The 115,339-nt window shown below is 43.8% G+C and overlaps 3 protein-coding genes, 1 non-coding gene and 1 pseudogene across 6 annotated transcripts; 4 read left to right on the top strand and 1 right to left on the bottom strand.

The window, feature by feature from the left end:
- Positions 1-2,298: 2,298 nt before the first annotated feature.
- LOC139311609 (zinc finger protein 665-like) lies at positions 2,299-96,943 on the top strand. 3 transcript variants are annotated; one of them, XM_070936079.1, is made up of 11 exons: positions 2,299-2,914; positions 4,927-5,041; positions 7,739-7,806; positions 9,528-9,657; positions 17,743-19,667; positions 55,046-55,335; positions 55,418-55,791; positions 64,373-64,956; positions 83,536-84,059; positions 84,137-84,270; positions 95,520-96,943. In XM_070936079.1, exons 1-11 carry the CDS (start codon positions 2,501-2,503, stop codon positions 96,845-96,847), a joined length of 5,886 nt encoding a protein of 1,961 aa, XP_070792180.1. In that variant the 5' UTR covers positions 2,299-2,500; the 3' UTR covers positions 96,848-96,943. The 3 variants fall into 3 exon arrangements, with proteins under 3 accessions (XP_070792180.1, XP_070792178.1, XP_070792179.1); XM_070936077.1 differs by lacking the exons at positions 2,299-2,914; positions 4,927-5,041; positions 7,739-7,806; ... (5 more) ...; positions 83,536-84,059; positions 84,137-84,270 and adding exons at positions 88,113-88,672; positions 88,928-89,042; positions 91,695-91,759; positions 93,004-93,133; positions 94,755-95,184 and having other exon boundaries at positions 95,269-95,771; positions 95,856-96,943; XM_070936078.1 differs by lacking the exons at positions 2,299-2,914; positions 4,927-5,041; positions 7,739-7,806; ... (5 more) ...; positions 83,536-84,059; positions 84,137-84,270 and adding exons at positions 88,190-88,672; positions 88,928-89,042; positions 91,695-91,759; positions 93,004-93,133 and having other exon boundaries at positions 94,755-96,943.
- Positions 32,322-47,302, bottom strand: LOC139313419 (E3 SUMO-protein ligase KIAA1586-like). The gene is made up of 6 exons (XM_070939033.1): positions 47,102-47,302; positions 46,603-46,794; positions 42,335-42,454; positions 41,873-41,879; positions 34,542-36,649; positions 32,322-32,402 (listed from the first exon to the last, which is right to left on the bottom strand). The coding sequence occupies exons 1-6, from the start codon at positions 47,300-47,302 to the stop codon at positions 32,322-32,324; spliced, it is 2,709 nt and encodes a 902-aa protein (XP_070795134.1).
- On the top strand, positions 59,954-60,060 carry LOC139313516 (U6 spliceosomal RNA). Its single transcript, XR_011600120.1, has one exon. It is a non-coding gene; the product is annotated as a U6 spliceosomal RNA (small nuclear RNA).
- Positions 76,749-82,384, top strand: LOC139313418 (zinc finger protein 75D-like). The gene is made up of 5 exons (XM_070939032.1): positions 76,749-77,311; positions 77,564-77,678; positions 79,623-79,735; positions 81,378-81,507; positions 82,371-82,384. Exons 1-5 carry the CDS (start codon positions 76,910-76,912, stop codon positions 82,382-82,384), a joined length of 774 nt encoding a protein of 257 aa, XP_070795133.1. The 5' UTR covers positions 76,749-76,909.
- A 4,916-nt stretch (positions 96,944-101,859) lies between the features above and the next one.
- LOC139311594 (zinc finger protein 585A-like) lies at positions 101,860-112,130 on the top strand (annotated as a pseudogene).
- The last annotated feature ends 3,209 nt before the right edge of the window (positions 112,131-115,339 follow it).

The raw sequence follows: 115,339 nt of genomic DNA, 5'->3' as shown, positions 1-115,339 counted from the left end.
GGGGGAGAGAAAGAATGAGAAAGGGGGGGAGAGAAAGAGGGGGGGAGAGAGAGAAAGGGGGGAGAGAGAGAATGAAAGAAGGGGGGAAGAGAGAAAGGGGGGAGAGTGCCTGAAGGACCCTATCCCGTCACTGGGAGTCCAGGTGCTTCAGCAAGCGGCACACTGGATTCGTATTAGTGGTCCGCGAAATTTTAAATTATGAACTTGGTGGTCCCTGAGGTCCAAAAGGTTGGGGACCCCTGCTCTGGAGGATTTAAGTAGCTTAACTGTACTTGCTTGCCAATACCAGAATTACAGAGTTGGAAGGGACCTTTGGAGGTTTTCTAGTCCAGAGATCTCCAACCTTGGCACGGTTGTTAAAAATGCCGCAACGGGCATAAATGTGAGGATGGTCATAAGTGCGAGGACCGGTCAAAAGTGCGAGGATCAGTCAGAAATGACTTTTTTCAACCCTCTGAGTAGTCCCTATACACATAGGCACGGCCACCCGGTCACATGATCAGCTAGCCATGCCTATCCAGTCACATGACTACCAAGCCACACCCCCAACTAAGCCACGCCCACAGAACCGGTTGTTTAAAAAATTGAATCACACCACTGTATAAAAGATGTAAGTTTCTGTTATAAATTGGTATTTTAGAAATGGATTTATGCACGAGAGAATATTAACCGTTCGACTCACTGTCTGTAATTGTTTGGAAAGATAGTTTTATGTTTTGTTTTTGTTTTAAAATTAAAAAAAAATTCAAAAACACACTAAATTCTCCAAGGGGCTTAAACTTCGTAGTCACATTTTTTGAGTTGAATTTCCTACTCAATCCCTATGTAAAACTGGTTTTTCCTCCTCACAGTTTAGCTTTCTATTCCTTTTTCAGGATCTTCCTTTTCTTTCATCAGAAGAGACCGGAGGGGTCCCTGCCCTTTCTCCTCCCCACTTTGCTGAGAGCCTGAACGAATAGTTTGGGAAGGGCAGCTGCATGTATTTTTTTTAATTTCTTTTTATTTTTAATTTGATTTATATGCCGCCCTTCTCCGGAGACTCAGGGCGGTTTACAATGCATTAAGCAACAGCCTTCATACTTTTGTATATTTTTATACAAAGTCAGCTTATTGCCCCCACAATCCGGGTCCTCATTTTACGTACCTTGGAACGATGGAAGTCTGAGCCAATCTTTAGGATGGTGGGATTTGAACTTGAAGTAATTGCAGGCAGCTGATGATAGTAACGATTAATAACACTGCTTTAGTCTCCTGAGCCACCAGAGCATGTATTGAATTAAAGAAAAGAAAAAAGAAAAGAAAAAAGAAAGAAATTAAAATCATTTTCCCCGCAAGACACCAGCTGTCTTTCCCACAGAGGCTCCTGGTCCTCCTCTTCTGACCGCCCGGCTGTTTCTGACAGGATTTGGACCCTTTTAAGGCCTCCCACAATCTCTGCGGAGCCTTCAGGGCGGCTGTTCTTGAGGGAAGCGATTTTAAATCCTCCAGAGAGATTTTTTCCATCTCCACAGACGGTTCCTGGACAGGAAGATGGAGAAAGAAATTGACAGGGGCCTTTCTCCTACTCCCAAGCCCATCATCCGTGCCCTCTCTCTTCCCCTCAGACGCGCTCCTCTTTCCCGCCCTTTCTACAATCCTGGCACTTTGCCCCTAATCCACCAGGGGGAGCCCTCTGCTAAAAGAAGGTAACGTCATGCGCTTCCCCATTGGTCCAGCGGAGGGCGAACGTCACAGCTGCCTTTCCATAGGAGGCTGGGAAGGAAATGACATCACAAACGCTTGCCGCTCTAGGACTCCGCACTCGCTCTCCTTAACCCCTGGGGCTCCACAGGAGGCGGAGAGGCTGTGGAAGAGTCTGGCGGGGGGAGATCCAGACGTTCCCCTGGTGAGTTGGGGGCTCTTCCCGGGCAAAGGGAGGCGAAGGAGGGAGAGACCGACGCCTGGCCCTCCTCCGGCTTCAACCCCAGATCCCATGCTCCCCAGCCGCCCCGTTTCCGGGGAGAGCCCGAGTGGGGGGAGGGGAGGGTCGGCCTTGCGGGGGCCCGTCAGGAGCGGAGAGAAGCCGGGCGAGGAGGAGGCAGGATTCGCACCAGGCTCCCTGTCTCCGGAGGGGAGAGAAGCGGGGCGGCCTCTCCAGCTGCCTCCTTCCCGGCCCTGCTCGGGGGCACCTCAGTCCTGCGCTGGGATGAGCCTCTTGGGGCTCCGGGGAGGTTGGGGGAAGGTCGCTCAGTGGCTGAATTCCACTTTCTAATTCTTAATATTTATTTTTTCTTCCCATCTCAGATACAGAAACTGGAAGCCATTTGTGGTCTTTGCAAGGCAAACTTTCCTCTTGGGGGAAGAAGAAAAAGAGCGGAATATTTGGGAAAATAAAAAAATCAGAATCCCTTGCAGGGATCAGTTGTGGAGCATCAGAAATGGTCCCGTGAAGGAAAAGGCATCTGGAGACCCACCAGAGTCCTTGGAGCCATTTGCAGTTGCTCTGCAGGACAGAGAAAGGATGGAGACACAACCTTTTGGAAAGGAGGGAAGTGGAAAAGGCCCTTCAGCTGCTCAGCCTGGGAAGGGGGGGAAGCTCTGGACAAGGACTGGGCAGGAGATCCTGGAGGAGGAAACCCTCCTCCCTTCAGAAGTTCAGCCCTGGACCTCCATCCAATACTGGGAGGCTGAGTGTCCCCGAGGACTTTGCAGCCGACTCCATGGCTTTTGCAGGCGATGGCTGAGACCAGAAAAGCACACCAAAGCCCAGATGCTGGACCTGGTGGTTCTGGAGCAGTTCCTGGCTCTTCTGCCCCCAGCGATGAAGAGTTGGGTGCGGGAATATGGAGCAGAGACCAGCTCCCAGGCAGTGGCTCTGGTGGAAGGCTTCCTCCTGAGCCAGGTGGAGGAGCAGAAGGAGCAAGTCGAATTACAGGTAAGAGTTCACTCCTCCTTCTCAAACCTCTCTGACATTCATAATATTTATTTTATTTATTCTATTTATTTTATTTTTATACCGCCCTTCTCCTGCGGGATTCAGGGCGGTGCACAGCCAAAATAAAACATAGCATATAAAATTTAAAAACAATTTAAAAAACAATTTAAAAAAATAATTTCGGCCCAAATAATTTAAAATAACCCAAGTAAAACTGCATCAATTGAAACTGAGAGGATGGGATCAAGCCAGCCCGGCTAGATGGAATAAGTGTGTTTTCAGGGCCCAACGAACAGTCCGGAGGTCTGATATCGTGCGTATCTCAGGGGGCAGGTCATTCCAGAGGGCAGGTGCTGCCACAGAGAAGGCTCTCCCCTTGGAGGTCACCAGCCGGCACTGTCTGGCTAACGGCACCCTGAGGAGGCCCTCTCTGTGCGAGCGAACCGGCCGGTGGGAGGCTATTGGCGGCAAAAGGCGGTCTCGCAGATACCCCGGCACTAAGCCATGGAGCGCTTTAAAGGTGGTCACCAACACCTTGAAGCGCACCCGGAAGACCACAGGAAGCCAGTGCAGCTCGCGCAGAAGAGCTGCATCGTTGGGGTGGCCTGGGGTGGAGATGTACAGCTGAGTGTCATCAGCGTACTGATGGAACTCCACCCCAAAGCCACGGATGATCTCACCCACTGGCTTTGCATAAATGTTGAACAGAAGGGGCGAGAGGACCGATCCTTGTGGCACCCCACAAGGAAGGCGCCTCGGGGTCGACCGCTGCCCCCCTGTCAACACAGATTGCGACCGGTCAGAGAGGTAGGAGGAGAACCACCGCAGAACAGTGCCCCCCACTCCCAGCCCCTTCAACCGGTGCAACATGATACCATGGTCAATGGTATCAAAAGCCGCTGAGAGATCTAACAGGACCAGGATAGAGGAACAACCCCTATCCCGAGCCCTCCAGAGATCATCCACCAACGCGACCAATGTCGTTTCTGTGCTGTGCCCAGGCCGGAAGCCGGACTGGAGCGGGTCCAGATAGACAGCTTCATCCAGGTACTGGGGAAGCTGTCGCGCCACCACACTCTCAGCAACCTTCGCAACAAAGTGAAGGTTGGAGACTGGACGATAGTTAGCCAAAACAGCCGGATCCAGAGAGGGCTTCTTGAGGAGGGGCCTCACCACTGCTTCTTTCAAAGCGGCCGGCAGGACACCCTCACTCAGAGAAGCCTTAACAATCCTCTGGAGCCAGCCTCGTGTAACCTCCCGGGAAGCCAGTACCAACCAGGAGGGACACGGGTCCAATAAACATGTGGTCGCGTTCAGCCGTCCCAGGATCCTGTCCACATCCTCAGGAGCCACAGGATCAAACTCCTCCCAGATAATACTCTCAAGACCTGCCTCAGTCATCCCGTCTGGACTTACCCAGTCAGAGGCCAGGCCTTCCCGAATCTGAGCGATCTTGTCATACAGATACTGCACAAAATCCTCAGCTCGACCCTGCAAGGGATCATCCCGCGCTTCCAGATGGAGGAGGGAGCGGGTCACCCTAAACAGGGCGGCTGGGCGATTATCTGATGACGCGATAAGAGCGGCAAAATAGCTAGATTTCGCCGCTTTTATCGCCACTAGGTAGGTCTTAATATGAGACCTCACCAGTGTTCGGTCGGATTCGGAGCGGCTGGTCCTCCAACTACTCTCCAGGCATCTTTTCTGGTGCTTCATCTCCCTCAGCTCCTCGGAAAACCAAGGAGCTAGGCGAATTCGGTGCCGGGTCAGAGGCCACAAAGGCACGACGAGGTCCAAAGCCCCGGCGGCCGCACTATCCCAGGCGGCCGCCGGGGATGTAGCAATGTCCCACCTATTCCAGTAAGACATTGTTCCATTATTTTCTCACATTTCTCACATAACCACATTGATGGATATTGGGGGCTTTGAGGTTGTGTTCCGAATATAGGAATCCACTTTATGTCATCGTATGATGTACATTAATTCTTTTTCTTCCTTCCTCCTATTGGAAGTGCTGCACTGTGGAGATCAGAGATCCTGAGGGAAAGAAGAACCCATCAAATCCTCCCCAGGAGCTATTTTTCAGGAGGATTCTTTGGAAGGACCAAAGTCAGGACACCTTAGGAGGTAAGTGAAGATCCTCCGATTACCCATCTGTCTTACCTTCGCTCTCTCTTCTTTTCTATACAATACCACCTCCTATTTATACTTCTCCACACTAATTGCATCTACAGATAATTGCCCAGCGACCCTCTTCAGGTGAGCCTCCTTCTCCTGGGGAAGGAGGAGATTGAGGTCCACCTGAAGGGGCATGCTGAGGTATTTGCGGTTTTTCTGGAAGACAAAATCGCTCGACTTTGTTCCCAGTTGGATGCCGGCATGGTTGCTAGTCCGGTGGAAGCCTCTGAGACAGGTTCTTGCTCTGATATCTGGGAACAGTTTGACCCTGTTGCTCCTGAGGAAGTGGACAGGATCCTAGGGAGTATGGGTGGGTGCAAGCACCTGTGTTTTAGACCCATGCCCCGCCTGCCTTGGGAAAGCTTCTTCGGAGATGACAGGTGGTTGGACGCTGGCGATCATTAATGATTCCCTACAGGAGGGGGCAGTGCCCCAGCATTTGAAGGAGTCTGTGGTCCACCCTCTTCTTAAGAAGCCATCCCTGGATTCCACCCTGTTGAATAATTTCCAACCTGACTCCAGTCTTCCCTTTTTGGGGAAGGTGGTTGAGAAGGTGGTTGTGCAGCAGCTCCAGAGGTTGAGCGTATCTTGGTTACTATTGTGTGCTCGTGTATTGTTGTGGTTGAAGCTGAAGGAGTCATTGACAGGTAGGACCCCTGCCAGTCAAGATTCAGGCCTGCATTTGGGACAGAATCGTCATTGGTCGCGCTTTTGTATGGTATCTGGCGAGAGCGGGATGTGAGTGGCGCATCCATCCTTGCTCTACTTGACCTCTTGGTGGCTTTCGATACCATCGACCATGGTATTCTCCTGGGGCGGCTTCGCAGGATGGGAGTGGGCGGCCATGTTCTATCCTGCCTCACTTCCTTCCTCTGCAGCCGTTCTCAGTCAATGTTGATAGGAGGGGAGAGATCTAGCCCTCCGCTACTGCTTTGTGGGGTTCCGCAGGGCTCGGTACTATCCGCTCCTGTAACATTTATATGAAACTGCTTTGTGAGATCATCTGCTCGCATGGACTGAGATATCACCAATATGATGATGATACTCAGCTGTATGACTCAGCCCGTGGTGGGTTAAGCGATGCCGTGTGTTAAGGTTATTGTTGTTGTGTTACCAACCAGCAGAGTAGATTGCACAGAGAAACGTTGCTGAGAGCAATGAATAAGAGATAAGCAAACTGGTTTATCAAAAGCTTACTTTATAGTAGAAAAACAGTCTCATAGTCCTTAAACAAATTCCAAGTCTTTGCCAGTAAATCAGTCCAGTAGTTAAAGAATCTTTTTACCCAACAAACAGTAGTTGGTTAGAATAATAAACTCACTCTGGTTCACAAACCACGATGGTTGCAGATCCATCCAATGATAATTACAGATAGCACCTCCTCTCAATGATAGCTTATCATCAACAGCAGCATCATAGCAGCAACCTCTCAACAGCATATCATAGCAGCAACTGAACACGTTGCAGTACCTTGCTTAAATATTCTTACAACCAGTAATTATGTGATTACAGCATGACTCAGCATTAAAGCCACATAATACATATACAGATAAAGTAACAGTACACTTATATTGCCTGTACAACATAGTTAGGCTCAAACCATATCCTAACACCGTGTCCTCCCTATCACGGTGCCAGGAGGCTGTTAGGAGCTGGATGGGGAGCAATGGGTTGAAACTAAAGCCTGGCAAGACAGAGTGGCTCTGGGTTTGGGTTCGTTGGCCAAGGGAGAATTTCCACTTCTGGTCTTGGATGAGGTGACACTACCCCAAACACACCCTGTGTGTAATCTGTGGGTTCTCCTGAACTCACAACTCCTGCTCAAAGAGCAGGTGGCGGTCGTGTGCAGGAGGGCCTTTGCACAACTACGGGTTGTGCGCCAGAAACACCCTTTTCTGGACTGACAATCCCTACTTACAGTCACTCATGCCCTAATCACTTCCCGTCTTGACTATTGCAACATGCTCTACATGGGGCTGTCCTTGAAGAGCATGTGGAAGCTCCAGTTGGTGTAAAACGCAGCGGCCCACATGGTTTTCTGCAGACCCCGGTCTGCACAAGTATCACTTCTCCTGCAGGAGCTGCATTGGCTGCCAATTTGCTTCTGGGTGCAATTCAAGGTGCTGGTTGTCACCTATAAAGCCCTTCATGGGTTGGGTTATCTGAGGGACCATCTCTTACTGGTTACATCTGCCCGACCCAGCAGAGTGCGGAGGCAGGGAATGTTGCGGGTGCCATCCCCTAGGAAGACACACCTGGTGAGACCCAGAAGAAGGGCCTTCTCTGTGGTGGCTCCCTCTCTCTGGACAATCATCCCCCCCCCAGAGATTAGAATGGCCCCCCATAGTAGCACTCTTCCAGAAGGCATTGAAGACCTGGTCCTGCCAGGGGGCCTGGGGAACCCAGAACAGGATGGGGCCCATTAAACGACTCTCAGGTGCTTTCGCCGGATGTGGGTGATTTTATTATTTTAATGTATTATATAATTCTCCTTTTATTAGTTTTCTTATTTTAATATGGGTTTCATATTTTGTAAACCGCTTTGAGTCGTTATGTGCGAATAGGCGGCATATAAATTGTCTAAAATAAATCAATAAAATAAATATTTTGTTAATCATTTATTTTGAAATTATTTATTCCTTACAGAGAAACAAAGAATGAAATTTTCTGGTTTCTATGACGGTGATCAAACAGTGGCTGAACCTCTAAATCAAGTAAGAAAAGGAAAAGTTATTAGATTTGTATTCTCGCCTTCAGGAAGTGAAGTGGGTGTGCAGAGTTCTCTCTCCTTCTATTCCCTTGTTTGGACTGGATTATTTTTGTGTCCTTCCACAACATGGAGAGCAGAATAGCAGGTTGAAGTTGCTGTCAGCCAGCATAGCTTCCTCTGGTTGTCTTGTTCTGCTAGGTGCTCCTCCAACTTTGCCTTTACAAGAAGCACTTCTTTTAACGTCCTTGAAGAATTAGGAATAAACGTATCACAGTGGCAGGAACTGCTGGACCACCTTTCTTTTTGTAATTTATCAACCTCCTAAGGTGTTTATGTTTATTAGATTTTTATACCACCCTTCTCCCGGAGGACTCAGGGCCATATTACAGCCATAGTACAGCCATATTAAAACACATATAAATTTATGAAATTTAAAACAATTTAAAATTGAATATATAAAAATTTGGCCCACAGATTAAAACAAACATACACCCATTATAAAATTCGTATTAGGCCAGCCCGGCTTGTTGGAACAAAAAGATCTTCAGGGCGCGGCAAAAGGTATGCAGGTCAGGGATGAGACGAACCTCTAGGGGCAGCTCATTCCAGAGGGCTGGTGCCCCCACAGAGAAGGCTCTCCCCCTGGGTGTCGCCAGTCGGCATTGTTTGGCCGACGGCACCCTGAGGAGCCCCTCTCTGTAGGAGCGTATTGGCCGGTGGGAGGCTGTTGCTGGGAGAAGGCGGTCTTGTATTTAACCCGGTACTAAGCCATGGAGCGTACAGATTAACAGAGTTGGAAGGGACCTTGTAGGTCATCTAGTCCAACCCCCTAACACCATTTCTGATAGTTGGCAGTCTAGTCGCTTCTTGAAAGCTCCCAGTGATGAAGCTCCCACTTCTGAAGGAAACTTCTGTTCCATTGGTTGGTTGGTTCTATTCACTGTCAGAAAATGTCTCCTTATTTCTAGGTTGAATTTCTCCTTGTTGAGTTTACATCCATTATTCCTTGACTGGCCTTCAGGTGCTTTGGAAAATAGCTTGACCCCCCTCCTCTCTGTGGCAGCCCCTCAAATATTGGAACACTGCTATCATGTCTCTCCTGGTCCTTCTCTTCACTAGACTAGCCATGCCCAGTTCCTGCACCCGTTCATCATATACTTTAGCCTCCAGTCCCCTCATTATCTTGGTTGCTCTTCCTTGCACTTTTTCTAGAGTCTCAAGATCTTTTTTACATCATAGCAACCAATACTGGATGCAAAGTTCCTAAGTGTGGTCTTACCAAGGCATTCTAAAGTGGCACTAATACTTCATGTGATCTTGATTCTATCCCTCTCTTAATGGAGCCTATGATTCCATTGGGTGTTTTTTGGCAAGTGTAGCACACTGCTGGCTCACGTTTAAGCGATTGTCCACTAGGACTCCAAGATCCCTGTTGCACTTTCTACTGTAGAACCAGGCATCACCTATTCTATGGCAGTGCATTTGGTTTTTCTTTCCTAAATGTAGCACATTACATTTCTCACCATTGAAGTTCATTTGGTTAGAAGGTGCCAATCTGTCAATCCTTCTATATCTCGAGCCTATCTTGTGCAGTGTTGGTATTCTTGCCAATTTGGTCTTGTCTGCAAATTTGATGAGTTCCCCTTCTATCCCCGTGTTTAAATCATTGATGATGATGAACAGATCTTGCAAATCCTCCTGTTCTGTTCTTTTTTCCGTGTTCAGGAGAGTCTTGTGTCCTTCGAGGAGGTGGCTGTGTATTTCTCTGAGGAGGAATGGTGTCAGCTGGATCCTGACCAAAAAGCCCTGCATTTGGAAGTCATGCTTGAAAACCATAGGAACGTGGTCTCTCTGGGTAAGAGTTCTCTTGTCCCAAATCAGAGAAATCAAGAAGACAGATGATAGTTAGTTTTTTATTAAAAAATCACTAATCAGATATTGTCTCCCGGGAGGGAAAAGGAAAGTATCTGGCCTTCTAGTACCCCAAGGAAGGAGAGAGTCAGTGTCTCTTTGCTGAGATGCTTTTGGGGCATTCCTTATCTGTATTTTTCCATTTCTATTTGAACTTATCTGTGGAGGCTGAGAAGAACGGGGTGTGCTTTTATGTGTCCTCTGGAGATCATGTGACAAGAATGTGTTGTCATTTGTCCTCTGAAACCTCCCCAAATTGTGTGAAAACAGAAGTTTCACGCTCAGGCCATGGAAGAGCATTCTCCCAATCCAATTCAAGAACAAAGGCCTCATGCAGTGTGACTCAGAGCATCCTCGGATACAGGTGATCCCCGAGTTATGACAGTTCAGTAAGTGACTGTTTCAAGTTACGACCTAGCCGTCTCCCAAGTACTTAAGACTCAGTCCTGAAATTTCAATACCACTTAATAACTTTTTTTTTCGGTCACAGACCAAAATACAAATATAATTGCAAAAGAGCGTGGGGAAAGTAACATTATAAACAGTTGGCTACCAGAAGGCTTGGCTGAGAGGAATTACGGCATTCTCCTCTAATAGTTACAGCTCTTAAAAAAAGTTAGAAACCTGAAAAGTAATGTGTGAGGAGCCATCCCCTAAACAATATAAAGTCAAATTACTAGCATTGGATCCAGAGAGATCTGTTTCTAAGAGAGACAGTAATTTAGTCCTGCCTGCTTTATACATAGGGCAGTATAAAAGAACATGCTCCACAGTTTCAACCTCAGCTCTATCACAGGGGCATAACCGCTCACTTATTGGGAGCCTCTTAAATTGTCCGTCCAGCAATGCTGAGGGCAAGACGTTGAAACGAGCAAGGGAGAAGACTCTTTTATATTTAGGGGTGGTTAAAGTGTAAAAATATGAGGCCATCCTCAGTCCACAATTGTTAAATTGGCTGAAGATCAGAGGGGAGCAGGTTTTATTAGCTCTAGCTCTTAGATATTGCAAGTCTATGTCCACAAGCTGTTGGACTACCCTACATTGGGCGTCCTTAAGGCCATAGTCTCCCAAAGCATCTCCCGAAAAACCTAGCAGGTGGAGTTTCTTCTTCAGCTCCCTCTCCCATCGAGAAGTATAGGAGTCAGCTAACACCAGGGAGAGGTAGCTACCAGGGGCTGCCAAAAAGAGCGCCCGAAACCACCATTTAAAGGTGTTAATCCATGCCATGCATTCGACTGATCGAATGCCCAATTCCAGGTACATCGAAGCAAAGCCAACACAGGGAGGGAGGCCCAAAAGTTTCCTAAAAAAAACAGCCTGAGATCTTTCAATACACTCCTTGAAGCCCCGTATCCATATAGGAATTCCGTAAAGAGTTTGGGCCAGGGTTTTGGCTTTGTAAATACGCAGAGCAGAAGGAATATGCTGGCCTCCTTGGGTATAGAAAAATCTTAGAATCTGCTGATGGCTACAGGAGGCCGAATTCAGCACCTGAGTTCGATGTCTAGTCCAAGCACCGGTGTTCTGAAAATGGATACATAAATACTTAAAATGGAGAACCTGCTTAACAGCATTACCCTTAATAGCCCAGTTGTATAGCTTCCGGGCTCTAGAGAACACCAATACTTTTGATTTATCATAATTAATGGACAAGTGGTTCTCAGCGGAGTAGGACCCAAATGCAGAAAGTAGCCTTTTCAGACCAAGCCTTGACAGTGATAGGAGGACCACATCGTCAGCATAAAGGAGAAGCGGGATCTTCGTAGTTGACAACTTTGGGGCGTGGGACTCAATACGTCCAATGTAAGAAGCCAAGTCAGATAAGAATAAGTTAAACAGAAGAGGAGCCAGGACGCAGCCCTGCTATCGGGATAGGATTTGAGAGTTTTCCTTGCAAACAGCACCTGACCTGACTAAAAGTCTGATTATGTAGGGATCTAATTAAGAACAGAAGACGTCTATCAATGGAACTTTTCAGCAATTTTGACCACAACAATTCCCTTGGGATTGAATCAAACGCTGCCTTTAGATCAATAAAAGCAGTAAAAAGTTTACCACCTGGTATGGTGGTGTATTTATCAACCAGGTGCGCTAGGACAAAGCAGTGGTCCAATGTGGCACAGCCCGCTTTGAACCCAATCTGTTCAACACCAATAATGTTGGATTCCTCGACCCAGGTGAGGAGTCTGCGTTGGAGATATTTAGCATACAATTTTCCAATGGTGGAGAGCAGACTTATAGGACGATAATCGGCTGGGTTGTTCCTATTTCCTTGTTTAAAAACAGGAACAATGATTGCTAGACTCCAGGAGATAGGGATCCTGCCAGAGGTATTAATATGGGTGAAGAGTGTTGCTAAAAGAGGAATCCACCACTCGGGATTAGATTTTAGCAAATCAGGAGGTATAGCATCAGGGCCAGAAGCTTTGCCTGACTTGAGTTCAGAGATAAACTCACTAATCTCAGCGTGAGTCACGGGATGCCAATCCGGAATTGCAGGGGACAGTTGTGGTCCAAGTCCAGTCGTGACTATTGAAGCCTGGAAGATTGACCCAAAATGGTTTTCCCAATCTCTGTTAGAGATACAACAGAGGGGGAATTCTTGATGACCAGGCAACGAACTGGCAACAATTTGCCAAAATAGTCGAGTGTCCTTCTGCTGGATGGAGAGGAGAAGTAAATCCCACTTCTCATTTTCTTTAGCCCTCTTTTTCTTAACAATTAATCCTTTATACTCCCGCTTCAGGCGATAATAGTCCTCAGGTAGGCGTTTATCCCCTCGATTACGATAAAGCAGGTAAACCTGACTAATCTTGTTCCTAAGCAGCAGACATTCTTCATCAAACCAGGGATTGCTTCTTGGATAATATGGGCCACTTGGCCTATGGTCAGCTCCTGGCTCCCTTTGGACACTATTAATTAGTGATTCGAAAGACGAGATTGCCTCTGTGTCACTGCATGTTAGGGCCTGGTTGTATAGGCTAAGACACTCCGGAGATGATAAAAGAGAGTGGAACTTCCTTTCAGTCTTGGAAGACCATTTGATCCTCCTTGCATACGAGGCCACGTAGGGATCCAATATTTGGGGGCCCCTAGGCAGATGTATATTTGAAAAGAGCCCAATAATTGTAACCAGGGGGTAGTGGGGCATTCCACAAAAAAGACATGGACTGCCTGTCTTAGTAGCTGGGAAACCAGCACAAAATCGATAACACTACACCCCCGTGAGGAACTGAAAGTAAATTCACCCGCTAGATCGCCTGGGGTACTCCCTTTAAGGATTATCTTATTATGTTGGGATGCTAAAAGGGCTAGCTGAACGCCGGCAAAATTTGTTAATTCATCCTTAGAATGCCTGGCTGAAATCTGGTGTCCTATGGCCTGGCAGATTTCTTGGGAGTAGAGTGCCTCAATCGATGGGGCAACTTAGCCTCCCAATCGGGCATTAAAGTCGCCCCCTATAAAGATGTGCAGCGCTGGAAATTTGGTTTCAATACAGGTAATATAACTCTCCAGCTCGCCCCATTGAGCCTTAGTGTCGACTTGCCTCACCGTCGGGGGAAGGTAGACGTTGAACACTAACATTTTGCTGTGACCTCTCTTAATTAGGAGCGCGATGGCTAAGGAGCCACAGGGGGGCAGCTCCACTGTCTCCACTTTTAAAGAGGTAGAGACTAAGCAAGCTAAGCCACCCTTAGGTTTTCCCGTCGTAGATTGTTTGGTAGCAGCCAAAGAAATGGCTGTAAATCCTGTAAGGGATATCTTATCACATGCCCAGGTCTCCTGAAGCAGGACCACATTGAATGACTGAATATAGTTGATAAATTCTGTGGTGCCGCACCTTCTCCCCCAACCTGCTATGTTCCACGAGAAGCATTTAAGTGTGCATGGGGGGAATGCCAGGTTTGCTAGTCATTCTGTATAATTAATTTTTTCCAGAGAGCCCTTCAGATCCAAAAAGATACACCCGTTATCAGATGGGAGTGTCACCCTCTTGGGAGACAAAGGCAAGGAAGAGGGGGAGGGAGGCGAGCCTTGTTCATGAGGCTGTAGGGCTCTGAACGCAGTCCAGTTTGTGCTTGTAACATTAGTTGGTTGCTTAGCTGGCAGGCATTCAGTGACATCAGCAGACGGGGTTTGAAGTAGCCCTGGATCTTCAAATTTACGAATTGGACATTCTGGAGAAAGGGCCGAGGGAACTGCCTCTGGTAAATCGGTGTGGACTCCCTGAAGTCCAAGGGGATCCTTATCAGGTAGTGAAAGACTCCAAAGCTTGGATTTAACTGCAGTCAGACGCTTTATAATTTGGGCCCTTTCTGATTGTGGGAGCGCACGAAAGGAGTCGAAAAGCTGTATCTCCTCTAGATTCCAGAGATTGTCTAGAAATGAATCGATTTCATGGATGGATGGAATCCCAGAGGCACTGGCCTGAGGCTTTTTCATTAAGGAGCCTTGGAAGCCCTGGGCTGGTGTCGCTTCCTTTGGAGCCATCTCTTCTCAGCTGATCAAATCATGGCAAACTTCCTGATGAGATGTACCTCGCTGAGGGGGGTTGGTTTTACCGTCTGTAGGAGGAACAGCCAGGGTACCATCTGAGAGGATGCCATCAGGAGGTCTTACAGGAATGGATGAGTATTTAGTAGATGGACTAGTATCGGGAATGGCATTCAAAATTGGCACATTAATATGTGCTGCTAAGGGTCTTTTGGGGGGCTATAAATCTCCTGATGCTCACAGGTTGTCGATTTCTTAAAAGTGGCTTAATCGACATATCTTTGAAGACTCTACTTGGTAAGATGCCGAAAGCTCTTAGCAGAGATCTTCTCCTGAAGAATAGTTTAGGGGTGTTGGGGTTGTCAAAATTGAGAAACACTCTGGTACAATATACAGAGGAGGGTAAAAGTTCAACCTCCTTCAAATCATCAGCAGTCAACCACAATAACTAGTATATGGCCCCTTGCCAGCTGTATTGAATCCCATTGAGGCAAATTGCCATTAATGGGATTAATATTAAGGGCCACCTGTTTTGGCTGTAAAACCAAGTGGCTGCCCACGTCCAGAGGCGTGGAATTGGACCCACTGGCAGGGCCACACCAACCAGTACTCTCGCTGGGGGCCGACAGGGAGAGCTGTGTCACTGCATCAGGTTGCCGAGCAGTCAGTCCAGGGCAACCACCGGTAACTCAGGAAACTAAGCAGTCTAAAGTACTTATTATTTTATCAAGCTGTGACTGTATGCTCGCTGTTGTTTCTGCAACCAAGAAACATTGCTGGGCCAAAAGTTCAATAAGGGTAGGCTCATTTGAAGGTTGAGGGGGGACCGTAGTTTTTGGAGAACCTTTGTTCTCACTTCGGGGGGACGACACCCTCAGCCAACAGAGGATCACGACGACCAGCAGCAGTCTGATAAAAGGGAGCTAGAGTTTCCAAACAGGGAGGTCGAGGTCGAGTTAAAGCAAGGTCCTCAATCTTGGATTGCTTCAGGGAAGGTTGGGGAGCCAGGTCAGTAAGGGATCTGGTTCTTTTCCTTGACTTCATTATGTTAAATAACGCAACAGAGGGGGAGCTGTATAATATAACAAAAAGTCTAGTTTCTGAGGCGAGTCCGGAGGGAGTGGAGTCGAGAGGAAACAAACAAACCCTGATGCAAATAATAACTGAACTCCTCACAAGTAAGGCAAGAATCCTACCCTCCCGGCAGAGCAGGGAGCAGGGAGTAAGTAAAAATGATAAAATAAATAGAGTAATAAAAATGGTAGATAAAAATAATGACGATAAGCAGCAATCAGATAAAAGGGAGCTAAAGTTTCCGAACAGGGAGGTCGAGGTCCGTCTGACAGCAGAAGTAAATTAATTTTACTTTAAATTAATAGATAACCATAAGCCAAACAAACTTACAGCCAAACCAAAACAGTCTCGAAAATAAAGGGTTTTTTTTTTCCTGGATAGGTTCCAAAAACAAACAGCTCTAAATCCCCTCCAAGGTTAGGGGCCTCCACTGAGGTTTGTCAACAAGTCCGGTAATCCGAATTTCAGGCCTTGCAAGGAGAAGTCACAGGAATAGTCTAAGCCAGGAATGCAGGAGCCCTGGCTTGTAGTATTGTTAAAATGTATCTAAAACAAATGGTAGCCACACTATATGTGCTTTTATAAAGTCCGGTATAGAATAAAATAGATTAAAAATGAATTAAAAATATAAAAATACTTATATGTACATTTAAAAAGAAAAACCTAATTTACTTTTGGAAGAGCTCCTTACAGCCGTTGCTGCCTGTCCTCCATTCCTCCATCATCCATCCACAGTCCTGAAATTACAAATGTTGCAACACCAGGGCCGTCATTCACACTTACGAATGACAGCAGAGGCGTTGCAACAACAATCATCCTACCTGTACCCCCACCCCACCCTGCTGGGATTTACGTTACGAGGATGTAGCGAGCCATCAGTTCCTTTGCCTGCTTGGGTGCATTTGCAGAAAAAAGAGGCCTAAAGTAGTGAGAGATACACAAGATCAACAGTGGGAAATCTGGCAGCACTGATCTCACATGATCTCACACTACAGTACTTTAGGCCTCTGTTCCCTGCTCACCAAGGCCTGCACGACATCCAGGGCAAAATGCTTTGGAAACAAAGGGGAGGCCTCTTTGTTTTCAAAGACTTTTGCCCTGGATCTCGTGCACTCCTTAGTTTGTAGGGAACACAGGCCTAAAGTACTGCAGTGTGAGATCCCGCAAGATTATTAGTGTGAGATCTTGCACTTCTCGTCTTGTGTGATCTCGCACTAAAGTAGTTTAGGCCTCTGTTCTCTGCGAACTAAAGCCTGTACCAGATCCAGCCAAAAAACCCTTGCCAGCCGATGACACTTTGGGGCAGCAAAATAGCCATTCTTGAAGCCTCCCAACCTTTCCACTCTCAGCGTGAAGAGCGTTTACAAGCCAATGGGAGGCTTCAATCAAGGGACTTCCCTCCAAAGTCTCATCGCTGGGATCAAGGAACGGGCCGAGCGGGAGTCCTGCCTGCCAGACAGACGCCGTGTACTAGCTGCTCCAAGGTACACCGGGAAAGAAGGAGGTTTTTCAAAATAGTTTCAGTTCTCACAGGTCTCTGCTGAAATCAACCCACCTCAATAAATCTTAAATTTTCTCCTTATTCCTCCTTGGATGTTTCCCCTGATTATTCCTTTACTCAAAACAGACTTTCATTGAGATTTACACATATATAGATAATTGTAAAGAAAGAGATGTTTTCTAGATATTTTCAAAGCTTTCAGAACTCATGAATATAGAAATCATCCTGTCTATATCACACCACTGTAAGCATGCAAACATAAAACTGAAAGGAATTCTGGAAAAATTCAGAAGGAAATTTATTTATTTATTTATTTATTCAAATTTCTATACCGCCCTTCTCCTTTCGGACTCAGGGCGGTGAACAGCCAGATAAAAAACATCTATACAAACATCACAGTTAAAAATAAAGTTAAAATAATTTATAAATTTGGCCCATAATTTAAAACTTGTCAATTAAAATAAATATTAAAATTTTTAAAACTAACCCTAAAATCAGGACAGACCGGCTAGCTGAAAAAAATAAGTTTTTAGGGCCCGACGAAAAATCCGGAGGTCGGAGATCACTCGTATCTCTGGGGGTAGATTGTTCCATAGGGTAGGTGCCACCACAGAGAAGGCTCTCCTCCTGGGGGTCGTCAGCCGGCATTGTCTGGCCGACGGCACCCTGAGGAGGCCCTCTCTGTGGGAGCGAACTGGCCGGTGGGAGGCTATTGGTGGCAGAAGGCGATCCCGTAAGTACCCTGGCCCTAAGCCATGGAGCGCTTTAAAGGTGATCACCAACACCTTGAAGCGCACCCGGAAGTCCACCGGAAGCCAATGCAGCTCGCGCAGGAGAGGAGTCACATGGGAGCGCCCCGTCGCTCCCATAATCCCCCGCGCAGTCAATTCACTTGACTTTGTACGGTTTGATCTTTTTCTCTAACCCTGTTATCATTTTCATTTCTCTTTTGCTTTGAAGGTAATAATGGTCAGGAGAATCAAGATTCCTGTGAACTGTTCCAAGTGATCAATGCTAAAGATGGAATGGAGAAGTTTGGAATTCGAATGGAATTAGAAACCCATGAGAGAAAAGAGTCAAATGATTGGAATCAGGAAAGCTCATCTTCCACCGAGGCTCGGATGCAAGACTTTCTTGCCCAACAGGAGAAAATAAGGAAAAAATATATTGGGGAAAGTGTGAAGCCAATCAAAGCTAAATTACAAGTAAAAGAACACTATATAAGCCAAAACAAAGGAGAAGATGCTATAAGAAGACACAACGGACAAAGTTACAATGGGACATTCATTCCTTCTCTTGGAAATAAGTTCCTTACATCTCAAAAAGTGATTGATACAAAAGAGAAGCCTTACAAATGTTTGGAATGTGGAACATGTTTTAGAACAAGCAGGCAACTTACTTCCCATGAAGGGATTCACACTGGGGAGAAGGTACACAAATGCAGAGAGTCTGGTAACAGGTTCAGAAGACGTAATAATCTTATTTCCCATAAAAGGATCCACTCAGGAGAGAAACCGTATAAATGCATGGAGTGTGGAAAGACCTTTGCTCAGAGCAGTGTCCTAAGAGTACACGAAAGGCTCCACACAGGGGAGAAGCCGTATAAATGCATGGAATGTGGAAAGACCTTTGCTCGAAGATGTCATCTAATTTCCCATAAGAGGATCCACACAGGGGAAAAGCCATTTAAATGCATGGAGTGTGGAAAGACCTTTGCTGAGAGCTCTGCCTTAAGAGTACATGAAAGGCTCCACACAGGGGAGAAACCATATAAATGCATGGAATGTGGAAAGACCTTTGCTCAAAGAGGTCATCTTGTTTCCCATAAGAGGATCCATACAGGGGAAAAGCCATTTAAATGCATGGAGTGCGGAAAAACCTTTGCTCAGAGCAGTGTCCAACGAGCACACGAAAGGCTCCACACAGGGGAGAAACCATATAAATGCATGGAATGTGGAAAGAGCTTTGCTCGAAGAAGTCATCTTGTTTCCCATAAGAGGATCCACACAGGGGAAAAGCCATTTAAATGCATGGAGTACGGAAAAACCTTTGCTCAGAGCAGTGTCCAACGAGCACACGAAAGGCTCCACACAGGGGAGAAACCATATAAATGCATGGAATGTGGAAAGAGCTTTGCTCGAAGAGGTCATCTTGTTTCCCATGAGACTATCCACACAGGGGAAAAGCCATTTAAATGCATGGAGTGCGGAAAAACCTTTGCTCTAAGAGGTTATCTTGTTTCCCATAAGAGGATCCACACAGGGGAAAAGCCATTTAAATGCATGGAGTGTGGAAAAACCTTTGCTCAGAGCAGTGTCCAACGAGCACACGAAACGCAGCACACAGGGGAGAAGCCATTTAAATGCATGGAATGTGGAAAGACCTTTGGTCAAAGAGGTCGTCTTATTCGCCATAAGATGATCCACACAGGGGAGAAACCGTATAAATGCATGGAATGTGGAAAGATCTTTGCTCAAAGAGGTCATCTTATTCGCCATAAGACAATCCACACAGGGGAAAAGCCATTTAAATGCATGGAGTGCGGAAAAACCTTTGCTCAAAGAGGTTATCTTGTTTCCCATAAGAGGATCCACACAGGGGAGAAGCCGTATAAATGCATGGAATGTGGAAAGACCTTTACTCATAGAAATGGACTTACTCTCCACAAAATGATCCACACAGGGGAAAACCCATTTAAATGCATGGAATGTGGAAAGACCTTTACTCATAGAAATGGACTTACTCTCCACAAAATGATCCACAGAGGAGAAATGCCATTTAAATGCATGGAATGTGGAAAGACCTTTGGTCAAAGAGGTAATCTTATTCGCCATAAGACAATCCACACAGGGGAAAAGCCATTTAAATGCATGGAGTGCGGAAAGGCCTTTGCTCGAAGAGGTCATCTTATTCGTCATAAGACAATCCACACAGGGGAGAAACCATTTAAATGCATGGAATGTGGAAAGGCCTTTGCTCGAAGAGGTCACGTTATTCGCCATAAGACAATCCACACAGGGGAGAAACCATTTAAATGCATGGAATGTGGAAAGGCCTTTGCTCGAAGAGGTCACGTTATTCGCCATAAGACAATCCACACAAGGGAGAAGCCATATAAATGAATGGAGTGTGGAAAGGCCTTTGCTCAGAAAGGTAGTCTTACTTCTCATAAAAGGATACACGCTCAGGGGAAACTGAATAGCAATAGTAATTCCACTTAGACTTATATACCACTCCACAATGCTTTACCTCTTTGAGCAGTTTACAAAGTCAGCATATGGTGTCCAGCAATCTGGGTCCTCATTTTACCCACCTCAGAAGGATGAAAGCTGAATCAACCATGACCCTGTCAGAATCAAACTTCTGGCTGTGGGCAATTAGCCTATAGTACTGCATTCTAACCACTGATCCACCACATCTCTATAGATTTTTTTTTATTTTACTTTTTTTTTTAATAAAAAAGTTTTTTATTTTATGAACAAACAAATATACAATATATAATCAATCATTCATTATATCATCTAAGTACATCTTTTCATTTCATTTAATGTAACATTTCCCCCACATTTACTTATCTGTTAATACATTTATCTGTATCCTAACCCAACCTTCAACCCCTCCTCCCCACCCCCCCAGAGCAAAAACAGGGTATAACATTTAACAAACATATGCTAAAATATTCTAACTTACTGCAAGATTCAAAACTCCCTCACACACTTTAACTCCCTTTTTACAAATTATTCATCAACCTTCCTTTTATAAATTCTGAAAATCAATTAAATTAAATTCTTCCTAAGTATAAAAGCCTTTTTCTTGGCATGTAATCCAATAACTTTTAGAGTTTTAGAAACATTAACAAACACTAATAAATTTCATTCAAACCAAACACCATTCTTTTTCAACATGTAAAATACTAAAATCTCATATTAAACGTTCTAAAAATCTCTTACTACATCAATAAAATATTCTTACTTCGTTTCTCAGAATATAAATTCACAACCTTCAGGAAACTATCCATTAAATTTTTATTAACCATTTTACTCTTCTTCTGTAGGAAGTTAGCACCCACCCCTTTCCTGGAAGAGTGAAATATTTTAGGAAATATGAAAAAGGCAGAATATTATATTTCCCTGGATGAGAAATATGAGAAGCATATTTTACAGACAAAGCAGCTCCCACCTTCCTGCCCCCCACCCTTTGTCAATGGGCCATTAAGGCCTGGGCCAGTCTATTCTACATAACAAAGATCTGCCTCCTTCAGGCAGAGCCATAGTAGGAATTGCCAAAGATAGGATTAGCCCTCTACACAATAGTAGCAGAAACTCACCGCATGTGACCTGGGAAGCACATGTGACCATCAGCCAGCAAGGCCCCCACCCCCTGGGAGTCTGACAACCAATCAGGATACTCTTTCGGGGCCCCAAGAAATGCAGAGCCAGAGAGAGCATAAAAACCCGAGGATTTACTGTATCTGCCCCTTTTCTGTTCAGGAACTCAAGCCATGTGATCCTGTCCACCATTAAACCATCTTTCCAAGCAGTCTCCATGTTTCCAGTGTCTGTTTTCCCCACTTGGAGCAGAACCTAGAAGGATGTTTCTTCCAACAATTGGCGAGCCAGTGGGACTCCAAGCTAACCTAACCAATGGACCAGGCCCAGGTAAGCCTCCCTTGCTAGCAGCAGACCCATTGAGTCTGTGGGTATGTTTTCTTGGACCTTGGCCATTTGGAACTAGGTTTTAAAGGGGTTTTGAGTTTGAGCTCAAAGGCTGCTTGGAAAGAAGGTGAGTACCTCTAAATTTTGATCTTAAAGTATGGAAAAGCATGGGAAATTTGTTTATGCCTGCATGTGTGTGAGTGAAGGCCCTTCTCCCAATCACAGTTGGATCTTGCTTTCTCTGTGCATTTCCTAGCCGCAGAAAGACTAACAGTCTGGAGAGCATGGGGGTTTTGCCAGAGCACAGGACCTTCTGTTAGGGAAGGAGGAAGTGTGTGTGTGGGATTCCACCTGGAAAACAGTCTGATTTCACCTCTTTGAGTGACCTCTAGCCGCACCTCTGCCTACTGCTAGCTCCACTGAGCCATGACCGGTAGGATAGAGAAAGCAAGGGGGGGTTGCCAAATGTGGAACTTTGTGTTTAAAAGGAATGGAAGCCGAGCGAAAGCCAAGCGTGTGAAGGGGGGGGTAATAAAACTGTAAAAGGGAATCCCGGTTTTGTCCAGCCCAGACACGGGGCGAGCGTGTGTGTGTGTAAGAGGAGGTGCCCACACCTGGCTGCAGGGGTCAGCAGGTCCTCACGGATCCCCTTTTTGGATCCGAAAAGTTGTGGTGATTCCCTAGAGGAAGGGGCCCATACTTCGCAAGGGAATCGAAGTCCTTCCCAGAGCTTTTTCCTCTGAAAACTGAGAGCGTGCCACCCGGCTAAGTCGAAGTGATCCTTCCGGAGAAAAGGAAAGGGTCATGGGTAGCGATAGTTCGCGGGTGGCGGGGACCCCAGTAGATGAAGTGCTCGCGGCCTGGGACGCCAGGCGGGTGCCCATATTGAGGGGCATGGATAAAAGGAAATTAGGAAAATTGTGTTAAAAATGGGCTTTGCTAAGAGAACACCGGGAGACAAATTTGGCTAAATAAAGGTACTTAAAAGAAAAGGGAAATATATAAATAGGAAGGTTGGGGATTTTGTTTGTTTTGTTTGTTTGTTTTGTTTGTTTGTTTGTCTCTCTGTCTTCTGTGCAACCACGTGGTATGTTTAAGATTTGTGCCTTCCCTAATTTAACTGAGATTTATGTGGGAATGATCAGTGTGTGTGAAATCTCAGAGTTCTGTTTTCTTCTCTTTGTCCTTCTTTTCTTTATGTGTGTGTGTCTAAGTCTTTGGGCGCCCTCGAGGTAATTGTAACTGTAAAATGTATCTGATCTCTAGAGACAAGAATTTTAAATTGTTAGAAAAGAAAAAAAAAAGGTTGAAGCAATGAAAATGGGGGAGAGAGAGAAAAAAGAAAGAAAGAGCCTTTGCCCTGTGTTTGTCTGGCCAACAAACACAGATTAAAGAGAGCATTTCATTTCATTTCTGGTTTTTTTTCTCCTTCCCTCTCTGTATCTTAAAGTAACAACTCAAGTTTATGAGGAAACGTTTTAAGTTTGTTTACAAGAAAAAAATCAGTCTTGCATTTACTGTATGTGTTTAAATAGGTTTACCTGTTCATCTCTTTCCTGAAGCATGTGAATCCAGTTTTTTCTTATCTGTTGTGTCTCCATTTTGTTGAAACTGCATTATCTGTTTAGTAACTGCAATACTGTTGTGTTGTTTCTTTTCAAACTCTGCAAGCTATCTACCCCCCCATCTGTAATCCTGTTACAATGCCTTTCCTGAGAAGATTACCCACAAAGGGGGGAGGGGACCCTGTTCTCATGTCTTTCAGCCCTGCACAAAGGACTCTGCAAACTGTGGAAGCAGAGCACATGGATCCAGATGCTGCCTCCAAAGGAGACCTTCCATCTGATTGAACCAGGAATTGGGTTTGAATCCAGTCTCCACTGAAAGTCAGCACAGCAACCAGAGTGGAGCAGATCTTCCCAAACCTGACTGACCAGCCTTACCACCAAGCAGGCTACCCAGCAGACATTAAAGAAAAGACCCTGAGATGTATAAGTAAAGACCAAAAGACTCTTTTCAATTCCCAGAAGACAGCTGCAAAGACTATGGGTGGAGGGTGGAAATTCATTGTAAAGTTTTCTTTCTTGTCTCATTTATATTGTAATCAGTTTATTGTAAGAATTGTATTTGGGAGTGATTGCCACAGCAAGTTATGTACACTCTAGATTTCTGTCTGGTGGAGAGGAGAAATATGTCCAAAATGTTTGTATTGCCTGTATTGTAAAAGTAGCTACATACACATGCACACACAGAGAGACACAGAATTAGACTGAAACTATTCCCTTCACTTATCTCCACACAAAGCTTCTCCTAGGTTGATTTTTGCTCTGTAGCACTAAAAGTCCAAGTAGTCTTATCTCCCTGCTAATTCCATGGGGAAGGGAGCAATACCCCTCAGGCAATTCCCTCACTTGAAGAGATAGCAGAAAAGTGATTTCCAAAACCCAAGCCCTGACTGTGACTCACAAATGATGCTGCCCAGTTGCCCAGTAAAGGAAGATATATTGCACTCGTGGTCTCATGAGCAGAAATCCCAGGGCTCATTATGTGTAACACCAAAAAAAAAAAAAAAAGAATGGATATTGTATACTGGCTAACCTCAATTTGGACTCACAAATCCTGGATGCACTAAAGTAAGAGCTAGGGCAGGTTCAGTAACCAACCCTTGGAAATGGGCAGCCTGTAATTTAAAGGAAAACTATGGCTGTGAAAAATTTTGGGACATGTGCTTGCTTGAAACCTGACTGGAAGCTCACAGAAAGTAATATCTGAAGTCTGAAATTAATTGGCATGGAAAATTGGATACTGTAAAATTCTTACCAGAAATTTTTCCCTGGCTGCTAGACCTTCATGGTTGAAAGCTTTTGGAAGCCACTGAAGGAATCCTTTTCTGTTGCCTCTATCAATGCCTTCCCCTTTGCATTAGAAAATTAAAAGCACCCATTAAGCCTCCCTGATGTGATCATTTTAATCTTTTGCCAAGAACTTGTTTCAAAACTCACGTTTTGAAAAAAAAAAGTAGGGATTGTAGGAAGTTAGCACCCACCCCTTTCCTGGAAGAGTGAAATATTTTAGGAAATATGAAAAAGGCAGAATATTATATTTCCCTGGATGAGAAATATGAGAAGCATATTTTACAGACAAAGCAGCTCCCACCTTCCTGCCCCCCACCCTTTGTCAATGGGCCATTAAGGCCTGGGCCAGTCTATTCTACATAACAAAGATCTGCCTCCTTCAGGCAGAGCCATAGTAGGAATTGCCAAAGATAGGATTAGCCCTCTACACAATAGTAGCAGAAACTCACCGCATGTGACCTGGGAAGCACATGTGACCATCAGCCAGCAAGGCCCCCACCCCCTGGGAGTCTGACAACCAATCAGGATACTCTTTCGGGGCCCCAAGAAATGCAGAGCCAGAGAGAGCATAAAAACCCGAGGATTTACTGTATCTGCCCCTTTTCTGTTCAGGAACTCAAGCCATGTGATCCTGTCCACCATTAAACCATCTTTCCAAGCAGTCTCCATGTTTCCAGTGTCTGTTTTCCCCACTTGGAGCAGAACCTAGAAGGATGTTTCTTCCAACACTTCCTTTCTTCCTTCTGCTTTTATTCTCAAGATTCAAACATTTTAAAATCTTAATACATCAGTAAAACATTCTTCATTCCTTTCTTTCTATATTTTTTCCAGTTCTTCTTCTTTCCCACTGTTTTTATTTTAGAGAGTTTTTGAATTTTAATTTGAGGTTGATGTATCTTTAAAACTCGTTCCCTTCTTAGAATTATTTCCTCTAGTTTGAAACCCCCATATCGACTCTTCTTGCTTGTATAGTCGATCAATCCATTCCTTTGTCTGTAGAACCAAAAATTGTCACGATAGGATTTATCAGTTTGCAATAAAGAATCTACTCATTGCTTTTCAATTATTTGTGTAGAAACCTCTGCCAAGTCCTTTGTTTCGCCTATATCAACCTCCATCTTAGACCTGACTGTCGAGATCCCTTGACACTGTGATCCGCAGCGGCACACATGAAACCTGCCTGACATCCACCGTTACTAAAGGACCTGTGGGGGGTGGATGGGGGGGTTGGTTGGTGGCTCACACGCACCTCGGTGGTGGGGGTGTTTTCTTTCTAGGCGGTCGGTCACGCAGCGGCCGGCATAGGGTGGACCCTTTTCCAGGTACCTTCCGGACGCTGGATTGCTGAGAAGACGTTGCGCGCATGCGCCATTAACGTTATACCCGGAAGGGCGTTGTATCAGCTGGCACGAGTGTTTAAAAGGCGTGAGGAGGCAATTGCCTCTAACGCCGACTTTGTGCTTAAACGCATTTTGTGTCACTTGTTCTCCGAACTACACGAATGGATTAAACGGCTGAAGCAACCAACCGCTGTCTGGGGCGTTTTCTTTCCGTTCGTTTCTAGCGCAGCATCGAGTAGACACTGACGACTTCTTTGTCTTCCAAAGTCACACAGGGCTGGAAAATCTCTGCCTCCCCCACGACCAGCAGATCCCTATTGTGCTGCAAATCACACTTTCGAAAGATTCCATCAATTGACTCCAAAAGAGCAGAAATAAAAGAGTTTAAAAGTTCTTGAAAGGCCTTAACAGTCACAACTTGTGAGTTTGCTGACTCATCCAGCAGTAATCTTCCAGCCCCCCCCCCCCCCGTCTGGTGGTGCCCTCAGGCGCCATTTCTTTTCCTTTTAAACGAAGTTTCAAAATACTTGCATTTTTTTATTCTTCTGAATTTGCTCTGCCAGCATCCATAATCAAAATTTTTGTAATCCTTAAAATTGCATAGCTGGTGTGGTCACGAACGCCTTGGTCTGCATAAAGCAGACTCGTCCCGGATCTGGAGCACTGAAGAGTTTACAGGGAGCTCTCACCCTGCACACCCCAGGCTTAAAAAGAAAAACCTGGGGGTCTAGGGGAGCTATACCCAGACCCTTCTGCTCTTCTCTCCCCCTTCTTCCCCTGCTCGGGGATTGGGGGGGAGAGTTTTAAGCTGCTAGACAGCAGATTTTCGCTGTTCTAGCGGCTAACAGAATCACGGGGCTGGAGCTCTCGAAGGAGCGTCCATCGGCATTCGTGGGGCCACAGGAAGTCCTCCACGTCTCTATAGATTTTGATCTGTATGCATATTGTGCCTTTCGGATCCAAACGAGACAAGGTAGAATCCAAGAAAATGAAATTTAATGTGGAGAAAAGTAAGCTTTTACAGCTGGGCAGGAAAAACAGATTACCTGAAACCTGGCTGGAAAATAGTAACTGTGAAGGGTCCTTGGAGTCGGAATGGATGATCAATTAACCACGAATCACCTGTGTGCAGCAGCAGCCAAAAACGAATAAAATCCTTGGTTGTATAAACAGAGGCATAGAATCAAAATCACATGAAGTATTAGTACCGCTGTATAAAGCCTTAGTAAGACCACACCTGGAATACTGGTTGATTCAGGGGATTTCTTTAGTGTTAACTAATAGTGTTAGCTATTTTTGTTACAGGGATAATTTGTATTGGAGCAGCCTGCAGGTCTCCCAAAGGCTCTGTGCACCCTGTTTTTGCAAAAAACGGGCCCGTTTTTTAAAAAACGGGACACGAGGAACAAGGCTTCAGGAGGCCAAAAATGGCTGTATTCCATGTATTTTACTGTTACTATCTTCCTTAGTGGGTCGTGCAAACCGCTATTCCGAACAATGCTATTTATAGGGGGTGGGGGTGGGGGCAGTGGTGGGTTGGCCCGGTTCTCACCGGTTCTATAGAACCGGTCGTAAAACCGTCATGAGGCCCCGCCCACCGACCCCAACATCAGCCAAACGCTTCTGCGTATGTGCAGAAGAGCGCGTGCATGCACGAGCGGCCCCGCTGCAAACCGGTAGTAAAGGTAAGTAGAACCCACCTCTGGGTGGGGGGCACTGAGGAGGAGTTTGTAGTACCAAGGGGGCGGTGGGCTGAAAAAGTTTGGGAACCACTGATCTGGGCTTTGATGATTAGCTATGGGATTATGGAAATAATGTAGACAAATGTTAATCTTAGAGTAAGAGTTTGATATATTTTTACTTATATCTGTACCAAAGAAAGTTGGAATTCATTCTTTTTCAGTTTTCCTTCTTTTCCTCTATCTTTCTTTCACTTTCACTCTTTCTTTCCTGAGCCTTTTTTATTTCAAATGTTCTTTATTTGTTTATCCCCTAGCTTTGTATTTTTGGATGTATGAAGGATCAAATACTCAGCCATTGTAATTCTAAATTCCTTATTTACAGAAACAATACCAACATTTAGAATGAAATCCACTGGGAGCCCTCTAACCAAAAAGTGTTTATCGAGAGAAGATAATATTTGTAGCTCAGGGTTGAACTGTGAGGTCCTTGGTGCTCTCTGAGCTTGATGGTTTTTTTGCAGATGTTTCATTACCAAACTAGGTAACATCATCAGTACTAGAAGGGAGTGGAGATTGCTCTTCTTTTCTTTTCTTTTTTTTTTATTGAAAAGTTTTATAAGAAATACAAACAATTTTCTCCCCCCCTTTCCCCTTCCCCACATAAATTGTACATTTTCTTATACATAAGAAATCCTACATACACATGTTTCCCTTAAAGAAAGCATTAAAATAAGACATTTTAATTACATTCGGGGTTGCTCTTCTCTTTCTTCCCTCATTCCACAACAAACCCTCTTCTTCTCCTCCTTTCTTTCCTTTCCCTCCCTCCTCTTCTCTCCTACTTTCTCCTACCTCTTCTCCCACCTCATCCTACTTCCTTTCCCTTTCCCCTACTTCTCTCTTCTTTTCCCCCTTCTCGTCTTCACTCCTACTCGTGTCCCCTTCCCTTCCCTTCCTCCTCTCCTTTCTTCCATTCCTCACCCTCCCTCTCCTTTTCCTACCCCCTCCTCCTCTCTCCTTTCTAACTTCTTTGCTGTGAAATATTTTCCTCCTTTAGTGTCTGAGCAACTCCTGTATTCTACTCATAGAATATACTTTCTTCTGCTAAAACATTTCTCTATTCACCACTTTCCCCCCCCATCCCTTATCCCACCCTCCCCACCCCCACCCTGACTTCCCAGAGCAAAAACAGGGTATAGCATCTAACAAACATATGCTAAAATAAACTAACAAATTATAAAGTTCAAAGCTCCCACATGTTCTTTAACTCCCTTTGCTCCAGTTCATCAACCTCCCTTTTATAAATTCTCAAAACCAATTAAATTAAATTCATTCTTCCTACTTATAAAAAAAAAAAAAAACTTTTTCTTGATGTATAATCCGATACTTTAGCAGTCTTACAAAAATAATATAGTCTTATATTAAGCATTTTAAAAATCTCTTAATACCTTTAAAACACTTATTTACCAAATATAAATTTCAGAATCTACAGGAGGGTGTCTTTCAATTTTTCAATTAACCGTCTTAATACCTCTAACTTTTTAGAGAGCAGCCCTTAACTATCCAGAACTAATTATTTTGCAATAAAATTCTGAATTTAACATTAATCCTCTTCGCTTCAAAGGGTTAGACATCTTAAAAGCTTATAAAATTTATCTCATATATCTTGTAAAATAATATAACCTTATGTTAAACATTTTAAAAATCTCTTAATACCATTAAAACACATATTTGCCCGATGCCAATTTCAAAATCCACAGGAAGATATCTTTCTTAATCTTCTGTTCTTCTCTTCTTTCTATATTTTTTCCAATCCTTTTTTTTTATAAATTCTTTCAACATTTCATTTCATTTTCATTTCATTTTATTAAATTTGTATACTGCCCTACTCCCGAAGGACTCAGGGCGGTGAACAGCCGTAAAATAAAACATATAGATACAAAATTTAAAATAGAGATAAAACTAATTAAATAAATTTGGCTGAACCATTTTAAAACCCCAATAAATTAAAACCAAATTTAAAATTCCATTTAAAAAGAGGAAAAATTTAGGTCAGGCCAGCTTGATGGAAAAGGAACGTCTTAAGCGCAGTCCCCCCAGTTTTATTTTTGAAACTTTTAAAATGGTGATTTGAGGTTGATGTTTCTGAAATACTTGTTCTCTTCTTGAGATCGCTTTTTCTAACTTGAAATCCCCATTTCGTCTCTTCTTGCTTGTATAATCATTCAATCCATTTCTTTGTCCATATAGCCAAAATTTGTTGCCATAAAGATAGTCAGCTTGGAATAAAGAAACTATTTGTTGCTTTTCTGTCATTTGAATGGAAACGTCCACCAAAACCTTTGTTTCAACTGTACCAGCCAGTCTCTTAATCCTGTCCATCTCCTGATCTTCCATAAACAAATTCCTCTGAATAATTTCCTGCTGTCCCTCTAACAACTGCTTATATTTTCCCGAACTGTTTTTTGAAAAAGCCCTTTCGATTGTATCCAACAGGGCTGAAGTAAAAAAGTCTAGAAGTTTTTGAAAAGCCTGGACAGTCACGGCTTGGGAACTTGCTGATTCACCAGCCCTGTTGTCAGCCATATTTCAGCCACTTTGTATTTATACAGCTATCAGGACAACAATTCAACTCTTTTCCACACAGTATAAAAACCAGATTTTAGTTAAAGTCAGTACCAAATTCTTTTCCTCAATACCAAATTCTTTTCCTCAATACCAAATTCTTTTCCTGGCCGCTTCCACTTTAAAACTTTCTCTTAGGGTGTAATCCAGTAGCTGTATCACTGTTGCAAACGTTAACAAGCCTTAACGAGCACTTTCCCTGGTAAATTCCTCCTCCCGCTTTCAGGTGCCATTTTCTGCATTTTAAAACGGAATTAAAGTGTTACTTGCAAGTTTCCTTTTGTTTTCTCCTGATTTGCTCTGTCTGCTATCAAAGTAAAGATGTTAAAAGTCCCCCCATTGATTTTCAGCAGATTTTGGTCGCAGCTTCTAGCTCCGCTTTAGCGGAGTCGTCTCTGGTCCGGAGTTGCTTGACAGGCTTCAATAGGGAGCCCACACCCTTTGCGCCCCAAGATTTCTCCTAGCGCACTTGGGGGGCTCTACCTCCGCCTGTTGACTCTTCTCTCTCCCCTTTGCCCGGGGAGAGGGTTCCAAGCCTCCAGACAGCAGTTTTTCGGCTGTTCTGGGGCTTTTACGGAACCAGGGATCGGGCGCTCGTAAAAGAGCGTCTTCAAACCTTGCGGAGCCAAGCGGAAGTCCGAGTTTGCTCTTATTTTCATATACTAGTGCCGTGATGGCAAACCTGTGACATGCATTGCCATATCAGTGGACATGCCAGCTCAGCTCTGGGGTGCATGCGCGCACCGGCCAGCTGATTTTTGGGCCTTCTGGGCCCACCAGAAGTAGGGAAACGGCCTGTTTCCTACCTCTGGAGGGCCTGGGGGTGGGTGGGGAAGGCCCGTTTTTCTTTCTTACCTGGCTCCAGATCCTCTCTATGCATCTGCGGAGGGCGAAAACAGCCTTTCCCACTTCCTCGGAGACCCTCCGGAGGCCTAAACAGGCCCATTTCCCAACTCCTGGTGGGACAGGAAGTGACGTTTTTGCTGTCCCCAGCCTCCAGAGACTCCTAGAGAGGTTCTGGAGGCTGGGGACAGCAAAAAACGTCACTTCCTGTTCCACCAAGAGTTGGGAAATGGGCACTTTCAGGCCTCCGAGGGAGTGGGAAAGGCTGTTTTTGCCCTCTGCAGATGCATAGAGAGGATCTGGAGCCAGGTAAGAAAAAAAACAGGCCTATCAGGCCATCGCGTGCCAGGAGCGAGGGGAAGGGGGGTTGCATGCGCAGGGGGGCCCCATGGAATTATGGGTGTGGGCACATGCACGCGCAAACCTCCCCCACCCACTCCCTTTCCTGGCACGCGATGGCAAAAAGGTTAGCCATCACTGTGCTAGTGGCTTACCCTGTCAGTGTTGATCAGTTGCTACACAAACAGTGTTTTGTTTGGTGCCAGGTTTCTACAGCTTCAGGCAGAGAAGAGCTATTCTGAACCCCTCCCTCAAATGTTCTTTAAAATACAGTTTCCCAGCATTCCTTTAGGAACCTCCAACATGCTATCTCTGGTTACTCATCCTAAAATGAATCCTCTTTACCTGGAGCTTCAAAATTTGCTGTTTGCTAGGAAGATGTGTAGCTAAAAGTCAGTCTACATTTAGTGTACATCTGACTTTGGGATAAAGTATATTTCGGACTATAAGATGCTCCAGTGTATAAGACGCACATTAGTTTTAGAGGTGGAAAACAAGAAAAAAAAATCTGCCTCTTCCTCCCAGCATCCATCCGTATTCATCTGGCTAGCGTCCTTGCACCAAGAAGCAAACAGCCTGGTCAGCTTCAGCACATTATTGCAGCTCCAGTATATAGCTCGTCAGCAGCTGATTGGCGGTTGGATTGGGCTCCAAGAATACAGCTGATCAGATGTTCTAGTTGGCAGGGATCACTGCCATCCGTTCGCCATTGCCCGTTCACTGCCGCCGATCACCTCTGCCAACATTTGGCACCTAGAACAGCTGATTGGCAGCATTCTGGGAGGCTGATCCAACTGCCAATCAGCTGCTCAGTGTTCCCCTCACCCCCGCTGCAATATTCGATCTATAAGACACACAGAGATTTCCACTCACTTTTTTGGGGTGTGTGTGTATGGTGTGGTGTTAGAGATGGCTGGTTGCTTGGTTACTTTCTTCCTCCTGACCAGCCACCTGTGCGCATTCCTTGGGTTCCACAGGAAAGCTTTATTTTAGTTACAAAACCCCATCTAACTATTTCCCCACTCCCTCTGTTGTGTGTCAGCCCTAAAGCCTCTAAAATGACCTCAGCTATGTTCACTTCAGGGTTGACACTTAAATGAGAACAATAAAAGAAGTACAGAAAACTAGATTTTGTTATAAGAGTTTTTAAATATTAATGAAAAACTATTACATAATACCTGATAAAAACTAATAGAACTGTTACATAAGATATTTCCATATTGCTTTTCGATTGGCGTCACTTGCAATTTTCTTCATTTTCAATTGAGCATCATCGGCCATGTGATTTTTTTTTTTAATACACTTTATTGATTTTTAAAAAAATTTTTTAAAAAGAAAACATCAAATCTCTGTTAACATCTGAGGTGTCGTGTAATTACATATTTACGTTATATACATTATATACCTATCGATTACATTCGAATCTACCATTATTGAAAATAGACATATCCTTACAATCTCGTTCTATTATTCCACCATTTGTACCACCTTTCCCATACTGCCTTGAATTTTGAATTCACATCATCGTTAAGAACACTTGTTAATTTTACCATTTCTGCGCATTCTAGGATTTTGTTTATTATCACCTCTGGAGGGGTTTGTTTGTCCTTCCAGTATTTTGCAAAGATTAACCTGGCCGCTGTTATGACATGTATTATAAGATGTATCTTATCTTTAGAAAGTCCATCTCCGATCATTCCTAATAAGAAGATTTCAGGGGAAAGTTCTATGTCTTCTTCCACTATTTCCCGTAACCAGTTTCGTATTTTTGTCCAAAACTTTTTTGTCTCGGGGCAGGACCACCACATATGAAAGAAGGTGCCAACCTCCTTTCCACACTTCCAACATATTGCTGAAGCACTGGGAAATATTTTTGCTAATCTAGCTGGCGCTAGATACCATCTATGGAAAATTTTGTAATGGTTCTCCCTATAAGTTGCTGATTTAGTCAGATTATAGTTTCTGTTCCAGGCCTCCTCCCAGTCATTGAAATTTAACCTATAACCAATGTTTTTTTCCCAAATATTTAATTGATTTCTAGCTATTTCTTCTGCCCTGTCCCCGCCTAGTAGAAAGTTGTAAAATTTCGCTAGCATTTTCTTTTCAATCCCCAACATAATTTTGTCCAAATTGTTGTGCTTCGCCTCAAAAAGATCCCTATCTTTTTGATATCTTGAGCTTATCTGTAGATAGCTCCACCAGTCTAAATTGAAGCCTTGATTTCTTAATGTTTCCCGTGATTTAAAGATACCATTATCATCTAATATGTCTTTATACGTGCCGAATTTCAAAGTATCTTTTATTTGAGGCCGTCAGGGCCTCCATGATTGAAAGCCAATTTGGCACTTTCACATAAAATCGTTGCCTAATTTCTTCCCATGTTTGAATAAGGGTCTCCCTTAATTTGGGTTTATGGAAATATTTTTTTTTTTTTGTTCTTTAAATCCCATAAATAGGCATGCCAGCCTGCCTGTAGATCGTGGCCTTCTAACGTCAAGATTCTCTTGTTTTGTAATGTAACCCATTCTATGATCCATACTAGTTTAGCCACTTTCTGATATACTTCCCAATCAGGTAATCCAAAGCCACCCATGTTTCTTTTCCCTTGCAGTGTCTTGTATGCAATCCTCGCCTTCTTCCCTTCCCATAAAAATTCTCGCACCTTCTTTTTCAGATTCAGGAAATATTTTTTATCGAGATTCACTGGTATAGTTTGGAATAAAAATATAATTTTGGGGAGAATGTTCATCTTAATTGCTGAGATCTTACCTGTAAAAGATAATTTTAACTTCTTCCATCTGTCTATATCCTGCTTTATTTTTTGTAATAATGGGATGTAGTTATCCTCCTTTAAAGAGGAATATCTTGAGGTGATCCATATTCCCAAGTACTTTATTTTCTTCACTATCTGAAGATCTAAGGAATTTTCTAGCTCTTTCTTATTTGCCTCTGTCATGTTTCTTGCTAAAATTTTAGTTTTTGTTTTATTAAGTTTAAAGCCGGCGACTTCTCCATACTGTTGTACTTCCTGGAGTAATTTGGGGCCAGATTTCAAGGGATCTTCTGTTATTAAGGCCACGTCATCTTGCAAAGGCTTGTGTTTTGAATATTTCTTTCTTAATTTGCAGTCCTTTAATTTCTTTGTTATCTCTGATCTTTCTAAGTAGAATTTCCAGCGCCATTATAAAAAGTAGAGGGGACAAGGGGCATCCCTGTCTAACTCCCTTTTGTATCCAAAATATCCGCGTCTTGTCCCCGTTTATTAAAATACTCACCCTCTGTTTATGGTAAATATTTTCAATCATTTTTCTAAAATTTGTTCCAAATCCCATTAAGTCAATTTGGTTGACCATAAATTTCCAGTTCAAGTTATCGAATGCCTTTTGGGCGTCCAAAAACACTAACGCCAACATCGGCTATGTGATTTATCCTTAACCATTTTTCCACTGTAGGAGTAGGATCCCATTCCTTTAGCGGTAGGCCGATTAGACTAATAGTCATTATATTTGATATATTAGAAAAACTTAGGTGACTTCTCTTCTCTGAACATATTGTGTTCATGTTTGAAAAACCCATTTCCGCTTCTGCTGAACTTACAGCAATTGTTCTGACAATATTTTTAGCTCTTTGAACACTTTTAGGAATTGCATAGTTCTGGGAATTTTTAAACACATTTCTCACAAAATCTCGATAATCATTAATATCAATTTGGTAATTGAAAACATTAAATACGAGCAATTGTTCTTCACCTGCTTTCCATGGAACTACTACTTCTTCAATATTCCAGTAATCTGGCTCCAGAAATTTGAGAAATTGTAATTTATTCCTGTCTTGAAATTGGCTACAATCTGTTTTTAAATGTTCACAATCCATTAGCCTTTTCTTCAAATTCGTTACAATGTTTTCTAAAAGTCTTTCCCGAGGAAGCCCAACAAATCGATGATTTTTTACAAATTTTATATTTTTGAAGGTTTCTGAAGTAATTAATCCATCAACTTTTTTTTCGTATGGACCCTTTTCCTTTCGAAGCATTTGAAATGCTTTAATAGATCTTATCGCAAGTTCTTCAGCCTTTATTATGTCTATATGTTTTGCTTGCAGTGCATTTGAAAGAAGAGAAATTTCATTTAGAATATCAATCATCAATGCCAAATCAGTTATAAAATAGATATTTTCAAGACGGGCAGCCATACCTAAGTATTTTTCATTTGAATGAAAACAGTGATGTAGCGCTGGATAAGCGTGCCACACAGCTAGGGTTGACCTTAAACTACAGGCAGCCCATCGTGGTCCCAAAATACTACCAATTTTTATAATTTCAATTCCAAGTTGTTCGGATATTTTGGTAAGTTCAATTTGGTTCTTATTGGATTGATGAAAAATAGTATATATCTTATCAATAAATATTTTAAAATGATTTACTTGCTTTATTTCCTTTATCAAATTATCTAAAACAAGTTGGAGGCGATGGTTTAAACAGTGCCAGATTACTATGTTTGGAAACTCTTTTGCTATCCTAGTGCTCACTCCAGATTTTCTCCCAAGCATAACGCTGGCGCCATCGGAGCAAAATCCTATTAAATTTTTTTTTAGATAGTTCTTAGTAAGCCCAACATTATTTAAACTTTGCATGACTGAAGAATATATTGTCTCTGCATCTTGTTTTTCCAATTCAATTAGCTCAAGGAAAATCGTTGGTGATGTATCTGAATCCTCAACTTTTAAGAAAAGTATCACAACTGGTTTGCAAGATACTGTTGAGGCTTCGTCAATAATCAAACATATTTTCAGATTATTTTCAATAATTTTAGTAAATAATTGTTTTTTAATTTCTCTTGCAATGAAATCAACTATTTTCACTGTGGTTTTACGTGAATGTAATCCTATTCCCATATCTAATCCATTTTTAATTTGCATTTCTATCTCATCTTCTGTGTCTGAAAATGGTTTACATCTTTGTGCCAGGCTGTAAACTGTATTAAATACTCTACAAATAATTTGTATATATTTCTCATTCATCTTATATTTTGCTGTTGAAGCCTCCTCGCCTTGTTTTATGTTCTCTTTACAAATATTATGAGCTTTTGATGAAAAATGTTCTTTCATTTTTTTCCTTAGAGAAGCTTGTTTTACCTCTCTATTTCTCCCTGCTGCCTCAATCTGAAAATGTTTCCATTCTTTTGACACATGAATATTTTTCATTTTTAGGAAGTCATGTTTTGCACAATGCTTGCAACCTAACTTTTTGTTAGAAATTTCCAAACCGTCATATTTTTCTTTGAAATTGTTATATTGTTGCATTGTCCAGCATTCAGGAAGACTGTTTTCAATTTTGGAGGTATCGTTATTTATTTCAATAACTGACAGGCTGTTTTCTCCAAATTGGAGTGGTTGGAGTGGTTGTGCTTGTTGTGGTTGTGACTGCTTTATATCATCCAAGGCCATTTCTGATACAACGGATTCCAATCTTGGTTTCTTACTGATTCTTACTGGAAAATTCTGTTGCCTTTTCATCCTGTTAAGGGCAACTGCAAAAAAAATTTAACAATGTTTTAGTTTGGACTCGATTGTGGTTGTAAGTTACCTGTATTCCAGGGGTGAAATCTGTGGGCGTGGCTTAATTAGTGGGTGGGGCTTGGTGGTAAGGTGACTGGGTGGGCGTGGCCGAATCAATGTCACTTCTTTGCCGTTTTTTAACCTACAAAACACAACACAACACAACTGGCTCACCCACAATGTAAAAGCAGCTGTGCTAGACTCAAAATGGCCCCGCAACAAGCAGGAACCTCAAAAGCCACTAAAAGCCCAAAAAACCAACTTTCACATTTTACACACACAAAATTCCACATACAGCTTTGTGAGATTTTATGTGTTTGTGTAGTTAGAGTGAAACACTACAGAAACACACTAAATCTCAGAAAGCTGCACAAATATTATTTTATTTTTATTTTTATATAAAAGCAGTTAAATTTAAAACTTCCTAAACTTTAAATGGCTAGGTCTAAAAAAAGAACAACTAAAAAAAACCCCAATTAACTATTTTTTTAAAGCTCCCAAAGGGGAAAAAAACTTACCCAATAGAACAGGGGTCTCCAACCTTGGCAACTTTAAGACTTATGGACTTCAACTCCCAGAATTCCACAGCCAGCTTTGCTGGGAGTTGAAGTCCACAAGTCTTAAAGTTGCAGATAGAGCTGCTCACCGATGAGCTTGATTGCAGGCAGGGAGATTGCTGATGCAGTGGATTGCGTTGCGATCAGCTAAAGTAAGCAAGCTTGGGGGGGGGGAGAAAAAAACTTTTTTTTCTTTTAAATGGGTTTGACAATCCAAGCTGAGTTGCCTGATTAGCAGAGCTAATTAGCAGATCGTCAGAGCTGGGATCGTCAGAGTCATTTAAAAGAGAAAAAAGCCTCTGATGATCGCGCAGCTCAGCTGGGCATGGGGGGCAGGGGCAGGGATTTTTGCTACCGGTTCTCCGAACTGCCCGCCACCATCGCTACCTACTCGTTTGATTGGAGATACGTTCACAAGAACTGGTTATTTCCATAAACCTGGAAGAATCCCTCTTCTTGGGGTCTCAGCTAATAACAGGGAAACTTACCCAGAGAAGCCACTGAAGTGGTTCGGGAATAACGAGAGGCACAACCAAGCAAGTGACAACAGCTCTTTAATATACAGTGAGACTTCAGCAAAAACTCAGAGGCTGCAGCCCTCCTTATATACAATCCTGGAGGGACTGTCAGCCAATCAGAAACGTAGGCAGGTTTGAAACTCCCGCTCAAAAGTATCAATACATAACACCCCTCCCTTCCCAGAAGGCACTAACATTCAAAAATTTACATATGTACACACAAAATCTCGCAGGTGCTTAGGACGAGTTCTCGCCCTAGTTGACCTGCGCAGTTCAGTGTCTGGTGGGGCGTCGAGCTGGTCGGAGGGACTCTCTGTCTCTCCCGGCTCCGCCAATGGAACCTCCTGGAATTTATCCGGGGCGTGGTTATCCCCGGCTGGGAGTGGCGACTCGCTGGGGCAGCGCTGGAACCAGGGCTTGTCAGCTAAGTATTCTCGCGAACCCGGGCTTGAGTTAGCTGTGTTGGGAAAGTTGTTATAGTTAGGCTCGGAGATGTCTAAGTTAATATTTGCTTCGCCGACTACCCTTTTCCTTAGTTGGTCTATGTGGCGCTTCCAGAGTCTGTCCACCCCCACGTCAACCGTGTAGGATTTTGGGCCGGTTATGCCCACTATGGTTCCTGCAACCCATAGAGGTCCGCTAGCATAATTGCGAGCGAACACCAGGGACCCGACCTGGAACTGCCTAAGTCCGGAGGTCTCTCCCTTGAAGTTCTCGTGTGTATAGTTTGGGTGAAGTCTGTCTAATACACACCGAAGCTTCCTGCCCATGAGGAGCTCGGCTGGACTTCTCCCTGTGGCCGTGCATGGGGTGGCATGCTGGACTGCTAAGAATTGGTCTATCCTGGCCTGCCAGTCCCCGTTATCTAGCCTAGACAACGCTTCCTTGGCTGTTCGTACAAAACGTTCAGCCAATCCGTTAGAAGCCGGATGAAAAGGAGCCGACAGGGCATGGCGGATGCCCAGGCCGGCCAAGTAACCCTCAAACAAGGTTGCCGTGAATTGGGGGCCGTTGTCAGATACCAGCGTATCTGGTAGGCCATGCGTGGCAAATAATTTGCGGAGGGCTTTGATGACTGCCTCGGCTGTGGTAGAGGGCATTAAGATTATTTCAAGCCATTTAGAAAAGGCGTCGACCACAATTAAGAATGTCTGCCCGTGGAAAGGGCCCGCGAAATCAATGTGGATCCTCCCCCATGGCCCCTTTGGTTTCTCCCACTCGCGGACGGGCGCTGCTGGGGGATCGGGGCGAGATTCCTGGCAGGGTCTGCACTTTCCCACCCACTCAGCGATAACTTGGTCCATGTTGGGCCACCACACATAACTACGGGCTAGACTCTTCATCCTAACAATGCCCGGATGCCCCTCATGTAGTAAATCCAATACCCGTGATCGAAGTTTCGGTGGAATTACAACCCTGTCACCCCACAACAAACACCCCCCTTGCATAAACAGTTCGTTACGTTTGTTAACATAACCCTGGTATTCTCCCCCATCCACTTTGGTCGGCCACCCCTTTAGCACCCAACCCATTACAGTGCGAATGATCGGGTCTCTGGCCGAGGCTTTTGCCACCTCACGAGAGGAAATAGGCCCCAAAGTCAAGGTGTCCATTAAGAGAACGGAGGTTTCAGGCGTTGGGTTGTCAAGGAGATCAGGCAGGGGGCAGCGGCTGAGGGCATCCGCGTGACCCAAGGTCCGTCCAGGTCGGTGGACAAGCCGATACGAATAGGCCGACAGAAAAATGGCCCATCTGGTCAAACGTGGGGAAAGAGCAGCGGGGGTCGGTCTATCGCCCGCCAAAAGTCCTAGCAAGGGCCGGTGGTCAGTCACAAGTTCGAATTGTCGGCCAAAAAGATACTCGTGGAACTTTTTGACCCCCGCAATTGCAGCCAGAGCCTCTCTGTCCAATTGACTATAGTTCCGCTCTGCGCTTGACAGTGTGCGAGAGTAAAAGGCGATAGGCGCCTCTAGGCCGTTCGGCAGTCTATGGCCTAGGACTGCACCAACTCCTACGGGGGAGGCGTCACAAACCAATACAAGCGGTAGCGCGGCGTTGTATTGGATGAGGAAACTGTCTTCCGATAGAAGTTCTTTTACTGCCTCAAAAGCGGCTGCTTGCGGTTTCCCCCAGACCCATGGTACATTCTTCCCCAATAGTTTGTGTAGGGGATCTGCAACGGTGGCCTTGTCCTTGAGGAACATTGCGTAAAAATTAAGTAGTCCAAGGAAGGCTTGGAGCTCTGCTTTGGTCTTGGGGGCAGGTGCGCTTTTAATAGCCCTCACCTTGCTTTCGGTAGGGTGGATGCCTGTGCCGTCCACCCTATACCCCAAAAATTCGACGGAGGGGACAGCAATCATGCATTTACTTTTCTTCAGTCTTAGTCCCGCTTCCCTGAATCTAGATAGGACGTTCCTAACTCTGTCCCCTAGTTGACGTTCGTCCTGAGCGCTGACTAGAACGTCATCAAAATAGGGCACCACTCCGGGGAGCCCTTGCAGAAGGCGCTCCATGGTGCTTTGAAACAGGCCGGGTGCGACGCTCACCCCAAACTGGAGTCTGGTGCATTTGAATGCACCCCTATGAGTTACGATCGTTTGCGCCTCTGCTGTGGCATCGTCAACTGGTAATTGTTGATAGGCCTGGGCCAGGTCTAATTTGGCAAAAATTTTTCCGGGCCCCAGGGAGTGTAGTAGATGATGCACGATCGGCACCGGATAGGCGCTCGGCTGCAAAGCCTTGTTGATCGTGCACTTATAGTCGGCGCAAATCCTGATTGAGCCGTCGGATTTAACTGGGGTCACTATAGGGGTTTCCCACTTTGCATGGTCAACGGGAACCAGCACCCCTTGTTTAATTAATTTGTCCAGTTCCGCATCGATCTTGGGTTTCAATGCGAACGGCACCCGTCTGGCCTTAAGTCTTATTTGGGCTACGTTGGGGTCTAAATTGAGGGAGATAGGGGTCCCCACATACTTGCCCAACGTGTCCCCGAAAACGTCCTGGAACTCGGTCAGGAGACTGTCCTTTAACGATGACTTGAGCATCTGGTGGACGCCGGTGAAGCCCATGCCGAGGGCTCGGAACCACCCCATGCCGAGAAGACTGGGAAGCTGCTTCGTGACGATGGTCAGCGGTAGGTTTCTTTCGTAGTCTCCGTAGGTGACTCGGAACATGCCCACGCCTTCGAGGGGGACTCGGTTTCCCTGGTAGTCTAGGATGCGTAGTCTCTGCCTGGAGAGCTGGTCCTTCCGGAACGATGGCAGGAGGGTCTTTAGGGTCGCCCACGACATTATGGAGAGAGCTGATCCGGTGTCGATCTCCATCGAGCATGGCTTGCCGTTGATTTCGACCACCGTGCTGACTTTGTCCTCGACTTCCGCGCTGGCCTGGTCTATGTGAATGCTGCGGCCATCTCGAGGTTCAAATTCGCGCCGTTTTTTCGCGCCGCCTTCTCTCGTTGGCTGTTTCTGGCGCGCTGATTCTGGTTGGCTGCGGCGCTCACGTGGTTGGTGTTTCCTGGGCAGAATGGCTCTACAGACTCGCGCCAAGTGCCCTTTTTTCTCGCAACGCCTGCAAATCGCCTCCCTGTACTTGCAGGACAGCCTGTCATGGTGTCCTCCGCAGCTGGGACAGCTTCGCCGCGGGCTGCCGGTGTCTTTCCTCTGGTGCTCAGTTCGGAAAACGTCCTCATCCGACTCGGACTCTGAGCTGGATCCGGCGTCTTCCCTGTGCACCGGGGCAGACTTGGGGTTTTCTTTGCTGGTCAGCAGACGCTGCAGCGTTTCCGCGGCTTTTGTGGAGGCTTCGTGAGCCCTGGCTTCGTCTAGGGCTCCAGCAAGCGTCAAATCAGTTTTGGCGAGCAGGCGCCGTTGCAGTCTAATGTCCCGAACGCCACAGATAAGTTGCTCAAGCAACGCATCGTCCAAGTCTCTATAGTCGCAATGAGTTGCGGCTTTTCTCAGGCTGGCCATGTAAGCGCTGACCGGTTCTCCCTCTCGCTGAACGCGCTGTCTGAGTTGGTATCGTTGCACGAACTTGGAGGGCACGGGAGCGTAGTGAGCCCGGAGCGTGGCCATCAGGGTGTCCCAGGAGACGGTCTGGACCGGAGTTGGCTCACACAGTGACTCTGCCATCTCGAACACGTCGGGTCCGCAGTGGCTTAGGAAGAGGGCTCTCTTCCGATTAGCGGAGAGCCCTTGCATGTCGCTGGCTTCGAGCGAGCATTCGAACCTCGTTAGGTACGAGACCCATTTTTCGCGGGTCGGATCAAAAGGCTTGGGCGGAACGTAGGCAGACATGTTCGGTATGCCTCCTGTAGTTCGCCTCGTCGCCTAGCTGAAGCTCGTGTCTCACTGGGTCGCTTCTTGTGCTCTCTATCCCACCTTCGTCGCCAATGAAGTGGTTCGGGAATAACGAGAGGCACAACCAAGCAAGTGACAACAGCTCTTTAATATACAGTGAGACTTCAGCAAAAACTCAGAGGCTGCAGCCCTCCTTATATACAATCCTGGAGGGACTGTCAGCCAATCAGAAACGTAGGCAGGTTTGAAACTCCCGCTCAAAAGTATCAATACATAACAGCCACATTTCTGGAGTTCTCCAGCATGACTTCTTTATGAAGGGCTTTTTGATCCGGATCCAGTTGAGACGATTCCTCCTCGGAGAAATACACAGTGACGTCTTCAATGGTGACAAGACCCTGAGAAAGGAAGATAAGCAAGTTTCAGTAGTAACAGATGAGCCTAGGAAAAATGTCTATGTTCTTTGCCTTGGTTGACCTATCCCAAAAGTTCAAAGTGAAAAAGGGGGCTCTTTCTTTGCCAGATTCAAAACTGGGCAAGAATGAAGTTGATTTCCTACCGGTAGTAAGAATCTTTCAGTGTAAATACTTTAGGCATCACACCTCAATAGTTTTGAGAAGAAGGCTAAGCTCATGTCAATCACATCAACCTCAATTTCTCTATTTCATGTTGCTGGTGGAAACCAGTGGTAGGATTCAGCCAGTTCGCACCTTTTCGGGAGAACCGGTTGTTAACTTTCTAAGCAGTTTGGAGAACCGGTTGTTGGAAGAAATCTTATTTTGTTTTTTCCCACTTTACAGGGCTAATCCTGTAAGGAAGGCAGGAAGGAAACATTCTGGTGTTGTTTCTAGCCTAATCTTTATTGCCCTGCTTATAGAAACTGCCTCTCTGGTTTACCGTTATTACATTGTAACAGCTACGGTGAAATGCCCATCGACGTGAGTGACGTTGAGTTGGCCACACCCACATTGTCACATGACCACCGAGCCACACCTAGCCATCTGGTCATTAGGGCAGAGGGTTAAATTATTTGAATCCCACCACTGGTGGAAACTAGTGTAAAATCCCAGCTGTACTAACAAAATGGAAGCTTGGCAAACGGCCTCCTCTACCGTTTCCCTGAAAATAAGCCCTCCCCAAAAATATTTAAACAGATGCACAGCCAGTCCAGGCCAGAACCCCTCCTCCTTCCTGGGGATGCTGGGTTTCTTCCAGGGAGGGGTGTAGCAACACAGCCGATCTGAAACTCTGTTTCTCCCTCCCCCCTACATGCAGGTAAAGGGACACTTGGGGTCGGACCTTCCCCCCCCCTTGCTAGGATTCAAAAGACTGTATGAGGACTTTGCAAGACCCCCTTGCAAGTCCCAGCACATAGCTTCTCCCCCCCCACGAAAGAGCCCCCCCCCTCACTAGGCAGCGCCCATTACCTGCAAGGCTTTCCTGCACGTTGCAGCAAAAGAGCCCAAGAGGGGAGGGAGGGACAAAGTCCTAGAGAGGCCAACTTTTCAGTGACATCATCACCCCACCCCTTGGGACCCCAAGGTCCAGCGTTTGAAACCCCACACACCAAACTGGTCAGAGATTCCTGCGCATGCTCGGTTTCTTCCTGAAACTTCTTAGGGTACCTTTGGTGTTTTTTTTTCTTTCTTTGCAGACCCCGCCCCTGAAGGAGGACTTTTTTGCAAGTGGGGCTCAGGATGATGAGAGAGGAGGAGGAGCAGTGGTGGGATTCAGCCAGTTCGAACCGGTTCGGGAGAACCAGTAACTAAACTTTTTCGGGACTTGATGGAACCGGCTGAATAACCTTCCTCCCTGCCCCACCTCTCCCCATCTCCCACCCCCCCCACTTCCCCAAGGAGAGCTGACGCCCCTTCCCAGCCCCTCTCCTGCCCCCCCCAAACTCGCTCCTTATTGGGGATCTCCTTCGCTTCCAGAGATCTGGACCAGCCCCCTGGCCAGCAGTATCAGGGGGAGCCCAGCAGAGCACGTGGAAGCTTCTGCCCCACAAGCGCCCCGAAACAGAGAGGGAGAAAGACGCAGGTGCTTCCAGCCCCTGGGGAGGAAACGGTGGGTCTGGATTGCGGGGGAGAAGTTTTCTTAGAACTTTGGGATTGGGAGTGGCCCAGAAAAATGGAAGGACCAATGAGAATTCTCCCTTCTGCCGCGTCATCGGTTTGTGGGCAGAATCTCCCTTGTCTTCAACCACCTGAGGAGAGAGAAGAGAAAATGGGAGGGGTCCCTTCAGTCTTTTTTTTTTTTTACAATAGAATAGCATTCTTTATTGGCCAAGTGTGATTGGACACACAAGGAATTTGTCTTGGTGCATACGCTGTCAGTGTACATAAAAGAAAAGATACATTCATCAAGAATCATAAGGTACAACACTTAATGATAGTTATAGAATAAATAGAATAGCATTCTTTATTGGCCAAGTGTGATTGGACACACAAGGAATTTGTCTTGGTGCATACGCTCTCAGTGTACATAAAAGAAAAGATACGTTCATCAAGAATCATAAGATACAACACTTAATGATAGTCATAGGGAAACAGTCAATATAAATCGTAAGGATACCAGCAACAAGGTTACATTCATACAGTCATAAGTGGGAGGAGATGGGTGATAGGAACAATGAGAAGATTAATAGTGATGCAGACTTAGACACTGTTTGACAAACTGTTTGAAACTAGTTTGACAGTGTTGAGGGAATTATTTGTTAAGCATAGTGATGGCGTTCGGAAAAAACTGTCCTTGTATCTAGTTGTTCTGGTGTGCAGTGCTCTATAGCGTCGTTTTGAGGGTAAGAGTTGAAGTTTTTGTCCAGGATGTGAGGGGTCTAAATATTTTCACAACCCTCTTTTGACTCGTGCAGTATACAGGTCCTCAATGAAAGGCAGATTGGTAGCCATTGTTTTTTCTGCAGTTTTCTCTGAAGTCTGTCTGTCTTGGGGGCAGATCAAAGGGGGGGGGGGTCATGGCTGCCCTGGAGGAGAGTATGGACTTCTTTTTGCCCCCTTCGGATCCTACCTGGAGTGGGAGTGTCACTCCCCCAATCACATGGAGTCACTGTCGTGCCCACCCCTCCCAAAATCTTCTGCATTTTGAGCCCTTCTGGCAAAGAGGCAGCCGAGGTTTTCTGACCCACCATAAATAGCAGAAATACCTGTGCGGCTTCCCCCACCCCGCATTTTGGGGGCAGAGAGGAGTCCTGCTTGCCTTTTGTAATCCAAGCCTTCCCTCTCCTCCCATTCTGGCAATGAGGAGGGGGGGAGATGGAGTGCTCCCCCACATCTCCTCCTTCCTGGGGATGATGCTGTGTTTCTTCTAGGGAGGGGGAAGCAACATGGATGGTCTGAAACTCTTGTCATACCCTCCCCCACCCCCCGTAGATGGATGCAAAGGGACGGCAGGGGAACATGGGGCCACGGCCTTCCCCCGCCCCTTGCTAGGATTCCAAAGACTGGATGAGGCCTTTGCAAGACTCCCTTGAAAGTCCCAGCATGAGGTCCCCCCCCCCCCAGAAGAACGCCACCCACTCACAAGGCAGTGCTCGTGCCTTGCATAAGATCTGAGTCAACCAGGATGAATGCAGAAGCGGGAAACCTTTTTCAGTCAAAGACCTCTTATGATGTGATGGAATAATGACAGATGTCAATGTAGAGTGTGTGTGAATAGCTTCAGGGTGAACATCTTGTAAGATGAAACAAATGCATAGGGAAAAATATTTTTCAAGTATTAGCACCATCTTCTTCTCTTTTTATGGTGTGTCATACCGTTAAGATAACCTAAAATTAAGTAACTAAATTAAGTACTTGCTAAACATGCATAAAATTTTCTTTGTTGCATTAAAACTTACTAATCCACTAAAGTGTATGGATGACCTTGGGGGGGGGGCATATTTCAGCTGCTGGTTGGTTGGTTGAAGCTGTTTTTTCAAATATCCTTATTAAATATTTTATGTCAAACTGGAGAAAAAAAGAAATAGATACAGAAAGGAAAATCAGACGTTACTTCCATTTTTTGAAATGGATTTTTAACCACTTTTCCATACTTTTAGATTTTGTTTTGCTCACTGTAGCTAACCTCTGTATGTCATTGTTGACTCCAAATCTGGTTGAATGTTTTCATAGAAATGGAGCCTTCACCTTTTCTTGGTTTGCTTTTCCTTTTTCCTTTTCTTTCTCTCTTTTCATTTATGGTCTAATAATATATCCTTGCCTTAAATTCTTCAAGGCGCTTAAGCTTCCTTCACATTTCTTGAGGTGAATTTCCTACTCAATCCCTATGTAAAAATGGTTTTTCCTCCTCATAGTTTAGCTTTCTATTCCTTTTTCAGGATCTTCCTTTTCTTTCATCAGAACAGACCGGAGGGGTCCCTGCCCTTTCTCCTCCCCCCTTTGCTGGGAGGCTGAGCGAATAGTTTGGGAAGGGCAGCTGCATGTATTGAATTAGAGAAATAAAAAATAAATAAATTAAAATCATTTTCCTGATTGTGGCTTTCCTGCCTGTGTCCCATCTGCCTCCCCTTCAGGCGGGAGTTCCCAACAACCACAAGACACAAGCTGTCTTTCCCACAGAGGCTCCTGGTCCTCCTCTTCTGACTGCCTGGCTGTTTCTGACAGGATTTGGACCCTTTGAGGCCTCCCACAATCTCTGCGGAGCCTTCAGGGCGGCTGTCCTTGAGGGAAGCGAGTTCAAATCCTCCAGAGAGATTTTTCTCCAGCTCCACAGAGGATTCCTGGACAGGATAGAAGAGGAAGATAGAGAAAGTACCGCCTCTGGAGACGTTGAAGCCTTTCTCTATCAGGGAGCAATGGAGAGGGGCCTTTCCTCCTACTCCCAAACCCATCATCCCTGCCCTCTCCTTTCACCTCAGACGCCCTCCTCTTTCCCGCCCTTTCTACAATCCTGGCACTTTGCCCCTAATCCACCAGGGGGAGCCCTCTGTTAATAGAAGGTACCGTCATGCGCTTCCCCATTGGTCCAGCGGAGGGCGAACATCACAGCTGCCTTTCCTGAGGAGGGTGGGAAGGAAATGACATCACAAACACTTGCCGCTCTAGGACTTCGCACTCGCTCTCCTTAACCCCCGGGGCTCCACAGAAGGCGGAGAGGCTGCGGGAGAGTCTGGCGGGGGAAAATCCAGACGTTCCCCGGGTGAGTTGGGGGCTCTTCCCGGGCAAAGGGAGGCGGAGGAGGGAGAGACCCTCGCCTGGCCCTCCTCCGGCTTCCACCCCGGGTCCCATGCTCCCCAGCCGCCCTCTCCATGCAGGGGGATCCTTCCCGCCCCCTGTCTGAGGAAGAGCCGAGTGGGGGGAGGGGAGGGTCGGCCTTGCGGAGGCCCAGCAGGAGAGGAGAGAAGCCGGGCGAGGAGGAGGCAGGATTCGCACCAGGCTCCCTGTCTCCGGAGGGGGAGAGAAGCGGGGCGGCCTCTCCAGCTGCCTCCTTCCCGGCCCTTCTCGGGGCACCTCAGTCCTGCGCTGGGATGAGCCTCTTGGGGCTCCGGGGAGGTTGGGGGAAGGTCGCTCAGTGGCTGAATTCCACTTTCTAATTCTTAATATTCATTTTTTCTTCCCATCTCAGATACAGAAACTGGAAGCCATTTGTGGTCTTTGCAAGGCAAACTTTCCTCTTGGGGGAAGAAGAAAAAGAGCGGAATCCCTTGCAGGGATCAGTCCTGCAGCCCCAGAAATGGTCCCGTGAAGGAAAAGGCATCTGGAGACCCACCAGAGTCCTTGGAGCCATTTGCAGTTGCTCTGCAGGACAGAGAAAGGATGGAGACACAACCTTTTGGAAAGGAGGGAAGCGGAAAAGGCCCTTCAGCTGCTCAGCCTGGGAATTGGGGGAAGCTCTGGACAAGGACTGGGCAGGAGATCCTGAAGGAGGAAACCCTCCTCCCTTCAGAAGTTCATCCCTGGACCTCCATCCAATACCGGGAGGCTGAGGGTCCCCGAGGACTTTGCAGCCGCCTCCATGGCTTTTGCAGGCGATGGCTGAGACCAGAAAAGCACACCAAAGCCCAGATGCTGGACCTGGTGGTTCTGGAGCAGTTCCTGGCTCTTCTGCCCCCAGAGATGGAGAGCTGGGTGCGGGAGTATGGAGCAGAGACCAGCTCCCAGGCGGTGGCTCTGGTGGAAGGCTTCCATCTGAGCCAGGTGGAGGAACAGAAGGAGCAAGTCGAGTTGCAGGTAAGAGTTCAATAGAGAATAGAGAATCTGTTTGAATACTTCACCCCTCCTTCCCAAACCTCTCTGACATTCATAATATGTGGCAATGTCCCACCTGTTCCAGTAAGACATTGTTCCATTTCTTTCTCACATTTCTGACATAACCACATTGTTGGATATTGGGGGCTTTGAGGTTGTGTTCCGAATATAGGAATCCACTTTACGTCGTGTGATGTACATTAATTCTGTTTCTTCCTTCCTCCTATTGGAAGTGCTGCACTGTGGAGATCAGAGATCCTGAGGGAAAGAAGAACCCATCAAATCCTCCCCAGGAGCTATTTTTCAGGAGGATTCTTAGGGAGGATCAAAGTCAGGACACCTTAGGAGGTAACTGAAGATCCTCCAATTACCCATCTGTCTTACCTTCGCTCTCTCTTCTTTTCTATACAATACCTCCTTCTATTTATACTTCTCCACAATAATTACATCTACAGATAATTGCCCAGCGACCGTCTTCAGGTGAGCCTCCTCCTCCTGGGGAAGGAGGAGACTGAGGTCCACCTGAAGGCGCATGCTGAGGTATTTGTGGTTTTTCTGGAAGACAAAATCGCTCGACTTTGTTCCCAGTTGGATGCCAGCGCGGTTGCTGGTCCGGTGGAAGCCTCTGAGACAGGTTCTTGCTCTGATATCTGGGAACGGTTTGACCCTGTTGCTCCTGAGGAAGTGGACAGGATCCTAGGGAGTATGGGTGGGTGCAAGCACCTGTGTTTTAGACCCATGCCCTGCCTGGCTTGGGAAAGCTTCCCGGGATGTGACAGGTGGGTGGACGCTGGCAGTCATTAATGCTTCCCTACAGGAGGGGGCAGTGCCCCAGCATTTGAAGGAGTCTGTGGTCCACCCTCTTCTTAAGAAGCCATCACTGGATTCCACCCTGTTGAATAATTTCCAACTTGTCTCCAATCTTCCCTTTTTGGGGAAGGTGGGTGAGAAGGTGGTTATGCAGCAGCTCCAGAGGTTGTTTGAGCATATCTTGGTGACGTTTCGACGAGGTCCCACTCGTCATCTTCAGGCTGGTGCACCAAAACTTGCATGTATGTGTATGTGTATGTGTATATATATAATTTAAAACCTGTCTCCAATATTCTCTTTTTGGGGAGCTGGTGCGCTTATGCACTTGCCTTAGAGACCTCTTAGGAATGGGGTGAGGTCGACAGTAGACAGTCTAAGGTTAACGTTTGGGGGTTAGAGAAAGAAACCACAGAGTCCGGTAGTGCATTCCAGGCATTAGTGGCTCTTTTACTGAAATCATATTTTCTGCAATCAAGTTTAGCGCAGTTTACCATAACTTTGTATCTATTGTGTGCTCGAGTATTGTAGTAGTTGAAGCTGAAGGACTCATTGACAGGTAGGAACCCTGCCAGTCAAGATTCAGGCCTGGATTTGGGACAGAATCGTCATTGGCCACGTTTTTGTATGATCTCTGGCGAGAGCGGGATGTGAGTGGCGCATCCATCCTTGCTCTACTTGACCGCGGTTGTGTGCAGGAGGACCTTTGTGCAACTATGGGTTGTGCGCCAGAAACAGCCCTTCCTGAATCGGTAACAGTTACTGATGCCCTAATCACTTCCCGTTTTGACTATTGCAACACACTGTACATGGGGCTGTCCTTGACAAGCATGTGGAAGCTCCAGTTGGTGCAAAATGCAGCGGCCCGCATGGTTTTCTACAGACCCTGGTATGCACAAGTGTCACCTCTCCTGAAGAAGCTGCATTGGCTGCCAATTTCCTTCCTGGTGCAATTCAAGGTGCTGGTTGTCACCTATAAAGCCCTCCATGGCTTGGGACCAGGTTATCTGAGGGACCGTCTCTTACTAGTTACATCTGCCCGACCCACCAGAGTGCAGAGGGAGGGAATGTTGCGGGTGCCATCCCCTAGGAAGACACCCCTGGTGAGACCCAGAAGAAGGGTTTTCTCCATGGCGGCATCATCATCACATCATCCCCCCAGAGATTAGAATGGCCTCCCACAGTAGCACTCTTCCAGAAGGCGCTGAAGGCCTGATTCTGCCAGGGGGCCTGGGAAACCTAGAGCGGGATGGAGCCCATTAAACGGCTCCTGTGAGGTGCTTTTGCCGGGGGTGGGAGTGATTTTATTATTTTAATGTATTATATAATTTTCCTTTTATTAGTTTATTATTTTAATATGGGTTTAATATTTTGTAAGCTGCCTTGAGTCGTCATGTGCGAATAGGTGGCATATAAATTGTCTAAAAAAATGAATAAAATAAATATTTTGTTAATTATTTATTTTGAAATTATTTATTCCTTACAGCGAAACAAAGAATGAAATTTTCTGGTTTTTATGACGGCGATCAAACAGAGGCTGAACTTCTAAATCAAGTAAGAAAAGGAAAAGTTATTAGATCTGTATTCTCCTTTCAGGAAGTGAAGAAGGTATACAGAGTTCTCCCTCCTTCTATTCCCTTGTTTGGACTGGGTTATTTTTGTGTTCTTCCACAACACGGAGAGCAGAATAGCAGGTTGAAATTGCTGTCAGCCAGCATAGCTTCCTCTGGTTGTCTTGTTCTGCTAGGTGCTCCTCCAAATTTGCCTTTACAAGAATGTCCTTCGAGAATTAGGAATAAACGTCTGACAGTGGCAGGAATTGCTAGACCACTTTTCTTTTTGTAATTTATCAACCTCCTAAAGTACGGATTAACAGAGTTGGAAAGGACCTTGTAGGTCATCTAGTCCAACCTCACTACACCATTTCTGACATTTTATTTATTTATTTATTTATTTATTTAATTTAATTTGTATACCGCCCTTCTCCAATAGGACTCAGGGCGGTGAACAGCCATGATAAAACATAACATACAAAATTTAAAAACAGTTTAAAAAATAATTATTTTTTAAATAATTTTGGCTATCAAATTTAAAACAACCCAGTTAAAACCAATTACAAATTACAAATTAAAACCGAAGGGATGGGATCAAGCCAGGCCGGCTAGATGAAATAGATGTGTTTTCAGGGCCCGACGAAAAGTCCGGAGGTCTGGTATCGTGCGTATCTCTGGGGGTAGGTCGTTCCAGAGGGCAGGTGCCGCCACAAAGAAGGCTCTCCCCCTGGGGGTTGCCAGCCGACAGAGGCCCTCTTTGTGCGCGCGAACTGGCCGGTGGGAGGCTATTGGCGGCAGAAGGCGGTCTCGTAGATACCCCGGATTTTGGCAGTCTAGTCTTTTCTTGAAAGCTCCCAGTGATGAAGCTCCCATGAAACTTCTGTTCCATTGTTGCATTGCTTTCACTGTAAGAAAATGTCTCCTTATTTTCAGGTTGAATTTCTCCTTGTTCAGTTTCCATCCAATACTCCTTGTCTGGCCTTCAGGTGCTTTGGAAAATAACTTGACTGTTGAATTCATACTGGCGGGCTTCTCATGAGGATTCCAGTTTAGAAAAAACACAGGACAAGTGTTTTCTCGGGATGAGAGAGCAGCAAACAAAAAGCTACAATCTCTTTTATTAGTTACCCAAATACAGCGTCATCAGAAGGCGTTATTATGGCTACACATCTCATATTACATACAAGAGATAGGAAAGCAATGGTAAAGATGCAAAGCAAAACCTAACTCTGGCTGCTTGGTACCAGATACTACCAGGCGAGAGGCCCATCTCCGTTATCTGATTCTCAGGAATGTGTTTACAAAGAGATAGGAGATGTGTCTGCTTTGCTTCTCAGGAATGTTTATACAAGGAGATATCTTTGCTTTTGCAGGCATAGCCTATGTTATAAACAAAGAGAGAATGAATAGGGCCCTTCAGAGAGTATCCATATGAACCCGCTTTTCATAGTCTGGTTATTTCGGTGCTAAGCTCCATACAAGTGTCCAACCAGTTAAACTGGTCTATACATGTACTATGGCCACTGCATTCCCACACTTGACCCCCTCCTCTCTGCCCCTCAAATATTGGAGCACTGCTACCCTGTCTCTCCTGTTCCTTCTCTTCACTAGACTAGCCATGCCCAGTTCCTGCACCCGTTCATCGTATGTTTTAGCCTCCAGTCCCCTCATCGTCTCAGTTGCTCTTCCTTGCACTCTTTCTAGAGTCCCAAGATCTTTGTTACATCTTGGCAACTAATATTGGATGCAAAGTTCCTAAGTGTGGTCTTACCAAGGCATTCTAAAGTGGAACTAACACTTCATGTGATCTTGATTCTATCCCTTTCTTAATGCAGCCTATGATTCTGTTGGGTGTTTTTTGGCAACTGTAGCACACTGCTGGCTCACGTTTAAGTGATTGTCCACTAGGACTCCAAGATCCCTGTTCCACTTACTACTGTAGAGCCAGGCATCACCTATTCTATGGCAGTGCATTTGGTTTTTCTTTCCTAAATGTAGCACATTAAATTTCTCACCATTGAAGTTCATTTGGTTAGAAGGTGCCAATCTGTCAATCCTTCTATATCTTGAGCCTGTTTAGTGCAGTGTTGGTATTCCTGTCAATTTGGTCTTGTCTGCAAATTTGATGAGTTCCCCTTCTATCCCCGTGTTTAAATCATTGATGATGATGAACAGATCTTGCAAATCCTCCTGTTCTGTTCCTTTTTCCGTGTTCAGGAGAGTCTTGTGTCCTTCGAGGAGGTGGCTGTGTATTTCTCTGAGGAGGAATGGTCTCAGCTGGATCCTGACCAAAAAGCGCTGCATTCGGAAGTCATGCTTGAAAACTATAGGAATGTGGTCTCTCTCGGTAAGAGTTTTCTTGTCCCCAATCCAAGAGTTCAAGAAGACAGATTATAGTTAGTTTTTTATTAAATAATCACTAATCAGATATCGTCTCCTGGGAGGGAGAAGGAAAGGATCTGGCCTTCTTGTACTCAAAAGAAGGAAAGAGTCAGTGTCTATTTGCTGAGATGCTTTTGCGGCATTCCTTATCTGTATTTTTCCATTTCTATTTGAACTTATCTGTGGAGGCTGAGAAGAATGGGGTGTGCTTTTATGTGTCCTCTGGAGATCATGTGATAAGAATGTGTTGTCATTTGTTCTCTGAAACCTTCCCAAATTGTGTGGGAACAGAACTTTCATGCTTGGGCCATGAAAGAGCATTCTCCCAATCCAATTCAAGAACAAAGGCCTCATGAAATGTGACTCAGAGCATCCTAGGATACAGGTGATCTCCGAGTTACCACAGTTCACTAAGTAACCATACGAAGTTACGATCTAGCCCTCTTCCAGTCCTGAAATAACAAATGTTACAGCACCACGGCTGTCATTCACACTTACAAATGACAGCAGAGGCGTTGCAACAACAATCATCCTACCTGCACCTCCACCCCACCCTGCTCGGACTTACGTTACGAGGACATAGCGAGCCGTCGGTTCCTTTGCCTGCTTGGGTGCATTTGCAGAAAAAAGAGGCCTAAAGTAGTGAGAGATACACAAGATCAATAGTGGGAAATCTGGCACTACCGATCTCACATGATCTCACACTAGATAACTTTAGGCCTCTGTTCTCTGCTCACCAAGGGCTGCACGAGATCCAGGGCAAAATGCTTTGGAAACAAAGGGGAGGCCTCTTTGTTTTCAAAGACTTTTGCCCTGGATCTCGTGCAGTCCACAGTTTGTAAGGAACACAGGAGTAAAGTACTGCAGTGTGAGATCCCGCAAGATCACTAGTGTGAGATCTTGCACTTCTCGTCTTGTGTGATCTCGCACTAAAGTTGTTTAGGCCTCTGTTCTCTTCAGTCGGAAGCCTGTACCAGATCTGGCCAAAAAACCCTTGCAAGCTGATGAGACTTTGGATAATAGCCATTCTTGAAGCCTCCCAACTTTTCCAGTCTCAGTGCAAAGAGCATTTACAAGCCAATGGGAGGCTTCAGGGAAGGGACTTCACTCCAAAGTCTCATCACTGGGTTCAAGGAACAGGCCGAGCGGGAATCCTGCCTGCCAGACAGACGCCGTGCAGTAGCTGCTCCAAGATACACCAGGGAAGAAGGAGCTTTTTTCAAAATTGTTTCAGTTCTCACAGGTGTCTGCTGAAATTAACCTAGTCCAATAAATCTTAAGTTTTCTCCTTATATCTCCTTGGGTGTTTCCCCTGATTATTCCATGATTCAAAACAGACTTTGATTGAGATTTGCACATATATAGATAATTGTAAAGAAAGAGATGTTTTGTAGATATTTTCAAAGCTTTCAGGACTCATGAATATGCAAACATAAAACATAAAAGAATTTTGGAAAAATTCAGAAGGAAATTCACTTGACTTTGTATGGTTTGATCTTTTTCTCTAACCTTGTTACCATTTTCATTTCCCTTTTGCTTTGAAGGTAATAATGGGCAGGAGAATCAAGATTCCTGTGAACTGTTCCAAGTGATCAATGCTAAAGATGGAACGGAGAAGTTTGGAATTCGAATGGAATTAGAAACCCGTGATAGAAAAGAATCAAATGATTGGAATCAGGAAAGCTCATCTCCCACCGAGGCTCCGATGCAAGACTTTCTTGCCCAACAGGAGAAAATAAGGAAAAAATATATTGGGGAAAGTGTGAAGCCAATCAAAGCTAAATTACAAGTAAAAGAACACTATTTAAGCCAAAAGAAAGGAGAAGATGCTATAACAAGACACAATGGACAAAGTTACAATGGGACATTCATTCCTTCTCTTGGAAATAAGTTCCTTACATCTCAAAAAGTGATAGACACAAAAGAGAAGCCTAACAAATGTTTGGAATGTGGAACATGTTTTAGAACAAGCAGGCAACTTACTTCCCATAAGAGGGTCCACACAGGGGAGAAGCCGTATAAATGCATGGAGTGTGGAAAGATGTTTGGTCAAAGTGGTCATCTTATTTCCCACAAAATGATCCACACAGGGGAGAAGCCATATAAATGCATGGAGTGCGAAAAAACCTTTGCTCAAAGAAGTAGTCTTATTTCCCACACGAGGATCCACACAGGGGAGAAGCCGTATAAATGCATGGAGTGTGGAAAAACCTTTGCTCAAAGAGGTCATCTTATTTCCCATAAGAGGATCCACACAGGGGAGAAGCCGTATAAATGCATGGAGTGTGGAAAGACCTTTGCTCAGAGCTGTGACCTAAGAGCACATGAAAGGTTCCACACGGGAGAAACCATATAAATGCATGGAGTGTGGAAAGACGTTTGGTCAAAGTAGTCATCTTATTTCCCATAAGAGGATGCACACAGGGGAGAAGCCATATAAATGCTTGGAGTGTGGAAAAATCTTTGCTCAAAGTGGTAGTCTTATTCGCCATAAGAGGATCCACACAGGAGAGAAGCCAAATAAATGCATGGAATGTGGAAAGACCTTTGCTCGAAGTGGTAGTCTTATTCGCCATAAGATGATCCACACAGGGGTGAAGCCATATAAATGTTTGGAGTGTGGAAAAATCTTTGCTGGAAGTGGTAATCTTATTCGCCATAAGAGGATCCACACAGGGGAGAAGCCATATATATGCTTGGAGTGTGGAAAAATCTTTGCTGAAAGAGGTAATCTTATTCGCCATAAGAGGATCCACACAGGGGAGAAGCCATATATATGCTTGGAGTGTGGAAAAATCTTTGCTGAAAGAGGTAATCTTATTCGCCATAAGGGGATCCACACAAGGGAGAAACCGTATACCGTATATACTCGAGTATAAGCCGAGTTTTTCAGCGCATTTTTTATGCTGAAAAAAGCCCCCTCCCCCTCGGCTTTTACTCAAGTGAGGAAAAAAATGCCTTTTTTTCTGTAACCGTTTTTGCTTCCAGGGGGCTGCAGGCAGGCTTGCTAAGGGCAAAACAGGGCATGGGGTGTGTGTGTGCCTAGCAAGACTCCCTGCAGCCCCCGGAAGCAAAAACGGGTTGGGGGGGGCTTCAAGGGAGAAAGAAAGAAATCCTCACTATTTAGGGAGATCCCCATGTGCACTGAGCTTGAGTTGAGAGCTTATTGTAATTGAAAGCTTATTGTAATTGGCTGCTAGCTATCCTTGCTCAGGCTAAGCCAGGGGTGGGCAAATGAGGCCCTTTTGCAACCTGTGGACTTCAACTCCCAGAATTCTTCCAGCTTGGCTGTCGCAGGAGTTCTGGGAGTTGAAGTCCACAGGTTGTAAAAGGGCCACATTTGCCCACCCCTGGGCTAAGCTAATCAATAGTGGAGCTCTAAGAATGCCAGATGAGAAGGAGAAAGGGAGGGAGAAAGAAAGAGAGAGAGAGAATGCAGCTATCTTTTAACAGAGGCTTGAACTTGCCTGAAATTAGATCAAGCCCTACATCACTTAACTCAATGTATCAGATTAAATTGTTATTGAATTATTTTTTAGTATATATACTACATTCTCTTGTGTAATTTAGTTATAGTGTAAAACTAGTCTATTATGTCTCAAAATAAAAGGGAGAACAAAAATCCAATTAGTGCCATGTAAATTCTGGAATCCCCAAAAACCTTTCCCACTGTATTTATTAAACAAATTTATAGAGCTACCCAACTCATATACAGTACTTTTAAAGTTATTGTTGATACCATATTGTTTTTGTTTCCACTTACAGAGCTAGTTTATTGTTTTTCTTTGAAATAAATATTCAAAAACATTTAACCTACTGATGCCTCAATTAATGTAATTTTATTGGTAACTTATTTTTATTTTGAAATTTACCAGTAGCCGCTGCATTTCCCACCCTCGGCTTATACTCGAGTCAGTAAGTTTTCCCAGGTTTTTGTGGTAAAATTAGGTGCCTAGGTTTATATTCGGGTCAGCTTATACTCGAGTATATACAGTAACTGCTTGGAGTGTGGAAAGACGTTTGCTCGAAGAGGTTGTCTTAATTCCAGTGGTGAAATTAAATTTTTTTTAACAACCGGTTCTGTGGGCATGGCTTAGTGGGGGTGTGTGGCTTGGTGGTCATGTGACTGGATGGGCGTGGCTAGCTGATCATGTGACCGGGTGGCCGTGCCTATGTGCATAGGGACTACTCAGAGGGCTGAAAAAAGTCATTTCTGACAGCTCCTCGCACTTTTGTCATCATTTATGCCATCATTTATCTTCTAGTCCAGCGATCTCCAACCTTGGCAACTTTAAGTCTGGCAGACTTCAACTCCCAGAACTCCCCAATGCTGGCTAGAGAATTCTGGGAATTGAAGTCCACAAGTCTTAAAGCTGCCAAGTTTGAAGACCTCTGAGCTACGGCTTTGGGGCCAGCCTTTTGGGGAGGGAGTCCCATTCGGAGAGACCCCTGCCTCTCAGGAAGCATCAGGCCCAGGCAGAGAAAGTTGCCAAGATTGGAGATCTCTGGACTAGAAGACCTCCAAAGGTCCCTTCCAACTCTGTAATTCTGGTATTGGCAAGCAAGCACAGTTAAGCTACTTAAATCCTCCAAAGCAGGGGTCCCCAACCTTTTGGACCTCAGGGACCACTAAGTTCATAATTTTAAATTTCACGGACCACTAATACGAATCCAGCGTGCTGCTTGCTGAAGCACCTGGACTCCCAGTGACGGGATAGGGTCCCCCTCTCTCTCCTCTCTCTCCCCCTCTTTCTCTCTCCCCCCTCTCATTCTTTCTCTCATTCTCTTTCCCCCGCTCCCTCATTCTTTTCTCTCCCCCTCTTTCTCTCTCCCATTCTTTTCCTCTCTTTCTCTCCCCCACTCTCTCTTTCTCTCCCCCCTCTTTCTCTCTCCCTCTCCCCCACTCTCTCTCATTCTTTCTCTCCCCTTTCTCTTTCCCCCACACTCTCTCTCATTCTTTCTCTCCGCCCTTCTCTCCCTCTCTCATTCTCTCCCCCTTCTCTCTCCCCCACTCTCTCCCTCTTTCTCTCTCCCTCTCTTTCTCTCTCTCTCCCCCTCTTTCTCTCATTCTCTCTCCCCCCCTCTTTCTCTCTCTCTCTCCCCCACTCTCTCTCCCCCACTCTCTCTCTCTCATTCTCTTGCAGGGGGCCAATCTGGTGTCTGCAATGGAGAGCAAAATCCAGCTTCTTCTCTCTGCTATAAGTGCAGCATCAGGATTCCACCTTGGTATATTTGCAGCGCAAGGCAGCCCTCGTTTCCTGCCAACTCGGAGCAATAAACAGCGTCTGGTTCGGGGAGCAGCCAGATTTTGCTCTCCATTGCTCTCTCGGCCCCCTGCAAGGTCTCATCTCTCGAGAAACCCAACCAAAGTTTCCCGCACCACTTCAGGGAGCGCTCCTCGAGAGACGAGAGCTTACAGGGGGCCGAGAGAGCAATGGAGAGCAAAATCCGGCTGCTCCCTGAACCAGATGCTGTTTACCGCTCCGAGTCCCAAGCGGCAGGAGAGGAGGGCTGCCTTGTGCTGCAAATATACCAAGGTGGAATCCTGATGCCGCACTTAGAGCGGAGAGAAGAAGCCGGATTTTGCTGTCCATTGCAGACACCAGATCGTATTGCACCACCTGCAAAAATGCAAAAATTTCCAAATGTAGCCCTGCCCTCTAACAGCCCTCCTGATGTTCAACTGTTGTCTCTCAAGGAGGATACTTGGCCATCTTCATGCTTTAAAGGATTCTACAGTGTAACAGCAGATGTCTCCCACCTTGGCAGCTTTAAGAGTTGTGGACTTCAACTTCCAGAATTCTCCACAATTCCCCAGAATGGGCTAGGCGGGAGTTGGTCCACAGGTTGTAAAAGAGCTACAATTGCCCAGCCCTGGGCTAGGGTAGGCTGACGCCACGCAGGTGGGAGGCGGGACAGGGCGAGGGGTGGGCGAGCCAGCAATTTAACCAACGGTTCGGTGTGTTGCAAGGCCAATAAATTGCAAAAAAACACCAAACCATTTGTTAAATTACTAGCTCGCCCGCCCCGCCCCCACTATTTATTGGCAAGGGGCGGGGTGAGCCAGCAATTTAACGAACTGTTTGGCCAGGCCACCTAGAACCAGCAGAATCCCACCACTGCTTTTATAGAAAAAAAAAGCTTCAGCTATTTTGTCTTTACATCAACCCCCTATTTCATACTTCAATTCCATGATTATAAATGCATGGAGTGTGGAAAGTTTTGCTCAGTGCAGTTACCTAAGAATACACAAAAGGATCCACACAGGGGAGAAGCCGTATAAATGCTTGGACTGTGGAAAGGCCTTTGCTCAAAGAGATAGTCTTATTCGCCATAAGAGGATCCACACACGGGAGAAGCCGTATAAATGCATGGAATGTGGAGAGGGCTCTGTTTAGGCCTCTGTTCTCTGCAATCGGAAGCCTGTACCAGATCCGGCCAAAAAGCCCTTAGAAGCTGATGAGACTTTGAGGCAGCAAAATAGCCATTCTTGAAGCCTCCCAACCTTTCCAATCTCAGTGCAAAGAGCATTTACAAGCCAATGGGAGGCTTCAGGGAAGGGACTTCGCTCCAAAGTCTCATCATTGGGATCAAGGAACGGGCCGAGCGGGAGTCCTGCCTGCCAGACAGACGCGGTGGAATACCTGCTCCAAGGTACACCGTGGAAGAAGGAGCTTTTTTCAAAATGGTTTCAGTTCTCACAAGTGTCTGCTGAAATTAACCCAACCCCATAAATCTTAAGTTTTCTCCTTATTCCTCCTTGGGTGTTTCCCCTGATTATTCTATGACTCAAAACAGACTTTGATTAAGATTTGCACATATATAGATAATTGTAAAGAAAGAGATGTTTTCTAGATATTTTCAAAGCTTTCAGGACTCATGAATATAGAAATACTGTCTATATCACACTACTGTAAGCATGCAAACATAAAACATAAAGGAATTTTGGGTGCTCGCTTCGGCAGCACATATGCTAAAATTGGAACGATACAGAGAAGATTAGCATGGCCCCTGCGCAAGGATGACACGCAAATTCGTGAAGCGTTCCATATTTTTATAGGAATTTATGCTCCCAACCAACAACAGGATCATTTCTATAAGACGTTACATACTAAAATACTACAATGGGACTATAGATCTATTTTAATAATGGGAGACTGGAATGGAGTAATAGATTCTAAATTGGACAAAAGGAGTTCAGCGAAATCTAGGATTAGGTTACCTCAGACCTTTTTTGATATGAAAGAAGATTTGGAACTAAAAGATATTTGGAGAATATATAACCCAAAAGAACTGGATTATACTTTTTATTTAGATAGACATAGATCCTTCTCTAGGATTGATTTTATTTTGTTGTCAGATGATCTACTTGTCAAGACAAAAAGAACAAAGATTTTTCCAAGAGCTTTGACTGACCATAGCCCAGTATGGATAGAAATTGAGATGGATAAGATTGAGAGACGTTCTTGGAGATTAAATGAGAACTTGTTCAGATATGAAAAAAACACAACAGAACTTAAAAAGCATTTGAAAGAATTTTTCGAAATAAACTTGAATAAAGGTACCCCAATAGAAATTGTGTGGGATGCAAGCAAAGCCTATATGAGAGGGGTGCTTATCCATATGAACTCTAAACATAGACTGTTTCGACAAAAGAAAAGATCTGAATTGGAAATAGAAATAAAGAATAAAGAACACTTACTTATTAAAAATCCAACAGATGAAAGAATATGTGGTGCTATAAAACTCTTGAAAGATCAATTCCAAATGCTTATGGCGGAACAAGTTGCAACAAACTTACAATATGCGAAGCACAATACATTTTGTAACGCTAATAAACCGGGCAGATGGTTGGCTTACACATTGAGGAAAAAACAAAGTATACGGACTATTGACAGTATTGATATTGGAGGGAAAGAAATTTTTCAACAAAAATTAATTAAAGAAGCTTTTGTGGATTATTATACCAAACTATATGCCAAAGAGGAGGTGCAGAATGGACTTATAGAAAAATATTTAAACGATAAAAGAGTTACAAAAATTACTGATCAACAAAAGGAAAGAATGAATTATCCTATAACAGAGGAGGAGATAATAGTAGCAATTAAACAGTTAAAAACAGCCAAAGCTCCTGGTACGGATGGTTTGACCGCAGTGTATTACAAAACTTTGCAAGCTGAAATGGTGGAACAACTCAGAGATTTATTTTGCAATATTCAACTAGGGGGTAAAATACCCCCATCATGGACAACAGCTTACATATCTTTGATACCAAAAGAACAAGTCGGTCCTAAAAAACCAGAGAATTACAGACCAATATCTCTTTTGAATACAGATAATAAAATCTATGCGAAAGTATTAGCCAACAGGTTGATGCCAGTAATCCAAAAGGTGATTCATGATGATCAAGCGGGATTTATCGAGGGCAGACACATGAAGGATAATGTAAGGCAAGTAATAGATTTATTGGAATATCTTGAGAAGAATAAACAGATTCCTGCAGTGCTGGTCTTTTTGGATGCAGAGAAGGCCTTTGATAGAGTGGATTGGAATTTTCTACTAAAGACTTTAAAAAAGATGGATTTTGGGGATCAATTTATACAGGCGATTTCAGCAATTTACCAAGAGCGAAAGGCACAGATTATTATTAATGGAAGTTTGACAACAGAGTTCAAAATCGAAAAAGGAACAAGACAGGGATGTCCGTTGTCCCTACTTTTATTTATTTTAACACTAGAAGTCTTGTTAAATACAATACGGGACTCTAATATCTTGAAAGGTATAATGATTAGGCAAGAGGATTACAGAATAAAGGCATTTGCAGACGATCTGGTTGTTACCCTATCACAACCAATGGAATCAATAATCCTGATGAAGGACATTATACAAGACTATGGTAAAGTTTCAGGTTTTAGACTGAATCCAAAAAAGACTAAAATGATAGCTAAAAACATGACACAAGATCGTAAACATGAGCTTGAAAGGAGGGCAGGTTTTGAGATTGTACCTAAGGTAAAATATCTAGGAGTTCAGGTTGCAGAATCAAACATGAAATTGTTTCAAAATAATTATGAGGTGTTGTGGCGAGAGGTGCAGAAAGATATGGAGACTTGGAAAAAACTGCAGCTGTCTCTACTTGGAAGAATAGCAGCAGTTAAGATGAACATTTTGCCAAGATTTCTTTTTTTGTTTCAAATGATTCCGGTGCTCAAAAGTGATAAACAATTGAAAGTCTGGCAAACTGGAGTGAATAAGTTTGTCTGGAACGAGAAAAAGCCGAGAGTGAAATTGAAAATTATGCAAGATGTTCCAGAAAGAGGAGGTCTTAAACTTCCAAACCTACAGTTATATTATGATGCAGCAGCTTTAACCTTAGCAAGTGATTGGTTTGGAAGGAAAAAGACTGGAATATTGAATGCAGAAAGTTTTGATCTTGAATTTGGATGGCATGCTTACTTATTTTATGATGACAAAGTTGATAAAGTATTTAAAAGTCATATACTCAGAGACTCTTTGATGAGAGTTTGGAAGAAGCACCGATTCAAATGGGATTATAAAATACCGCTATGGCTGGATCTTGGTCATATTTTGTGGAATACAAATATAATGTCACTCGGGGGGTTTTTATACAAAGAGGTTCTTTTTACAGATGCGGGCAGATGGCAGCTGAAGACATTGCAGACACTGTTGGACGAAGGGATTAATTTAACTTGGTTACAATATAATCAATTACAATTGAGATGGAAAGAGGACCAAAAAACCGGTATTATGTTGCATGAGGAAGAATTGGTTAGACATATAAAAGAGAAAGGTCCAATGCATATCAAAAGGCTTTATAATGTTTTGCTAGAAAGGGATTCAGAAACTGAATTAGTTAAAGATTGTATGATTAAGTGGGCACAAAATTTTGAAGAACCAGTGATGTTGGAAACATGGGAAAAAAATTGGGTTCAGAATGTTAAATTCACACAGTCGCAGAACCTGAGGGAAAATTTTTATAAAATGTTTTATAGATGGCATTTAGATCCCAAAAAATTGTCATGTATGTACCCTAATGTTCAGCCAAAATGTTGGAGATGTGAATGTTTGGATGCTACATATTATCATGTTTGGTGGACCTGTAGGAAAGTTAAGGCTTTTTGGATAAAAATTTGGTGGGTCATGCAGAATGTTTTGAAGAAAAAAATTCAATTCTCTCCACAATTGTTTTTATTGGGTATAGTTAAGGGTTTTACATCGGGTGAAATAAAACTGATATTGTATATGATAACAGCAGCAAGATTGTTGATAGGTAAATATTGGAAAAATGAAGCTTTGCCCACTATTGAGGAATGGACTTTGAAGATGGCCAGTTTTGCAGAGATGGCGAAGATTTCAGCATACTTAAAAGATTGTTCACAAGAGACTTATGAATGGGAATGGAAAAGGTGGATAGAATATGTTCAGAACAAATATCAAACTAGAAAGTATCAAATAGCTTTTATTTGAAAATAATGTATTAGAAATATTTTAATGTAATGAGGGTAAAAAGAAAAACTATAAAGGGGAGGGAGGGGTTCAAGTTTTTACATAAGTTTTATATTAAGGGGTGTGTGGTTTTTTTTGTTTGTTTTTTTATCTTTCTTTATCAGATATGAGTATAATATAGGGAAGTCTGGGGGGAGGGGAGGGTTAGGGAGGGTTAGGGAGGTTGGGAAGTTTGGGGTGGGTGGTGGGGGGGGAAAGGGGTGAAAATGTAATTGTAAAACTTTTGCAATAAAAAAAAAAGGAATTTTGGAAAAATTCAGAAGGAAATCATTTTCATTTCTCTTTTGCTTTGAAGGTAATAATGGGCAGGAGAATCAAGATTCCTGTGAACTGTTCCAAGTGATCAATGCTAAAGATGGAACGGAGAAGTTTGGAATTCGAATAGAACCAGAAACCCATGGTAAAAATCAGTCAAATGATTGGAATAAGGAAAGCTCATCTTCCACCGAGGCTCCGATGCAAGACTTTCTTGCCCAACAGGAGAAAATTAGGAAAAAATATATTGGGGAAAGTGTGAAGGCAATCAAAGCTAAATTACAAGTAAAAGAACACTATTTAAGCCAAAACAAAGGAGAAGATGCTATAAGAAGACACAATGGACAAAGTTACAATGGGACATTCATTCCTTCTCTTGGAAATAAGTCCTTTACATCTCAAAAAGTGATAGACACAAAAGAGAAGCCTTACAAATGTTTGGAATGCGGAACATGTTTTGGAACAAGCAGGCAACTTACTTCCCATGAAGGGATTCACACTGGGGAGAAGTTATACAAATGCAGAGAGTCTGGTAACAGGTTCAGAAGACGTAGTAATCTTATTTCCCCAAAAAGGATCCAGCCAGGGGAAAAGCCATTTAAATGCATGGAGTGCAAAAAAACCTTTGCTCAAAGAAGTAATCTTATTTCCCATAAGAGGATCCACACAGGGGAGAAGCCGTATATATGCATGGAGTGTGGAAAGACGTTTGGTCAAAAAGGTCATCTTATTTCCCATAAGAGGATCCACACAGGGGAGAAGCCGTATAAATGCATGGAGTGTGGAAAAACCTTTGCTGAAAGGGGTACTCTTATTCGCCATACGAGGATCCACACAAGGGAGAAGCCATATAAATGCATGGAGTGTGGAAAGGCCTTTGCTCGAAGAGCTTATCTTATTTGCCATGAGAGGATCCATACAGGGGAGAAGCCGTATAAATGCATGGAGTGTGAAAAGACGTTTGGTCAAAAAGGTCATCTTATTTCCCATAAGAGGATGCATACAGGAGAGAAGCCATATAAATGCATGGAATGTGGAAAAACCTTTGCTGAAAGGGGTACTCTTATTCGCCATACGAGGATCCACACAAGGGAGAAGCCGTATAAATGCATGGAATGTGGAAAGGGCTTTGCTCAGAAAGGTAGTCTTAATTCTCATAAAAGGATCCACGCTCAGAAGAAACTGTATAGCAATAGTAATTCCACTTAGATTTATATACCAGTCCACAATGCTTTACAGCACTCTTTGAGCAGTTTACAAAGTCAGCATATGGTCTCCAGCAATCTGGGTCCTCATTTTACCCACTTCAGAAGGATGAAAGCTGAGTCAACCATGACCCTGTCAGAGTCAAACTTCTGGCTGTGGGCAATTAGCCTATAGTACTGTATTCTATCCACTGATCCACCACGTCTCTATAGATTTTGATCTGTATGCATATTGTGCTTTCCTGATCCAAAGGAGACAAGGTAGAATCCAGCAAAATGAAATTTAATGTGGAGAAAAGTAAGCTTTTACATCTGGGCAGGAAAAACAGATTACCTGAAACCTGGCTGGAAAATAGTAACTGTGAAGGGTCCTTGGAGTCGGAATGGATGATCAATTAAGCATGAATCACCTGTGTGCGGCAGCAGCCAAAAAAAGCGAATACAATCTTTGGCTGTATAAACAGAGGCATAGAATCAAAATCACATGAAGTATTACTACCACTTCATAAAGCCTTAGTAAGACCACACCCGGAATACCGCATCCCCTTTGGGTCATCAAATTACAAAAAAGATGTTGAAACTTTGGAAAAAGAGCAAAGGAGCAGCTAAGCTGATTAAAGGCCGGAAGACTAAAACAAGAACGGTTATAGGAACTGGGCATGGCTAGTCTAGTGAAGAGAAGGACCTTGGGGGACAGGATAGCAGTGTTCCAATATTTGAGGGGCTGCCACAGAGAGGAGGGGGTCAAGGAATAATGGATGGAAACTTATCAAGGAGCGATTCTACCCAGAAATAAGGAGAAATTTTCTGACAGAACAATCAACCAATGGAAGAGCTTGCCTTCAGAAGCTGAGGGCGCTTCGTCGCTGGTAGGTTTGAAGAAGAGATTGGACTGCCATTTGTCAGAGCCCCCTGCTTGGGTGGGGGGTTGGACTAGAAGAGCTCCAAGTTCCCTTCCAGCTCTTCTGATTTTGATTTTGAAACCTCAATCCATCCTGGTGCTTTTTTGCTAAGTAGGAGGTTTTAAAAGAAAGATGAATAACAATGGAGATTAAGGTTATCGTTTGCCTTCAAAGTGATGTGTGGATGCCAATATTTAAGTGGTACATTTCAAGTAACTCCCTCTGATGAGTATTGCCACTAGAGCAGAGTTGCAGGCAGAAATGCAATTAGTCCTGAATCCCTTACTATTGTTTCAGCTTTTCTTCCTTTGCTTACTATTGTCAATCTGCCTTTCCACCCTGCTTCACATTATGTAACACAAGTAACAACTGAGAAAGAAAACCATAAGGAAAAGGGGGTTATAGTGATGCTGAATTAGAAAATGCAAGTCATAGGCTCTTTCTCCTTATTTTGTGGTGATCTTTCCTTGCCTTTCCTCGTGTTGCCCATCTCTGGACTCACACAATCTTATCAATAACTTTTTTAAAGTGAGGTCTCCAGAACTGGACACAGTATTCCAAATGGAGTCTCACTAAAGCCCTATGTAGAGGGATAGGAGCTCCTTTTTGCTGATGGTGATACATCTGGTGATGCATCTCAGAATTTTGTCTGCCTTCCCAGCTACCTGGCCACACTGTTTACTTATGTTGCAGTTATCCTTGTTTCAGTGCCATGGCAACTACTTTCACATAGTTGTGTAAAAGAAGAGAAGAGAAAGCAGTGGTAGGGATATGTGGACGCATATTAAGTTCCCATAGGTAGGCAGCCTGCTGGCCAACCCAGGCAGTCCCTGATTTACAATAATTTATTAAGTAACCATTTGAAGTTCCAATGGCAATAAATGATGGCTCTGACCTACTCCCTCCCTCCCAAATTAGACATACTCCAGGATATCAGAATGAAAACCACTCTGGTGTGCTAACATTGCAAAGGATCAATCAAGAAGGAAGATCTTTGGAAAGCAACGAGGTCCAAAATATCATGAAAATAAGAACTACAAAAAATTACTTCAGTCCTTCCTGATGAAACACACAGAAATGTGAATGGGAACTTTCTCTGGGATGTCCAGATACCAAAAATAATCCAGCCTGCCAACAAAGGAGAAAATGTGTAGGTCACGGTTGAAATGAGGGGTCCTTGGTGGTCTCTGAGCTTGATTGTGTTGTTGCAGACCTTTCATTAGCCAAACGAGGGAAGATCCTCAGTGCACCAACCAACCTCAGAGGGCACCAAGGACCCCTCAATCCAACCTCCATCCACTGTGTCAAATTAATCACTGTGTCAACCAGGATGAACGCAGAAGCAAGGAACCTTTTTCCGTCAAAATCTCTTAGGATGTGATGGAATAATGACAGATGTCAAGGTAGACTGCATGCAGAAAGCTTTAGGGTGAACAATTTACCTTTCTAGCAAGAGGCCAGAATGAAGAGAAGCTGAAACATGCGTGAGCAAAAGATACTTTTCAAGCATTAGGGCCATATTTTTATAATGGTATATCGTAACATTAAGTAACTTAGAATTAAGTAACTGTAGTCATGTAAATACTTGCTAAAGATACATAAAATTCTCAATGGAGCCATCAGCTTTTCTTGTTTTGCATTTGCTTTTCTTTTTCTCTTTTCATTTATGGTCTAATGATATATGCCTGCATTCAATTCTCCAAGGAGTAACTCTAATAAACTTAAGCAACAGATGGGGACAGACCTGGCGAAAGGGGAAAATTTGCAGCTTTTTTTAATTATTATTTTTATTTATTTATTTTTAATTTCATTTATATACCGCCCTTCCTCGGAGACTCAGGGCGGCTTACAATGCATTAAGCAATAGCCTTCAAAGTTTTGTATATTTTTATATGAAGTCAGCTTTGTATAAAAGCTTTGTATAGGTGTATACACCACCTTTGTATAGGTAGGGAGTCCTGCCCCACCTCCCACCTGTGCGGCGTCAGCCTACCCTAGCCCAGGGCTGGGCAATTGTGGCTCTTTTACAACCTGTGGACTTCAACTCCCGCCTAGCCCATTCTGGGGAATTGTGGAGAATTCTGGGAGTTGAAGTCCACAAGTCTTTTTTTTTTTTTTAATTGGAAAAGTTTTACAATTACATTTTCTCCCCATTCCCCCCCCCCCCAACTGCCCTGTAACCCTCCCCAACCCCCCCTAACCCACCCCTCCCCCCCGGACTTCCACAGAATATAAGCCAAATCAAAATCCCCTTTTTATAAAACTTGAACCCCTCCATCCCCAATATATTTTTCATCTTCACAAAATTCAAATATTTCTATCTTTATATAACACTTTCAGTTAAAAGCTATCTGATACTTCCTAGTTTGATATTTGTTCTGCACATAATCTATCCACTTTTTCCACTCCCATTCATAAGTTTCTTGTGAGTGATCTTTTAGATATGCTGAAATCTTCGCCATCTCTGCAAAACTGGCCATCTTCAAAGTCCATTCCTCGATAGTGGGCACAGCTTCATTTTTCCAATATCGATCTATCAGTAATCTCGCTGCTGTTATCATATACAATATCAACTTTGTTTCACCCAGTGTAAAACCCTTAACTATACCCAATAAAAACAATTGTGGAGAAAACTGAATTTTTTTCTTCAAAACATTCTGCATAACCCACCAAATTTTTATCCAAAAAGCCTTCACTTTCTTACAAGTCCACCAAATATGATAATATGTAGCATCTAAGCAGTCACATCTCCAACACTTTGGTTGAACATTAGGGTACATGCACGACAATTTCTTAGGATCTAAATGCCATCTATAAAACATTTTGTAAAAATTTTCCCTCAAATTCTGCGACTGTGTGAATTTAACCTTCTGAACCCAAATTTTTTTCCATGTTTCCAACATCACTGGTTCTGCAAAATTTTGTGCCCACTTAATCATGCAATCTTTAACCAGTTCAGTTTCTGAATCCCTTTCTAACAAAACATTATAAAGCCTTTTAATATGCATTGGACCTTTCTCTTTTATATGTCTAACCAATTCCTCCTCATGCATCATTATACCAGTTTTTTGGTCCTCTTTCCATCTCAGTTGAAGTTGATTATATTGTAACCAAGTTAGATTAATCCCTTCATCCAACAGTATCTCTAATGTCTTCAGTTGCCATCTGCCCGCATCTGTAAAAAGAACTTCTTTATATAACCTCCCCCCCGAGTGACATTATATTTGTATTCCACATAATATGACCAAGATCCAGCCATAGCGGTATTTTGTATTCCCATTTGAATCGGTGCTTCTTCCAAACTCTCATCAAGGAGTCTCTAAGTATATGGCTTTTAAATACTTTATCCACTTTGTTTTCATAGAATAAGTAAGCATGCCAACCAAATTCAAGATCAAAGCTTTCTATATTCAATATTCCAGTCTTTTTCCTTCCAAACCACTCGCTCGCTTGAGTCAAGGCTGCTGCTTCATAATATAATTGTAGGTTTGGAAATTTGAGACCTCCCCTTTCTGGAACATCTTGCATAATTTTCAATTTCACTCTCGGCTTTTTCTCGTTCCAGACAAACTTATTCAATCCACTTTGCCATTCTTTCAATTGTTTATCACTTTCAAGCACCGGAATCATTTGAAACAAAAAAAGAAATCTTGGCAAAATGTTCATCTTAACTGCTGCTATTCTTCCAAGTAAAGACAGCTGCAGTTTTTTCCAAGTCTCTATATCTTTCTGTACATCATGCCACAACACCTCATAATTATTTTGAAACAATTTCATATTTGATTCTGCAACCTGAACTCCTAGATATTTAACCTTTGGTACAATCTCAAAACCTGCCCTCCTTTCAAGTTCGTATTTTCGATCTTGTGTCATATTTTTAACTATCATCTTAGTTTTTTTCTGGTTCAGTCTAAATCCTGATACTGTACCATAATCTTTTATAATGTCTTTCATCTGGATTATTGTTTCCATCGGCTGTGTTAGGGTAACAACCAGATCATCTGCAAATGCCCTTATTCTGTAGTCCTCTTGCCTTATCACTATACCTTTCAAGGTACTCGAGTCCCGTATTGTATTCAACAAGACCTCTAGTATTAAAATAAATAACAATGGGGATAACGGACAACCTTGTCTTGTTCCTTTCTCAATATTAAAATCTGTTGTCAAACTTCCATTAATAATAATCTGTGCCTTTTGTTCTTGATAAATTGCTGAAACCACCTGTATAAATTGATCCCCAAAGTCCATCTTTTTTAAAGTCTTTAATAGAAAATTCCAATCCACTCTATCAAAGGCCTTCTCCGCATCCAAGAAAACCAGCACTGCAAGGATCTGTTTGTTCTTCTCAAGATATTCCAATAAATCTATAACTTGCCTTACATTGTCCTTCATATATCTGCCTTCTATAAATCCCGCTTGATCATCATGAATCACCTCTTGGATAACTGGCATCAACCTGTTGGCTAATACTTTTGCATATATTTTATAGTCATTATTCAGAAGAGATATTGGTCTAAAATTCTCAGGTTTTTTAGGACCTGATTGCTCTTTTGGTATCAAGGAAATGTAAGCTGTATTCCATGATGGGGGTATTTTACCCCCTTGTTGTATGTTACAAAATAAATCTCTAAGATGTTCAACCATTTCTGCTTGCAAAGTTTTGTAATACACCACAGTTAAACCATCCGTTCCAGGAGCTTTAGCTGTTTTCAGTTGTTTAATTGCTACAATAATCTCCTCAGCTGTTATAGGATAATTCATTCTCTCCTTTTGTTGGTTGGTAATTTTTGTAACTCTTTTATTTTCTAAATATTTTTCTATAAGTCCATTCTGCATATCATCTTTAGCATATAATTTAGTGTAATAATCTACAAAGACTTCTTTAATTAATTTTTGTTGAAAGATTTCCTTCCCTCCAATATCGATACTATCAATAGTCCGTATACTCTTCTTCTTCCTTAGTGTATAAGCCAACCATCTGCCCGGTTTGTTAGCATTACAAAATGTATTATGCTTCGCATATTGTAAATTTGTTGCAGTTTGTTCCGCCATAAGTATTTGAAATTGATCTTTCAGAAGTTTTATAGCACCACGTATTCTTTCATCTGTTGGATTTTTAATAAGTAGCTATTCTTTGTTCTTTATTTCTCCTTCCATTTCAGATCTTTTCTTTTGTCGATTCAGTTTGTGTTTAGAGTTCATATGAATGAGTACCCCTCTCATATACGCTTTACTCGCATCCCACACGATTTCAATAGGGGTACCCTTATTCAAATTCATTTCAAAAAATTCTTTCATCTGCTTTTTAAGTTCTGTTATATTTTTTTCGTATCTAAACAAATTTTCATTTAATCTCCATGATCTTCTCTCAATCTTTCCGATCTCAATTTCTATCCATATTGGGCTGTGGTCGGTTAGAATTCTTGGAAAAATCTTTGTTCTTTTTGTCTTTACAAGTAAATCATCTGATAATAAAATAAAGTCAATCCTAGAAAAAGATCTATGTCTGTCTGAAAAAAAAAGTAAAGTCCAATTCTTTTGGATTATGTATTCTCCAAATGTCTTTTAATTCTAAATCTTCTTTCATGTCAAAAAAAGTCTGTGGTAGTCTAATCCTTGACTTCGCCAAACTCTTTTTATCTATTTTAGAGTCAATTACTCCATTCCAATCTCCCATGATTAAAATAGATCTATAGTCCCATTGCAATATTTTGGTATGCAAAGTTTTGTAAAAATGATCCTGTTGTTGATTAGGAGCATAAATTCCGATCACTAGAATTTGGCCACTTACTGTGTTCAGTTCAATTGCTATGAACCTGCCACCTTCATCTGCTTCTATAATTTTAGCTGACAGTCTTTTATTTATATAAATAACCAGACCATTCTTTTTTTCCAAATTTGAGGCTATAAAGTGTGTTCCTAGTTTTGAATTTATCAAATATTTTTGATCTTGTGTTCTGACATGAGTTTCATGTAGGCAAATTATATCATTATTAAATTGTCTCAAATATGTGAATAATTTCTTCCTTTTCTGTGGTAAATTTAGTCCATTCACATTCCAAGATAGAAACTTAATCGTCATGTAGACTTTTTTGAAGCAACGAGCAGAATTGCCGAATATCTTCCGAAGTCTTCGACTTTGCTCCCCCCATGGCTTCACATTCTTGTGTAGTACTCTTAACTCCCTTCTTATATTGTTGTGCCTTAGATCTTTCCTGTTGTTGCTTTTCTTTAAGTTGCTTAGAAATTGCTCGAGTTACGCGCTGGTCTTTAGCTTCAGCCATCCGGACTAGGTCCAAAGCCACATCTCTTGTAGTCAGAATCGGAGAGAGCTCTAACGGGCTCCTCCAGAAAACCTCCTGTAGCACCCTGCATTTCCGCTGCCTCTGGTTCCACCTGCTTAAGCTGCTCTTCCATCTCTTGCTGAAGTTGCTTCTCCTTGTCACTCTCCTTTATCTCCAACACAGTGGATGTACGTGGGGATGGTGAGCGCTCTTTAAGAACAGTAGAATAGAATTGTTCTGCCTTCTCAACAGTGTTTAATCGATATCTTTCTCCATTGTACCTCAAAATTATGCCAGTTGGAGCATCCCACCGAAATGGAATTTGTTGTTTTTTTAATTCATTCACTAAAAATCCAAAATCTTTTCTATCTTTTAACATCTTGGGTGGTAGTTCTTTATAGACTCCAATCTGAGCTCCCTCCACTTGCACAGCAGAGACAAAAGACTTTTGCAGAATATCATTTCTCATTCTTCTATCTGTGAAATATATCACCACATCTCTAGGCAGTTGTCTTTGTCTGGCCACGCACGAATTCACTCTGTAAATTTTGTCTATTTTGTAAAAAATCTCTTCAGGGTTAATTTTTAACAGCACAGCCAGAGCATCAGCACAAATCTGTCTCAAATCTTGTCTATCATTCTCTTTAATACCTCTAAGCCTTATGGCGAATTCCATGGACCTGAACTGTATCATTGTAATTTCATTTTCAACTCTCTGCATTTTATTATCAGCATCAGAAATTTTGTAATCAGTATCCTTCATATTAACATTCATTTCTGATTTAAATTCTTCCAGCTTGGAATCCGTTCTGATAATTGCTTCTGACAGACCAGACACCACAGTCATTAATTTATTAGTCACCTTGTCATATTTCTCTTGAACCACCTTTTTAATTTCATTAATCTCCTGCTTAATTTCCTGTTGTGACTTTTGAAATTTATCATCCAGAGCCTGAGTAATAAAGTCTTTTAAACTTTCAAAATCAAAATCTTTTTTCTGGCTCTGCTGGCTGGGAGGCTGCTGCTGCTCAGGTTTACGTGTGGGGGAATCCCCCCCCCTGCTGCCTTTCCTTCCTGTTTAGGCTTGGAAGCCATTCTGCCACGTAGGCTAGCTTTTCTGAAAAAGGAGATCCTTTTTCCTTTTCCACCACCACAAAGTCCTCTAAAAAAATCCCCCAGGTTTAAACAAATTGGGGATAAGATTTAAATTGAAGCAAGCTCAGACTTATTTTAAAAGAATTTTTCCTCTTTTCTTTTTCCTCTTTGTTACAGACAGCGCAACTTTGTAGCTAGTTGAAATAACTTTAGAAATCCACTCTCACTTTCAGCTTGTTAACACTGAAGCCGGGTGCCATTTTCCAAGCCGCTTTCACTCACTCACGCTTGTGCTTTGAATCACAAAATCACAGAAATAATAATACTTGCTGTTTCGAGGTTTGGAGGTTCAAGTTGTTATCTCCCACTAGTTATTGGAGTTAATTTTGTTTAGCTTGAAAGATTGCTGCAGCCGACTTGCTCTGCGCTGGGCAGAGTCGTCCCACGCCGTCCGGAGTCTCAGCGAGTTGAAAGGGAGCCGCACCTGTTTCCTTCCCAGTAATGACTTTCTGGGGGCTCACAGGGGCTCAACCTGCTCCTCGCCCACTCTCTTCTTCAAATCCTTCAGAATTGGGAATTTTCAAGCCGCTTCTTTGAATCGAAGCGGCTCTACAGGCAGCGGGGCTGGCGGTCCCAAAACGGGACCGTCTATCGTCGGCGGCAAGCAAACCGGAAGTCCGAAGTCCACAAGTCTTAAACCTGCCAAAGTGGGAGACATCTGCTGTTACATTGTAGAATCCTTTCAAGCATGAAGATGGCCAAGTATCCTCCTTGAGAGACAACACTTGAACATCAGGAGGGCCGTTAGAGGGCAGGGCTACATTTGAAAATTTTTGCATTTTTGCAGGTGGTGCAATACGATCTGGTGTCTGCAATGGACAGCAAAATCCGGCTTCTTCTCTCCACTGTAAGTGCGGCATTAGGATTCCACCTTTGTATATTTGTGGCACAAGGCAGGCCTCATCTCCTGCTGCTTGGGACTCGGAGCGGTTAACAGTGTTTGGTTCGGGGAGCAGCCAGATTTTGCTCTTCATTGCTCTCTCGGCCCCCTGTAAGCTCTCGTCTCTCGAGGAGCACTTTCTGAAGTGGTGCAGGAAACTTTGGTTGGGCTTCTCGAGGGATGAGAACTTGCAGGGGGCCAAGAGAGCAATGGAGAGCAAAATCCGGCTGCTCCCCGAACCAGACACTGTTTACTGCTCTGAGTCGGCATGAAACGAGGGCTGCCTTGCGCCGCAAATATACCAAGGCGGAATCCTGATGCTGCACTTGCAGCAGAGAGAAGAAGCTGGATTTTGGTCTCCATTGCAGACACCAGATCAGCCCCCTGCAAGAGAATGAGAGAAAGTGGGGGAGAGAGAAAGAGAATGAGGGAAAGAGTGGGAGAGAGAGAGAAAGGGAGAAAGAGAATGAGAGGGAAAGAAAGAATGAGAGGGGGGAGAGAAAGAATGAGAGAAAGGGGGTGAGAGAAAGAGGGGGGAGAGAAAGAGAATGAGAGAGGGGGGAGAGAGAGAAAGGGGGGGAGAGAGAGAATGAAAGAAGGGGGAGAGAGAGAAAAGGGGGAGAGTGCCTGAAGGACCCTATCCCGTCACTGGGAGTCCAGGTGCTTCAGCAAGCGGCACACTGGATTCGTATTAGTGGTCCGCGAAATTTAAAATTATGAACTTGGTGGTCCCTGAGGTCCAAAAGGTTGGGGACCCCTGCTCTGGAGGATTTAAGTAGCTTAACTGTGCTTGCTTGCCAATACCAGAATTACAGAGTTGGAAGGGACCTTTGGAGGTTTTCTAGTCCAGAGATCTCCAACCTTGGCACGGTTGTTAAAAATGCCGCAACGGGCATAAATGTGAGGATGGTCATAAGTGCGAGGACCGGTCAAAAGTGTGAGGATCAGTCAGAAATGACTTTTTTCAGCCCTCTGAGTAGTCCCTATACACATAGGCACGGCCACCCGGTCACATGATCAGCTAGCCATGCCTACCCAGTCACATGACTGCCAAGCCACACCCCCAACTAAGCCACGCCTACAGAACCGGTTGTTTAAAAAATTGAATCACACCACTGTATAAAAGATGTAAGTTTCTGTTATAAATTGGTATTTTAGAAATGGATTTATGCACTCCTCCCCCCTTTGCTGAGAGCCTGAACGAATAGTTTGGGAAGGGCAGCTGCATGTATTTTTTTTAATTTCTTTTTATTTTTAATTTGATTTATATGCCGCCCTTCTCCGGAGACTCAGGGCGGCTTACAATGCATTAAGCAACAGCCTTCATACTTTTGTATATTTTTATACAAAGTCAGCTTATTGCCCCCACAATCCGGGTCCTCATTTTACCTACCTTGGAACGATGGAAGTCTGAGCCAATCTTTAGGATGGTGGGATTTGAACTTGCAGTAATTGCAGGCAGCTGATGATAATAACGGTTAACAACACTGCTTTAGTCTCCTGAGCCACCAGAGCATGTATTGAAATAAAAAAAGAAAGAAATTAAAATCATTTTCCCGCAAGACACAAGCTGTCTTTCCCAGAGAGGCTCCTGGGCCTCCTCTTCTGACCGTCCGGCTGTTTCTGACAGGATTTGGACCCTTTGAGGCCTCCCACAATCTCTGCTGAGCCTTCAGGGCGGCTGTTCTTGAGGGAAGCGATTTTAAATCCTCCAGAGAGATTTTTCTCCATCTCCACAGACGGTTCCTGGACAGGAAGATGGAGAAAGAAATTGACAGGGGCCTTTCTCCTACTCCGAAGCCCATCATCCCTGCCCTCTCCCTTCCCCTCAGACGCGCTCCTCTTTCCCGCCCTTTCTACAATCCTGGGACTTTGCCCCTAACCCACCAGGGGGAGCCCTCTGCTAAAAGAAGGTAACGTCATGCGCTTCCCCATTGGTCCAGTGGAGGGCGAACGTCACAGCTGCCTTTCCATAGGAGGGTGGGAAGGAAATGACATCACAAACGCCCCACTAGGACTCCGCACTCGCTCTCCTTAACCCCCGGGGCTCCACAGGAGGAGGAGAGGCTGTGGAAGAGTCTGGCGGGGGAGATCCAGACGTTCCCCGGGTGAGTTGGGGGCTCTTCCCGGGCAAAGGGAGGCGGAGGAGGGAGAGACCGACGCCTGGCCCTCCTCCGGCTTCAACCCCAGATCCCATGCTCCCCAGCCGCCCCGTGTCCGGGGAGAGCCCGAGTGGGGGCAGGGGAGGGTCGGCCTTGCGGAGGCCCAGCAGGAGCGGAGAGAAGCCGGGCGAGGAGGAGGCAGGATTCGCACCAGGCTCCCTGTCTCCGGAGGGGAGAGAAGCGGGGCGGCCTCTCCAGCTGCCTCCTTCCCGGCCCTGCTCGGGGGCACCTCAGTCCTGCGCTGGGATGAGCCTCTTGGGGCTCCGGGGAGGTTGGGGGAAGGTCGCTCAGTGGCTGAATTCCACTTTCTAATTCTTAATATTCATTTTTTCTTCCCATCTCAGATACAGAAACTGGAAGCCATTTGTGGTCTTTGCAAGGCAAACTTTTCTCTTGGGGGAAGAAGAAAAAGAGCGGAATCCCTTGCAGGGATCAGTCCTGCAGCCCCAGAAATGGTCCCGTGAAGGAAAAGGCATCTGGAGACCCACCAGAGTCCTTGGAGCCATTTGCAGTTGCTCTGCAGGACAGAGAAAGGATGGAGACACAACCTTTTGCAAAGGAGGGAAGCGGAAAAGGCCCTTCAGCTGCTCAGCCTGGGAAGGGGGGGAATCTCTGGACAAGAACCTGGCAGAAGATCCGGGAGGAGGAAACCATCCTCCCTTCAGAAATTCATCCCTGGACCTCCATCCAATACCGGGAGGCGGAGGGTCCCCGAGGACTTTGCAGCCGTCTTCATGGCTTTTGCAGGCGATGGCTGAGACCAGAAAAGCACACCAAAGCCCAGATCCTGGATCTGGTGGTTCTGGAGCAGTTCCTGGCTCTTCTGCCCCCAGAGATGAAGGGCTGGTTGCGGGAGTGTGGAGCAGAGAGCAGCTGCCAGGCGGTGGCCCTGGCGGAAGGCTTCCTCCTGAGCCAGGCAGAGGAGCAGAAGGAGCAGGTAAGAGTTCAAAAGAGAATAGAGAATCTGTTTGAATACTTCACCCCTCCTTCCCAAACCTCCCTGACAGGGATAATATGTGGCAATGTCCCACCTATTCTAGTAAGACATTCCATTTTTTTCTCACATTTCTGACATAACCACATTGATGGATATTGGGGGCTTTGAGGTTGTGTTCTGAATATAGAAATCCACTTTACGTCGTGTGATGTACGTTAATTCTGTTCCTTCCTTCCTTCCTCCTACTGGAAGTGCTGCATTGTGGAGATCAGAGATCCTGAGGGAAAGAAGAACCCATCAAATCCTCCCCAGGAGCTATTTTTCAGGAGGATTCTTAGGGAGGATCAAAGTCAGGACACCTTAGGAGGTAACTGAAGATCCTCCAATTACCCATCTGTCTTACCTTCGCTCTCTCTTCTTTTCTATACAATACCTCCTTCTATTTATACTTCTCCACAATAATTACATCTACAGATAATTGCCCAGCGACCCTCTTCAGGTGAGTCTCCTCCTCCTGGGGAAGGAGGAGACTGAGGTCCACCTGAAGGTGCATGCTGAGGTATTTGTGGTTTTTCTGGAAGACAAAATCGCTCGACTTTGTTCCCAGTTGGATGCCAGCGCGGTTGCTGGTCCGGTGGAAGCCTCTGAGACAGGTTCTTGCTCTGATATCTGGGAACGGTTTGACCCTGTTGCTCCTGAGGAAGTGGACAGGATCCTAGGGAGTATGGGTGGGTGCAAGCACCTGTGTTTTAGACCCATGCCCCGCCTGGCTTGGGAAAGCTTCCCGGGAGGTGACAGGTGGGTGGACGCTGGCAGTCATTAATGCTTCCCTACAGGAGGGGGCAGTGCCCCAGCATTTGAAGGAGTCTGTGGTCCACCCTCTTCTTAAGAAGCCATCCCTGGATTCCACTCTGTTGAATAATTTCCAACTTGTCTCCAATCTTCCCTTTTTGGGGAAGGTGGGTGAGAAGGTGGTTATGCAGCAGCTCCAGAGGTTGTTTGAGCATATCTTGGTGACGTTTCGACGAGGTCCCACTCGTCATCTTCAGGCTGGTGCACCAAAACTTGCATGTATGTGTATGTGTATATATATAATTTAAAACCTGTCTCCAATATTCTCTTTTTGGGGAGCTGGTGTGCTTATGCACTTGCCTTAGAGACCTCTTAGGAATGGGGTGAGGTCGACAGTAGACAGTCTAAGGTTAACGTTTGGGGGTTAGAGAAAGAAACCACAGAGTCCGGTAGTGCATTCCTGGCATTATTTGCTCTGTTACTGAAATCATATTTTCTGCAATCAAGTTTAGCGCAGTTTACCATAACTTTGTATCTATTGTGTGCTCGAGTATTGTAGTAGTTGAAGCTGAAGGAGTCATTGACAGGTAGGAACCCTGCCAGTCAAGATTCAGGCCTGGATTTGGGACAGAATCGTCATTGGCCACGTTTTTGTATGATCTCTGGCGAGAGCGGGATGTGAGTGGCGCATCCATCCTTGCTCTAATTGACCGCGGTTGTGTGCAGGAGGACCTTTGTGCAACTATGGGTTGTGTGCCAGAAACAGCCCTTCCTGAATCGGTAACAGTTACTGATGCCCTAATCACTTCCCGTTTTGACTATTGCAACACACTCTACATGGGGCTGTCCTTGACAAGCATGTGGAAGCTCCAGTTGGTGCAAAATGCAGCAGCCCGCATGGTTTTCTGCAGACCCTGGTATGCACAAGTGTCACCTCTCCTGAAGAAGCTGCATTGGCTGCCAATTTCCTTCCTGGTGCAATTCAAGGTGCTGGTTGTCACCTATAAAGCCCTCCATGTCTTGGGACCAGGTTATCTGAGGGACCGTCTCTTACTAGTTACATCTGCCCGACCCACCAGAGTGCAGAGGGAGGGAATGTTGCGGGTGCCATCCCCTAGGAAGACACCCCTGGTGAGACCCAGAAGAAGGGTTTTCTCCATGGCGGCTCCCTCTCTCTAGAACATCATCCCCCCAGAGATTAGAATGGACTCCCACAGTAGCACTCTTCCAGAAGGCGCTGAAGGCCTGATTCTGCCAGGGGGCCTGGGAAACCTAGAGCAGGATGGAGCCCATTAAACGGGTCCTGTGAGGTGCTTTTGCCGGGGGTGGGAGTGATTTTATTATTTTAATGTATTATATAATTTTCCTTTTATTAGTTTATTATTTTAATATGGGTTTAATATTTTGTAAGCTGCCTTGAGTCGTCATGTGCGAATAGGCGGCATATAAATTGTCTAAAAAAATGAATAAAATAAATATTTTGTTAATTATTTATTTTGAAATTATTTATTCCTTACAGCGAAACAAAGAATGAAATTTTCTGGTTTTTATGACGGCGATCAAACAGAGGCTGAACTTCTAAGAAAAGGAAAAGTTATTAGATCTGTATTCTCCTTTCAGGAAGTGAAGAAGGTATACAGAGTTCTCTCTCCTTCTATTCCCTTGTTTGGACTGGGTTATTTTTGTGTCCTTCCACAACATGGAGAGCAGAATAGAAGGTTGAAGTTGCTGTCAGCCAGCATAGCTTCCTCTGGTTGTCTTGTTCTGCTAGGTGCTCCTCCAAATTTGCCTTTACAAGAAGCACTTCTTTTAATGTCCTTCGAGAATTAGGAATAAACGTCTGACAGTGGCAGGAATTGCTAGACCACTTTTCTTTTTGTAATTTATCAACCTCCTAAAGTACGGATTAACAGAGTTGGAAAGGACCTTGTAGGTCATCTAGTCCAACCTCACTACACCATTTCTGACATTTTATTTATTTATTTATTTATTTATTTATTTATTTTATTTAATTTGTATACCGCCCTTCTCCAATAGGACTCAGGGCGGTGAACAGCCATGATAAAACATAACATACAAAATTTAAAAACAGTTTAAAAAATAATTATTTTTTAAATAATTTTGGCTATCAAATTTAAAACAACCCAGTTAAAACCAATTACAAATTAAAACCGAAGGGATGGGATCAAGCCAGGCCGGCTAGATGAAATAGATGTGTTTTCAGGGCCCGACGAAAAGTCCGGAGGTCTGGTATCGTGCGTATCTCTGGGGGTAGGTCGTTCCAGAGGGCAGGTGCCGCCACAAAGAAGGCTCTCCCCCTGGGGGTTGCCAGCCGACAGAGGCCCTCTTTGTGCGCGCGAACTGGCCGGTGGGAGGCTATTGGCGGCAGAAGGCGGTCTCGTAGATACCCCGGATTTTGGCAGTCTAGTCTTTTCTTGAAAGCTCCCAGTGATGAAGCTCCCATGAAACTTCTGTTCCATTGTTGCATTGCTTTCACTGTAAGAAAACGTCTCCTTATTTTCAGGTTGAATTTCTCCTTGTTCAGTTTCCATCCATTACTCCTTGTCTGGCCTTCAGGTGCTTTGGAAAATAACTTGACCCCCTCCTCTCTGCCCCTCAAATATTGGAGCACTGCTACCCTGTCTCCCCTGGTACTTCTCTTCACTAGACTAGCCATGCCCAGTTCCTGCACCCGTTCATCGTATGTTTTAGCCTCCAGTCCCCTCATCGTCTCAGTTGCTCTTCCTTGCACTCTTTCTAGAGTCCCAAGATCTTTGTTACATCTTGGCAACTAATATTGGATGCAAAGTTCCTAAGTGTGGTCTTACCAAGGCATTCTAAAGTGGAACTAACACTTCATGTGATCTTGATTCTATCCCTTTCTTAATGCAGCCTATGATTCTGTTGGGTGTTTTTTGGCAACTGTAGCACACTGCTGGCTCACGTTTAAGTGATTGTCCACTAGGACTCCAAGATCCCTGTTCCACTTACTACTGTAGAGCCAGGCATCACCTATTCTATGCCAGTGCATTTGGTTTTTCTTTCCTAAATGTAGCACATTACATTTCTCACTATTGAAGTTCATTTGGTTAGAAGGTGCCAATCTGTCAATCCTTCTATATCTTGAGCCTGTTTAGTGCAGTGTTGGTATTCCTGTCAATTTGGTCTTGTCTTCAAATTTGATGAGTTCCCCTTCTATCCCCGTGTTTAAATCATTGATGATGATGAACAGATCTTGCAAATCCTCCTGTTCTGTTCCTTTTTCCGTGTTCAGGAGAGTCTTGTGTCCTTCGAGGAGGTGGCTGTGTATTTCTCTGAGGAGGAATGGTCTCAGCTGGATCCTGACCAAAAAGCGCTGCATTCGGAAGTCATGCTTGAAAACTATAGGAATGTGGTCTCTCTCGGTAAGAGTTTTCTTGTCCCCAATCCAAGAGTTCAAGAAGACAGATTATAGTTAGTTTTTTATTAAATAATCACTAATCAGATATCGTTTCCTGGGAGGGAGAAGGAAAGGATCTGGCCTTCTTGTACCCAAAAGAAGGAAAGAGTCAGTGTCTCTTTGCTGAGATGCTTTTGCGGCATTCCTTATCTGTATTTTTCCATTTCTATTTGAACTTATCTGTGGAGGCTGAGAAGAATGGGGTGTGCTTTTATGTGTCCTCTGGAGATCATGTGATAAGAATGTGTTGTCATTTGTTCTCTGAAACCTTCCCAAATTGTGTGGGAACAGAACTTTCATGCTTGGGCCATGGAAGAGCATTCTCCCAATCCAATTCAAGAACAAAGGCCTCATGAAATGTGACTCAGAGCATCCTAGGATACAGGTGATCTCCGAGTTACAACAGTTCACTAAGTAACCATACGAAGTTACGATCTAGCCCTCTTCCAGTCCTGAAATAACAAATGTTACAGCACCACGGCTGTCATTCACACTTACAAATGACAGCAGAGGCGTTGCAACAACAATCATCCTACCTGCACCTCCACCCCACCCTGCTCGGACTTACGTTACGAGGACGTAGCGAGCCATCAGTTCCTTTGGCTGCTTGGGTGCATTTGCAGAAAAAAGAGGCCTAAAGTAGTGAGAGATACACAAGATCAATATTGGGAAATCTGGCACTACTGATCTCACATGATCTCACACTAGATAACTTTAGGCCTCTGTTCTCTGCTCACCAAGGGCTGCAGGAGATCCAGGGCAAAATGCTTTGGAAACAAAGGGGAGGCCTCTTTGTTTTCAAAGACTTTTGCCCTGGATCTCGTGCAGTCCACAGTTTGTAAGGAACACAGGAGTAAAGTACTGCAGTGTGAGATCCCGCAAGATCATTAGTGTGAGATCTTGCACTTCTCGTCTTGTGTAATCTCCCACTAAAGTAGTTTAGGCCTCTGTTCTCTTCAGTCGGAAGCCTGTACCAGATCTGGCCAAAAAGCCCTTGGAAGCTGATGAGACTTTGGATAATAGCCATTCTTGAAGCCTCCCAACTTTTCCAGTCTCAGTGCAAAGAGCATTTACAAGCCAATGGGAGGCTTCAGGGAAGGGACTTCGCTCCAAAGTCTCATCACTGGGTTCAAGGAACGGGCCGAGCGGGAATCCTGCCTGCCAGACAGACGCCCTGTAGTAGCTGCTCCAAGATACACCAGGGAAGAAGGAGCTTTTTTCAAAATTGTTTCAGTTCTCACAGGTGTCTGCTGAAATTAACCTAGTCCAATAAATCTTAAATTTTCTCCTTATTTCTCCTTGGGTGTTTCCCCTGATTATTCCTTGACTCAAAGCAGACTTTGATTGAGATTTGCACATATAGAGATAATTGTAAAGAAAGAGATGTTTTCTAGATATTTTCAAAGCTTTCAGGACTCATGAATATGCAAACATAAAACATAAAAGAATTTTGGAAAAATTCAGAAGGAAATTTACTTGACTTTGTACGGTTTGATCTTTTTCTCTTACCTTGTTATTATTTTCATTTCCCTTTTGCTTTGAAGGTAATACTGGGCAGGAGAATCAAGATTCCTGTGAACTGTTCCAAGTGATCAATGCTAAAGATGGAACGGAGAAGTTTGGAATTCGAATGGAATTAGAAACCCATGATAGAAAAGAATCAAATGATTGGAATCAGGAAAGCTCATCTCCCACCGAGGCTCCGATGCAAGACTTTCTTGCCCAACAGGAGAAAATAAGGAAAAAATATATTGGGGAAAGTGTGAAGCCAATCAAAGCTAAATTACAAGTAAAAGAACACTATATAAGCCAAAACAAAGGAGAAGATGCTATAAGAAGACACAACGGACAAAGTTACAATGGGACATTCATTCCTTCTCTTGGAAATAAGTTCCTTACATCTCAAAAAGTGATAGACACAAAAGAGAAGCCTAACAAATGTTTGGAATGTGGAACATGTTTTAGAACAAGCAGGCAACTTACTTCCCATAAGAGGGTCCACACAGGGGAGAAGCCGTATAAATGCATGGAGTGTGGAAAGATGTTTGGTCAAAGTGGTCATCTTATTTCCCACAAAATGATCCACACAGGGGAGAAGCCATATAAATGCATGGAGTGCGAAAAAACCTTTGCTCAAAGAAGTAGTCTTATTTCCCATAAGAGGATGCACACAGGGGAGAAGCCGTATAAATGCATGGAGTGTGGAAAAACCTTTGCTCAAAGAGGTCATCTTATTTCCCATAAGAGGATCCACACAGGGGAGAAGCCGTATAAATGCATGGAGTGTGGAAAGACCTTTGCTCAGAGCTGTGACTTAAGAGCACATGAAAGATTCCACACAGGGGAGAAACCATATAAATGCATGGAGTGTGGAAAGACGTTTGGTCAAAGTAGTCATCTTATTTCCCATAAGAGGATGCACACTGGGGAGAAGCCATATAAATGCTTGGAGTGTGGAAAAATCTTTACTCAAAGTGGTAGTCTTATTCGCCATAAGAGGATCCACACAGGGGAGAAGCCAAATAAATGCATGGAATGTGGAAAGACCTTTGCTCGAAGAGGTAGTCTTATCCGCCATAAGATGATCCACACAGGGAGAAGCCATATAAATGCTTGGACTGTGGAAAAATCTTTGCTGGAAGTGGTAATCTTATTCGCCATAAGAGGATCCACACAGGGGAGAAGCCATATATATGCTTGGAGTGTGGAAAAATCTTTGCTGAAAGAGGTAATCTTATTCGCCATAAGGGGATCCACACAAGGGAGAAACCGTATACCGTATATACTCGAGTATAAGATGAGTTTTTCAGCGCATTTTTTATGCTGAAAAAAAGCCCCCCCCCCCCCCCTCGGCTTATACTCGAGTGAGGAAAAAAATGCCTTTTTTTCTGTAACCGTTTTTGCTTCCAGGGGGCTGCAGGCAGGCTTGCTAAGGGCAAAAGGGGGCATGGTGTGTGTGTGTGCCTAGCAAGACTCCCTGCAGTCCCCGGAAGCAAAAACGGGTTGGGGGGGGGGCTTCAAGGGAGAAACAAAGAAATCCTCACTGTTTAGGGAGATCCCCATGTGCACCGAGCTTGAGTTGAGAGCTTATTGTAATTGAAAGCTTATTGTAATTGGCTGCTAACTATCCTTGCTCAGGCTAAGCCAGGGGTGGGCAAATGTGGCCCTTTTGCAACCTGTGGACTTCAACTCCCAGAATTCTTCAAGCTTGGCTATCGCAGGAGTTCTGGGAGTTGAAGTCCACAGGTTGTAAAAGGGCCACATTTGCCCACCCCTGGGCTAAGCTAATCAATAGTGGAGCTCTAAGAATGCCAGATGAGAAGGAGAAAGGGAGGGAGAAAGAAAGAGAGAGAGAGAATGCAGCTATCTCTTAACAGAGGCTTGAACTTGCCTGAAATTAGATCAAGCCCTACATCACTTAACTCAATGTATCAGATTAAATTGTTATTGAATTATTTTTTGGTATATATACTACATTCTCTTGTGTAATTTAGTTATAGTGTAAAACTAGTCTATTATGTCTCAAAATAAAAGGGAGATCAAAAATCCAATTAGTGCCATGTAAATTCTGGAATCCCCAAAAACCTTTCCCACTGTATTTATTAAACAAATGTATAGAGCTACCCAACTCAAATACAGTACATTTAAAGTTATTGTTGATACCATATTGTTTTTGTTTCCACTTACAGAGCTAGTTTATTGTTTTTCTTTGAAATAAATATTCAAAAACATTTAACCTATTGATGCCTCAATTAATGTAATTTTATTGGTATCTTATTTTTATTTTGAAATTTACCAGTAGCCGCTGCATTTCCCACCCTCGGCTTATACTCGAGTCAGTACGTTTTCCCAGGTTTTTGTGGTAAAATTAGGTGCCTCGGTTTATATTCGGGTCAGCTTATACTCGAGTATATACAGTAACTGCTTGGAGTGTGGAAAGACATTTGCTCGAAGAGGTTGTCTTAACTCCAGTGGTGAAATTCAATTTTTTTAACAACCGGTTCTGTGGGTGTGGCTTAGTTGGGGTGTGTGTGGCTTGGTGGTCATGTGACTGGATGGGCGTGGCTAGCTGATCATGTGACCGGGTGGCTGTGCCTATGTGCATAGGGACTACTCAGAGGGCTGAAAAAAGTCATTTCTGACTGATCCTCACACTTTTGACCGGTCCTCGCACTTATGACCATCCTCACATTTATGCCCATTGCGGCATTCTTAACAACCGTGTCAGTCATTTCACCACTACTTCTCTTCACCACGGTGACAAGATAGGGCGCAAAACGTAAAATGTGAGGACAGTCGTAAGTTCAAGGACTCGTCAAAAGTGCGAGGACCGGTCAGAAATAACTTTTTCAGCCCTCTGAGTAGTCCATATGCACATATGGTGATCTTTCCTTGTCTTCCCTCGTGTTGCCCATCTCTGGACTCACACAATCTTATCAATACCTTTTTTAAAGTGAAGTCTCCAGAACTGGACACAGTATTCCAAATGGAGTCTCACTAAAGCCCTATGTAGAAGGATAGGAGCTCCTTTTTGCTGAGGGTGATACCTCTGGTGATGCATCTCAGAATTTTGTTTACCTTCGCAGCTGCCTGGCCACACTGCTTATTTATGTTGCAGTTATCCTTGTTTCAGTGCCATGGCAACTACTTTCACATAGTTGTGTAAAAGAAGGGAAGAGAATGCAGAGGTAGGGATATGTGGATGCATATTAAGTTCTCATAGGTAGGCAGCCTGCTGGCCCACCCAGGCAGTCCCTGATTTACAATAATTTATTAAGTAACCATTTGAAGTTACAATAGCAATAAATGATGGCTCTGACCTCCTCCCTCCCTCCCAAATTAGGCATACTCCAGGATATGAGAATGAAAACCACTCTGGTGTGCTAACATTGCAAAGGATCAATCAAGAAGGAAGATCTTTGGAAATCAATGGGGACCAAAATAAGATGAAATTAAGAATTACTTCAAAAAATTACTTTAGTCCTTCCTGATGAAACACACAGAAATGCGAATGGGAACTTTCTCTGGGATGTCCAGATACCAAAAATAATCCAGCCTGCCAACAAAGGAGAAAATATGTAGGTCACGGTTGAAATGAGGGGTCCTTGGTGGTCTCTGAGCTTGATTGTGTTGTTGCAGACCTTTCATTAGCCAAATGAGGGACGATCATCACTGCACCAACCAACCTCAGAGGGCACCAAGGACACCTCAATCCAACTAGCGTCCACTGTGTCAAATTAATCACTGTGTCAACCAGATGAGTGCAAAAGCAAGGAACTGTTTTCGGTCAAAGACCCCTTAGGATGTGATGGAATGACTATTTGTCTTTGAAGCAAGGGGCCAGAATGAAGAGAAGCTGAAACATACGTGAGCAAAAGATACTTTTCAAGCATTAGGGCCACGTTTTTGATTTTTTATGGTATGTCGGAACATTAAGTAACTTAAAATTAAGTAACTAGTCATGTAGTTACTTGCTAAAGATACATCAAATTCTCAATGGAGCCTTCAGCTTTCCTTGTCTTACTTTTTTATTTTCATTTTCTCTTTTCATTTATGGTCTAATAATATATCCCTGCATTCAATTCTCCAAGGGTCTTAAGTTTCCTAGTCACATTTCTTGAGGTGGACCCTTTGGAGGCCTCCCACAATCTCTGCGGAGCCTTGAGGGAAGCGAGTTCAAATCCTCCAGAGAGATTTTTCTCCATCTCCACAGAGGGTTCCTGGACAGGAAAGAGAGGAAAATGGAGAAAGAAATTGAGAGGGCCGTTTCCTCCTACTCCGAAGCCCATCATCCGTGCCCTCTCCCTTCCCCTCAGACGCGCTCCTCTTTCCCGCCCTTTCTACAATCCTGGCACTTTGCCCCTAATCCACCAGGGGGAGCCCTCTGTTAAGAGAAGGTACCGTCATGCGCTTCCCCATTAGTCCAGTGGAGGGCGAACGTCACAGCTGCCTTTCCATAGGAGGGTGGGAAGGAAATGACATCACAAATGCTTGCCGCTCTAGGACGCCGCACTCGCTCTCCTTAACCCCTGGGGCTCCACAGGAGGCGGGGAGGCTACGGGAGAGTCTGGTGGGGGGATATCCAGACGTTCCCCGGGTGAGTTGGGGGCTCTTCCCGGGCAAAGGGAGCCGGACCCACGCTCAGCCTTCCTCCGGCTTCCACCCCGGGTCCCATGCTCCCCAGCCACCCTCTCCATACAGGGGGAACTGTGGCTCCCTTCCCGCCCCCTGTCTGAGGAAGAGCCGAGTGGGGGGAGGGTCGGGTCGGCCTTGCGGAGGCCCAGCAGGAGCGGAGAGAAGCCGGGCGAGCGAGGAGGAGGCAGGATTCGCACCAGGCTCCCTGTCTCCGGAGGGGAGAGAAGCGGGGCGGCCTCTCCAGCTGCCTCCTTCCCGGCCCTGCTCGGGGGCACCTCAGTCCTGCGCTGGGATGAGCCTCTTGGGGCTCCGGGGAGGTTGGGGGAAGGTCGCTCAGTGGCTGAATTCCACTTTCTAATTCTTAATATTTGTTTTTTCTTCCCATCTCAGATACAGAAACTGGAAGCCATTTGTGGTCTTTGCAAGACAAACTTTTCTCTTGGGGGAAGAAGAAAAAAATCAGAATCCCTTGGAGGGATCAGTCCTGCAGCACCAGAAAAGGTCCCGTGAAGGAAAAGGCACCTGGAGACCCACCAGAGTCCTTGGAGCCCTTTGCAGTTGCTCTGCAGGACCGAGAAAGGATGGAGACACAACCTTTTGGAAAGGAGGAAAGCGGAAAAGGCCCTTCAGCTGCTCAGCCTGGGAAGGGGGGGAAGCTCTGGACAAGGACTGGGCAGGAGATCCTGGAGGAGGAAACCATCCTCCCTTCAGAAGTTCAGCCCTGGACCTCCATCCAATACCGGGAGGCTGAGGGTCCCCGAAGACTTTGCAGCCAACTCCATGGCTTTTGCAGGCGATGGCTGCGACCAGAAAAGCACACCAAAGCTCAGATGTTGGACCTGGTAGTTCTGGAGCAGTTCCTGGCTCTTCTGCCCCCAGAGATGGAGGGCTGGGTGCGGGAGTGTGGAGCAGAGACCAGCTCCCAGGCGGTGGCTCTGGTGGAAGGCCTCCTCCTGAGCCAGGTGGAGGAGCAGAAGGAGCAGGTCGAGTTGCAGGTAAGAGTTCAATAGAGAATAGAGAATCTGTTTGAATACTTCACCCCTCCTTCCCAAACTTCTGTTACATTCATAATATGTGGCGATGTCCCACCTATTCTAGTAAGACATTGTTCCATTTTTTTCTCACATTTCTGACATAACCACATTGATGGATATTGGGGGCTTTGAGGTTGTGTTCCGAATATCGGAATCCACTTTACGTCATGTGATATACATTAATTCTGTTTCTTCCTTCCTTCGTCCTATTGGAAGTGCTGCACTGTGGAGATCAGAGGTCCTGAGGGAAAGATGAACCCATCAAATCCCCCTCAGGAGCTGTTTTTCAGGAGGATCCCTTGGAAGGATCAAAGTCAGGACACCTCAGGAGGTAACTGAAGATCTTCCGATTACCCATCTGTCTTACGTTTGCTCTCTCTTCTTTTCTATACAATACCTCCTCCTATTTATACTTCTCCACACTAATTGCATCTACAGATAATTGCCCAGTGACCCTCTTCAGGTGAGCCTCCTCCTCCTGGGGAAGGAGGAGATTGAGGTCCATCTGAAGGGGCGTGCTGAGGTATTTTTGGTTTTTCTGGAAGACAAAATCGCTCGACTTGGTTCCCAGTTGGATGCCAGCGTGGTTGCTGGTCTGCTAGAAGCTCTTGAGGAAGCTTCTTGCTATCTTATCTGGGAATGGTTTGACCCCGTTGCTCCTGAGGAAGTGGACAGGATCCTAGGAAGTATGGGTGCAAGCACCTGTGTTTTAGACCCATGCCCGGCCTGACTTGGGAATGACAGGTGGGTGGGCGCTGGTGGTCATTAATGCTTCCCTACAAGAGGGGGCAGTGCCCCAGCATTTGAAAGAGTCTGTGGTCCACCCTCTTCTTAGGAAGCCATTCCTGAGATAGACTGACGAAAAAATTGAAAGACAGAGATGAAACCTCAACATGTCTTCCTTGGGAAAAACGGTATCTTTGGTTATCGAAAAGAAGACAGCAGTCTGATTAATGCAAGCAGGTGTTGTATATATTGAAAATATTGTATTGCATATGTAGAGTGAGGTTGGATAGATTTGATTGGTTTATAAGTACAAAATAGGTTGTCCTGTCTCCCCTGGACTGTATTATGAATTTATTATTGTATAGATTTACATTAAATATTGGTTTACCAATGTATTTTTTATATTCTATGTTTTTGTGGGTTTTTTGCTTTTCATTTTTTCTTTTTTCTTTGTCTTGTTCTGTCTTATTCTTTTTTCTGTTTTTTGTCTTCCTTTTAACTATAAATGCAAATAAAGATTATTTTATAAATAAATAAAAATAATAATAATAAAAAAAGGAAGCCATCCCTGGATTCCACCCTGTTGAAGGCCTGGATTTGGGACAGAATTGTCATTGTTTGCGCTTCTGTATGATCTCTTGTGAGAGCCTGATATGAGTCGCGCATCCACCCTTGCTCTACTTGACCTCTCAGTGGCTTTTGATACCATTGACCATGGTATTCTCTTGGGGCGGCTTTGGGGGATGGGAGGCCTTGTGCTATTCTGGCTCACTTCATTCCTCTGCAGCCACTCTCAGTGTTGATAGGAGGGGAGAGATCCAGCCCTCGTCCACTGCTTTGTGGGGTTCCGCAGGGCTCGGTACTCTCCGCTCCTGTTCAACATTTATATGAAACCTCTTTGTGAGATCATCTGCTAGCATGAACTGAGATATCACCAATATGATGATGATACTGAGCTGTATTTCTTGGTCCGTGGTGGCTTAAGCAATGCTGTGTCCTCCCTATCGCAGTGCCTGAAGGCTGTTAGGGGCTGGTTGGGGAGCAATGGGTTGAAACTAAAGCCTGCCAAGACGGAGTGGCTCTGGGTTTGGGGTTCATTGGCCAGGGGAGAATTGCCACTTTTGGTCTTGGATGGGATGGCACTACCCCAAACAGACCCTGTGTGTAATCTGTGGGTCCTGCACTTGCAACCACTGCTCGAAAAGCAGGTGGCGGTCGTGTGCAGGAGGGCCTTTGCGCAACTATGGGTTGTGCACCAGAAACAGCCTTTCCTCGACCAACAATCCCTACTCAGTCACTCATGCCCTAATCACTTCCCGTCTTGACTATTGCAACACGCTCTACATGGGGCTGTCCTTGACGAGCATGTGGAAGCTCCAGTTGGTGCGAAATGCAGCGGCCCCCATGGTTTTCTGCGGACCCCGGTGTGCATAAGTATCACTTCTCCTGCAGGAACTGCATTGGCTGCCAATTTGCTTCCGGGTGCAATTCAAGGTGCTGGTTATCAGCTTTAAAGCCCTTCATGGGTTGGGACCAGGTTATCTGAGGGACCATCTCTTACCTGTTACATCTGCCCGAGCCACCAGAGTGCGGAGGCAGGGAATGTTGCGGGTCTCATCCCCTAGGAAGACACCCCTGGTGAGACCCAGAAGAAGGGCTTCTCTGTGGCAGCTCCCTCTCTCTGGAACATCATCCCCCTAGAGATTAGAATGGCCCCCCACAGTACCATTGAAGACCTGGTTCTGCCAGGGGGCCTGGGAAACCCAGAGCGGGATGGAGCCCATTAAATGGCTCCTGTGAGGTGCTTTCGCTAGGGCAAGAGGTGTGGTGATTTCATTATTTTATTATTATTATTTATTATTATTATTATTATTATTAATAATAATAATAATAAAATTTATATACCGCCCTACTCCCGAAGGACTCAGGGCGGTGAACAGCCAAAAGATAAAATACATGTAATACAAATGTTAAAAAACCATTAAAATACAATTAAATAATTTGGCCCAGAAAACAAAATTTTAAAACCCCAATTTTATACGACAAATTTAAAATTTAAAAAATTAAAAAAAACAGTTTAAAAAAGAGGTTAATGTATTATATAATTCTCCTTTTATTAGTTTTATTTTAATATGGATTTATTATTTTTTTTGCCGCTTTGAGTCACCATGTGCGTATAGGCGGCATATAAATTGCCTAAAATAATAAAATAAATATTTTGTTAATTATTTATTTTGAAATTATTTATTCCTTACAGAGAAACAAAGAATGAAATTTTCTGGTTTTTATGACGGTGAAACAGAGGCTGAACCTCTAAATCAAGTAAGAAAAGGAAAAATTATTAGATCTGTATTCTCCCTTCAGGAAGTGAAGTGGGTGTACAGAGTTCTCTCTCCTTCTATTCCACCCCTTGTTTGGACTGGATTATATTTGTGTCCTTCCACAACATGGAGAGCAGAATAGCAGGTTGAAGTTGCTGTTGAAGCATAGCTTCCTCTGGTTATCTTGTTCTACTAGGTGCTCCTCCAAATTTGCCTTTACAAGAAGCACTTCTTTTAATGTCCTTCAAGAATTAGGAATAAACGTATCACAGTGGTAGGAACTGCTGGACCATCTTTCTTTTTGTAATTTATCAACCTCCTAAAGTATAGATTAAGAGAGTTGGAAGGGATCTTGTAGGTCACCTAATCCAACCCCCTAACACCATTTCTGACAGTTGGCAGTCTAGTCTCTTCTTGAAAGCTCCCAGTGATGAAGCTCCCATGAAACTTCTGTTCCATTGTTGCATTGCTTTCACTGTAAGAAAATGTCTCCTTATTTTCAGGTTGAATTTCCCCTTGTTCAGTTTCCATCCATTATTCCTTGTCTGGCCTTCAGGTGCTTTGGAAAATAACTTGACCCCCTCCTCTCTGCCCCTCATATATTGGAGCACTGCTATCACTGCTAGCACTTCTCTTCACTAGACTAGCCATGCCCAGTTCCTGCACCCGTTCATCGTATGTTTTAGCCTCCAGTCCCTTCATCATCTTGGTTGCTCTTCCTTGCACTCTTTCTAGAGTCACAAGATCTTTGTTACATCATGGCAACTAATACTGGATGCAAAGTTCCTAAGTGTGGTCTTACCAAGGCATTCTAAAATGGCACTAACACTTCATGTGATCTTGATTCTATCCTCTCTTAATGCAACTTATGATTCTGTTGGGTGTTTTTTGGCAACTGTAGCACACTGCTGGCTCACGTTTAAGTGATTGTCCACTAGGACTCCAAGATCCCTGTTCCACTTACTACTGTAGAGCCAGGCATCACCTATTCTATGCCAGTGCATTTGGTTTTTCTTTCCTAAATGTAGCACATTACATTTCTCAACATTGAAGTTCATTTTGTTAGAAGGTGCCAATCTGTCAATCCTTCTATATCTCGAGCCTATCTTGTGCAGTGTTGGTATTCCTGCCAATTTGGTCTTGTCTGCAAATTTGATGAGTTCCCCTTCTATCCCCTTGTCTAAATCATTGATGATGATGAACAGATCTTATGAATCCTCCTGTTCTGTTCTTTTTTCTGTTCAGGAGAGTCTTGTGTCCTTCGAGGAGGTGGCTGTGTATTTCTCTGAGGAGGAATGGTGTCAGCTGGATCCTGACCAGAAAGCGTTGCATTCGGAAGTCATGCTTGAAAACTATTGGAATGTGGTCTCTCTCGGTAAGAGTTTTCTTCTCCCAAATCGGACAGTTCAAGAAGACAAATTATTGTTACTTTTTATTAAAAAATCACTAATCAGATATCGTCTCCTGGGAGGGAAAAGGAAAGTATCTGGTCTTCTCGTACCGCAAGGAAGGAAAGAGTCAGTGTCTCTTTGCTAAGATACTTTTGAGGCATTCCTTATCTGTATTTTTCCATTTCTATTTGAACTTATCTGTGGAGGCTGAGAAGAACGGGGTGTGCTTTTATGTGTCCACTGAAGATCATGTGACAAGAATGTGTTGTCATTTGTTCTCTGAAACCTCCCCAAATTGTGTGAAGACAGAACTTTCACGCTCAGGCCATGGAAGAGCATTCTCCCAGTCCAATTCAAAAACAAAGGCCTCATGAAATGTGACTCAGAGCATCTTAGGATACAGGTGATCCCCGAGTTACGACAGTTCAATAAGCAACCATACCAAGTTACGATCTAGCCCTCTTCCAGTCCTGAAATAACAAATGTTACAGCACCACAGCCATCATTCACACTTATAAATGGCAGCAGAGGCATTGCAAGAACAATCATCCTACCTGCTCCTCTACCCCACCCTGTTCGGACTTAAGTTACGAGGACGTAGCGAGCCGTCGGTTCCTTTGCCTGCTTGGGTGCATTTGCAGAAAAAAGAGGCCTAAAGTAGTGAGAGATACACAAGATCAATAGTGGGAAATCTGGCACTACTGATCTCACATGATCTCACACTACAGTATTTTAGGCCTCTGTTCTCTGCTCACCAAGGACTGCAGGAGATCCAGGGCAAAATGCTTTGGAAACAAAGGGGAGGCCTCTTTGTTTTCAAAGACTTTTGCCCTGGATCTTGTGCAGTCCACAGTTTGTAAGGAACACAGGGGTAAAGTACTACAGTTCAAGATCACGCAAGATCATTAGTGTGAGATCTTGCACTTCTCGTCTTGTGTGATCTCGCACTAAAGTAGTTTTAGGGCTATGTTCTCTGTGAACTAAAGCCTGTACAGATCTGTCCAAAAAGCCCTTGACAGCCAATGACACTTTGGGGCAGCAAAATAGCCATTCTTGAAGCCTCCCAACCTTTCCCATCTCAGTGCAAAGAGCATTTACAAGCCAATGGGAGGCTTCAGGGAAGGGACTTCACTCCAAAGTCTCATCGTTGGGATCAAGGAATGGGCCGAGCGGGAGTCCTGCCTGCCAGACAGACGCCGTGCAGTAGCTGCTCCAAGGTACACCGGGGAAGAAAGAGCTTTTTTCAAAATGGTTTCAGTTCTCACAGATCTCTGATGAAATTAATCCACCTCAATAAATCTTAAGTTTTCTCCTTATTCCTCCTTGGATGTTTCCCCTGATTATTCCTTGACTCAAAACAGACTTTGATTGAGATTTGCAGGTCTTTAGATAATTGTAAAGAAAGAGATGTTTTCTAGAAATTTTCAAAGCTTTCAGGACTCATGAATATAGAAATCATCCCGTCTATATCACACCACTGTAAGCATGCAAACATACAACCTAATGGAATTTTGGAAAAATTCAGAAGGAAATTCATTTGACTTTGTACGGTTTGATCTTTTTCTCTAACCTCGTTATTATTTTCATTTCTCTTTTGCTTTGAAGGTAATAATGGACAGGAGAATCAAGATTTCTGTGAACTGTTCCAAGTGATCAATGCTAAAGATGGAACGGAGAAGTTTGGAATTCGAATTGAACTAGAAACCCATGATAGAAACCAGTCAAATGATTGGAATCAGGAAAGCTCATCTTCCACCGAGGCTCTGATGCAAGACTTTCTTGCCCAACAGGAGAAAATAAGGAAAAAATATATTGGGGAAAGTGTGAAGCCAATCAAAGCTAAATTACAAGTAAATGAACACTATTCAAGCCAAAACAAAGGCGAAGATGCTTTAAGGAGACAGAACAGACAAAGTTACAATGGGACATTCATTCCTTCTCTTGGAAATAAGTTCCTTACATCTCAAAAAGTGATGGACACAAAACAGAAGCCTTACAAATGTTTGGAATGTGGAACATGTTTCAGAACAAGCAGGCAACTTACTTCCCATGAAGGGATTCACACTGGGGAGAAGCTATACAAATGCAGAGAGTCTGGTAACAGGTTCAGAAGACGTAGTAATCTTATTTCCCCTAAAAGGATCCACTCAGGAGAGAAACCATATAAATGCATGGAGTGTGGAAAGACATTTGGTCAAAGAGGTCATCTTATTTCCCACAAAATGATCCACACAGGGGAGAAGCCGTATAAATGCATGGAATGTGGAATGACCTTTGCTTATAGAAATGTACTTACTATCCACAAAACGATCCACACAGGGGAGAAGCCATATAAATGCATGGAGTGTGGAAAGACGTTTGGTCGAAGAGATCATCTTATTTCCCATAAGAGAATCCACACAGGGGAGAAGCCGTATAAATGCATGGAATGTGGAAAGATCTTTGCTTATAGAAATGGACTTACTATCCACAAAACGATCCACACAGGGGAGAAGCTGTATAAATGCTTGGAGTGTGGAAAAATCTTTGCTCAAAGAAGTAATCTTATTCGCCATGAGAGGATCCACACAGGAGAGAAGCCATTTAAATGCATGGAGTGTGGAAAGACCTTTGCTCAGAGCTGTGACTTAAAAAAACATGAAAGGTTCCACACAGGGGAGAAACCATTTAAATGCATAGAATGTGGAAAGGCCTTTGTTCTAAGAGGTCATCTTATTTCCCATAAGAGGATCCACACAGGGGAGAAGCCGTATAAATGCATGGAATGTGGAAAGAGCTTCGCTTATAGTAATGGACTTACTATCCACAAAATGATACACACAGGGGAGAAGCCGTATAAATGCATGGAATGTGGAAAGGCCTTTGCTTATAGAAATGTGCTTACAATCCACAAAATGATCCACACAGGGGAGAAGCCGTATAAATGCTTGGAGTGTGGAAAGACCTTTGCTAAAAGAAGTTATCTTATTTGCCATAAGAGGATCCACACAGGAGAGAAGCCGTATAAATGCTTGGAGTGTGGAAAGACGTTTGGTCAAAGAGGTCATCTTATTTCCCATAAGAGGATCCACACAGGGGAGAAGCCATATAAATGCATGGAATGTGGAAAGACCTTTGCTTCTAGAAATGGACTTACTATCCACAAAATGATCCACACAGGGGAGCAGCCGTATAAATGCATGGAATGTGGAAAAATCTTTGCTCAAAGAGGTAGTCTTATTCGCCATAAGAGGATCCACACAGGGGAGAAGCTGTATAAGTGCATGGAATGTGGAAAGAGCTTTGCTTATGGTAATGGACTTACTATCCACAAAATGATACACACAGGGGAGAAGCCGTATAAATGCATGGAATGTGGAAAGAGCTTTGCTTCTAGAAATGGACTTACTATTCACAAAATGATACACACAGGGGAGAAGCCGTATAAATGCTTGGAATGTGGAAAGATGTTTTCTCAAAGAAGTAATCTTATTTCCCATGAGAGGATACACACAGGGGAGAAGCCGTATAAATGCATGGAGTGTGGAAAGACTTTTGCTCAGTGCAGTTACCTAAGAGTCCACGAAAGGATCCACACAGGGGAAAAACCATATAAATGCATGGAGTGTGGAAAGGCCTTTGCTCAGAAAGGTAGTCTTAATTCTCATAAAAGGATCCACGCTCAGAAGAAACTGCATAGCAATAGTAATTCCACTTAGACTTATATACCACTCCACAATGCTTTACAGCACTCTTTGAGCAGTTTACAAAGTCAGCATATGGTGTCCAGCAATCTGGGTCCTCATTTTACCCACCTCAGAAGGATGAAAGCTGAATCAACCATGACCCTGTCAGAATCAAACTTCTGTGTGTGGGCAATAAGCCTACAGTACTGCATTCTAACCACTGATCCACCACGTCTCTATAGATTTTGATCTGTATGCATATTGTGCCTTTCTGATCCAAATGAGACAAGGTAGAATCCAAGAAAATGAAATTTAATGTGGAGAAAAGCAAACTTTTACACCTGGGCAGGAAAAACAGATTTCCTGAAACCTGGCTCGAAAATAGTAACTGTGAAGGGTCCTTGGAGTCAGAATGGATGATCAATTAAGAATGAATCACCTGTGTGCGGCAGCAGCCAAAAAAGCGAATACAATCCTTGGTTGTATAAACAGAGGCGTAGAATAAAAATCACATGAAGTATTAGTACCGCTCTATAAAACCTTAGTAAGACCACACCCGGAATACCGCATCCTCTTTGGGTCATCATGTTACAAAAAAGTTGTTGAAAGTTTGGAAAAAGTGAGAAGAGCAGCTAAGCTGATTAAAATCTGGAAGACTAAAACAAGAACAGTTATAAGAACTGGGCATGGCTAGTCTAGTGAAGAGAAGGACCAGGGGGGACAGGATAGCAGTGTTCCAATATTTGAGGGGCTGCCACAGAGAGGAGGCCAGACAAGGAATAATGGATGGAAACTTATCAAGGAGCAATTCTACCCAGAAATAAGGAGAAATTTTCTGACAGAACAATCAACCAATAGAAGAGCTTGCCTTCGGAATTTGTGGGCACTTCATCGCTGGTGGCTTTCAAGAAGAGATTGGACTGCCATTTGTCAGAAACAGTGTAGGGTCTTCTGCTTGGGTGGGGTGGTGGTGGACTAGATCAGTGGTTCCCAAAGTGGGCGGTACCGCCCCCGGGGGTGGGTGGGATGACCTTATGGGCAAAAATATTTGGGTTGTTGGGAGAGTTTAAGGTGTGAAAATGAGTAACATAAGGGGAAAGCTCTATTTAACTAGGAAATTGTGATAATTGAGATTGAGATTAATTGTATATTGTGTTGAAAGCAGAAATTGTTAAATTGTGGTTTGGAGGAATATATGGGGCAAATTATTTGGTTTATTATTATTGGTAAATATAATTAATTGATTGGTAAGAAATTGGATTACATGGAAATAATTGGAATATTCATGTTCATATTGATTAATATACAAAAAAGATAGTTATATAACTAATTGATTTATATTAAAATGTTGAATTTCTATTAAACAACTGTAATATTACATAATTAACCAATGTGAGGATGAATATAAAAATAGATGACAATGGGAAGGGGTATAATATAGAATAGAAGGGAAAAGTTGAATTTGATTAAGATTAGAGATGAGGATGAAGGGTAATATTGGTTTTTTAAAAAAATGGATGAGGAATAAATATGGCAAAAAGGAAATATAGAAATTGTAAATTTAATTAAAATGACTAAACACACTTTAAATTTGTGAACCGGCCAAATACTCTGTTCAAAGAAAATACATTATATGTTTGTATGTGTGTTTCTAATTATTGCTATTTATTCATATTTGTTCTCTTTTATTCTTTAAAGTTTAACAATCCATTCTTTATCTTAATATCTTCATATTTGTTTGGGGTTGCCTTTCTTCCATTTCATCTTTTTTATTGTACAGCAATCTTTCTCCTCAAACCTACCACCTCTCTCTTTTCTTTCCTTCTTACTTTCTCTTCTCCACCCTCTTCTTCTCCTCCCTACTTCCCCTTCCTTTCTCCTTCTCCTCCTCTCTTCCTCCCTCTCTTACCCTCACTCTTACTCTAATTTCCCTTCCCTTCCTTCCTCCCTTCTCTTCCTTCCCTCTCTCTCCTTCCTTCTTCCATCTCTCTACTCCTTCCTTCCTTCCCAATGCTTCAACAACATGCTGGAAATGTGGAAAGGAGGTTGGCACCTCCTTTCATATGTGGTGGTCCTGCCCTGAGACAAAAAAGTTTTGGATAAAAATACAAAATTGGCTACGAGAAATAATGGAAGAAGATATAAAACTTTCCCCTGAAATCTTTCTATTAGGAATGATCAGAGATGGACTCCCCAAACATAAGATAACATCTTACAATACATGTCATTACAGCAGCCAGGTTAATCTTTGCAAAATACTGGAAAGACAAACCCCTCCAGAGGTGGCAATAATAAACAAAATTCTAGAATGTGCAGAAATGGTAAAATTAACAAGTGTTCTTAACGATGATACGAATTCAAAATTCAAGGCAGTATGGGAAAGGTAGTATAAATGGTGGAATAATAGAATGAGATTGTAAGAATATGTATACGTTCAATAATCGTAGATTAGAATGTAATAGATATGCATATAATGTATATAACATAAATATGTAACTATACGACACCTCAGATGTTAACAGAGATTGGATGTTTTCTTTAAAAAATTTTTTTTTAAAAAAAATAAAGTATATTTAAAAAAAAAATGATTCTTGGACAATTGGTCAAAAAGACCCACTATGTTTACGCAGCGGACTAAAGTGCTGTTAAAAAGTTAGCACTTAGCTACCAGCTGCCTGCAATTACTGTGAGTTCAATTCTCACCAGGCTCAAGGTTGACACAGCCTTCCATCCTTCCGAGGCAGGTAAAACGAGGACCCGGATTGTGGGGGCAATAAGCTGACTTTATATAAAAAGAACACAGCTTAGGGGGAGTCAAAAGCCCTACTAAGCAGGTATATACAAAAGTAGGAAAGCTATTGCTTAACGCATTGTAAGCCGCCCTGAGTCTCTGGAGAAAGGCGGCATGTAAATCGAACCAATAAATAAATAAATAAAGACAGACGTGTGGGAAGTAAAACGGAATGGAGCTATTTCAAAGCATTAAGGAAATATTTGATTGTATTGACCAAAAACTGGAAATTATATTACAAGGGGTAATAGGCAAAGACCAGAACAACGAGGAAAGAATGAACTCATCAGAAGGAACGGAGGGGAAAGCAGAACTGAGAAACCAGCAAGAAGACAACAAGGAGAAGATATTCCTAAAAATAATAGCAATTAAGGAACTAAAAAAGGAGGAAAATGCTGTGAAAGACTTAAAAAGGGAACAGGAGAAACAGTAAGAGAACTGGGGAAAAGAGATGGGGCCTAGAACAGATAGTTTTGGAATTAGACAGTAGGAAAGGGTAGAGAAGGAAGAAAAAGTTAGATTGCGTAGTCAGAAGATAGATCTAGAAGTAGATGGAGTAAGAGACTTAAGGGATGAATATGGGAGGCAAGCCAAAAAGAAAGTAAGATTAAAGGTTTGGATGCGGGCAAGAGATGATGGATAAGGGAGAAAAAAAAGAGTAAAGGAATCCTTTATAAATCTATTTTAATAATATGTATTAATATTAGAATTATATAGTTTGGTTAATTATTTTATAAGTAGTGTGATAGACATTAGGATAATATCTTAATATAAATAGATATGAAGAATGGAATAGGGGAAATAAGAAAAATTATGAATAAGAATTAACAAGTGAAAATTAGAATTTAATGATGGTATTATTAAAGATGCATAAAAATATTGGCAGTGAAATGCTAGAACTAAATAACAAGTGATTAGATAATGAAAGAATACATTTTAAAGTAAACGTGTATTAACAGTAGAATTATATTAGAATTAAATGGGTGATTAGATAATGAAAGAATATGTTTTAAAGTACACGTGTATTAATAGTAGTGCACGGGACGGTGGGAGAGCAGCAGGAGGTGGTCCTGCAAGTCCCCCGGGCCTAAGCCATGAAGGGCTTTATAGGTAAGCACCGGTACCTTGAAACAAATCAGGAACGCCACCGGCAGCCAGTGCAGCTCACGCAGGAGAGGTCAAGAAGGACCAAGTTGGAGGAACAACCCCCATCCCTGGCCCGCCAGAGATCATTTACTAGTTACTTGCTAAAAGATGCATAAAATTCTCAATGGAGCCTTCAGCTTTTCGTGTTTTGCTTTTTCCTTTCCTTTTTCTCTTTTCATTTATGGTCTAATGATATATTCCTGCAATCAATTCCCCAAGGGCCTTAAGCTTCCTAGTCACATTTCTTGAGGTGAATTTCCTACTCAATCCCTATATAAAAATGGCTTTTCCACATCATAGTTTAGCTTTCTATTCCTTTTTCAGGATCTTCCTTTTCTTTCATTAGAAGAGACCGGAGGGGTCCCTGCCCTTTCTCCTTCCCCCTTTGCGGAGAGGCTGAGCGAATAGTTTGAGAAGGGCAGCTGCATGTATTGAATTAGAGAAATAAAAAAAGAAATGAATTAAAATCATTTTCCTGATTGTGGCCTTCCTGCCTGTGTCCCATCTGCCTCCCCTTCAGGCGGGAATTCCCAACAACCGCAAGACACCAGCTGTCTTTTCCACAGAGGCTCCTGGTCCTCCTCTTCTGACCGCCCGGCTGTTTCTGACAGGATTTGGACCCTTTGGAGGCCTCCCACAATCTCTGCGGAGCTTTCAGGGCCGCTGTTCTTGAGGGAAGCGAGTTCAAATCCTCCAGAGAGATTTTTTCTTCATCTCCACAGACGGTTCCTGGACAGGAAAGAGAGGAAGATGGAGAAAGTGGCGCCTCTGAAAACCACAAAGCTTTTCTTGGGCTGGCAGGCATTGAGGGGCCTTTCCTCCTACTCCCAAGCCCATCATCCCTGCCCTCTCCCTTCCCCTCAGACGCGCTCCTCTTTCCCGCCCTTTCTGCAATCCTGGCACTTTGCCCCTTATCCACCAGGGGGAGCCCTCTGCCAAAAGAAGGGGACTCCCGGTGCTTCCCCATTGGTCCACAGGGGGGCGAACGTCACAGCCGTCTTTGTAGGGGGTGGCCGGGAAGGAAGTGACATCACGAAAGCATGCCGCTCTAGGACGGTGCACTCTCTCTCCTTAACCTCCGCAGAAAGCGGAGAGTCGGGGGAGGGAATCCAGACGTTCCCCTGGTGAGTTGGGGGCTCTTCCCGGGCAAAGGGAGGCAGAGGAGGGAAAGACCTTCACCTGGCCCTCCTCTGGCTTCAACCCCAGCTCCCATGCTCCCCAGCCACCCTTTCCATTGAAAGAGCCCGAGTGGGGGGAGGGGAGGGTCAGCCTTGCGGAAGCCCAGAAGGTTGTTCATTGGCTCAATTCCACTTTCTAATTCTTGCTATTTGTTTTTCTTTCCATCTCAGATACACAAAGTCGAAAGCATTTGTAATCTTTGCAAGGCAAAATTTTCTCTTGGGGGAAAAAAAAGAGCGGAATAACTTGGAGGGATCAGTCCTGCAGCCCCAGAAATGGTCCCATGAAGGAAAAGGCATCTGGAGACCCACCAGAGTCCTTGGAGCCATTTGCAGTTGTTCTGCAGGAGAGAGAAAGGATGGAGGCACAACCTTTTGGAAAGGAGGGAAGCGGAAAAGGCCCTTCAGCTGCTCAGCCTGGGAATTGGGGGAAGCTCTGGACAAGGACTGGGCAGAAGTTCCTGAAGGAGGAAACCATCCTCCCTTCAGAAGTTCAGCCCTGGAACTTCACCCAATACCAGGAGGCTGAAGGTCCCCGAGGACTTTGCAGCCGCCTCCATGACTTTAGTAGGCGATGGCTGAGACCAGAAAAGCACACCAAAGCCCAGATGCTGGACCTGGTGGTTCTGGAGCAGTTCCTGGCTCTTCTGCCCCCAGAGATGGAGGGCTGGGTGCAGGAGTGTGGAGCAGAGACCAGCTCCCAGGTGGTGGCTCTGGTGGAAGGCCTCCTCCTGTGCCAGGTGGAAGAGCAGAAGGAGCAGGTCGAGTTGCAGGTAAGAGTTCAAAAGGGGAATAGATAATCTGTTTGAATACTTCACCCCTCCTTCCCAAACTTCTCTGACATTCATAATATGTGGTGATGTCCCACCTATTCTTGTAGGACATTGTTCCATTGTTTTCTCATTCAACCACATGGATGGATATTGTATGTATGTATTTATGTATGTATGTATGTAGACTTCTATACTTCTTCATAGTGCTTTATAGCCCTCTCTAAGCGGTTTACAAAGTTAGCATATTGCATATTGTTATCATATAGCCCCCAACAATCTGGGTCCTCATTTTACCCTCCTCGGAAGGATGGAAGGCTGAGTGAACCCCGAGCCGGTGAGATTTGATCTGCTGAACTGCAGTCAGCTTTTTTTTTTTTTTGCTTTAATTTATATGCTGCCCTTCTCCGGAGACTCAGGGCGGCTTACAATGCGTTAAGCAATAGCCTTCATACTTTTGTATATTTATACAAAGTCAGCTTATTGCCCCCATAATCTGGGTCCTCATTTCACCTACCTTTGAAAGGATGGAAGGCTGAGTCAACCTTGAGCCTGATGAGATTTGAACTTGCAGTAATTGCAAGCAACAGATGTTAATAACAGCGCTTTAGTCCACTGTACTACAGGCTCTTTAAAGCTGAAGTAGCTGCAGTACTGCACTCTAACCACTGCGCTACCTCAGCTCCTATCCGATATTGGGGGCTTTGAGTTTGTATTCAGAATATACAAATCCACTTTACGTCATGTGATGTACATTAATTCTGCTACTTCCTTCCTTCTATTGGAAGTGCTGCACTGTGGAGATCAGAGATCCTGAGGGAAAGAAGAACACACCAAATCCCCCTCCGCAGCTATTTTTCAGGAGGATCCCTTGGGAGGATCAAAGTCAGGACACCTCAGGAGGTAACTGAAGATCTTCCGATTACCCATCTGTCTTACGTTTGCTCTCTCTTCTTTTCTATACAATACCTCCTCCTATTTATACTTCTCCACACTAATTACATCTGCAGATAATTGCCCAGCGACTGACACCCTCCGCTTTCTTGCTCTTTGCTTACTTGCTCGGCTGCCATGAAACGGGGGGAGGGGGGAGCTATTGGAATTCTTGGGAGGGGGGAAGCGAGCTTCAGGAGAAAAGAAAGTAAAACTTTGCAGCGGTTTTCTTTGAAGCTGGCTGATGTCTCCAGGTCAACGGCTGTGGCATAGCAAGAGGATGACACTGCCAGACGTTTGCTCCCATATGACCCCTGGAGAACCTGTGGATTGGATGATTTACGATGGACAGTTGGGGGGAGATGTTTTCTATATGTGATTTTCGTGCCTTTGCTTCAGACCTTGCTTTTCTTTGACTGCATTCAGTTCTTATCCAGTAAAAGTTACCTTTCTCTATGAAAATGGAGTCAGGGGTTTTCTTTCTTGGATAATGAAAGGAGGCCATCCTGACAGCGACCCTCTTTAGGTGAGCCTCCTCCACCTGGGGAAGGAGGAGATTGAGGTCTACCTAACAGGCATGCTGTGGTTTTTCTGGAAGACAAAATCGCTTGACTTTGTTCCCAGTTGGATGCCGGCGTGGTTGCTAGTCTGGTGGAAGCCTCTGAGGCAGGTTCTTGCTCTGATATCTGGGAACGGTTTGACCCTGTTGCTCCTGGGGAAGTGGACAGGATCCTAGGGAGTATGGGTGGGTGCAAGCACCTGTGTTTTAGACCCATGCCCTGCCTGGCTTGGGAAAGCTTCCTGGCAGATGACAGGTGGGTGGACGCTGGTGGTCATTAATGCTTCCCTACAGGAGGGGGCAATGCCCCAGCACTTGAAGGACGCTGTGGTCCACCCTCTTCTTAAGAAACTATCCCTGGATTCCACCCTGTTGAAGAATTTCCAACCTGACTCCAGTCTTCCCTTCTTGGGGAAGGTGGTTGAGAAGGTGATTGTGCAGCAGCTCCAGAGGTAGTTTTTATATACCTATATCTATACCTATACCTATCTATCTATATCTATCTATCTATCTATGGTTTCGTGCTTGTGCGAGCAAAGCGTAATTGGAGCTGCCGTCTCTCTATAAATACTGGCGGGAAGGTGTGGAGTGCTTGACAATACATACAGTCAGGTCCAGAAATATTGGGACAGAGGGGGAGAGAGACAGAGACAGAGAGAGATACAGAGAGAGAGGGGAGGGAAGGAGGCAGAGGAGAGAGACAGATGTCAAAAGAATTTTGTGGTTTCCGGTGTTCTTTAACAACTGGTAATCTGCCCTAGTGAGTGGCTGGAAAGATGGGGGGGGGGTTGTCATGTGACTGCTGGAAGTGAGTGACGTTGAGTTGGCCACGCCCACCCAGATTTTGTGGCTTCCGGTGTTTTCTGTGGGTGTTTACTGTTTGGTGTTTTCTGTGGGAAACGGGCCCAAATGGCTCTTTGAGTATTTAAGGTTGCAGACCTGTGTCCTAGACTCACGACTCCTGCTCAAAGAGCAGGTGGCGGTCATGTGCAGGAGGACATTTGTGCAACTACTATGGGTTGTGCGCCAGTTACGTCCCTTTCTGGATTGACAATCCCTACTCACAGTCAGTCATGCCCTAGTCACTTCCCTTCTTGACTGTTGCAACACGCTCTACGGAAGCTCCAGTTGATGCAAAATGCAGCGGCCCACATAGTTTTGTGCAGACCCCGTTGTGCACAAGTATCTCCTGCAGGAACTGCATTGGCTGCCAATTTGCTTCCTGGTACAATTCAAGGTGCTGGTTGTCACCTTTAAAGCCCTTCATGGCTTGGGACCAGGTTATCTGAGGGACCATCTCTTACTGGTTACATCTGCCCGAGCCACCACAGTGCGGAGACAGGGAATGTTGCGGGTCTCATCCCCTAGGACAGGGGTCAGCAACCTGCGGTTCTGGAGCCGCATGTGGCTCTTTCACCCCTCTGCTGCGGCTCCCTGTCACTCAAAATATACGTTGCAACTGCCAATTTGCGATACCTGCCAGCACACGATTTATTGAGCTTTTCAAACTTTAGTAGGCCAACCATGGATAAAGCTGCCTTGAGTCGCCATGTGCGAATAGGCGGAATATAAATTGTCTAAAATCAATCAATAAATAAAATATTTTGTTATTTATTTTGAAATTATTTATTCCTTACAGAGAAAGAAAGAATGAAATGTTCTGGTTTTCATGACGGTGATAAAACAGCGGTTGAACCTCTAAATCAGGTAAGAAAAGGAAAAGTTATAAAGATTTGTATTCTCGCCTTCAGGAAGTGAAGTGGGTGTGCAGAATGCTCTCTCCTTCTGTTCCTCCCCTTGTTTGGACTGGGTTATTTTTGTGTCCTTCCACAACATGGAGAGCAGAATAGCAGGTTGAAGTTGCTGTCAGCCAGCATAGCTTCCTCTGGTTGTCTTGTTCTGCTAGGTGCTCCTCCAAATTTGCCTTTACAAGAAGCAGTTCTTTTAACGTCCTTCAAGAATTAGGAATAAACGTATCACAGTGGCAGGAACTGCTGGACCACCTTTCTTTTTGTAATTTATCAAGCTCCTAAGGTACGGATTAAGAGAATTGGAAAGGACCTTGTAGGTCATCTAGTCCAACCTCCTACACCATTTCTGACAGTTGGCAGTGTAGTCTCTTCTTTAAAGCTCCCAGTGATGAAGCTCCTATAAAACTTCTGTTCCATTGGTTGATTGCTTTCACTGTAAGAAAACGTTTCCTTATTTTCTGGTTAAATTTGTCCTTATTGAGTTTCGATCCATTACTCCTTGTCTGGCCTTCAGGTGCTTTGGAAAATAGCTTGATCCCCTCCTCTCTACCCCTCAAATATTGGAGCACTGCTACCCTGTCTCCCCTGGTCCTTCTCTTCACTAGCCAACCATGCCCAGTTCCTGCACTTGTTCATTGTATGTTTTAGCCTCCAGTCCCCTCATCATCAGTTGCTTTTCCTTGCACTCTTTCTAGAGTCACAATATCTTTGTTACATCATGGCAACTAATACCGGATGCAAAGTTCCTAAGTGTGGTCTTACCAAGGCATTCTAAAGTGGCACTAATACTTCATGTGATCTTGATTCTATCCCTCTCTTAATGCAACCTATGATTCTGTTGGGTGTTTTTTGACAACTGTAGCACACTGCTGGCTCATGTTTAAGTGATTGTCCACTAGGACTCCAAGATCCCTGTTCCACTTACTACTGTAGAGCCAGGCATCACCTATCCTATGGCAGTGCATTTGGTTTTTCTTTCCTAAATGTAGCACATTACATTTCTCACCATTGAGGTTCATTTTGTTAGAAGTGCCAATCTGTCAATCCTATATCTCAAGCCTCGTGCAGTGTTGGCATTCCTGTCAATTTGGTCGTCTGCGAATTTGATGAGTTCCCCTTCTATCCCCTTGTCTAAATCATTGATGATGAGGAACAGATCTTGCGAATCCTCCTGTTCTGTTCTTTTCTCCCTGTTCAGGAGAGTCTTGTGTCCTTTGAGGAGGTGGCTGTGTATTTCTCTGAGGAGGAATGGTCTCAGCTGGATCCTGACCAGAAAGCCCTGCATTTGGAAGTCATGCTTGAAAACTATAGGAACGTGGCCTCTCTCGGTAAGAGTTTTCTTTTCCCAAATTGGAGAGTTCAAGAAGACAAATTATAGTTAATTTTTATTAAAAAATCACTAATCAGATATCGTCTCCTGGGAGGAAGAAGGAAAGTATCTGGTCTTCTCGTACCCCAAGGAAGGAAGGAAAGAGTCAGTGTCTCTTTGCTGAGATACTTTTGGGGCATTCCTTATCTGTATTTTTCCATTTCTATTTGAACTTATCTGTGGAGGCTGAGAAGAATGGGGCGTGCTTTTATGTGCCCTCTGGAGATCATGTGAGAAGAATGTGTTGTCATTTGTTCTCTGAAACCTTCCCAAATTGTGTGAGAACAGAACTTTCACGCTCAGGCCATGGAAGAGCATTCTCCCAATCCAATTCAAGGTCAAAGGCCTCATGAAATGTGACTCAGAGCATCCTAGGATACAGGTATTCCCCGAGTTACAACAGTTCACTAAGCAACCATACCAAGTTACGATCTAGCCCTCTCCCAGTCCTGAAATAATAAATGTTACAGAACCACAACCATCATTCACACTTACAAATGGCAGAAGAAGCGTTGCAACAACAATCATCCTACCTGCACCTCCACCCCACCCTTTTCGGACTTACGTTACGAGGACGTAGCGAGCCGTCGGTTCCTTTGCCTGCTTGGGTTCATTTGCAGAAAAAAGAGGCCTAAAGTAGTGAGAGATACACAAGATCAATAGTGGGAAATCTGGCACTACTGATCTCACATGATCTCACACTAGATAACTTTAGGCCTCTGTTCTCTGCTCACCAAGGGCTGCACGAGATCCAGGGCAAAATGCTTTGGAAACAAAGGGGAGGCCTCTTTGTTTTCAAAGACTTTTGCCCTGGATCTCGTGCAGTCCACAGTTTGTAAGGAACACAGGAGTAAAGTACTACAGTTCAAGATCACGCAAGATCATTAGTGTGAGATCTTGCACTTCTCGTCTTGTGTGATCTCGCACTAAAGTATTTTATAATAGTAGATAATTGTAAAGAAAGAGATGTTTTCTAGAAATTTTCAAAGCTTTCAGGACTCATGAATATAGAAATCATCCCGTCTATATCACACCACTGTAAGCATGCAAACATACAACCTAATGGAATTTTGGAAAAATTCAGAAGGAAATTCACTTGACTTTGTACGGTTTGATCTTTTTCTCTAACCTCGTTATTATTTTCATTTCTCTTTTGCTTTGAAGGTAATAATGGACAGGAGAATCAAGATTTCTGTGAACTGTTCCAAGTGATCAATGCTAAAGATGGAACGGAGAAGTTTGGAATTCGAATGGAACCAGAAACCCATGATAGAAACCAGTCAAATGATTGGAATCAGGAAAGCTCATCTTCCACCGATGCTCCGATGCAAGACTTTCTTGCCCAACAGAAGAAAATAAGGAAAAAATATATTGGGGAAAGTGTGAAGCCAATCAAAGCTAAATTACAAGTAAATGAACACTATTCAAGCCAAAACAAAGGAGAAGATGCTTTAAGGAGACACAACAGACAAAGTTACAACGGGAAATTCATTCCTTCTCTTGGAAATAAGTTCCTTACATCTCAAAAAGTGATGGACACAAAACAGAAGCCTTACAAATGTTTGGAATGTGGAACATGTTTTGGAACAAGCAGGCAACTTACTTCCCATGAAGGGATTCACACTGGGGAGAAGCTATACAAATGCAGAGAGTCTGGTAACAGGTTCAGAAGACGTAGTAATCTTATTTCCCCTAAAAGGATCCACTCAGGAGAGAAACCATATAAATGCATGGAGTGTGGAAAGACGTTTGGTCGAAAAGGTCATCTTATTTCCCACAAAATGATCCACACAGGGAAGGAGCCGTATAAATGCATGAAATGTGGAAAGACCTTTGCTTATAGAAATGTACTTACTATCCACAAAACAATCCACACAGGGGAGAAGCCATATAAATGCTTGCAGTGTGGAAAGACCTTTGCTCAAAGAGGTCATCTTATTTCCCATATGAAGATTCACACAGGGGAGAAGCCGTATAAATGCATGGAGTGTGGAAAGACCTGCGCTCAAAAAAGTTATCTTATTTCCCATATGAAGATCCACACAGGGGAGAAGCCGTATAAATGCTTGGAGTGTGGAAAAATCTTTGCTCAAAGAAATAATCTTATTCACCATGAGAGGATCCACACAGGGGAGAAGCCGTATAAATGCATGGAGTGTGGAAAGACCTTTGCTCAAAGAAGTAATCTTATTTCCCATATGAAGATCCACACAGGGGAGAAGCCGTATAAATGCTTGGAGTGTGGAAAAATCTTTGCTCAAAGAAGTAATCTTATTCACCATGAGAGGATCCACACAGGGGAGAAGCCGTATAAATGCATGGAGTGTGGAAAGACCTGTGCTCAAAGAGGTAATCTTATTTCCCATATGAAGATTCACACAGGGGAGAAGCCGTATAAATGCATGGAGTGTGGAAAGACCTGTGCTCAAAGAGGTAATCTTATTTCCCATATGAAGATTCACACAGGGGAGAAGCCGTATAAATGCATGGAGTGTGGAAAGGCCTTTGTTCTAAGAGGTCATTTTATTTCCCATAAGAGGATCCACACAGGGGAGAAGCCGTATAAATGCATGGAATGTGGAAAGACCTTTGCTTCTAGAAGTGGACTTACTATCCACAAAACGATCCACACAGGGGAGAAGCTGTATAAATGCTTGGAGTGTGGAAAAATCTTTGCTCAAAGAAGTAATCTTATTCGCCATGAGAGGATCCACACAGGAGAGAAGCCATTTAAATGCATGGAGTGTGGAAAGACCTTTGCTCAAAGCTGTGACCTAAGAAAACATGAAAGGATCCACACAGGGGAAAAGCCATTTAAATGCATAGAATGTGGAAAGAGCTTTGCTTCTAGAAATGGACTTACTATCCACAAAACGATCCACACAGGGGAGAAGCCGTATAAATGCATGGAGTGTGGAAAGACGTTTGGTCAAAGTGGTCATCTTATTTCCCACAAAATGATCCACACAAGGAAGAAGCCATATAAATGCATGGAATGTGGAAAGACCTTTGCTTATAGAAATGTACTTACTATCCACAAAACGATCCACACAGGGGAGAAGCCGTATAAATGCATGGAGTGTGGAAAGACCTTTGCTCAAAGAAGTTATCTTATTTCCCATATGAAGATCCACACAGGGGAGAAGCTGTATAAATGCTTGGAGTGTGGAAAAATCTTTGTTCAAAGAAGTAATCTTATTCACCATGAGAGGATCCACACAGGGGAGAAGCCGTATAAATGCATGGAGTGTGGAAAGACCTTTGCTCAAAGAAGTAATCTTATTTCCCATATGAAGATCCACTCAGGGGAGAAGCCATATAAATGCATGGAGTGTGGAAAGACCTGTGCTCAAAGAGGTAATCTTATTTCCCATATGAAGATTCACACAGGGGAGAAGTCGTATAAATGCATGGAATGTGGAAAGACCTTTGCTTCTAGAAGTGGACTTACTATCCACAAAACGATCCACACAGGGGAGAAGCTGTATAAATGCTTGGAGTGTGGAAAAATCTTTGCTCAAAGAAGTACTCTTATTCGCCATGAGAGGATCCACACAGGAGAGAAGCCATTTAAATGCATGGAGTGTGGAAAGACCTTTGCTCAGAGCAGTGACCTAAGAAAACATGAAAGGATCCACACAGGGGAGAAGCCGTATAAATGCATGGAATGTGGAAAGAGCTTTGCTTATAGTAATAGACTTACTATCCACAATGATACACACAGGGGAAAAACCGTATAAATGCATGGAGTGTGGAAAGGCCTTTGCTCAGAAAGGTAGTCTTAATTCTCATAAAAGGATCCACGCTCAGAAGAAACTCTATAGCATTAGTAATTCCACTTAGACTTATATACCGCTCCACAATGCTTTACAGCACTCTTTGAGCAGTTTACAAAGTCAGCATATGGTGTCCAGCAATCTGGGTCCTCATTTTACCCACCTCAGAAGGATGAAAGCTGAATCAACCATGACCCTGTCAGAATCAAATTTCTGGCTGTGGGCAATTACCTATAGTACTGCATTCTAACCACTGATCCACCACGTCTCTATAGATTTTGATCTGTATGCATATTGTGCCTTTCGGATCCAAACGAGACAAGGTAGAATCCAAGAAAATGAAATTTAATGTGGAGAAAAGCAAACTTTTACACCTGGGCAGGAAAAACAGATTTCCTGAAACCTGGCTCGAAAATAGTGAAGGGTCCTTGGAGTCAGAATGGATGATCAATTAAGCATGAATCACCTGTGTGCGGCAGCAGCCAAAAAAGCGAATACAATCCTTGGTTGTATAAACAGAGGCATAGAATAAAAATCACATGAAGTATTAGTACCGCTCTATAAAGCCTTAGTAAGACCACACCCGGAATACCGCATCCTCTTTGGGTCATCATGTTACAAAAAAGTTGTTGAAAGTTTGGAAAAAGTGAGAAGAGCAGCTAAGCCGATTAAAATCTGGAAGACTAAAACAAGAACAGTTATAAGAACTGGGCATGGCTAGTCTAGTGAAGAGAAGGACCAGGGGGGACAGGATAGCAGTGTTCCAATATTTGAGGGGCTGCCACAGAATGGGATCCAAGGCACCTGAAGGCCAGACAAGGAATAATGGATGGAAACTTATCAAGGAGTGATTCTACCCAGAAATAAGGAGAAATTTTCTGACAGAACAATCAACCAATGGAAGAGCTTGCCTTCGGAATTTGTGGGCACTTCATCGCTGGTGGCTTTCAAGAAGAGATTGGACTGCCATTTGTCAGAAACAGTGTAGGGTCTTCTGCTTGGGTGGGGGTGGTGGACTAGATCAGTGGTTCCCAAAGTGGGCGGTACCACCCCCGGGGGTGGGTGGGATGACCTTATGGGCAAAAATATTTGGGTTGTTGGGACAGTTTAAGGTGTGAAAATGAGTAACATAAGGGGAAAGCTCTATTTAACTAGGAAATTGTGATAATTGAGATTGAGATTAATTGTATATTGTGTTGAAAGCAGAAATTGTTAAATTGTGGTTTGGAGGAATATATGGGGCAAATTATTTGGTTTATTATTATTGGTAAATATAATTAATTGATTTGTAAGAAATTGGATTACATGGAAAAAATTGGAATATTCATGTTCATATTGATTAATATACAAAAAAATAGTTATATAACTAATTGATTTATATTAAAATGTTGAATTTCTATTAAACAACTGTAATATTACATAATTAACCAATGTGAGGATGAATATAAAAATAGATGACAATGGAAAAGGGTATAATATAGAATAGAAGGGAAAAGTTGAATTTGATTAAGATTAGAGATGAAGATGAAGGGTAATATTGGTTTTTTTTAAAAATGGATGAGGAATAAATATGGCAAAAAGGAAATATAGAAATTGTAAATTTAATTAAAATGACTAAACACTGTTTAAATTTGTGAACCGGCCAAATACTCTGTTCAAAGAAAATACATTGCATGTTTGTATGTGTGTTTCTAATTATTGCTATTTATTCATATTTGTTCTCCTTTATTCTTTAAAGTTTAACAATCCATTCTTTATCTTAATATCTTCATATTTGTTTGGGGTTGGTTTTCTTCCCTTTCATCTTTTTTATTGTACAGCAATCTTTCTCCTCAAACCTACCACCTCTCTCTTTTCTTTCCATCTTATTTTCTCTCCCCCCCTTCTTCTCCTCCCTACTTCCCCTTCCTTTCTCCTTCTCCTCTCTTCCTCCCTCTCTTACCCTCACTCTTACTCTAATTTCCCTTCCCTTCCTTCCTCCCTTCTCTTCCTTCCCTCTCTCTCCTTCCTTCTTCCATCTCTCTACTCCTTCCTTCATCCCTCTCTTACCCTCACTCTTACTCTAATTTCCCTTCCCTTCCTTCCTCCTCCTTCCCTCTCTCTCCTTCCTTCTTCCATCTCTCTACTCCTTCCTTCATCCCTCTTACCCTCACTCTTACTCTAATTTCCCTTCCCTTCCTTCCTCCTCCTTCCCTCTCTCTCCTTCCTTCTTCCATCTCTCTAGTCCTTCCTTCATCCCTCTCTATTGCTGTATTCATTTTCAATTTTGTATTTTCCACTATGGAGTCCAGGCAACCCCGCTCTGTCTTTTATTTATCAAGTATATCTCTCAAAACTTCCCCTCATCTTTTTAATTTAATTTTAATTTTTTTAATTTAATTATTAAAATTTAATAATTTAATAATTAAAATTAAATTAAAAGTATATTTCTCAAAATTTCCCCTCATCTTTTAAATTATTAGCAGTATATTTCATCTTACTCCATTTTTTTTAAATCTTTACTCAATCTTCCAATCCTTAGACTTTTTACTTTTAACAATATATTTTTACTTTACTTCTTACAAGTATATCGTTTGAATCATTTTTTGCATTTCAGTTTCATTGTTTTACATTTAATTTCCATATTCCATCTTATTCAATTAATTTTTATAATTTATTTTCTCCTCTTCGTGCTTCTTCCAATATCATTGTCTTTCACATTACATTGTTCTATTTTCCATTTAGCAGCATTTTCACATATAATTTCTACAACTGGCATCCTTCTCTTTATTAACAAATTAATGTTTTCACTGACTCTTAACCCTTTTCTCTTAGTCTCTCCACAGTTCCCTTTCTTGATGTGTGTTTGTCTAAAAAATAAGCTTTTTATCAAAAAAACAAAGCAAAAAAGGTAGGTGCGTCTTATATTCCGGTGAGTCTTATACTCCGAAAAATACGGTATTTGTCGAAGCAGCGAACAGACACTTGGAAACAATACCGGAGAATTTAAGAGGAAAAACAATTACTTTTTAAAATAAATAGAAATTTGGATTCTCAAAGTTAAAGATGTGGTATTGAAGAGGCATTTGTAAAATGCTGCAATTATAATCCCAAACTCTTTTTCTAATACTGCTCATTTACTGGATTTACAATTTAAAACAGTTAAATCATACTTGCTAATAACATTGTAGAGAGGCTGAACAGACTGAAGCGAGAGTGACATCTGCTGATGAAAGGGCAACTGTGTAATCGTTCCAAGAGACTGAAAATATTTGCTGAACATGCATCTACTCTAAGACCAGTAGAGATTTGAAAATTATATAAGAACTCCAGTTAAAAGACCCCTGAATACTACTGAACACATTAAAGTGACTTGGATAACTCCCTGGTGTATTTAAATTGATTGGATTGATTATTGATGAGACATTTAAAACTGTGATCCAGAAGTTTTCTATTGAATTAATGATTCCTGGACAATTGGTCAAAAAGACCCACTATGTTTACGCAGTGGACTAAAGTGCTGTTAAAAAGTTAGCACTTAGCTGCCATCTGTCTGCAATTACCGCGAGTTCAATTCTCACCAGCCTCACCATCCTTCCGAGGTAGGTAAAATGAGGACCTGGATTGGGGGGGTCAAAAGCCCTACTAAGCAGGTATATACAAAAGTAGGAAAGCTATTGCTTAACGCATTGTAAGCCGCCCTGAGTCTCTGGAGAAGGGCGGCATATAAATCGAACCAATAAATAAAGACAGACGTGTGGGAAGTAAAACGGAATGGAGCTATTTCAAAGCATTAAGGAAATATTTGATTGTATTGACCAAAAACTGGAAATTATATTACAAGGGATAATAGGCAAAGACCAGAACAACGAGGAAAGAATGAACTCATCAGAAGGAACGGAGGGGAAAGCAGAACTGCACCGGTTGGAAGAGTTGGGGGTGGGAGGCACTGTGTTGCGGTGGTTCTCCTCCTTTCTCTCTGACCGGTCGCAGTCTGTGTTGACAGGGGGACAGAGGTCGACCCCGAGGCCCCTCATATGTGGGGTGCCGCAAGGGTCGGTCCTCTCGCCTCTCCTGTTCAACATTTATGTGAAGCCGCTGGGCGAGATCATCCGTGGTTTCGGGGTGGAGTACCATCAGTACGCTGACGACACTCAGCTGTACATCTCCACCCCGGATCACCCCAACGATGCCCTTGAAGTGATGTCCCGGTGCCTGGAGGCCGTACGGATCTGGATGGGGAGGAACAGGCTCAGGCTCAACCCATCCAAGA

Source organism: Pituophis catenifer, unplaced genomic scaffold, assembly GCF_029215685.1.
Source record: "Pituophis catenifer annectens isolate HBS135680 unplaced genomic scaffold, rPitCat1.0.hap2 SCAF_2, whole genome shotgun sequence".
NCBI classification, from domain to species: domain Eukaryota; kingdom Metazoa; phylum Chordata; class Lepidosauria; order Squamata; family Colubridae; genus Pituophis; species Pituophis catenifer.
Note: the sequence above shows the minus strand (reverse complement) of the source record. Positions and strands in the feature narration are given on the sequence as shown.

Bases quoted from the DNA above. Each gene is read 5' to 3' on its own strand.
- LOC139313418 (XM_070939032.1), top strand. From the start codon at position 76,910: ATGGAGACACAACCTTTTGCAAAGGAGGGAAGCGGAAAAGGCCCTTCA. The intron at 77,312-77,563 runs GTAAGAGTTCAA...TCCTACTGGAAG, and splicing joins CAGAGGAGCAGAAGGAGCAG to TGCTGCATTGTGGAGATCAG. The intron at 77,679-79,622 runs GTAACTGAAGAT...TATTCCTTACAG, and splicing joins AAGTCAGGACACCTTAGGAG to CGAAACAAAGAATGAAATTT.
- LOC139313419 (XM_070939033.1), bottom strand. From the start codon at position 47,302: ATGGGACCCGGGGTGGAAGCCGGAGGAGGGCCAGGCGAGGGTCTCTCC. The intron at 42,455-46,602 runs GTTGGGAACTCC...TTCCTTTCTCAG, and splicing joins ACAGCTTGTGTCTTGTGGTT to GGTCTTGTCACCATTGAAGA. The intron at 32,403-34,541 runs ATAGCCGATGTT...AAAAAAAATCAC, and splicing joins AATGGTTAAGGATAAATCAC to ATGGCCGATGATGCTCAATT.
- LOC139311609 (XM_070936079.1), top strand. From the start codon at position 2,501: ATGGAGACACAACCTTTTGGAAAGGAGGGAAGTGGAAAAGGCCCTTCA. The intron at 55,336-55,417 runs GTTCCACACGGG...TTCCCATAAGAG, and splicing joins GACCTAAGAGCACATGAAAG to GATGCACACAGGGGAGAAGC. The intron at 84,060-84,136 runs GCCAAATAAATG...TGATCCACACAG, and splicing joins AGGATCCACACAGGGGAGAA to GGAGAAGCCATATAAATGCT.